Below are 144,179 nucleotides of genomic sequence, written 5' to 3'. Positions count from 1 at the left end.
CACTTGACATGTTGCATTTATATTTTGTTCAGTGTAATTATCTATTTATTAGATAGGGTATCAGGCTTGATGTTGAGGTGGACCTTGTTATTTCAGCAGCTCCATAAAAAATGTATGTTATTGTATTGAATTCTGGTGTAACAGGAAACTGTTAGCTGTCGTTAGCTGGAATACGTTTACCTTGTTCATGATCTGGCCGTTATGTTTGGCCAGAACGATATCCATGCCGTCGAGTGGGCTTTTGAAGTCCAGAGTGCTGGGGTGCTGGCGGTATTTCTTCTCACTCAAGATCTCGCCGGCCTTCTTGGCTTTTTCCACATCAAGTGAGCCAATGGGGACCCATCCAATTCCCCTGAGCCACTTCATGTCAGCCCTGTACACCGCCTAAGAGGGATAGCATACTCCCATTACTTGTTGCCATCTCAAACCTTTTATCACTGGGTTTGACCAGCCCTGGATGTCTCATTAACAACATGATTAAAAATGTAACAGGAAAGAGGTCTTGGAATTGAAAATACAGAACTTTTGAAACATACCTCACTTGCTATGTCATAGACATGTCTGGCATGGACAACATCAGTGGAGTCTGGCAGACAGGTCCAGTTGTGCAGGTGAGTTCTGTAGTTGAAGTTGTTGACTTGGATCTGGTTCTTCTTGCACAACTCAAAGGCCATCATGTCCAATGGGAGATGGAACTTGGTCTTGGACTGATGGAAGTCCTTCTTGTACAGAGCATCACTGGCAATCTTGGCTGAGTTCAGAGCCAGCACGAGCAGAGGGTCATCCTCTACGCAGCGGGCTCCAATGTGGTGGCCAATTTGCTTTCGGTAGCCTGACTTGTACTTGTGCTATACCGAACCAAAAAGGTTGCATGTAGTGGGGATTTCAGTAAATCAAAGGTAAACACAGTATTGATATAGTTCATTCCTTTGTGATAACAAAATAAGTACTTACATCACTGATAATTTCCCTGCCGTGCTTGGCTGCGATGACAGCAATGGCATCATTGCGCAAATCATAGCCCTTCTTCTTATCCTCTATCATTGCTTTCCTGTATTGGTTCTGTATGAAGAAGAAAACAAACATCCATAGATGTTATTGTATATTTCCACAATAAGTTTTAGCTTCGAATGTTTGCATTCACAATGAGGGTTACCTTTGTGCTATCAGTTACTTACCCAACTGTAGTTGGACTTGTTTGCATTGGCCAAAACAATGTCCATCGCATCTGTCATAATGTGGTTCTTGGTCTTGTCCTTCTCCCAGGCCTCAGTGTAAGCTTGCTGCAATAATGAGTTTCAAGTTCAAACTAACAGCGTGAAGTGCCTATTCATATAAATGGCTGAAATATAATCCAAAGTAGGGGAGATCAGATGACCTTAAAGCAGGTTCTAAATGATGGAATCATTATTTGAATATAATCTACCAGGGGAAACATTCAAAGGCAAATGATGAATAAAGATATACCAGTTAGTCAAATACCTTGTTGGCATTATCATTATTTTGTTTAGCCAAAACCATTCCAATGTCTTGAACTGAGCTGGTGAACTTGAAGTTGCTTGGGTGCTGACGATACAGCTTCTCACTCAGGACATCGGCGGCTTTCTTTGCCTTCTCAACATCAAGTGAGCCGATGGGAACCCATCCGATACCTTGCAGGCTCTTTAGTTCAGCCTTATACACAGCCTAGACACAACAATACCACAATGGTCAAAATAGATGGAATAAAGACAGTTACACTGGAAAAACATGATCTAGTTCATTCATACTTACATCACTTGCTATGTCATAGACATGTCTGGCATGGACAACATCAGTGGAGTCTGGCAGACAGGTCCAGTTGTGCAGTCGAGTTACATATTTGGCATGGTTGACCTGGATCTGGTTCTTCTTGGCCAACTCAAAGGCCATCATGTCCAATGGGAGATGGAACTTGGTCTTGGACTGGTGGAAGTCCTTCTTGTACAGAGCATCACTGGCAATCTTGGCTGAGTTAATAGCCAGCATGAGCAGAGGGTCTTCCTCGACACAGCGGGCTCCAATGTGGTGGCCAATCTGCTTACGGTAGCCAGTCTTGTACTTGTGCTACAAAAGGCAAATATGAAATGGCAGTGTTGAGGATTGTTTTGATTTTACAGATGTACATTTGATATATTGTGTCATGAAATAGTAAAGAAATGGAATCGCTTATGATGGATAGATGTTCAATGAACTTACATCACTGATAATTTCCCTGCCGTGCTTGGCTGCGATGACAGCAATGGCATCATTGCGCAAATCATAGCCCTTCTTCTTATCCTCTACCATTGCTTTCCTGTATTGGTTCTGTATGAGAGAAAAAAATCCATAGACATGGGTATTTAAAATCAAATCACAAATCATTTAAAGTGCATTTAACAAAATCACAACACATTTTACATGAAAAACTAAACAAAAACTATATGTTTATTTTTATTTTTTAGAAATGTTTACATTCGTCAAGAGGGTTACCTTTGTGCAATCAGTTACTTACCCAACTGTAGTTGGACTTGTTTGCATTGGCCAAAACAATGTCCATCGCATCTGGCATAATGTGGTTCTTGATCTTGTCCTTCTCCCAGGCCTCAGTGTAAGCTTGCTGCAATAATGAGTTTCATGTTCAAACTAACAGCGTGAAGTGCCTATTCATATAAATGGCTGAAATATAATCCAAAGTAGGGGAGATCAGATTACTTTAAAGAAGGTTTAAATGATGGAATCATTATTTGAATATCATCTACCAGGGGAAACATTCAAAGGCAAATGATGAATAAAGATATACCAGTTAGTCAAATACCTTGTTGGCATTATCATTATTTTGTTTAGCCAAAACCATTCCAATGTCTTGAACTGAGCTGGTGAACTTGAAGTTGCTTGGGTGCTGACGATACAGCTTCTCACTCAGGACATCGGCGGCTTTCTTTGCCTTCTCAACATCAAGTGAGCCGATGGGAACCCATCCGATACCTTGCAGGCTCTTTAGTTCAGCCTTATACACAGCCTAGACACAACAATACCACAATGGTCAAAATGGATGGAATAAAGACAGTTACACTGGAAAAACATGATCTAGTTCATTCATACTTACATCACTTGCTATGTCATAGACATGTCTGGCATGGACAACATCAGTGGAGTCTGGCAGACAGGTCCAGTTGTGCAGTCGAGTTACATATTTGGCGTGGTTGACCTGGATCTGGTTCTTCTTGGCCAACTCAAAGGCCATCATGTCCAATGGGAGATGGAACTTGGTCTTGGACTGGTGGAAGTCCTTCTTGTACAGAGCATCACTGGCAATCTTGGCTGAGTTAATAGCCAGCATGAGCAGAGGGTCTTCCTCGACACAGCGGGCTCCAATGTGGTGGCCAACCTGCTTACGGTAGCCAGCCCTGTATTTGTGCTACAGAAGGCAAATATGAAATGGCAGTGTTGAGGATTGTTTTGATTTTACAGATGTACATTTGATATATTGTGTCATGAAATAGTAAAGAAACGGAATCGCTTATGATGGATAGATGTTCAATGAACTTACATCACTGATAATTTCCCTGCCGTGCTTGGCTGCGATGACAGCAATGGCATCATTGCGCAAATCATAGCCCTTCTTCTTATCCTCTACCATTGCTTTCCTGTATTGGTTCTGTATGAGAGAAAAAAATCCATAGACATGGGTATTTAAAATCAAATCACAAATCATTTAAAGTGCATTTAACAAAATCACAACACATTTTACATGAAAAACTAAACAAAAACAATACATTTTTATTTTATTTTTTACAAATGTTTACATTCATCAAGAGGGTTACCTTTGTGCAATCAGTTACTTACCCAACTGTAGTTGGACTTGTTTGCATTGGCCAAAACAATGTCCATCGCATCTGTCATAATGTGGTTCTTGATCTTGTCCTTCTCCCAGGCCTCAGTGTAAGCTTGCTGCAATAATGAGTTTCAAGTTCAAACTAACAGCGTGAAGTGCCTATTCATATAAATGGCTGAAATATAATCCAAAGTAGGGGAGATCAGATTACCTTAAAGCAGGTTTAAATGATGGAATCATTATTTGAATATCATCTACCAGGGGAAACATTCAAAGGCAAATGATGAATAAAGATATACCAGTTAGTCAAATACCTTGTTGGCATTATCATTATTTTGTTTAGCCAAAACCATTCCAATGTCTTGAACTGAGCTGGTGAACTTGAAGTTGCTTGGGTGCTGACGATACAGCTTCTCACTCAGGACATCGGCGGCTTTCTTTGCCTTCTCAACATCAAGTGAGCCGATGGGAACCCATCCGATACCTTGCAGGCTCTTTAGTTCAGCCTTATACACAGCCTAGACACAACAATACCACAATGGTCAAAATGGATGGAATAAAGACAGTTACACTGGAAAAACATGATCTAGTTCATTCATACTTACATCACTTGCTATGTCATAGACATGTCTGGCATGGACAACATCAGTGGAGTCTGGAAGACAGGTCCAGTTGTGCAGTCGAGTTACATATTTGGCGTGGTTGACCTGGATCTGGTTCTTCTTGGCCAACTCAAAGGCCATCATGTCCAATGGGAGATGGAACTTGGTCTTGGACTGGTGGAAGTCCTTCTTGTACAGAGCATCACTGGCAATCTTGGCTGAGTTAATAGCCAGCATGAGCAGAGGGTCTTCCTCGACACAGCGGGCTCCAATGTGGTGGCCAATCTGCTTACGGTAGCCAGTCTTGTACTTATGCTACAAAAGGCAAATATGAAATGGCAGTGTTGAGGATTGTTTTGATTTTACAGATGTACATTTGATATATTGTGTCATGAAATAGTAAAGAAATGGAATCGCTTATGATGGATAGATGTTCAATGAACTTACATCACTGATAATGTCCCTGCCGTGCTTGGCTGCGATGACAGCAATGGCATCATTGCGCAAATCATAGCCCTTCTTCTTATCCTCTACCATTGCTTTCCTGTATTGGTTCTGTATGAGAGAAAAAAATCCATAGACATGGGTATTTAAAATCAAATCACAAATCATTTAAAGTGCATTTAACAAAATCACAACACATTTTACATGAAAAACTCAACAAAAACAATGTTGTTTTTATTTATTTATTTTTACAAATGTTTACATTCATCAAGAGGGTTACCTTCGTGCAATCAGTTACTTACCCAACTGTAGTTGGACTTGTTTGCATTGGCCAAAACAATGTCCATCGCATCTGGCATAATGTGGTTCTTGATCTTGTCCTTCTCCCAGGCCTCAGTGTAAGCTTGCTGCAATAATGAGTTTCAAGTTCAAACTAACAGCGTGAAGTGCCTATTCATATAAATGGCTGAAATATAATCCAAAGTAGGGGAGATCAGATGACCTTAAAGCAGGTTCTAAATGATGGAATCATTATTTGAATATAATCTACCAGGAGAAACATTCAAAGGCAAATGATGAATAAAGATATACCAGTTAGTCAAATACCTTGTTGGCATTATCATTATTTTGTTTAGCCAAAACCATTCCAATGTCTTGAACTGAGCTGGTGAACTTGAAGTTGCTTGGGTGCTGACGATACAGCTTCTCACTCAGGACATCGGCGGCTTTCTTTGCCTTCTCGACATCAAGTGAGCCGATGGGAACCCATCCGATACCTTGCAGGCTCTTTAGTTCAGCCTTATACACAGCCTAGACACAACAATACCACAATGGTCAAAATGGATGGAATAAAGACAGTTACACTGGAAAAACATGATCTAGTTCATTCATACTTACATCACTTGCTATGTCATAGACATGTCTGGCATGGACAACATCAGTGGAGTCTGGCAGACAGGTCCAGTTGTGCAGTCGAGTTACATATTTGGCATGGTTGACCTGGATCTGGTTCTTCTTGGCCAACTCAAAGGCCATCATGTCCAATGGGAGATGGAACTTGGTCTTGGACTGGTGGAAGTCCTTCTTGTACAGAGCATCACTGGCAATCTTGGCTGAGTTAATAGCCAGCATGAGCAGAGGGTCTTCCTCGACACAGCGGGCTCCAATGTGGTGGCCAACCTGCTTACGGTAGCCAGCCCTGTATTTGAACTAAATAAATTAAATTGAGATAGTTAGGTGTCATTCAAATGCTGAAGTTCACACACCATTTATTCAATAGACAGTTTTTCACTTACATCGCTAGCAATGGATGTGCCCTGTTTGGCTGCCAGGATTGCAATAGCATCATTGCGCAGGTCATAACCCTTCTTCTTGTCCTGTTCATTGGCAAGCTTATATAGTGACTGTACAGGAGGAATAGAAAACACGTTTTGAATGAATTAGGACAATGCAGCCTAAATGAACACTACAAGGAGGTGTGGAAGGTATGACTCACAGCACTGCAGTTGATCTTGTTGGCTCTGGCCAACACCACCTCCATTGAGTCTGGCATGATGTGGACAGAGGTCTTATCCTTATTCCAGGCGTCAACGTACGTTTGCTATAAGACAGATATACTTCTTATTGTTTTGATGTATTACCATGTATTTGTATTGTATACATTATAATATATACAGTTCACATATGTGCATAGACATTCAGTAGATACAGTAGATACCTTGTTCATGATTGCATTGTTAGCATTGGCCAGGATGACGTCCATGGAGTGCATGTCCTTGGTAAACTTAAAGCTGCTGGGGTGTTGGCGGTACAGTTTCTCACTGCCAATCAGGCCAGCTGTTTTGGCTCTCTCTACATCCAGAGAACCAATGGGAATCCATCCTGTGCCTTTGACGCTTGTCTCATAGTCACTTTTGTACAAATTCTGCGGTAAAAAGGCGATAACATAACCAAACTTTTCTCACAGATTCAGATGTGTCTTAACAGCTCAGAATCTGGGAATGGTTCAATAATTATGAGAGAAAATATGTATTGTATACAAAAACATGTTTTGTTGTTCTGTTTGTTTTTATAGTATTATGAGTGAAATAATAGTTACATCACTGGCGATGGTCTGCATCTGCTTAGCCAACTCCACGTTCATGGCATCAGCAAGCACAGTGTAATGGTGCTGGATCTTCCTGTAGCCAGCAAAGGTCTGCACTGTGGAGGCGTGCTTGGCATGTACAACACTCATCATGTCAACTGGAGAGTGGAACTTCAGCTTGGACTTGTGGAAGGCCTTCTTGTAGTTCTTGTCACTCTGCAACCTGGCCACCTCCATGTAGTGCACCAGTAAGGGGTCGTCCTGAAGAGTGCGACAGCCCACTTGTTTTCCCCTATTCATCCGGTGACTCAGCTTGTACTTGTACTGTGTAAATAAACAACAACAATTTATTATTCCCAGGACGAATATTTAGCTTTGATGAAGATTACTTTATAGTATACAAGGTCCAATGGAAATTCTACTTCTGCTTTATCCCAACGCCTCCGATACACATGCATACATACAGAGGTTGGAGCAGATTGTAAAATGGTTTTAAAGCCTTTTATTGCTGGTCTGAGTCACTCACGTCACTGGCGATTTTGGTACCCTGCTTGGCAGCCTGAATGGCGATGGCATCAACCTTCAGGTCGTAACCCTTCTTATACATCTTCGCCAGGCCTGCTTTGTAGATTTTCTGGAATGGAGGAGAAACAATTGATTAGAATATGATCAAAATAACATTTGCTAAATAATTCAAATTCCAAGAGATATTTCAAAGTTATATTGTAAAAGCATGATGCATTACAAAGAGGAATATTTTGAGGGTAACCTACATGTTTGAAAAAGGTAGCCTTACCTGACTCATGTTGATAGCATTAGCCTTCGCCAGGACAATTTCAGGGGCATCTGGCATCACATGGACTGTGAGCTTGTCATTGTGCCATTGTTTGGTGTATTCTTGCTGCAATGTCATTGGTACAAACACAAGTCAATTATAACATTAGGACAAATGAGAAAACATCACATTTTAAACTATGTGTTTTTAATTTCAAATATGGCGTTATGGTTTATAGTGTACCTTGTTCATGATCTTGTTGTTGTCAGTGGCCAGGACAATGTCCATAGAGTCCATCAGCTTCTTGAACTGGAATTTAGAGGGGTGTGTACGGTACTTTTGTTCACTCTGGATGTCCCCGCCAACCTTTGCAAGTTCCACCGGCAATGAGCCAATAGGAATCCATCCTGTTCCTCTCACAGAGTTGTTCCAGTCAGACTTGTACTCAAACTGGGGAATGAACCAAACACAAATGAATGAAGTATTTGACACCCTCAAGCGTGTTAACAGAAAACACCCCTAGCACTAGGCCGAAGTCACATGAACAGTACTCACGTCACTGGAACTGGCATTCATGGTGCGAGCCAACGCAAGGTTCATGGAGTCAGCGGTAAGAGTGTAGTGGTGTTGGATCTTCCTGTAGCCAGCAAAGGTCTGCACTGTGGAGGCGTGCTTAGCGTGTTCAAGACTCATCATGTCAACTGGAGAGTGGTACTTCAGCTTGGACTTGTGGTAGTCCTTCTTGTAGTTCTTGTCACTCTGCAACCTGGCCACCTCCATGTAGTGCACCAGTAAGGGGTCATCCTGAAGAGTGCGGCAGCCGATTTGTTTGCCCTTTCCCTTCACATAGTCTTTCTTGTACTGGATCTGAAAGGTAGAAGTAAAAGAATAATCCGACAATCCGACACTATTGGACGTAGCAACACTGTTGTGGACTACATACTGTATAGCTCTTTCTGTCCTCCTGGGCCCAGTTTTTCAAAAGTGATCTATCTGGATTTTGCCTAGCGGATAGGATTAAATGCATATAAATACAATGAATAGAACAGGAATCCCTATTCAAGTCAGAGGTATTGTTAACAAGTACTCCCCCATAAAGAAAATGAGAATTAAAAACAGGTTCAGCCCCTGGTTCGACCGTGATCTGGCAGAGTTACTCCACATCAAGAACATCAAATCAAATGTATTTATATAGCCCTTCGTACATCAGCTGATATCTCAAAGTGCTGTACAGAAACCCAGCCTAAAACCCCAAACAGCAAGCAATGCAGGTGTAGAAGCACCGTGGCTAGGAAAAACTCCCTAGAAAGGCCAAAACCTAGGAAGAAACCTAGAGAGGAACCAGGCTATGTGGGGTGGCCAGTCCTCTTCTGGCTGTGCCGGGTGGACATCATTTGTCAAAAGACTTGGCACTCAAATAGTCAGGCTGACTGGCTCTCGTTCAGGCAAATGAGAAATAAGTGAACTCAGGCTTTCCAGAAGGCCGAAGTTAGTTACTTTAAGAAGCAATTCTCTCTCTGTGGGTCTAACCCCAAGAAGTTCTGGAAAACGGTGAAAGATCAAAGATCTGGAGAATAAGACCTGGAGACGAGTATGAAAATGTATGCACTCACTACTGTAAGTTGCTATGGATAAGAGCGTCTGCTAAATTACTAGAATGTAAATGTAAACCCTCCTCCTCATAGCTGCCCATGTCCGTTAATGTTGATGATGTGGTTGTTACTGACAAGGAGCGTATGGCTGAGCTCTTTAATCACCACTTCATTAAGTCAGGATTCCTATTTGACTCAGCCATGCCTCCTTGCCCATCCTCATCTCCCAGTCCTTTTACTCCTTCTAGGTGCTAAAGGAGCTCCTTAAACTTGACCTCCAAAAAACATCTGGGTCAGATGGTTTAGATCCGTTCTTCTTTAAGGGTTGGCAGGGTAGCCTACTGGTTAGAGCGTTGGACTAGTAACCGAAAGGTTGCAAGTTCAAATCCCTGAGCTGACAAGGTACAAATCTGTTGTTTTGCACCTTGAACAGGCAGTTAACCCACTGTTCCTAGGCCGTCATTTTTAAACATTTTATTTTACCTTTATTTAACTAGGCAAGTCAGTTAAGAACATATTCTTATTTTCAATGACCTCTCTGGGGAGGTTCCCAGTGCCTGGAATGCAGCCACGGTACGTCCTTTATTTAAAGGGGGAGATCAAGCTGATCCTAACTGTTACAGGCCAATTTCTATCTCGCTCTGTTAATAAAAAATGCTGGAAAAATGTGTCAATAATCAACTGACTGGCTTTCTTGATGTCTATAGTGTTCTCTCTGGTATGAAATCTGATTTCCACTTAGGTTATGGATGTGTCACTGCAACCTTAAAGGTCCAGAAGAATGTCACAACTGCTCTTGATTCTAAGCAATGTTGTGCTGCTATTTTATTGACTTGGCCAAAGCTTTTGATACAGTAGACCATTCCATTCTTGTGGGTCGGCTAAGGAGTATTGGTGTCTCTGAGGGGTCTTAGGCCTTGTTTGCTAACTACCTCTCTCACTACCTCTCTCTGCAGTGTGTAAAGTTAGAACATCTGCTGTCACAGCCACTGCCTGTCACCAAGGGAGTACCCCAAGGCTCCATCCTAGGCACCACGCTCTTCTCAATTTACATCAACAACATAGCTCAGGCAGTAGGAAGCGCTCTCATCCATTTATATGTAGATGATACAGTATTATACTTAGCTAGCACTTCCTCTGATTCTTTGGTAAACGCTCTACAACAAAGCTTTCTTAGTGTCCAACAAACTTTCTCTGCCCGTATCCTTGTTCTGAACACCTCTAAAACAAAGGCCATGTGGTTCGGTAAGAAGAATGCTTGATGTGTGTTTTGTCCTACATTCTTATTTTTTATCCAAACACCGGTCACCACAAGATGCCCTTTGCCCTTTTGGTAGGCTGTCATTGTAAATAAGACTTTGTTTTGAATTGATTTGCCTAGTTAAATAAAGGTTAAAATAATAACATTGATGATTAGTCCGTTGTATTCATTCTATTTCTATGTGTTTAATCTGATAGGTGATAGGTAGATCACTTTAGAAAAACGGGTTTATTGTGTCCTTACATCACTGGCAATATGTCTGCCGTGCTTAGCATGGATGACAGAGATAGCATCTGGCTTCATGTCGTATCCTTTGGCAATATCTTCCATCCACTTGTGCTTGTAGTGAGACTAGAAGGAAACAAAGAAACCAGTCAAAAACAGTCAAACATCGCAAAACTTGTACTTGCACATCTTTAAAATGCAAGAGAAATTGAGACTGTGTGTGTGTGTTTGTGTGTTTGTGTGTGTGTTTTTGTGTGAGTGTATGTATGTGTGTGTGAGTGTATGTATGTGTCTGTGTGTGTGCGTGTGCTTGTGTGCTTGTGTGAGTGTGTGTGTGTACTGACCTCGCTCATGGTCTGAGCGTTGCACTTGGCCTGGAGGAACTGGGGGCTGTCTGCAGGCAGGTTGTAGGTGTGCTTGAACTTCTCACCAGATGCTCTGTATGAAGCCTTCAAAGAGATACAGAACCAGGTAATCACATTCAACATCCATATTATGGAATAAAAACTCACATTTGATCCTAATAAACGATAAACAAAGTTGTTTTTTCTTACATCATCAAGTAGCTTGGTGTTGGTCATGGCAAGGGCCATGCTCATCTGGCCAGTCAGACTGGTGAACTTCAGGGTGCTGGGGTGCACACGGTAGCCTTGCTCATCTCGGGCTGCCATGGCTGTCTTAGCCAACTCTACCTGCATAGAGCCAATAGGAACCCAGCCAGAACCCTTGTACATGTTGTTGTAGTCGGACTTGTAGGCGTTCTGTAGAGACACACAGGGAAACAGGAAATGTATCACAACAGGTATCAGGGTAGGTATCAGGACAGGACATGTAGGTATCAGGACTGGTATAAGGACTGGACAGGTATAAGGACAGGTATCAGGACAGGACAGGAAGGTATCAGGACAGGTTAAAGGACTGGACAGGTATAAGGACAGGTATCAGGACAGAACAGATATCAGGGCAGGTATCAGGTATTGAAATTAACTCACGTTGCTCTGGATCTCCATCATGTTGTGAGCCAGCTGAATAGGCATAGCCTCAGGGAGAAGAGTGTAGTTGTGAAGGCTCTTCCTGTAGCCAGCAAAGGTCTGTGCTGCGGAGGCGTGCTTAGCATGCACAAGACTCATCATGTCAACTGGAGAGTGGTACTTCAGCTTTGACTTGTGGTAGTCTTTCTTGTAGTTCTGCTCACTCTGCATTTTAGCCACCTCCATGTAGTGCACCAGCAAGGGGTCGTCCTTAACATTGCGGAAGCCGACATGCTTGCCTCTTCCCTTCTCGTACGCCAGCTTATACTTGTACTGTACAGGAAATACAATGATGAACGTAAGTACCACGAATAACATGTCATGATTATGGTCAATTATGACCAATAAACCCAAATACAGATTTCCAATTCCTTCCAATTCTTCCACTTCCTTCCAATTCATACGTACATTGCTGGCAATATTAGTGCAGGCCCTGGCAGCGAGGATGGGGATGGCATCTGCCTTCACCTGATGTCCTTTGAGAATGTCTTGACGGTGAGCGTATGTGTAATAGTTCTGTGATGAGGAGAACGAGAAATAAACACATTACTTACAGTCACGAGCACATTTCAATTAATGCAAAATGGTCAATGAATGTGTACATTAAGTGTATTTAAAAGCATTCAAAATTATATACACACTCAGTAGCCAGTTTATTAGGTACACCACCCAGTACACGAAAATCGTTCGCTCCTACAGACAGTGAGTCAGGTGGCCGTGGCTTGCTAGATAAAGCAGGCAGACAGGCATTTAGTTACTGTTTGATTGACCTAAGCGACTTTGAGCGTGGTATGATCGTTGGTGCCAGGCGTGTCGGTTCCAGTATCTCAGAAACAGCCATCCTCCTGGGGTTTTCACGAACGACAGTGTCTAGGGTTAGGGCCGAGATCGCACAGAACTCGCTTCGCCACTCCTCCACTAACCTCTCCCCCTTTCAGTGCGTATTGTGTTACCAGCCGGTTCTGGCACTGTGGCATCAGGGTCAGACCGAGACTCCTGCGGTGGACGACTGGTTTAGGCGCGCAGAGGAGACATGGGAGGCCGCCCGCGTCCAGCGCATCGCCAGAAAGCCAGCGGGGTCCGTCACCGCAGTGAGACCCCGGTGTTCGCACCGGGTCTCGCTATCGACCCGTAACCTGCCCCTCCGCCTGCCCTGCCGGAAGCTGGGTCCGTGGTTTGTGGGGCTATTTAAAGTCCTGAGGAGGGTGAACAAGGTATGTTACAGATTACAGCTTCCCTCTGATTATCGTATTAACCCCTCGTTCCATGTGTCTCTCCTCAGGCCGGTGGTGGCTGGTCCGCTCCAGGAATCTGAGGTGCGGGAGGTTCCTCCGCCCCCTTTGGACATCGAAGGGCCCCCGGCGTACATCGTTCATTCCATCCTGGATTCGAGGCATCGGGAGGGGGGCCTTCTGTACCTCGTGGAGTGGAAGGGGTACGGGCCGGAGGAGAGGTGCTGGGTTCCGGTTGCAGATGTTTTGGATCCTGAACTGCTGAGGGAGTTTCCCCGTCGCCGGCTGGATCGCCCTGCGCCTCGTCCTCCGGGTCGTCCTCGAGGCTGGTGTCGGCTGGAGCCGCGCGTCAGGGGGGGTACTGTCACAAAGTCGGCTCCTCTCCTTGTTCGGGCGGCGTTTGGCAATCGAAGTCACCGGCTTTCTAGCCATCGCCGCTCCATTTTTCATATCTCCATTTGTTTTGTCTTGTTCCATACACACCTGGTTTTCATTTCCCCAATCAATCTACTTGTATTTAACCCTCTGTTTCCCATCATGTTTTGTGTGTAATTGTTTCATGTTATTGTGGTGTTTTATTATGCGCTTTACTTTTGTTATGTTTAGTGTTTTGAGCGCATTTGATTTATGTAGTGCTCTCGTTTTTGGAACTAAAATAAAAGTGTGCGTGTTTACATCACTCTACTCTCCTGCACCTGACTTCGCCTCTAATACACCCGTTGACAATTAGAGCAAGCTGGTTGGCCGTAGGCATTTCCATATTACAGCATATTAATGAGTACTAGGTATGTTATGTCATCTGCATTACTAGAGGCCTAAACAAAGGCTTCCCAACTGGCCGTGATTACAGGGCAAAACAGATCAAATGGACATGGGTAAATATTCAACCATTAAAAGGTTTAAGACCCCTACCACCGTGATCTGTTCCCTATATACATTTAATGGTTAGGGAATTACTACCACATGTAACTTAAATTGTTACAGCACTCTCACTAACGGGTACAAAAAAATAAAGCCTCTTACAAAACACGCCTCAAAATATGAGTGAGAAACAACAATACCCAAAACACCCTATAGAGTTCAAAAGGTTTCTGGCACTCCAGAAATGTCAGATGGTACTGTATTGTGAATTACAGTAAATTACTGGCAGCAATTGGCCAGTAAGTTACTGTCGAGTTTCAGGACAAGGTTTGTAGAATTCCTAAAATACAGTATATTACTGTATTCTGTGGAGGTACAGCATTCTCACTCACAGATGCAACAAATATAGGCTCTTACATGGGACGCTTTAAAATATGTTCATTAACAGAGACTCTTTCCCCGCCCACAACATTTTCCCACAATGCACCATAATTAATACTGTAAAACACATTTACAGTATTTTACTGTGCATTCTATGGTAATCTACTGTATTCAGTTTATATTGTAAGTTACTGATAGAATTACAAAAATGGCTAACAGTTCTGTAATCATTCATCATATAACCAACTATATAGTAATACAGGCACATGGCATGGATAATTAATATATATGGGTATTGAATGTGTATAATAGCATAGTTGTATAATAGTATGGACAGTGATCAACATTGAACCAACCTTGCTGATGTTGACAGCATTGTATTTGGCTTGCATAAACTCTGGTGCATCTGCAGGGAGATTGTAAGTGTGCAGGAACTTCTCTCCACTGGCTTTATATTCTTGCTGCAAAAAAATAACATCATAACACCATACATTTCAATCATCAGTTTTGTTCAGATCAGTTCAATTTGGTGCAACACAAACAAGACATTTAAAAACACATTAAATAGACAAATTCAATTCAATGGACAACTAGATATCTGATTGGTGGCCTTTCTAGTAAGTAAGTACTACTCACAACATTCATGATCTTTTGGTTATGCTTGCACAGCTCCATATTCATGCCGTCCATCTTGCTGGTGAATTTAAAGTTTTCAGGGTGCTGCCTGTACTTGTGCTCATCCAGAACAGCCCCGGCCTGCTTGGCTAGCTCCACAGGAATGGATCCGATAGGGATCCAGCCAGTTCCCTTCACAGAGTTCTCCCAATCCGCTTTGTAGTTCACCTGCATCCAGCAAGGGGAGGAAACCATGTGAGAAATGCTGAGGAAGATGCAGCATTACAACTTACAAGTTGAAGTTTTTTTCAAATCAGGCTAGTAGAAAATGTGCCCAACTAGCCCACCAGGCAAGTGAAATGTTGTCTTTTCAAATACAGCATGGCACAGATTAGTAGTAGAATATCACCTGGGCTAGTAGAATATCACCTGGGCTAGTAGAATATCACCTGGGCTAGTAGAATATCACCTGGGCTAGTAGAATATCACCTGGGCTAGTAGAATGTCACCTGGGCTAGTATAATGTCACCTGGGCTAGTAGAATGTCACCTGGGCTAGTATAATGTCACCTGGGCTAGTAGAATGTCACCTGGGCTAGTAGAATATCACCTGGGCTAGTAGAATATCACCTGGGCTAGTAGAATGTCACCTGGGCTAGTAGAATGTCACCTGGGCTAGTATAATGTCACCTGGGCTAGTATAATGTCACCTGGGCTAGTATAATGTCACCTGGGCTAGTAGAATATCACCTGGGCTAGTAGAATGTCACCTGGGCTAGTAGAATGTCACCTGGGCTAGTATAATGTCACCTGGGCTAGTAGAATATCACCTGGGCTAGTAGAATATCACCTGGGCTAGTAGAATATCACCTGAGCTAGTAAAAATGTCACCGGGGCTAGTAGAATGTCACCGGGGATAGTAGAATGTGGGCTAGTAGAATGCCACCGGGGCTAGTAGAATGTCACCGAGGCTAGTAGAATGTCACGGGGGCTAGTAGAATGTGGGCTAGTAGAATGCCACCGGGGCTAGTAGAATGTCACCGGGGCTAGTAGAATGTCACCGGGGCTAGTAGAATGTCACAGGGGCTAGTAGAATGCCACCGGGGCTAGCAGAATGTAACCGGGGCTAGTAGAATGTCACCGGGGCTCGTAGAATGTCACGGGGGCTAGTAGAATATAACCTGTGCTGGTAGAAAATCACAGTCTACTAGCCCTTCAGGCCAGTGCGGGAAATCCTTTTGTTCTTTCCCTGTGTAGGAGTCAAACTACTTACATCACTGGCATTGGTGTTCATGGTGCGAGCCAGCTCAAGGTTCATGGCCCCAGGCAGAAGACTGTAGTGGTGCTGGATCTTCCTGTAGCCAGCAAAGGTCTGCACTGTGGAGGCGTGCTTGGCATGTACAACACTCATCATGTCAACTGGAGAGTGGAACTTCAGCTTGGACTTGTGGTAGTCCTTCTTGTAGTTCTTGTCACTCTGCAACCTGGCCACCTCCATGTAGTGCACCAGTAAGGGGTCGTCCTGAAGAGTGCGGCAGCCGATTTGTTTGCCCTTTCCCTTCACATAGTCTTTCTTGTACTGGATCTGAAAGGAAGAAGTAAAACAATAATCAGATGTGACATTATTCAACGTAGCCTATATGTGGACTACATACTGTATAGCCCCCACCCAGTACCCTACCCTGAACTTAATAGAGTGTGACCACCTGGTTACTCTACCATGCACCGTAGAGGCTGCTGCCCTATGTACATAGTCACGGAACACTGGTCACTTTAATAATGGAACGCTGGTCACAGTTTAAATAATATTTACATACGGTTTTACCCACTTCATATGTACAGTATATCATTTCTTGAAATGTTCCAGATTGACTGACCTTCATGTCTTAAAGTATTGATGGACTGTCGTTTCTCTTTGCTTATTTGAGCTGCTCTTGCCATAATATGAACTTGGTATTTTACCAAATAGGGCTAATTTCTGTATATACCACCCCTACTGTACCTTGTCACAACATAAGTGATTGTCCTAAATGCATTAAGAAGGAAAGAAATTCAAAAATTAACTTTGAACAAGGCACCACTGTTAATTTAAATTCCAGGTGTCTACCTCATGAAGCTGGTTGAGAGAATGCCAAGAGTGTGCAAAGCTGTCATCAAGGCAAAGGGTGGCTAATTTGAAGAATCTCAAATATAAAATATATTTTGATTTGTTTAACACTTTTTTGTTACTACATGATTCCATATGTGTTATTTCATAGATCTACAATGTCGAAAATAGTCAAATAAAGAAAAACCCTTGAATGAGTAGGTGTGTCCAAACTGTTGACTAGTACTGTGTATATATATATATACTTCCGACACTGCTCATCCCAATATTTCTATATTTTTTAATTCCATTATTTTGTATTGTTAGATATTACTGCACTGTTGGAGCTAGGAACACAAACATTTAGCTAAATATCTGCTAAATATGTGTATGCGACCAAACAAATTCGATTTGATTTGATGTTGTCCTGGCAATTTATTGTGTACTTACATCACTGGCAATGTGTCTGCCGTGCTTAGCATGGATGACAGAGATAGCATCTGGCCTCATGTCGTAGCCCTTTGCAATGGTTTCCTCCCAGCTCTGCTTGTAGTAGTTCTGAAATAAACCAATAAGGTAAATGAATACACTATTTCCATGAGACACTAATATAACACAGTAAATGCATTTACCGAAGAAGGCATAGCAGCATTGAGAGGAAAAATGTCTAAACACTGTAGAGTAGTGGGCAGGCGACGATAACACGATAATACATTTGATAATTCATTAAATGAAATATGAATATAAGGAACAAGTTATCAGTCTTGGTCGACAATACCTTGCTGATGTTGTAGGCATTGCATTTGGCCTGAAGGAACTGGGGGTCATTATGGGGCAGCGAGTACTTCTGGTGGATCTCCTCAAGACCCTTCTTGTAGTGAAGCTGCAAGGGAAGAAGAATACTCATTCAAATTAGTAGCTACACAAACCCTAAAATAGGTTTTCCATCCACAGAAATGAATTACTGAGTTTACTCGACACAGAAGCTCAGTTGAAATAGCTTTTTCATCCAGCACTGAGATGAATCTGTGTTCCGGAATGAAGACAGATCACAATGTCCATACTATCATGCAATACAACTCACATCACTCCTCATTATCTGGTTGACCTGGGCCTGCATCATGACGGGGTGGTCAGCGATGGAGGTGAAGGGGACAGTGTCTGGGTGCTGGCGGTACTTTCTCTGAAGTGGAGGATCAAGGGTACAAATATTATGTCAAAGCAGATTAAACCAATTTTCATGTGTTTTTAAATTGTCAAGGCGAGAAAAGACTTTACACAATTAAAAATATATTACAACTAATGCTGCTTCTATTGTGAGAGCTCTGGTGAGTACAGCTTCCTGTGTATTTACTGCATTATGACAACTAGACCGGTATATTAAACTAGATCGTGTAGTGGTAGCTACCTCATTGAGGATATCTCCAGCTTTCTTGGCCTTCTCCACTTCCATGGAGCCGAAGGCGACCCAACCAGAGCCCTTGGTGGAGTTGTTGTAGTCTGAATGGTATTCATTCTGTAGTGAAGGAAGGAGTCATAAAGTAGTGTGAGAATAACTTTCATTATATTTACACTGTGTATAATGCTGCAATGCTATTATAACCTTTTCCCCAGATGTTTACTAGGATAAAACCAAACCAATCAATTAATGAACACATTAATAAACAAATCAATTAATCTATTAGACCAATCAATCAATCAATTTGATCAATCCATCAGATGAATCTTACGTCACTCTGGATGATGTTGGCCTTCTTGGCCAGGTCCAGGGACATGGCGTCATGAGGAAGGAGGTAGCGGTTGTGGATGGTCCTGTAGCCGGCCATGCTGGCAATACCCTGGGACTTCTTGGCCAGGGTGTTAGACATCATGTCCAGCGTGGTGATGTACTTGGTTTTTGTCTTCTCATAGTTCTTCTTGTACTCGCGCTGTGGAGAGAGTTTGAGAGAATTAGAAGGTGAGGCACGACATTCGCCCCATGACAAAAAAGTGTTTACTTAATATAAAGTTGAGATGAGTCACAGTGAGCCCTAATAGCCCTTTCACACTGACAGACACAGTCCTCATCTTTCTGTTTTATACCAAAACTCAGTGGAATTTACTTTATTAGGTTTATTTGACAGGGACAATGTACTTTAACTAAGATTTTTGTAAATGTTCCAGATTATGATAGACAGCTAATTTGTAGTCTAATCTGTAGTCCTTTGGGAAGGAAAATGACTTACATCACTCTGGATTTTGGCCACGTGCATGGAGTGTAGCATCTTGGGGTCGTCATGGATGCTGAGGGCTCCCACCATCTTTCCCTTGTTCTTCTCAAATTCCTTCTTGTATTTGACCTGAGGGCAAAGAGCATGTCAAGGCCTTTACTACACAGGATACAAAAGGAAACAGTCAGCATTGATCAGTATGAACAATAACATTACATGTATGTGTAGATGTTAATTTCAGTGCATGCCTACTCACATCACTCGCTATGTTTGTGTGGGCACGGGCTGCAAGGATCGAGATAGCATCACCCTTGACCTCGAACTGCTTGGCTTTCACGTTCTCCCACTCATGCCTATAACAACTCTGCACAGAGGGAATAAATACATTTAGGATATTAGTATCATACAATTAAAGATCAGGAGGGTTTATCCAATGAGGGTCAACAATAACCGAATACAATGACTGTGAAATTATGTCAATTAGAAGAACAGAATTTTCTAATCACCTTATAACAAATTCAATTAAAAACATTTGCTACAGTATCATCAACAGAACATTATCACAAAAATAAAATGTTCTACATAATCACCAACAGAACATGACCAACATTATCGTCAACAGAATTGCACTTACATCACTAAGGTTATATGCATTGGCTCTGGACTGGATGAAGAAGGGGTAGTCTGGGGGCAGGGCACACTTAAACTTATCCAACTCATACGCTGCGTGATAGTTGAGCTGGAAAACAGAGGAAGAACCACATGAATACACATGAAAATACAGCACAGTCAGGTAAAATGTACTGTTGGCAGTGCAGAGTTGAGTAGAGCTATAGTGACTCCTTGTGAACAAGATGAGTACTACCAGGGTTGTTTCACACCACTAGAGGGCAGTGCTGCCTGTCTGTGAGGAGTAGGAAGCCAAGCGTTGTCTCAACTGTCAGCCCCCCCTCCTCTCATGAGACTAGGGGTTATTTTCATCAGACTGAACGCATGTTGCTATTAATACTACAGAGAAAGAGATAGGGCTCTCTGGTTTCCATGGCGTTTGCAGGAAGACAGCTGGGCTGTGTGGGGCTCCAGAGTGGCGCAGTGGTCTAAGGCACAGCATCTCAGGTTAATTTTTTTTCTTTATTTAACCAGGTAGGCCAGTTGAGAACAAGTTCTCATTTACAACTGTGACTTGGCAATGCTAGAGGTGTCACTACAGACACCCTGTTTCGAATCCAGGCTGTATCACAACTGGACGTGATTGGGAGTCCCATAGAGCGGCACACAATTGATCCAGCGTCGTCCGGGTTTGGCCGGGGTAGGCTGTCATTGTAAATAACAATGTGTTCTTAACTGACTTGCCCAGTTAAATAAAGTTAAATAAACAAACACAAAAAGTGCTGTGTAGATGAATGAGCACATTTTCAAGCAATAGCTATCAAGAACCTTTAGTGTCATGGCAACGGCTCAACCGACATCTCTTTTCCAGCATTTGTTCATAAACTCTAACAAAATGATGTCACATATTTTTAACAGGTTGTCCCACTGAGGTCAAAATACCTCTTTTCTAAGCCAGACAGACAGGTGTAATTGTAATTCTATAGTGTAACTAGTTAATATTGAACTTAATAATCGTCTGGTCTGTAGTAAAAGTTGAATACATACGTCACTCAGCTGTTTGGCGTTGATGGCAGCTTGCACTTGAACAGGCGAGTCTGTCACTTGCGTAAACTTCACCGTACCCGGATGTTGCCGGTACACTTTCTGCAAAATGAAACAACACACATGAAAGATGTAGTTTATAAACTGGATGGTTCGAGCCCTGAATGCTGATTGACTGACAGCCATGGTATATCAGACCGTATACCACAGGTATGACAAAACGGTTCATTTTACTGCTCTAAATATGTTGGTGAGTAGTTTATAATGGCAATAAAGCACCTCAGGTGTTTGTGGTATATGACCAATATATCACTGCTAAGGGCTGTATCCAGGCACTCCGTGTTGCATTGTGCACAAGAACAGCCCTTGGCCATGGTATATTGGCCATATACCTCACCCCCTCGTGTATTATTGCTTAAATATATCATATCAATACCAAGAACAAAATGAAGACAATGTTAACCAAAATCAAATAATTCTGTCAATCTAATGTTCAATGGAAAGGTCTTGTCCATGCTCATCATACTGCAACTGACTGGTTCTAGTTTCCACCATATCCTTACATCTTTACACTGGGCAACTTTCTTATGAGCTTCATATTCTGGTGACATGGTTTGAGGATAGAAACATCTTGTCTTGATGTCCTCATAATCAGCTTTGTAGTTTTGCTGAAAAGACAAAAGAAAAGACTGTTACTTTCTAATCATTCAGACCTGTCGTACAGTACAAATGCAATGTGTGCATCCCAAATGACACCCTACTCCCTTAATAGAGGAGAAAACAAGACAAAACCAATGTTTTACTCTTATCCTCTTATCCAATGTGTGCATCCCAAATGACACCCTACTCCCTTAATAGAGGAGAAAACAAGACCAAACCAATATTTTACTCTTATCCATGTAATAGAGGAGAAAACAAGACAAAACCACCACTTACTTCGCTCTTGATCTCCTCCATTTTCTTGCAGTGTTGTGTGTAGATATCCTCATAGCTGCCAATATAGTGGCCCTTCACCTCGTTCTCATACTTGTCTTTATAATGTGCCTGTGAGGGGGGACAGAAGAAGTACACATGAATCCATGTAAGATCCATTTGCCTCAAACAATACAGTTGAAGTCGGAAATTTACATACACCTTAGCCAAATACATTTAAACTCAGTTTTCATAATTCCTGACATTTATTCTTAGTAAACATTCCCTGTCTTAGGTCAGTTAGGATTACCACTTTATTTTAAGAATGTGAAATGTCAGAATAATAGTAGAGAGAATGATTTCTTTCAGCTTTTATTTCTTTCATCACATTCCCAGTGGGTCAGAAGTTTACATACACTCAATTAGTATTTGGTAGCATTGCCTTTAAATTGTTTAACTTGGGTCAAACGTTTCGGGTAGCCTTCCACAAGCTTTCCACAATAAGTTGGGTGAATTTTGGACCATTCCTCCTGACAGAGCTGGAGTCAGGTTTGTAGGCCTCCTTTCTCGCACACGCTTTTTCAGTTCTGCCCACAAATTTTCTATGGGATTGAGGTCAGGGCTTTGTGATGGCCACTCCAATACCTTGACCCTGTTGTCCTTAAGCAATTTTGCCACAACTTTCGAAGTATGCTTTAACTTCCTGACTGATGTCTTGAGATGTTGCTTCAATATATCCACATAATTTTTCTCCCTCATGATGCCATCTATTTTGTGAAGTGCACCAGTCCCTCCTGCAGCAAAGCACCCCCACAACATGATGCTGTCACACCCGTGCTTCACGGTTGGGATGGTGTTCTTTGGCTTGAAAGCCTCCCCCTTTTTCCTCCAAACATGACGATGGCCATTATGGCCAATCAGTTCTATTTTTGTTTCATCAGAACAGAGGACATTTCTCCAAAAAGTACGATCTTTGTCCCCATGTGCAGTTGTAAACCGTTGTCTGGCTTTTTTATGGCGGTTTTGGAGCAGTGGCTTCTTCCTTGCTGAGCAGCCTTTCAGGTTATGTCGATATAGGACAGTTTTACTGTGGATATAGATACTTTTGTACCTGTTTCCTCCAGCATCTTCACAAGGTCCTTTGCTGTTGTTCTGGGATTGATTTGCTCTTTTCGCACCAAAGTACGTTAATCTCAAGGAGACAGAACGCGTCTCCTTCCTGAGCGGTATGACTGCTGCGTGGTCCCATGGTGTTTATACTTGCGTACTATTGTTTGTACAGATGAACGTGGTACCTTCAGGTGTTTGAAAATTTCTCCCAAGGATGAACCAGACTTGTGGAGGTCTACAATCTTTTTCTGAGGTCTTGGCTGATTTCTTTTGATTTTCCTGTGATGTCAAGCAGAGGCACTGAGTTTGAAGGTAGGCCTTGAAATACATCCACAGGTACACCTCCAAATGACTCAAATGATGTCAATTAGCCTATCAGAAGCTTCTAAAGCCATGACATCATTTTCTGGAATTTTCCAAGCTGTGATAAAGTCACAGTCAACTTAGTGTATGTAAACTTCTGACCCACTGGAATTGTGATACAGTGAATTATGAGTGAAATAATCTGCCTGTAAACAATTGTTGGAAAAATGACTTGTGTCATGCACAAAGTAGATGTCCTGACCGACTTGCCAAAACTACAGTTTGTTAACAAGACATTTTTGGAGTGGTTGAAACACGAGTTTTAATGACTCCAACCTAAGTGTATGTAAACTTCCGATTTCAACTGTACAATGAATAAAGGAAATCCACTTTGAAAGTTCAGTTAAGCTTGTTGCTGCTATTCTTACGGTACAATGATTTGTTGAACAATTAAAACATTAAAAACATTATCAACAACATCAGTGAAGGGAATACTCACGTCACTGAACTGTTGTACAACAGAGTCCATCTTGAACTTGGGCGTGTCACAGTAGTTGATACTTGACCCCCTCGATTTCTCATAGCTGGCCTTGTAGACTTTCTGCAAAGGTAGTGATCAGAGGAGAAATGTTGAACAGAAAATAATGACACTAAAACTAGAGTTATATATCTCAAATACAAATCAAAGTTACTTGGCTTTCAATCTATGAACTTCTTCAAAAGGATCTTATATCCAAATATAAGGTTCTGTGAATAGCTACAGTAATTCTTAACACAAATTGATAGTGAGTGACTAGTAACTAAGTAGACTCATTAAAGTAGTGCTTGGGGTCATGTTACACCTCCAGTCGGTTAACTATAGTATACAGGCATCCACGTTGTCAGAATTATCCCCAGTAATATGATGATTAAGTTAAAGGGGGTTCCCCATTACTCACCATTACCACTTAACTAGTGGGAATCTGCTGTTAAAACCGTTACCCTGTCTAACAAACTGCCAACTGTCTAGCTAAAAGTGTACTAATAAACACTCTACAAGCTAATTTGAAACACGAGTAGCGACTGTTGAGAACGGAGATGAAAGATAACTGTTGTAATCAGCTAGAACATGGGATGGGATACTGAATGGTTTTCATAGAAGAGACGTGATTGTTTAGCTTCCTGTAACTTCTGTCTATTTCAGTATGACACCTGTTTGGACCAATAGTTCAGTCTCCCAGACTTAGACACTTACGTCACTCAAGATGGTGCCAGCGTATCTCAGCTGCCTGAGCAGAGGGTTGTCTGTGGCTGGGAGAACGTTGTAGTCAGCTACCGATTTGCTGTTCTCGTAATCTTTCTTGTATTTGATCTGAGGAGAGAAAAATGGGCACAAGTCAATACATGATGTGTTAATTTTACTGTGATAAAGCGATTCATGAAAAGGTTAATACGATTACTCATCACCATAGCAGATTTTGGATTGACATGTCAGCATGCGTTGGTATGTGAATGAAGCCGCGGTGTGAAGAGTGTTTACAGTTGATTGATAAGTGCTAAGAAACAGTGACTCCTTCACGAAAGCTAGAGTTTTGTTACTAGCTACGGCATAGCCTAAATGTCTTTCAACTACTGTCTGACAAGACAACTATTTGTCATTTATCTGAGTACGGAACATGTGTGGACACATCCTGATGTCTGCGTGACAAAAGAGTCATGGTTTTGACTGACGCTCTGATCAGACAAGGTCACAGGTCAACCCAGTGTGTCTATCTGCCTGCTGCCGCATCAGATGGATCTATAAAAATACACTCACTTACCCTGCTTCCTTTCTCTGAGAGAAGCAGTAGGTGGCTGTTTGGTTGGTTGATTAGCTAGTTGGTTTGATGTGTGTGTGTGTGTACGTGAGTGTGTTTTTGTGTGAGTGTCGTGTGTGTGTTCTCCTTTATGTCCCTCTGAGGGCTTATAGACTCACCGAGCTAGCAGCGTGACCAGCCTTCTTGTGCTGTTTGTATTCTGGCGTCTCGGTTTGCATAAAATTGATTTGGTCTTTTATGTCCTCATACGCAGCCGTGTACATTTTCTGAAATGAAAAAAGACAAAATGGATTAAATATAGATATTAAATGTGTTATGATTTGATGAACACAATGTTATGTCACTATGCCAATAACTAATCATATGCTACACGATAGTGGGCTCTTACATTGCTAAGGTTGTCCATAGCTACCCTGGCAACAGCCACCTCAATGTAGGGAGTCTCACACCAGTGGCCCTTGATGTTCTTGTTGTAGTCCTCATGGTACTTGAGCTGCAAGATAAAGGCAAGGAAAAGTCAGACATTGGGGTAATTTAGAATAAGAAGAACTGAAGCTTTGCCTCAATAACTACAATAAGAAGAATTAAAGCTTTGCCTCAATAACTACAGTAAGAAGAACTGAAGCTTTGCCCCAATAACTACAATAAGAATAATTAAAGCTTTGCCCCAATAACTACAGTAAGAAGAACTGAAGCTTTGCCTCAATAACTACAGTAAGAAGAACTGAAGCTTTGCCCCAATAACTACAATAAGAATAATTAAAGCTTTGCCTCAATAACTACAGTAAGAAGAACTGAAGCTTTGCCTCAATAACTACAGTAAGAATAACTAAAGATTTGCCTCAATAACTACAGCACAAATATGGTATGAAACAATCAAGAAAGACAACTAATATTATCAGTCAAAATGTTCCTTAAAAAATCATTCTAAACAAAATGATACGTTGCTCCCTTTCTGTGTCCAGAACAGCGCTGCTGCCCTCCAGTAATATCATGGATCAGGTGCCAGTTATCCCTTTCTGTGTCCAGAACAGGGCTGCTGCCCTCCAGTAATATCATGGAGCAGGTGCCAGTTATCCCTTTCTGTGTCCAGAACAGGGCTGCTGCCCTCCAGTAATATCATGGAGCAGGTGCCAGTTATCCCTTTCTGTGTCCAGAACAGGGCTGCTGCCCTCCAGTAATATCATGGAGCAGGTGCCAGTTATCCCTTTCTGTGTCCAGAACAGGGCTGCTGCCCTCCAGTAATATCATGGAGCAGGTGCCAGTTATCCCTTTCTGTCTCCCAGGGACAAGGACAGCAGGGCTGGGGACGGCAGGGCTGGGGACGGCAGGGCTGGGGACGGCAGGGCTGTGGACGGCAGGGCTGGGGACGGCAGGGCTGGGGACGGCAGGGCTGGGGACGGCAGGGCTGGGGACGGCAGGGCTGGGGACGGCAGGGCTGGGGACGGCAGGGCTTGGAGAGGGACTTGGAGGGGTGTGAGACTTCACCCATGCCAAGCAGTTACTGACAGAAACCCTGCCCTCTCTGTCAGGACTCGATAGCTGAGGGCTATGATACATTTCAACATGATAATGTTGTCAAGGATGATGAGTGACTGATGGATACAATGACAGAGAAGCCATCGTTGATGAATGGTGGTGGTGTGTGTGTGTGTGTGTGTGTGTGTGTGTGTGTGTGTGTGTGTGTGTGTGTGTGTGTGTGTGTGTGTGTGTGTGTGTGTGTGTGTGTGTGTGTGTGTGTGTGTGTGTGTGTGTGTGTGTGTGTGTGTGTACTTACGTCACTGCGCTGTTCAAAATTTTTCTTGGCCAGCTCCATATCATTAGGGACAGCCAGAGATGTGTACTTTGCCGTTCGCTCAGCATGCCCCTTCTTGTACAGGATCTGCCGAGTAGGGTTGAAACAGAACAGAATGGTGAGATGAACAGATGGTTGAGATGAACAGAATATTGAGATGAACAGAATGGTGACAGGAACTGAATGATGAGATGAACAGAGTAGGAGAGAAACAGAACAGAATGGTGAGATGGACCTCTAGTTTCATGGTTATTGGACACAGAGATAGGGTATTGGATAAATTGGATAAACAAATGAACTGGATCAGTGGAAACCTGAAGCTCACTTTAAAAAAAGAGCGAAAGCAGTGACCATTTTAATTGCACCCTATTTATCTGCTCAAAGGAAATGGTTCCATATAGGACATCTGAGTAACAGAAAACTACAAGCTCAGAGAGAAAAAATAGAGGGTTTAAAAGGTGGGTGGTTACTGTACTTTCTGAAGTGTGATTGATGTAGGGCGCCTTTCTGCAATGTGAGCAATTAATTGTTCTAAGTGAATTACAAAGAGAACCACCACACTCATGGCTCAGCCAACGGACTGACTGACTGACGCAGAGACTGTATTCTGGGAATATTGTTGTTTAGGAGGATATTTATGATTGACAACAGTTAGTCATAGTAAGAAATGAATGTTGTTAAGTCATAACTATCTTAATATCTGATACAACTGATCGAATAACACTGATATTAACTTGTTGTAATTACTAGTAAAAGTGTAGTTAAGTAAAGAATATAATACAATACAATATATGTTTGAAGTTGCTGTACTCACATCACTGAGGACCTCCTGTGCCTTGGCCACCCTGCGCAGCTCTGGAGAATCGCTGTAAGGATAGCACATGGTCTTGTCCTCATCCCATTGCTCTGTGTACAGTTTCTGATCACACAGAAAAATAAAATGACAAGTTAGCTTGCCTTTTTAGCTACCAAGTTAGCTACCTTTTTTTGAGTAAAATGTCATCTTAATTGAGTAATCTACATATAAATTATTGTTATAATCTCATACGACTGAGTAGGGTTCAGTATGACGATACCTTGCTGTAGTTGGCAGCGTTCTTCACAGCCAGGACCAGTTCCGGGGCATCAGGGGGCAGCAGGTACCTGTCCTTTGTCTCATCCCACTTTGCCCTGTACAGAACCTTGCTGATCAGCTCAGAGACATGCTTGACATGGGCGATCTCTCTAGCCTCCCCATCATACAAACTGGTACACCTGACCTTATTGCCCTCCATGCGGTACTTCACCTGGTAGGGGCAATGAGTCAAGTGTTAGAAAATAAAATAAAGTTGTTGTTTAAACAAAAAAAATGTGAAATTGACTGAGACTGAGATATATGATATCTATCAGAAAAGTGGACAGAATAGAAGAGAATGGAGGCCTCCATACCTCAGACAGCTGCTCCTGAGCCTTCTTGATCCTCATCATCTCAGGGGTGTCAGCCGTGATGGCATAGGGTTTCCCCTTAGCCTTGTCATAGGCATGACGGTACTTGTTCTGTTAGGGACACATAGGAACATCATAATCAAACTCTGGTGAGCCAGAACAACAGAGGGGGGAGGAGCATTCACCTGGGTTGTGTTCTTTATGCTATAAACTGATAAAAACTGACAGAAACAGAGAAGGTACTACTTGGACTTGTCCAATACGAAACACAAACTTTCCCTTTCCGTTTCAAAACGTTTTGCTACGTCTTGCCCTAATGAACATGACCTGGTTGACCTGGGCTTGCTTACGTAGGAGAACAAGTCCAGCATCTTCTGGCTGTGGGCCAAGTAAGGAGTCATGAACTTGGAGGTGTCCACCTTAACCTTCTTCCTGACCACTCTCCTCGCAGGAACGCCAGGCTGGGAAATAGAATAAAGGATGTTAGTTGCGTGACCGTTGTTCCTTAATGATAGGAAACCAGGCCAGAGGTATACATCCACTTCCAACTTACAATCCACTTACAAAGGCTAGTGACACAATATAGAGAGATCAGAAACAAGATGGAATCCTGACTACTGTAACAATGGAAGAATAGTACTAGGTAGGTATAATATAAATACATGGGTAAACAAGTGCTAGAACAGGCCGGCCGTGTATATAATAACATTTATAGCATCGAAAAATTATTTAGAATGACATTTTGACTATCATAAGACTCTTACAAAAAGGACACTTGTGTGTTAAAGCAACAATGGCTAAGGCTAGTTCATGCTACTCTGCAACCAAGTGCACTTACTTGCAAGAATTCAATACAATGGTTAACAAAAAAAGGATAACCTTAAGTTACAAATGGTGTTTTTTCACCCTATCATGTGGGCCCAGTTGTTCAAAAGTTATCTATCTGGATTTCCCCTATAGGATAGGATTAACTGCATAGAAATCGAATGAATAGAACGAGAGTCCCCATTGAAGTAAATTATTTGTCCATTCTATTAATTGTATTTCAATTAATTTAATCCTATCCAATAGGCATAATCCAGATAGATAGCTTTTGAAAAACTGGGCCCATTACAGGGAATGATTAGAGAACTACACTGAGTACACCAAATATTAGGAACACCTTCCTAATATTGAGTTGGCTCGGTTAAGGTCTTGTAGAAACAGAGGATAGGACATATTATCAAGGGTACAGGAAAGTACAGGAACTGAGGGAAAGGGACTGAATGAAGGAAAGGAAATGAGAATGAATGAAGGAAAGGAGACTGAAAGAAAGGAAATGAAAGGAGACTGAATGAAACAAAGGAAATGAAAGGAAAGGAGACTGAATGAAGGAAAGGAGACTGATCCAAGGAAATGAAATTATAGGAGACTGAGCAAATTAAAGAAGGGACTGGCCATGAATGAGCCAGTGGACAAAAGCAGTGTTGGGCATAGCAAGACACACAGTTTCACAGTTGACCGACTGCATGCATCACATAGCAACACCGGGCTATATGAGGGCTATTTCATCTATCACTCACTAGCCTTAGGGCCATCTGAGGACAATTAACATGAAGTCGTGATTTGTGAATTACCCAAACAATCGCCTTTTTGTTTGGGAACTCACTTTTGGAATGGCAAAAAAAAATATTCCTCGACTTGAGTAAATTGTGAATTATTGTTAAACAAGGGAGTTTGTTTAATAATCCACGGGGCCACAAACACATGGCTTTTTAAACAGTATCCTTTCTTGTAGAGTGCCTTTCCTTCGTTGGTGGAATAACCCTCATGGCATGCAAGTACCCAGCATGATGAACTGCTGGTGCTGTTTATTTCACTGTTGTCTTCTACCTGTTGAGTTACCGCTGCTGCCCGAGATGTGGTCTGGTGAGAGGTGGTCGAAGTCACCGTCTCCTCAAAATACTATAAATATAGGAACAATTCGCAGGTTTCAAAATCGCCATTACAAGTAAAAGGAAGACATACTGTATCACAAATGTTTTGCATTGAGTTTTTCTCCCAGCTCTGTTGCAATAATACCCTGATCTCTGGCCAGTGGTGGAACAAGTACCCAGTTGTCACACTTCAGTAAAAGTAAAAATACCTAAATAGAAAATGACTCAAGTAAAAGTTAAAGTCACCCAGTAAAATACTACTTGAGTAAAAGTCTAAAAGTATCAAAAGTAAAAGTATAAATGATTTCAAATTCCTCAGACCAGGGATGTTATTTTGATTCGTGAGTGAATTGGACTATTTTTCTGTCCTGATATGACATTAAAAATGTAACGAGTACTTTGGGTGTCAAGGAAAATGTAGGGAGTAAAAAGTACAACATTAAATTTAGGAACGTAGAGAATTAAAAGTAAAAGTAGTCAAAAATATGAATAGTTAAGTAAAGTACAAAAAACTACTTAAGTAGTACTTTCAAATATTTTTTACATAAGTACATCACACCACTGTCACTGACACAGTCAGTTAGCCTTTTATACGGGAAACAAAACTGACAAACAGTAATACTTATACTGACTTAATACTCATCTGCACTGTTGCCACAATTATCTGGTTATAGTAGCTAAGTCAATTATCTGGTTATAGTAGCTAAGTCAATTATCTGGTTATAGTAGCTAAGTCAATTATCTGGTTATAGTAGCTAAGTCAAATATTCTGCACTAACGTTTAAAGTTCAGCTACAGTCTTTGATAATTACCAGAATTATATAGTAATTACATTCACTATAATGTAATATAAAGTCCCATGTATCCCAGATCTCACCAGTGACTTTAAAGGTTTCCTTTTGGAGCCTGGAATATGCTGTGATTACTGAACAGTGTAATGAAGCCCCTATTCCAGGGGGAAAGAGGAGCAGGAGCCTATAATAGCAACTGACTGACTGACTCTCTGTCTGCCTGACTGCCTGCATTCTGCATCTGCCTGACAGAGCCCTCTGACCAGACCTGGGTTCAAATACTATTTGAAATCATTTGTAATAATTTAGCTGGTCTTGACAGAGCTTGTCTGGCACAATGGAAACAATAGAACAGTTGCAAAATGGCAAACTCTGGCATTTTTCAAAAATGATGTGAAAGATTAGAATGTGAAAGATAGTATTTGCAGTAAACCCAGGTCTGACCAACAGAACCCTCTGGCCGACCATCCCTGGGAACATAGACACCCTCACAAGACCTCACTGGCTATTTATGTTGGTTACTACATTTACAAGTCCATTGTTCTTGTTATAAATAGCCGTTATGAATGTGAATATCAACAAGACAGATAAAACTCTTTTAATATTTAGAGATTATACTAATAAATATCCTACAATCAGTTTTAATCGAAGCAGCATACTGTACTAAACTAAAATAATTCCAAACATATTCCCTGTATAGCCTGTGTCTAACTTTAACTAGGATTAAATTGTAGCCAGTGACCTGTGAGTTGAAAGTGACAGTACCTTGAACTCTAACAGTCATCTCAAACATCTCAAATGCAACATCTGTTTGTGCTATCTTGCAAGGAGTTGGATCAGGTTAAGATTCTCCTACTGCTACAGAGCTGCTACAGAGCCTAGATCTGCGTTCCTCCTCTAGCTAGGTGCAGGTTGGCTGTCGGTTTCTCAAGACTTGTATCTACCTCCTAAGCACATTCTAAATTGAAGTTAGCAGACCCTGAGCTACTGGTGATACTGCCATGTGATTTAAAACAGGCAGCACAACCCTTCTCACCATCCTCCCGCTCCCTCCCTCCCTCCCTGCCTGCCTGTCTGCCATAGATGTCCACAGCTAAATTTGTATCTCCAGTGCTGTCCTGTCCAGAGAGTTTTTAACAGCCACAGCTCAGAGCTTAGAGACTATGTTTCTCACACTGGGAAAACAATATACTGTGAAATGTTCTCAAATTTGATTAACGTCAAGAGAGAAAAGTAGCATAAGACTATTAGGCTGAGTACCAGTCTCTTTAGCTAACATTCCACTTCTTGCCACTCCTTGTCTTTGTCACATGACATGGAGTACAGGGAGAGGATTAGCTAAAGAGACTGGTACCCAGGCTATAAAACCATCTATTACTATTTTGAGGAAGTGCTTTCGTTAAATGCTGAATATTAAATACTTACCATCCATATTAATAACCACTTACTAACCATAATGAAATACCAACAAAGAATTATACAAAAACATGGGGGGAATTATATTTCCAAATGCAACAATAAAAGATCAGAAGTTTCTTCCACATCTTCAATAAGAATAAATGATTCCGATTCCCCTATAAGTTATCAACAACATAAAGTTTAGATGAATACGAGGCTAACTTTTAGACAAATAGGAGCCTAACTTAAATCCTATTTCACCAGGAAATAAAATATTACATTATTAGTCTTCTACTTTCAAGCTCTGGCACAGAGTGGACCATCACGAAGAAATAAGAATAAAAATACTTCCTTAAAAACTTGGATAGACTATGTGGATTATGGTGATACTACACAATGGCCAGAACTGCCAGCTAAACGGCTCAAAATATATTTTATTGCACATTCTTTCAGAAAGGCACAGTATTATCTCACTGATACTATCTACAGTATCTAACAAAAAACTTTGGTCACTTCCAACAAAATGGCGGCTCCCCAAGCTTGCAGGTCTTCCATCAATCCATCATTCTTATGAATGGAACATCACAACATTACTACACCTTTTACACCAATGGTGTAAGAAATGTTCTAGATTAAGAATCTTCCATTGAGGCATCTGCGGTGCAGTGTAACCTAATGTGAATTTACAGTATCTGCAGGAATGTCAGCAATGTCTTCACACTGGCTGTTGTGTAACAACTAGACCTATTACATCAGTGTGCTCCTACCATCAAAGCCCATAGCTGTCTGGGAGTCTTTAGGATAAGGTGGTTGGTCAGGTAAAGTGTACTTATACTACATGTATCAACTACCAAGTTAAAGGTGCAGTATTCAGAAACTGCTCTGCCATTTCCTGGTTTCTAAAATTCTAATAGCTCGCCTAATTTCAGTTGATCTGACAAAACAAGCAGTCTTTGCGTAATCTTTGTAACATCGAAACTGCTGTGAAATATGTTTTCAATAACCACAAATATTTTATGTTCAGCTGTTTGAAGCTGGTGTTCAAAACCGAAAGTAAAGGACACAAAAATGAAGCTTAAGAATGGGAAGCATAGAGATAGCGCACATAGAACAGATCTACTGCTTCTTAGACCTTCTTTCAATGAGAATTACATATCTGTAGCTCACATTTCTATGTGAATTTGGTCTGGTTGCCCAAAAAGTTATGTAGCTTTAAAGGAGAAGTTTTCCCATTTTGAACTTTGCACTGCTTAAAACCGTTTTTTATCTATATCTATATTTTAGTTTCAAAATCAAATCATTTCTGGGTAACAATTAAGTGCCTTACTGTGATTGATTTAACTTTTGAAAAAGGTGAAAATATATATATAATTCCTAGCAAAGAGACATTTCTCAAGCAAGAATTGCGCTAGGACTGTCTGGGAGTGGTCTGAGTGGGGAGGGGAAACTGAACATTTATTGGCAGAGAGGTTAAGAACTGACATTATTATTGATGATTGAACTAATTTACTGCCTGTTGATGTCACCAGGTATCAACAGGCGATAAACTTTATCCCACCAAAGCAGACAGAAATTTCAGGCGGTATTTTCAAACAGCTTTTACACTAAAGGGGCACTATCATAATTTAAACAATTTCACAGTATTATTCCAACCTCATTCTGTGAACATGTGTGTATATATATATATATATATATATATATATATATATATATATATATATATATATATCATTTTTGACTGCGCTGGGCCTTTAAGTGCAATGGTCCTTGTAAACAAAATGGTGTGATTGCTTTTTATGCTCATGACTGGGCTTTAAAATGTCCAGGAAAAGAGGAAAGTGGCAGGGGTTTTGATTTTAATGGGTGGTCTGATTTACAGTTCTCTGGTCTGTACCGTGTTGGCCAGGGCCATGTCTCTAGCTAGCTAGCATATAAGGAGATGGGTGTTCTACTGAAACAGGATCTAACCCTCCTCACAGCTCAGAGATGCCTGGCCTCCTGAATTGCTGACTGGGGTGGAATCAAAAGTAAGTTTACTATTCATAGGGACTGAGTAAAGCTGGCCACTGAATCTGCAGACCCACCAGTACAGGGGCCAGAGAAGCCCAGTGGAGCCATATAACTCTGACCTAAGAACATAGAGGGTTTGGAACAGGGTCGAGGTGCCAATTCCATGACAATCAGGTCAAGTCAGGAAGTAAGTAAACTGACATTCTGATTCAATTTCCAATTTTCCTTGACTGATTTGGAATAGAATTGACCCCAAGACCAGTTTGGAGGGCCCACAAGGCCTAACCCCGCACCCCTCTGATTCGAAGAGGTTGGGTTAAATGCAGAAGACAACTATGGTATGTTGTGTCGATCTTGTGAGAAAATATTTACTTACCTCTTCCTCGAAAATCTCCTCTTCCTCAAACTCGTCCTCAAATTCTTCATTCTCATCCATGATGATGCAGTTTTAGGGGTTGTCTACCTGAAACACACAACAATCATTTGATTTCCCAATGAATCACCTCCCAGTGAACTATGGTACACAATGTGTCTTTACCAGAGGCTGAAGGACAACATTAGCATAAATATTTTAAGAATCTGCCTTGCAGTGGCTTTTTAAACCAAAGCACCAAAGTCAAAGACAGAATATGGACAAAACCCTCTAACAAAGTCTGTCACACAAAGTGTGTAACATGATTTTCTGATATTTCTTAATAATCTCTTGTTTCTTCTTCTTCTTTTGTCATTGTTTTGTTTTGGGATTATTTGTGTATTAGCACTGCTGGAGCTAGAAACCAAGCATTTCGCTGCACCTGCTTTAACATCTGCTAATCTGTGTATGCAACAAATAAACTTTGATTTGATTGCAACATGTACACACAATAATGCCAGAATGCCAACCAATGCAACATGCTGTACCCCAGTTAAGATTCCTGTAGTATTTCCAGTGACCTTAGAGTAAAGGAAGCTGCTGACTTGCCGTCCACTAGAGCCCCAAACTGATATTCCACTTTGCGTTTTGCCTTCAAACCTAGACAAAAAAAAACAAATACTATTCAAAATTCCCAGTCGGATAAAGATCAGGTAGAGCTAAAAGGTGTGACCACGGGCCAAGTTGCACTGGACTGCAATTCACAGGCCTATAGGCTTTGTTGAGGGTTTGACACCCAAAAACCCCTCTAGAGCAGTCCTGCGCCTCCTGGCTGAAGGGTTGGCACAGCTGTCCTCATATCGCTCCAGCTATTTGTCATGTAAGCTAACACCTCTCTGCCTGATTGGCTGGCTTTGTTTAGCTAACGGCGCTCCAATGCCTTCTGAGGCTGCAGGTTAAATATAGGACCGCTGTGCTAACTACCCTTTTTTAGCACTCCACTCCCAAACTCTTCACATAAAAAAAGATTTCCATCAACAATGACTTGAAACCAGAAGCAGAAAAGGTTGGGGAAATGCAACCAACTTGTGGGTGTTCCATTGTTCCATTGACAGCCCTGTTGGTCTCTGGAGGTCCACCACTCTGAGACTCCTTCAACCAGGACACAGACCTGGGCTTATTCCTTGATTAACTATCCCCAAACAATCCACTGGAGCAGCAGAAGACAGATTGTACCAAAAAAAGTCCCAAACAAAGGCCATGCAGAGGGTGTGCTGCAGCGGTAGGAAGAAAGGAAAGAAATATGTTCAGTTAATTTTTTTTGCTTACCAGTTTACTTTAGAGTGAAATCGTTTCCCAAGCCACCAAAGAGCCTCCCCAACTTCCCTCCACAGAGACGATGGGCGACAGCTCACAGGTGCAGCGGCACCCCGGTTATCATGTGGTCCAAACAGCCAATCAGAGGGCAGCGCTCTCAGGTTTCAAAATCTAAATATACCTAAGTGATCCCTTCAGAAAGGAGCACCTGTTCAGTAAATGTATCAGAGAGAAATAGATACAACTATGAGGAAGAGAAGGGGTTGGGGTAGAGAGGGAAGAGAAATCAAGAGAAAACCCCAACTACCTTCCCACCTAAGGGCTAATGGGAGGTGATCGCCAATGTTGACTGGTTTGGGGGTGATGTCAGTGGGGACACTCTTGCAGGGGGAAGTGAGCTCTAGGTTATTTCAGAGTAGGAGTGCTAATCTAGGATCCAATTTGCACTTTAGATGATACTTAATGTGATTATAATATGGACAGGAAGGACCTCATTCTAAATCAGTACTCCTTCTCTGAGATGCTTGATACATAAGCCGCCTGGGGAGACTGGTACTGATAGTTCAGGTGAGGGTACTGCATACTGACTGACTGTATGCAGGAGACTCTCTGACTGAGATCATGTGTTAATTGACCCTGGTCACAGGGCTGTTTGGTGTCTGGAACAGGGTCAAAGCCAGAATGGGCCACTGGATTTAATGGGAAGGGAATCAAACCGTTGACCTGCTTTTCCACCACCAACCCTAAATAAATACGCACCATAAATAAAAAACATAGCAACTGAGCCCTCGATGTGATGATATCCTGAAAAATTGTTTTATTACGTGTTACTCATGACATACTTCTAGAGTGAGCTCAGCATGAGAACTTAAGGTTAGATCAGGCAGCAATCAAGCTGATATGACATTACCCTGTTATGGTTTGTGGTGTCAAGCCATCTCCATTTTTCCAACAGTTTCCCTCAATCTTTGTAGTCTTGCATGTCTCTCCTAGTCTCACCCCTGCTTTCCTTCATCTGCACTGACATGAAAACACAGGGTAGGTGATATGTTGTATGCCCATCAGGTTTCTTCTTTTACTTGTCCAGTCAGAGCCACTTTAGACAACATATCTACAGCCTAACTGGGAGGGGAGGGGCCTTGGTCTTCACTGTGAATGCAACAGCTTGTTATTGAGACCCAGAGTTTTGAGTTGACCCCGTGGATTGACAGATGCTCACTGACTAAGGCGCTAACTACTTAGCCTAACACACAGCGTGACCAGAGGTGGAATTGAATGCCTTCTCTCTACAGCTCTTCTGGGCTCTAGAACAGGCAGCTGCTGTCTGACCCATTCTACTGCATCTGACCTGACTGACTGAAGGATATAAAAAGTATTCAGAGACGTAAATAAAAAATACAGCAGGGGACTATTTCCAGCTACAGTGGAAGTACATGTACAGTGGGGGGATGTGATGTGAGAGTGATGCAGCATTCCCTTGGAGAGAAAAAACAACCTCTACCGAAGTTGGTTATGTCGACAGTATAGAAATAAGTTCATAGAAAAAGTATAGTACATGTATTGTACCTCATGAGGCCTTGTTTTACGTCAGATGGCATCACTCCTATGCAGTGGTGATTTTAGCATTTTGGTGGGGCAAAAAATAAAAAACAAGTGGGATGCATGCCAGCAAATCCACTACACTACACATCACTAAACAATATATGAATTGCACACTAACGGTGACAAACGGTGCCCACAAACTGTTAGGGCCTCCATAAAGCTGTCCCAACAGCAGTCCCGACATCTTACCACTGCTACACCTGGCTATCAGCGGAGCCTTGTCTGGCAGCGAAACAGTTCATTCAGCCTCATTTACTGCCTTTAAAAAAAATCATAGCTGATATGGCTGATTTGCTTAAACAAATGTGGTTTCTAATGACAATTGAGATGTACAAACTATGACATAAGGGGACGACAAGCGGATAATAGGCCATCTGTAATTTCGATTAGGATATTATTGAGCGAGCTAGGACGGACGTAGTCAATATAACTATTTGTTTAGCACTTTTGAAATGTACAGTGACCGAATTCAGAACATGGGCCGTTCTTACAGTGTTCTCCATGTACACCAAGTCAGAACTGTAGGATAAATAAAGAGGGCATATAAGCAGACAATGAAAGCTCTTACAATAATTGATGATTAGATTTCTCTAAAACAGGTTATAGGCTACATATACACTACCAAGTCAGAAAAGTAGGCAAAAATAAGAGGGGTAACTTGACCAAATTATTAGGGTGAGGCACATGGACTACTAACATCTTACTACACAACATACACTTAGTATTACTTTCTTAGCTACAGTATACATATCTCCCTGGCATATTACATCATTTATGCAGCAGCATACAATACATTTTTGGACTCATCTTGTTGTGCTGTGCTCACTTGAAAAGGAAGGTGGAGCGGCGGTCCTTCGTGGGAAAATTTTGTCATTAAAGTCTGGCATTCTCTGGATTTATGGTGCTTTCAAAACACCTGGGAACCCGGAAAAAAACTAGGTTGAATCATGATGACGTCATCGATCTTCAGGTCGTAACTCTAGAAAAAGGCTGGATTTACAATTCCAAGTTGGATGATCATTCAAAACGTATTTTCCCAATCAGAGCTCGTTTATTACAGACTTCACAGTTGTCTTGAAATCACTGAAGTCAAGTTTTTGCAGTTCCGAGTTAACAGCTGTTTTGAGCACGACACAAATCAGGCTTTATTGACAGCATGGCCAATGTTAAATATTTATCATTTTAAATTTGGAAAAGAGACCCTTAATCCCAGATTTGTGACCACACAGCCACTCCACTGAATAGCAGGCTAGTGATTGCTTTGTAATGCTTGCTGTTAGCCACTGTCACTGATTCCTTCCAAACCGCTCATTGTTGAATTTGTGATTTCCAACTTGTGGTGTAATGTTTATGTCCAATGGCCGATGAGCACTACTGTACATATTTGATTTGACGTCATTTTATTTGTGGCCAATAACCAGCCTTCTTGGATGGGCACTTCTAATGTAGCTCTGTGGAAGCATAGATGGCTCCCGAGTGGCACAGCGTTCTAAAGGCACTGCATCTCAATGCAAGAGGCGTCACTACAGTCCCTGGTTTGAATCCAGGCTGTATCACAATAGGGCGGCACACAATTATCCCAGCGTCGTCCGGGTTTGGCCGGAGTAGGCCGTCATTGTAAATAAGAATTTGGTCTTAACTGACTCACCTAGTTAAATAAAGTTTCAAATAAAAACAAGGGGCTATAATTTTCTAGCTCTACACTTGGTGGTGACGAAGTGTCTCCTTGAGTGACAGAACAGTGAGCCAATCATGGTATTTTCTGCTGACTTACCCCACTACCAGAAAGCACTAAGCTAGGCTGAAACACCTGCATTTTGGAGCTGCCTTACTCAAGAAAACAAAAAAGAGACCATGTGTTTGTATGCGGCTTTATTAACTCAATGATATATATATATATTTTTTTACAAACTGATATGTGACATGTATTAATGCCAAAATAACATGCAAAACAGGAAAGCCCCCCCCCCCAAAAAAAGATAGATAATATTTTTATTTTTTTTGCTAAAAATGTGGTGCTCAAAACAGTTGACGGGTCGCCAATGCTCCTACACGACTCTCGATCTGACGTAAGACAAAATATATATATATATTATTAGGATCCACATTAGTTTACTTCATGGGGTTCAAACACGATTTGTTTAAATTACATCACAAACACATTATTACACCACTAATCTACCACTACACATCTACAATACGTGTATAATACCACAATACAACAATTTTACAACAAAATGCCTCCTGAGGTTTATTCATACATCTACCTTTCTGTTGCCCCTCTGGCTCTGCCTGCGTCTTTGGCTGGGTTGAGGTATGTGACATCCTCCACAGGAGAAGGGAGCTGCAGCAGCCTGAGTGACAGGCACAGCTGAGTCTTCTTTGCCACACACTGCATCTCTCTCTGGTCTGAAAGCAGTAATCTCAGCACTCAGTGGTCTGTAATGCACTGGATCAATGTTGTCTAGCCCTTGTTAGCAACATCGCTGCAGTTTGTCAAGTATGAGAACAGAAAGACAGATACATTGGCCTTCATTAAGAAATAGGGCTAATATGGAGACATGACTTCATTTAGAAAGCTTAATAACTCAACATGTTATACACATTGTCTACAGTTTGTTGTCATTTATCTGCATTGGAGACAGCTACGGCATCCTTTATCAGACAAGGCCTAGAATCAAATCAAATCAAACGTTGTCACATGCACTGAATACAGCAAGCATAGACTTTACTTACACACCCTTTACCAACAGTGCAGTTCAAGAAGAAGAAAGTATTTACCAAGTAGACTACAATAAAAATGAACAATAAAAAGTAACACAATAAGAATAACAATAATGAGGCAATATGCAGGGGGTACTGGTACCGAGTCAGTATGAAGGGGTACAGGCTAGTTGAGGTAGTCTGTACATGTAGGTGGTTGCGAAGTGACTATGCATAGGTAACAAACAAACAGCGGTGTAGAGTGGCGATTTTATGAATTGTTCAGCAGTCTTATTGCTTGGGGGTAGAAGCTGTTGAGGAGCCTTTTAGTCCTAGACTTGGCGCTCCATTACCGCTTGCCGTGAGGTAGCAGAGAAAACAGTCTATAACTTGGGTGACTGGAGTCTCTGACAATTTTATGGGCTTTCCTCTGACACTGCCTATTATATAGGTCCTGGATGGTAGGGAGCTTGGCCCCAGTGATGTACTGGGCCATTCGCACTACCCTCTGTAGCACCTTCAAATCAAATCAAATGTATTTATATAGCCCTTCGTACATCAGCTGATATCTCAAAGTGCTATACAGAAACCCAGCCTAAAACCCCAAACAGCAAGCAATGCAGGTGTAAAAGCACGGTGGCTAGGAAAAACTCCCTAGAAAGGCCAAAACCTAGGAAGAAACCTAGAGAGGAACCAGGCTATGTGGGGTGGCCAATCCTCTTCTGGCTGTGCCGGGTGGAGATTATAACAGAACATGGCCAAGATGTTCAAATGTTCATAAATGACCAGCATGATCAAATAATAATAATCACAGGCAGAACAGTTGAAACAGGAGCAGCAGCACGGCCAGGTGGACTGGGGACAGCAAGGAGTCATCATGTCAGGTAGTCCTGAGGCATGGTCCTAGGGCTCAGATCCTCTGAGAGAGAGAAAGAAAGAGAGAAAGAGAGAATTAGAGAGAACATACTTAAATTCACACAGGACACCGGATAGAACAGGAGAAGTACTCCAGATATAACAATCTGACCCTAGCCCCCCGACACATAAACTACTGCAGCAACGGACTTCCGGGTTGGAGCGAGCAGTCGCATCCGCACTTCGGTCTGCACTTCGGTCTGCAGGTAGTATAACTTTTCATTACATTTCATTACATTTCATTATAGTACAACGGTTTGATTTGTCTAATCTTAGCAATTTCTTCTTAGCTAGCTACATAGCCGTCTTTGTATCAAAGATAATTGCGTAATTATCGTATTTCGTCGTCCTAACGTATCTGCCCAGCAGCTAGCCAGCTAGCTAACGCCCACCGTCTACATAGCTAGCTACATAGCCGTCTCTGTATCAAAGATAATTGTGTAGATAATTGTGTAGTCTAGAGCGATTTTCTAGGTTACCTAGCCAGCTATTGTCGTTCTTTTAACGCAACGTAACGTAATCAACACTGCTAGCTAGCTAGCCAGCTAGCCCCTGAATCAACAACGCAGCCAGCTATTTGTCGTCCTTAACGTAGGAGACACTGCTAGCTAGCCAACAGCTAGCCAACGTCTACTGATTAGAACTCAACAACCCGGTCGCATTCCGCCTCGCTCCACAGGTAGTATCACATTTTCATTTCATTTCATTACAGTACAACGGTTTTGATTTGTTGATCGTAGCTAGCTACATAGCTAGCTACATAGCCGTCTCTGTATCAAAGATAATTGTGTAGTCTAGAGCGATTTTCTAGGTTACCTAGCCAGCTATTGTCGTTCTTTTAACGCAACGTAACGTAATCAACACTGCTAGCTAGCCAGCTAGCCCCCGAATCAACAACGCAGCCACTGCCAGCTAGCCTACAAAGTCAACAACGCAGCCACTGCCAGCTAGCCTACTTCAGCAGTACTGTATCGTTTTTAATCATTTTAGTCAATAAGATTCTTGCTACGTAAGCTCAACTTTCTGAACATTCGAGACGTGTAGTCCACTTGTCATTCCAATCTCCTTTGCATTAGCGTAGCCTCTTCTGTAGCCTGTCAACTATGTGTCTGTCTATCCCTGTTCTCTCCTCTCTGCACAGACCATACAAATGCTCCACACCGCGTGGCCACGGCCACCCTAATCTGGTGGTCCCAGCGCGCACGACCCACGTGGAGTTCCAGGTCTCCGGTAGCCTCTGGAACTGCCGATCTGCGGCCAACAAGGCAGAGTTCATCTCAGCCTATGCCTCCCTCCAGTCCCTCGACTTCTTGGCACTGACGGAAACATGGATCATCACAGATAACACTGCTACTCCTACTGCTCTCTCTTCGTCCGCCCACGTGTTCTCGCACACCCCGAGAGCTTCTGGTCAGCGGGGTGGTGGCACCGGGATCCTCATCTCTCCCAAGTGGTCATTCTCTCTTTCTCCCCTTACCCATCTGTCTATCGCCTCCTTTGAATTCCATGCTGTCACAGTTACCAGCCCTTTCAAGCTTAACATCCTTATCATTTATCGCCCTCCAGGTTCCCTCGGAGAGTTCATCAATGCTTGCCTTGATAAGCTCCTTTCCTGAGGACGGCTCACCTCTCACAGTTCTGGGCGACTTTAACCTCCCCACGTCTACCTTTGACTCATTCCTCTCTGCCTCCTTCTTTCCACTCCTCTCCTCTTTTGACCTCTCCCTCTCACCTTCCCCCCCTACTCACAAGGCAGGCAATACGCTCGACCTCATCTTTACTAGATGCTGTTCTTCCACTAACCTCATTGCAACTCCCCTCCAAGTCTCCGACCACTACCTTGTATCCTTTTCCCTCTCGCTCTCATCCAACACTTCCCACACTGCCCCTACTCGGATGGTATCGCGCCGTCCCAACCTTCGCTCTCTCTCCCCTGCTACTCTCTCCTCTTCCATCCTATCATCTCTTCCCTCTGCTCAAACCTTCTCCAACCTATCTCCTGACTCTGCCTCCTCAACCCTCCTCTCCTCCCTTTCTGCATCCTTTGACTCTCTATGTCCCCTATCCTCCAGGCCGGCTCGGTCCTCCCCTCCCGCTCCGTGGCTCGACGACTCATTGCGAGCTCACAGAACAGGGCTCCGGGCAGCCGAGCGGAAATGGAGGAAAACTCGCCTCCCTGCGGACCTGGCATCCTTTCACTCCCTCCTCTCTACATTTTCCTCTTCTGTCGCTGCTGCTAAAGCCACTTTCTACCACTCTAAATTCCAAGCATCTGCCTCTAACCCTAGGAAGCTCTTTGCCACCTTCTCCTCCCTCCTGAATCCCCCTCCCCCTCCCTCTCTGCAGATGACTTCGTCAACCATTTTGAAAAGAAGGTCGACGACATCCGATCCTCGTTTGCTAAGTCAAACGACACCGCTGGTTCTGCTCACACTGCCCTACCCTGTGCTCTGACCTCTTTCTCCCCTCTCTCTCCAGATGAAATCTCGCGTCTTGTGACGGCCGGCCGCCCAACAACCTGCCCGCTTGACCCTATCCCCTCCTCCAGACCATTTCCGGAGACCTTCTCCCTTACCTCACCTCGCTCATCAACTCATCCCTGACCGCTGGCTACGTCCCTTCCGTCTTCAAGAGAGCGAGAGTTGCACCCCTTCTGAAAAAACCTACACTCGATCCCTCCGATGTCAACAACTACAGACCAGTATCCCTTCTTTCTTTTCTCTCCAAAACCCTTGAACGTGCCGTCCTTGGCCAGCTCTCCCGCTATCTCTCTCAGAATGACTTTCTTGATCCAAATCAGTCAGGTTTCAAGACTAGTCATTCAACTGAGACTGCTCTTCTCTGTATCACGGAGGCGCTCCGCACTGCTAAAGCTAACTCTCTCTCCTCTGCTCTCATCCTTCTAGACCTATCGGCTGCCTTCGATACTGTGAACCATCAGATCCTCCTCTCCACCCTCTCCAAGTTGGGCATCTCCGGCGCGGCCCACGCTTGGATTGCGTCCTACCTGACAGGTCGCTCCTACCAGGTGGCGTGGCGAGAATCCGTCTCCTCACCACGTGCTCTCACCACTGGTGTCCCCCAGGGCTCTGTTCTAGGCCCTCTCCTATTCTCGCTATACACCAAGTCACTTGGCTCTGTCATAACCTCACATGGTCTCTCCTATCATTGCTATGCAGACGACACACAATTAATCTTCTCCTTTCCCCCTTCTGATGACCAGGTGGCGAATCGCATCTCTGCATGTCTGGCAGACATATCAGCGTGGATGACGGATCACCACCTCAAGCTGAACCTCGGCAAGACGGAGCTGCTCTTCCTCCCGGGGAAGGACTGCCCGTTCCATGATCTCGCCATCACGGTTGACAACTCCACTGTGTCCTCCTCCCAGAGCGCTAAGAACCTTGGCGTGATCCTGGACAACACCCTGTCGTTCTCAACTAACATCAAGGCGGTGGCCCGTTCCTGTAGGTTCATGCTCTACAACATCCGCAGAGTACGACCCTGCCTCACACAGGAAGCGGCGCAGGTCCTAATCCAGGCACTTGTCATCTCCCGTCTGGATTACTGCAACTCGCTGTTGGCTGGGCTCCCTGCCTGTGCCATTAAACCCCTACAACTCATCCAGAACGCCGCAGCCCGTCTGGTGTTCAACCTTCCCAAGTTCTCTCACGTCACCCCGCTCCTCCGCTCTCTCCACTGGCTTCCAGTTGAAGCTCGCATCCACTACAAGACCATGGTGCTTGCCTACGGAGCTGTGAGGGGAACGGCACCTCAGTACCTCCAGGCTCTGATCAGGCCCTACACCCAAACAAGGGCACTGCGTTCATCCACCTCTGGCCTGCTCGCCTCCCTACCACTGAGGAAGTACAGTTCCCGCTCAGCCCAGTCAAAACTGTTCGCTGCTCTGGCCCCCCAATGGTGGAACAAACTCCTTCACGACGCCAGGACAGCGGAGTCAATCACCACCTTCCGGAGACACCTGAAACCCCACCTCTTTAAGGAATACCTAGGATAGGATAAAGTAATCCTTCTCACCCCCCTTAAAAGACTTAGATGCACTATTGTAAAGTGGCTGCTCCACTGGATGTCATAAGGTGAATGCACCAATTTGTAAGTCGCTCTGGATAAGAGCGTCTGCTAAATGACTTAAATGAAATGTAATGTAAATGTAAATACTGGAGGCTGAGACAGGAAGGGTCAGGAGACACCGTGGCCCCATCCGATGACACCCCCGGACAGGGCCAAACAGGAAGGATATAACCCCACCCACTTTGCCAAAGCACAGCCCCCACACCACTAGAGGGATATCTTCAACCACCAACTTACCATCCTGAGACAAGTCAGAGTATAGCCCACAACCCAAGCTTAATAACTCAACATGTTATACACATTGTCTACAGTTTGTTGTCATTTATCTGCATTGGAGACAGCTACGGCATCCATCAGACAAGGCCTAGAATCAAATCAAACTTTATTTGTCCCATGCGCTGAATACAGCAAGCATAGACTTTACTTACACACCCTTTACCAACAGTGCAGTTCAAGAAGAAGAAAATATTTACCAAGTAGACTCAAATAAAAATGAACAATAAAAAGTAACACAATAAGAATAACAATAATGAGGCAATATGCAGGGGGTACTGGTACCGAGTCAGTATGAAGGGGTACAGGCTAGTTGAGGTAGTCTGTACATGTAGGTGGGGGCGAAGTGCTGAGCAGTTGCCATACCAGGCGGTGATGCAACCATGCAACCATGCTCTCAATGGTGCAGCTGTAGAACCTTTTGAGGATCTTCGGACCCATGCCAAATATTTTTTGTCGTGCCCTCTTCACGACTGTCTTGGTATGTTTGGACCAGGATAGTTCATTGGTGATGTGGACACCAAGGAACTTGAAACTCTTGACCCTCTCCACTACAGCCCCGTCGATGTTAACCTGTTGAGTTTAGGGGGCAGTATTTTGATGTTTGGATGAAAAACGTACCCAAATTAAACTGCCTATTTCTCAGGCCCAGAAGCTAGAATATGCATATAATTGTCAGATTAGGATAGAAAACACTAAAGTTTCCAAAAGTGTCAAAATATTGTCTGAGTATAACAGAACTGATATTGCAGGCAAAAACCTGAGGAAAATCCAACTAGGAAGTGCCTCTTATTTTGAAAGCTCCCTGTTCCATTGCATGTCTTCCCTCCATTTAAAGGGATATCAACCAGAATACTTTTCCTATGGCTTCCACATGGTCTGAACAGTCTTTAGACAGTTTCAGGCTTTTATTCTGAAAAATGAGCAAGAAAGATCCCATCGCGTCAGTGGATGGCTGGGTGCCAGCAGCGTGGGGCAGACATTTTCTCTCTCACTCCTATTGAAAAAGCTAAGGTCCGGTTGAAATATTATCGATTATATATTGTAAAAACAACCCGAGGATTGATTATAAAAAACTTTGACATGATTCTACGAACTTTACGGATACTATTTGGAATTTTCGTCTGTCCAGTCGTGACCGCTCGAGCCTGTGGATTTCTGAACATAACGCGCCAACCAAATGGAGGTATTTTGAATATAAAAATAATCTTTATGGAACAAAAGTGGGAGTCTCTGGGAGTCTCGTGAGTGCAAACATCCGAAGATCATCAAAGGTAAGCGATTCATCTGATTGCTTTTCTGACATTCGTGACCAATCTACTTTGCTGCTAGCTGTTTTTAATGTTTTGTCTGCTGAGAGAGATGTCCTTACATAAACGCTTGGTATGCTTTCGCCGAAAAGCTTTTTTGAAATCTGATATACCAGGTGGATTAACAACAAGCTAAACTGTGTTTTGCTATATTGCACTTGTGATTTCATGAAATTTAAATATTTTTAGTAATTTAATTTGAATTTGGCGCTCTGCAATTCAGCGGATGTTCATGAAAATGATCCCGCTAACAGGATGGGTGCATCAAGAAGTTTTTGATGGAGGCCTGTTCGGCCCGCCTTTTCCTGTAGTCCACGATCAACTAATTTGTCTTGCTCATATTGAGGGAGAGGTTGTAGTCCTGGCACCACACTGCCAGTTCTCTGACCTCCTCCCTATAGCCCGTCTCATCGTTGTCGGTGATCAGGCCTACCACTATTGTGTCGTCAGCAAACTTAATGATGGTGTTGGAGTTGTTTTTGGCCACGCAGTCGTGGATGAACAGGGAATAGAGGAGGGGACTAAGTACACACCCCTGAGGGGCCCCAGTGTTCTGGATCGTGCATGCTTCAGTGTTGCTTGCCTTGAAGGGAGCATAAAAGGCATTTAGCTCGTCTGGTAGGCTCGCGTCACTGGGAAGCTCGCATCTGAGTTTCTCTTTGTAGTCCGTAATAGTTTTCAAGCACTGCCACATCCGACGAGTATCAGAGCCGCTGTAGTAGGATTCAATATTAATCCTGTAGTGACGCTTTTCTTGCTTTTCTTGTTCAGTGTGTCAAATCAGAGGGCCTGTTGTCCGGACCTCTGGCAGTCTCTATGGGGGTGCCACAGGGTTCAATTCTCGGGCCGACTTTCTTCTCTGTATATATCAATGATGTCGCTCTTGCTGCTGGTGATTCTTTGATCCATCTTTACGCAGACAACACCATTCTGTATACCTCTGGCCCTTCTTTGGACACTGTGTTAACTAACCTCCAGACGAGCTTCAATGCCATACAACTCTCCTTCCGTGGCCTCAAACTGCAAGTAAAACTAAATGCATGCACTTCAACCGATCGCTGCCCGCACCTGCCAGCCCATCCAGCATACTCTGGGCGGTTCTGACTTTGAATATGTGGACAACTACAAATACCTAGGTGTCTGGTTAGACTGTAAACTCTCCTTGCAGACTCACATCTCCAATCCAAAATTAAATCTAGAATCAGCTTCCTATTTCGCAACAAAGCATCCTTCACTCATGCTGCCAAACATACCCTTGTAAAACTGACCATCCTACTGATCCTTGACTTTGGCGATGTCATTTACAAAATAGCCTCCAACACTCTACTTAACAAATTGGATGTACTCTATCACAGTGCCATCCATTTCGTCACCAAAGTCTCATATACCACCCACCACTGTGACCTGTACGCTCTTGTTGGCTGGCCCCTCGCTTCATACTCGACGCCAAACCCACTGGCTCCAGGTCATCTACAAGTCTCTGCTAGGTAAAGCCCCGCTTTATCTCAGCTCACTGGTCACAAGAAAGTTATTATCAATGGAATTGAACAATCAATCAATAGCTTTGACCAATCCCCGAGGTTTGTAAGACCATGAGTATAATAATAATAATTAGGCAAAGACTCAGCTTTGTGCAAAAGGTTAGTACAGTTTATTCAGAGAACGTTCTAAAGTCCATTATACAAAAGACATCAATTTTATAGCTGCGCACATACTTCCACACAAACAGTAGGTATCCTACGCACATACTTCCACACAAACAGTAGGTGAGTTTTATCCTTCTCCATAGTTCTCACCACTGTGTATCACTACCCAGCCGACAGTTCCATTCCCCCGAGATTAGGGAAACCTTGAGAAGTACTCCCTATGCCATAGAGCTGCTTCCTGTGCTTGGCCCTCCTATGTTGAACATAATAAACGTCTCTCTATCCACTGGATGTGTACCAAACTCACTAAAAGTGGCAGTAATAAAGCCTCTCTTGAAAAAGCCAAACCTTGACCCAGAAAATATAAAAAACTATCGGCCTATATCGAATCTTCCATTCCTCTCAAAATTTTTAGAGAAGGCTGTTGCGCAGCAACTCACTGCCTTCCTGAAGACAAACAATGTATACGAAATGCTTCAGTCTGGTTTTAGACCCCATCACGGCACTTGTGAAGGTGGTAAATGACATTTTAATGGCATCGGACCGAGGCTCTGCATCTGTCCTCGTGCTCCTAGACCTTAGTGCTGCTTTTGATACCATCGATCACCACATTCTTTTGGAGAGATTGGAAACCCAAATTGGTCTACACGGACATGTTCTGGCCTGGTTTAGATCTTATCTGTCGGAAAGATATCAGTTTGTCTCTGTGAATGGTTTGTCCTCTGACAAATCAACTGTAAATTTCGGTGTTCCTCAAGGTTCTGTTTTAGGACCACTATTGTTTTCACTATATATTTTACCTCTTGTGGATGTTATTCGAAAACATAATGTAAACTTTCACTGCTATGCGGATGACACACAGCTGTACATTTCAATGAAACATGGTGAAGCCCCAAAATTGCCCTCGCTAGAAGCATGTGTTTCAGACATAAGGAAGTGGATGGCTGCAAACTTTCTACTATTAAACTCGGACAAAACAGAGATGCTTGTTCTAGGTCCCAAGAAACAAAGAGATCTTCTGTTGAATCTGACAATTAATCTTAATGGTTGTACAGTCGTCTCAAATAAAACTGTGAAGGACCTCGGCGTTACTCTGGACCCTGATCTCTCTTTTGAAGAACATATCAAGACCATTTCGAGGACAGCTTTTTTCCATCTACGTAACATTGCAAAAATCAGAAACTTTCTGTCCAAAAATGATGCAGAAAAATTTATCCATGCTTTTGTCACTTCTAGGTTAGACTACTGCAATGCTCTATTTTCCCGCTACCCGGATAAAGCACTAAATAAACTTCAGTTAGTGCTAAATACGGCTGCTAGAATCCTGACTAGAACCAAAAAAATTGATCATATTACTCCAGTGCTAGCCTCTCTACACTGGCTTCCTGTCAAAGCAAGGGCTGATTTCAAGGTTTTACTGCTAACCTACAAAGCATTACATGGGCTTGCTCCTACCTATCTCTCTGATTTGGTCCTGCCGTACATACCTACACGTACGCTACGGTCACAAGACGCAGGCCTCCTAATTGTCCCTAGAATTTCTAAGCAAACAGCTGGAGGCAGGGCTTTCTCCTATAGAGCTCAATTTTTATGGAACGGTCTGCCTACCCATGTCAGAGACGCAAACTCGGTCTCAACCTTTAAGTCTTTACTGAAGACTCATCTCTTCAGTGGGTCATATGATTGAGTGTAGTCTGGCCCAGGAGTGGGAAGGTGAACGGAAAGGCTCTGGAGCAACGAACCGCCCTTGCTGTCTCTGCCTGGCCGGTTCCCCTCTTTCCACTGAGATTCTCTGCCTCTAACCCTGTTACAGGGGCTGAGTCACTGGCTTACTGGGGCTCTCTCATGCCGTCCCTGGGGGGGGGTGCGTCATCTGAGTGGGTTGATTCACTGTTGTGGTCAGCCTGTCTGGGTTGGCGCCCCCCCCTTGGGTTGTGCCGTGGCGGATATCTTTGTGGGCTATACTCGGCCTTGTCTCAGGATGGTAAGTTGGTGGTTGAAGATATCCCTCTAGTGGTGTGGGGGCTGTGCTTTGGCAAAGTGGGTGGGGTTATATCCTTCCTGTTTGGCCCTGTCCGGGGGTGTCCTCGGATGGGGCCACAGTGTCTCCTGACCCCTCCTGTCTCAGCCTCCAGTATTTATGCTGCAGTAGTTTATGTGTCGGGGGGCTAGGGTCAGTTTGTTATATCTGGAGTACTTCTCCTGTCCTATTCAGTGTCCTGTGTGAATCTAAGTGTGCGTTCTCTAATTCTCTCCTTCTCTCTTTCTTTCTCTCTCTCGGAGGACCTGAGCCCTAGGACCATGCCCCAGTACTACCTGACATGATGACTCCTTGCTGTCTCCAGTCCACCTGGCCATGCTGCTGCTCCAGTTTCAACTGGCCTGGGCCCTAGGACCATGTCCCAGGACTACCTGACATGATGACTCCTTGCTGTCCCCAGTCCACCTGGCCATGCTGCTGCTCCAGTTTCAACTGTCCTGCCTTACTATTATTCGACCATGCTGGTCATTTATGAACATTTGAACATCTTGGCCACGTTCTGTTATAATCTCCACCCGGCACAGCCAGAAGAGGACTGGCCACCCCACATATGCTCTCTCTAATTCTCTCTTTCTTTCTCTCTCTCGGAGGACCTGAGCCCTAGGACCGTGCCCCAGGACTACCTGACATGATGACTCCTTGCTGTCCCCAGTCCACCTGACTGTGCTGCTGCTCCAGTTTCAACTGTTCTGCCTTATTATTATTCGACCATGCTGGTCATTTATGAACATTTGAACATCTTGGCCATGTTCTGTTATAATCTCTACCCGGCACAGCCAGAAGAGGACTGGCCACCCCACATAGCCTGGTTCCTCTCTAGGTTTCTTCCTAGGTTTTGGCCTTTCTAGGGAGTTTTTCCTAGCCACCGTGCTTTTACACCTGCATTGCTTGCTGTTTGGGGTTTTAGGCTGGGTTTCTGTACAGCACTTTGAGATATCAGCTGATGTATGAAGGGCTATATAAATAAATTTGATTTGATTTGATTTGCCATCATATGTTCCTCAGAGGCCTAGCCAGGTCGGTCCAAACACAGTTAAACTGTTCTCGTTTTTTTTTCTTCGGCACACACATACAAGTTCAAATCCTAAACTACGCCTTGCTCAGACAGTCTGTGTTTTTCCACTTTACAGATAAATTGTTTAATCTAATTCTGACTAAACTACACACATCATCAGATTATAATTTTATGATTCTCATCAATTTCATACAATTATAAGGTTTCAGAGTATAATTATTTAATCATTATCTTTCAACATTTAAATTATTTATCATCACCATAGCAGCACCCACCCATAGCACGCGCTCCAGCAGGTATATCTCACTGGTCACCCCCAAAGCCAATTCTTCCTTTGGCCGCCTTTCCTTCCAGTTCTCTGCTGCCAATGACTGGAACGGACTGCAAAAATCACTAAAGCTTGACACTCTTACCTCCCTCACTAGCTTTAAGCACCAGCTGTCAGAGGAGCTCACAGATCACTGCACCTGTACATAGCCCATCTGTAAATAGCCCATCCAATCTACCTCATTCCCATACTGCTATTTATCTTGCTCCTTTGCACCCCAGTATCTCTACTTGCAAATTCATCTTCTGCACATTCTACCATTCCAGTGTTTAATTGCTATATTGAAATTACTTCGCCACCATTGCCTATTTATTTCCTTACCTCCCTTATCTTACCTCATTTCCACATGCTGTATAAAGACTTTTCCACTGTATTATTGACTGTATGTTTGTTTATTCCATGTGTAACTCTGTGGTGCTGAAATGTGTTGAACTGCTTTGCTTTATCTTGGCCAGGTCGCAGTTGCAAATGAGAACTTGTTCTCAACTAGCCTACCTGGTTAAATAAAGGTGAAATAAAATAAATAAACATGCTTCGTGTACAACAGGTGTAGGCTAACAGCGAAACGCTTACACCAGGGGAGAAGCCAGAAGATGCAGCTTAGTTATTGAAGGAAATTACATGATGGAGGACATTAGCAGCTGCACATTGATAGCTACAGCCTCAACTCTCAATAATCCCATCACTAACTCCTGGGAAAACAACTCTCCCCATAAACACAGAGGTAAGATGTGGTGAGTGTCATAGGTCATCATGACATAACTGTGCAAATGATCCTGGCATGTTTACCAATACCATACCACTGTGACTGGACAGTCACCCAGTCCAGACACCTGTCTGGGTGTTATAATGGGTAACTGACATATAGGGGTCAGTAGCCCATAAAGTGACTAGGACTTGAATGCTTTAGGACTGCGGTCTTGTTTTTTCATACTGCATGCTGAGTAATGCACATTTTCCATTAACGGTGGCAAATGTTTTTATTTGACTATGTTCATAATGTATGTAGGGTGAACATGTTTGCATTTTTTATGTATCCTTTATTTCTACAGGGTATTCTCATTGAGAAAAACATGTTTTATGTATCCTTTATTTCTACAGGGTATTCTCATTGAGAAAACATTTTTTATGTATCCTTTATTTCTACAGGGTATTCTCATTGAGAAAAACATGTTTTATGTATCCTTTATTTCTACAGGGTATTCTCATTGAGAAAAACATTTTTTTGCAGCATGGGACACTTCAGCATCATATGTGAGAATAGCAGGGCCGGGATGTGGTACTCACCTTTCAGATTACATAATTCTCATGTTTATGGTGTTTGACACAGTGACACATTTACAATGACAAGACTATTTGTTGAAGACAGTTCCTCTGTTCCACTCAGAGATAGATTGAGGACTCAAAAAAAACATATCTGTGCTATTATAGGGTCTGTGACAGCATGGGCAGCGCCATTGAGGCCATCTCCATTTGAAGTAGTACATTTTCTTCTTCAAGATTGGCTTATACAGGTTGGACATGACCCCAACAGGGTCACCAGGAGAGAGCAGCCAATGAAGTTGGAAGTCCCACCCAGTTGACTACATTAAAATGGTTGAAGCACTCAATGGCATTGCTCATGCTAATACTGCCTTTTGGCCACTAGAGGCCTCCCTCATTCTCTATGGTTTCACTCTGGACAAGTGACCAATAGAATGGTGTTTCACAACTGAGTAATCAGAGACAATACACTCCTACCTTAATACTTGTATGTTATTCTTTTACAATTGGACATTATTTGCTTGCTTATTCCCTTTTGATGACTAACATATATGACCATTCTAAAATAAATGAATCTCGCTATGCCAACTAAAAGTCATCTCATTGTAAAACTGAAAGTGAGAAAATAATGGTCTCCTACTGTAGAAACATACTACAGTATGCAAATGTCAACTCTCGTGTTGAAGTGCTGTTCCGAAATGTACTGTCCATAGAAATATTGAAATCTGAACCATTATGAAAATACATTATAGCTCAACCTGGAACAGTACTTAGTCCTGCAGTTTCTCACCTCTCCTCATGTGTCTGCTCACCCTTTCTATGGGAAGATCTCAATTGCATACTCCTCATTTCCTACTCAAAACCGATAGGAGAAAGTTAGAGGAGTGATCTCTGGCTCTCTCAACCAACTTGGTTTGAGGAGATGAGGAGAGAGGACAACAATTGAGATATTCCCCATGTGAAGCTAAGCAAGAGATCTTCCCCATGTGAAGCTAAGCAAGAGATCTTCCCCATGTGAAGCTAAGCAAGCGATTTCCAAAGTGTGGGATAATAAAGGATACTTGCCTTGGACAAGGCCTTGTTCGGCTGTGTTCCTCATCCTGTCTTCAGCTGTCCCACAGACTGTGTCACTCTCTCACTGCTCCCGGTCTGTCCATCAGAGGCCATTTTTCTCAAAACGAATGCTGAACATGAGTCCAATGGTCCACACCAGAACAAACTGCCCCCAAGAGATTGATTGAAGAATACAGTGTTGCAAACTGGTGAGGGCCCAAAAAGGTGACTTTTTTTTGTTGCACTGAAACATGCAAAAACAATCCCTGCTAGGTGGAATGCAGGTTTTAACTAATTAAACCACCAAGAATATGATCTACATGATCAGTCTCTGTGTGTAAAATAAAGTGGTTAATGTGAACCTAACTCACAGCTAAAAAAAGCAATCCAACGTTATCTGTTGCCTAGACTTTACAGCAAATGACACTCTTGAGAAAGAACAATACACTAATATTGCAGTTAGCCATGAATGCCTTTATAATAGAGTGCTTGTGACCACACACACATCTATATATTGCATTTGGGAAAAAAACATCTTAAAGTAGAAATAGAATGAAACAAAAAGGCATTCTATCCAATATCCTCGAGTACCTTTTGATTTTTTTAGTAGCTTGTAAATTCAGGGAAATCAAGTGATGATCAGAAAAGGGAGCACTTCAACATTTTGCATAAGATATATCCATGTAATTCTATGATGTCCAAATTTGTGGCTATTGATGATATCTGCGTTTTCTGTGAAAAAGAAGGTGAGAATCTGTCTCACTTGTTCTTTGAATGTAAATTTGTGCCCAAATTTTGGGAAAACCTTGCAAAGTACTTATTTACCACTGCCTATAATTTTAACATAAAATATATATGTTACTATTGCAATGATAACAAAACCACTGAAATTATTGTTCATTTTAAAAATTATTGTTGCCAAATACTTTATACACAAACAAAACTTCCAAAATTCTATACCAAAATTACCAATTTTTCTGATTGAATTTAATTATCTTATTAAAACACTAACCCTAGTAAATAACAAAAATAATATCTTCATGAATCATTATAATAAGATATTTTCAGAGTGAATATAATTGCACTTAAATTGTTTCTTTTTTGTATTTTATTTATATTTTTTGTATGTTTGAGCATTGTTAATACCTGTGTTTGGGTTGCTAGACATGTTTGATGTAGGTTGATATTTGTTTTACGAATTATAAAAATAAAATAAAAGTTGATAAAAAAAAAAAAAAAATAGGACAGCCAATAGCTACTTCCCTTACTGAGGAGTTGGCAACACTTTTGGGGCACAATCGATAGCGCGCTGGACTTCGGGCTAGAAGGTCGAGGGTTCGAGACCTGCTCCCTCCCTGTTTCATTACTATAGCGAATTGGTTAGGTTACTAATGTTATCTCATCTGATGTTGTAACGTTAGCGGTCTGACTTTATTAGCCAGCTAATTTTCCTAAACTCAATTTTAATCAATTAAATTGGCTAATGTTGCTCAACATGTCTTTGGCTAGTTTACGGAGATTTATGTTATCCAGTTAGCAAGATTCTTAACAATGCTAAAAATACTTTCTCCCTCACCTCACTTTCCAAATGACAGTTGTTTTTCGGTTACAGCTCATTAAGTATTCTTCATCACCCCCGTCATGTGGTCAGGCTTCTCATCTAACGTTACCTCTTCGTTATCGTTCAGGGACGCGCTGCTGTAGCTGAGCTGGCAAGCTGTCATTCCTCTCCGCTGTCTTCCCAGAGCGCTGATGGTGGTCTCTTCTCTCTTCAGTCGCTTGTTGTGCCGATTTCTGTTATGTAAACGATTGGCTGAGCCTGGGATACAACCAGTATTGCTCCAAACGCGCATCGCTCGTTCGCTTACAGCCAATAGTGATCCATAGCTCCCCCTCCCAAACGTTCTCATCGGATCTACACGAATCACATAGGTCACCTATTTTGGATTCAAAACGGCGAATTTCGCCTAAAGGTGACTAGTTTGTATCCCTGAGAATGACAAAACCACATTACAAGGGTTTACGAAGAAAACCAGAAACATAGGAATATTTCTTACCTGTCAAATAAATAAACATTCACGACAAATGTAATGAACCCAAAACAGATAAAAACACTTTATTTTTTCCAATGTATTTCATATGAGCTGAGAGAGTTGGATTTCCCGCTCTTCGGTTCTGTGACTCAGTATCTTCAGCCATCATCACTTCAGGATTCCGACGCAGCAGTCACAAGGTAATGAAATGTGAATTAAGGAATAGAGCGCCATTTGGGACGCAGTCATAATGTAAATACTGGACTGTACACATAGGGCAATACCACCATCTCAGACAGTATGGCAATACTGAAACAAGGCCACGCTGGGCAGGCAGGCTCACCCAAACAACTAAATACGAGTCCTCTTTAAGTCCAAGCTCACCTCCAGTCCCAGATTGTCCATATCTTTTTTTAGTTGGAAAACCAACCTTGCAGATTCAGAAATTCAACACACCGGAATTCTTATCAGTCTTTTGTTGAACTTTTCTTTCCAGAATTGATCCTGAAAATGAGTTTTTCGGTTCTGGTTGCTCACAGTTCTCAGTCAGAGCAGTGTTTTGTAGTAATAAATAAACACGCAGCAGAAAAACAAAATCCTGGATGTCTGGCCGGCTGGGTCAGGTCAGAGGCTTCATGGAGAGGGCCACCCGTCAACCGTGTCAACCAACCAACTACACCCCTCAGGACTGAAGGTGTAGAGAAAAGGAGAGGAACAGCACACCTGTTGTTTTTGTTGTTGATCAGGGTCAAAGGTCATCTGACTCGCAGTTGTGACGTCATCCACTCCAAGCCTTGGCACAACCTAAAGGTAGGGAGACATAAGGAAACAAGATAATGGATTTATCAGTTTGTGGGAATATATTTTGATACTTCACAAATGTATGTTCTTCAGACTAACACGCAGTGCATTTAGAAAGTATTCAGACCCTTCCGTTTTCCCACATTTTGTTATGTTACTTATTCTAAACAAAAAAGTATTCAGACCCTTTGCTATGAGACTCGAAATTGAGCTCTGGTGCATCCTGTTTCCATTCATCCTCCTTGAGATGTTTCTACAACTTGAATGGAGTCCACCTGTGGTAATTCAATTGATTAAACATGATTTGGAAAGGCACACACCTGTCTATATAGGTCGCACAGTTGACAGTGCATGTCAGAGGAAAAACCAAGCCATGAGGTCGAAGGAGTTGTCCGAAGAGTGCCGAAAGAGGATTGTGTCGAGGCATAGATCTGGGGAAGGTTACCAAAACATTTCTGCAGCCTTGAAGGTCCCCAAGAACACAGTGGCCTTCATCATTCTTAAATGGAAGAAGTTTGGAACCACAAAAACTCTTCCTAGAGCTGGCCAAACTGAGCAATTAGGGGAAAAGGGCCTTGGTCAGGGAGGTGACCAAGAACCCGATGGTCACTCTGACAGAGCGCCAGAGTTCCTCTGTGGATATGGGAGAACCTTCCAGAAGGACAACCATCTCTGCAGCACTCCACCAATCAGGCCTTTATGGTAGAGTGGCCAGACGAAAGTCACTCCTCAGGAAAAGGCACATGACAGCCTGCTTTGGAGCACTTAAAGACCATCAGAAACAAGATTCTCTGGAGGAAACCTGGAACCACCCCTATGGTGAAGCATGGTGGTGGCAGCATCATGCTAAGGGGATGCGTTTCAGCAACAGGGACTGGGAGACTTGTCAGGATCAAAGGAAAGATGAACAGAGCAAAGTACAGAGAGATACAGTTGACATACACTTAGGTTGGCCATTAGGTCATTAAAACTCGTTTTTCAACCACTCCACAAATTTCTTGTTAACAAACTATAGTTTTGACAAGTCGGTTAGGAAATCTACTTTGTGCATGACAATTCATTTTTCCAACAATTGTTTACAGACAGATAATTTCACTTATAATTCACTGTATAACAATTCCAGTGGGTCAGAAGTTTACATACACTAAGTTGACTGTACCTTTAAACAGCTTGAAAAACTGCAGAAAATTATGTCATGGCTTTAAAAGCTTCCGATAGACTAATTTACATAATTTAAGTCAATTGAAGGTGCACCTGTGTATGCATTTCAAGGCCTACCTTCAAACTCAGTGCCTCTTTGCTTGAAATCATGGGAAAATCAAAAGAAATCAGCCAAGACCTCAGGAAAAAAAAGGTAGACCTCCACAAGTCTGGTTCATCCCTGCGAGCAATTTCCAAATGCCTGAAGGTACCACATTCATCTGTACAAACAATAGTACGCAAGTATAAACACCATGGGAACACGCAGCCGTCATACCGCTCAGGAAGGAGATGCGTTATGTATCCTAGAGATTAACTTACTTTGGTGCAAAAAGTGCAAATCAATCCCAGAACAACAGCAAAGGACTTTGTGAAGATGCTGGTTGAAACATGTACAAAAGTATCTATATACACAGTAAAACAAGTCCTATATCGACATAACCTGAAAGGCCGCTCAGCAAGGAAGAAGCCACTGCTCCAAAACCACCATAAAAAAGCCAGACAACGGTTTGCAACTGCACATGGGGACAAAGATCGTACTTTTTGGAGTAATGTCCTCTAGTCTGATGAAACAAAAATAGAACTGTTTGACCATATTGACCATCGTTATGTTTGGAGGAAAAGGGGGAGGCTTGCAAGCCAAAGAACACCATCCCAACTGTGAAGCACAGGGGTGGCAGCATCATGTTGTGGGGGTGCTTTGCTGCAGGAGGGACTGGTGCACTTCACAAAATAGATGGCATCATGAGGGAGGATAATTATGTGGATATATTGAAGCAACATCTCAAGCCATCAGTTAAAGCTTGGTCACAAATGGGTCTTCCAAATGGACAATGACCCCAAGCATACTTCCAAAGTTGTGGCAAAATGGCTTAAGGACAACAAAGTCAAGGTATTGGAGTGGTCATCACAAAGCCCTGACCTCAACCCTATAGAACATTTGTGGGCAGAACTGAAAAAGCGTGTGCGAGCAAGGAGGCCTACAAACCGGACTCAGTTACTGTCAGGAGGAATGTGAAAAAAATTCACCCAACTTATTGTGGGAAGCTTGTGGAAGGCTACCCCAAACATTTGACCCAAGTTAAACAATTTAATGGCAATGCTACCAAATACTAATTGTGTGTCTGTGTGTGTGTGTGTGTGTGACCCACAGGGAATGTGATGAAAGAAAAAATAAAATAAAAGCTGAAATAAATCATTCTCTCTACTATTATTCTGACATTTCACATTCTTAAAATAAAGTGGTGATCCTAACTGACCTAAGATTAAATGTCAGGAATTGTGAAAAACTGAGTTTAAATGTATTTGGCTCAGGTGTATGTAAACTTCTGACTTCAATTGTACTTGGCCACAGACTGGGGCGAAGGTTTACCTTCCAATAGGACAACAGCCCTAAGCACACAGCCAAGACAAAGCAGGAGTGGTTTTGGGACAAGTCTCTGAATGTCCTTGAGTGGCCCAGCCAGAGTCCAGACTTGAACCTGATCGAACATCTCTGGAGATGGAGATCTGATTTTCTGTAATATACTATTGAAATGCTTAAAAGCCAGATCAATGCCAGTGGGATGGACAGACCATAATATTGTGGCCATAACCATGAACACCAAGGTTCCAAAGACACCCCCTAGGATTGTGGTCAAAATAAATTTTAAAACATTTAATCATGAGCTATTTCTAAATGATTTGGCTGCTGTACCCTGGGAGCTGATTTATCTAGAGGATGATTTAAATCACCCTACAGAATGCTTTATTGATTTGCTCACTGAGGTAATGGACCATCATGCCCCTATAAGAAAGAGTACAGTTGGTGCCCGTCCATCTGATGGATTGATGATGAACTGGGTGAGCCTTTTTCTCAAAGAAATACGGCAAAAGTCTTAGCAGCCAAGTCAAAATTTGAAATTGATGAACAGAATTATAGAACATTACGTAATTATGCAGTTAAATTGAATCAAAAGAAAAAAAAGTTTTTACAACGATGCGTTTATTGATTGTAAAAATGATCCTAAAAAGGTATGGAATAGTTAAGGGCTTACTTGGTACATCTATCTCATTATGCCCATCTAGTGTGAAGGTTGACGGGAGAATAATAACAAAACCAGTTGATATTGCCAATCATTTTGCAGATTTTTTTACAAAGAAAATTAAATTACTGAGCAACAATGTAAACATACATTCTTCCAAACAAGCTATTGTCCAATGGATTGATGATCATATTATGAACAACAAGATCTGCTCTTTTAGTCTACTAACGGTGTCAGTGGAGGAGGTGTTAAACCTATTGAAGTCATTACCTGATGGTAAATCTACAGGTTATGGGCTTATGGACAACTTTTTGCTTCGCTGTGCTGCTCCCCAGATTGCAGTTCCACTGAAATACATTTTTAACTGGTCACTTGAAAAGGGGATGTTTGCAAATGTATGGAAGCATGCGAAACTGTAACCTATTCCGAAAGACTGCAAAGAACCCATTACTCCTGCCAATAGTCAACCAATTAGTCTACTCCCTACACTCAGTAAGATATTGGAGGGTATTGTGAGCAGATAAATGTGGGAGTACATGGGAAAGAATGATCTGATTACAGCCAATCAGCATGCTTATCATAAAAACCATTCCACTACCACTGCATTGGTTGACGTGACTGACCAGTGGCTCAATGCTATGGATAATGGCAAGTTTGTGAGTGTACTATTTTTAGATTTCAGTGCAGCATTTAGTGGACAAAATTTTGACAAAATTAACGCATTATGGTTTTAAGGAGGTAGCATTGAATCGGGTACAGTCATATCTAACTGACAGGAAACAGTCCACCTATATCAATGGTTCCATTTCTTTCCCTCATGTGTTAAACTGTGGAATACCGCAGGGCAGCTGCCTTGGGCCACTTCTTTATTTAATATATACCAACGATCTTCCTTATGCCTTAGCTGAAACTCAAGCTACTAATATTTGCAGATGATACTATAATTTATGCAGCAAGACAATCGGTTAAACAGGTACAGCAAGCTTTACAAGGAGATTTGGAGAATATCGGGGAGTGGGTTTTCCAAAACAAACTTGTTTTAAACATCAAGAAAACCAAAGTTGTGTTGGTCTGTTCAACTAGGAAAAGGCTAAAACAGCATGGGATACAATTAAGTATGGGAGGAGTACAAATTGAAGAAGTGGCAGAAACCAAACTATTGGGAGTGCAGCTAGACAATTGCTTATCATGGTCGTCTCAAATAACTAATCTATGTAAAAAAGTGAAGTTAGGAGACTGTAGAATGCACAGAATAAAGCAGCAAGGATTGTTTTAAGGTGGAGATATGGTTCTCCTGTTGCAGTCATGCGCAGTGTTCTTGGTTGGTCATCAATCGACAGGATAATTTGAAGAAAAAAAACATGCTTATTTTATTTCATAATATACATAATTTGAAACAGCCAAGTTCTATTCACAACGGTATTCAGTTGGTAAGAGACAGACATTCCGTAAATACTAGGAATAGATTGTCCACCATCTATGCGTTATCCAGACAGAAAAGTGAAATAGGCAAAAGAACATTTCGATTTAGAGCAATCAAGAAATGGAATAAATTAACTGAGCAAACTAGAAACCTTTCAATATATAAATGTAAACATTATTTTAAAACAATTTTAAATATAGTATATAGAAATGTTGTGGGACTATAGTAGATGAAGAATCAATATTTTTTAGATTGAGTATTTACTGGGTCATTGTGTTAGTATATTATGTATGTTTGTAATAGTGTGTTATATGTGAAAATGTGTATTATAAATTGTATTTTAATGTTTAAGGACTCTTGGAAGATTAGTCAAAAGGGGACTAAAAGAGATACAAATCAAACCTGGAGACCTTAAAATAGCTGTGCAGCGACGCTCCCCATCCAACCTGACAGAGCTTGAGATGATCTGCTGAGAAGAATAGGAGAAACTCCCCAAATACAGGTGCCAAGCTTGTAGCATCATACCCAAGAAGACTTGAGGCTGTAATCACTGCCAAAAGGTGCTTAAACAGAGTACTGAGTAAAGGGTCTGAATACTTATGTAAATGTGATAGTTTTGTTTTAATACATTGCAAAAATTTCTGAAAACCTGTTTTTACTTGGTCATTATGAGGTATTGTGTGTAGATTGAAGAGTAAAAATAACTTTTTAATACATTTTAGAATAAGGCTGTAACGTGTAACAAAATGTGAAAAAAGTCAAGGGATCTGAATACTTTCCAAATGCACTGTATGCCTAAGTAAAGGATTGCCAGTACTACCAGTGCTAGCACTGTCTACAGCAGTTTCTCAACCTTGGGGTCATGGAACAGCACCAGTCCCTAAAATGGTTAGCTGACACCAATTTAGTCAATGTTCGAGACAAGTGCTAGTTTTAATGAGAGTGGTCTGGTCCGCCAAGGAGAAAATAAAATGTCTTACCCCTCCCCAGTGAGGGCGCAGCAGGCCTGGATGTGCCACTGGTGGTCTTTGACTGATGTGAGCTGCAGGCTCTGGGAGATCTCAGCCACAGACATGCAGCCCTTCACATCCTGCTTGTTAGCAAAGATCAGCAGGCCCGCCTTCTTCAGATCCTGAGGGGGGAGAATTTGGAGTTTAACACACTTAATTTCAACTATGGAGTACTAAAAGGGATGGAGGAGAAGGACTGGTAAATGATACAATGAGGGAATAGAAGGAGGACGAGGAGAAAAAGCGAGAGGTGCCCGTATGCTCATAGACCAGGAGTATCAAACTCATTCCACGAAGGACAGTGTCTGCGTGTTTTGGGTTTTTCCTTTCAATCAAGACCTAGGCAACCAGGTGAGGGGAGTTCCTTTCTAATTAGTGACCTTAATTCAACAATCAAGTACAAGGGTGGAGCAAAAAACACGCAGACACTCGGACCTCCGTGGAATGAGTTTGACACGTGCGTCATAGACCATCATGGAACACTGGCTGCTGCCATGTCTTCTGCTGTGGGTTGTATTGAACTCATACCATCTTGACCCACACATATTGTCATACGTCCTCTCACATAAAACATGAACAAGAAGACCAACAACTCACTTCATGTGCAAGCATTCTGTAGAGCTCCTCTTTGGTGACAGAGATTCTCTCTCGGTCAGTGCTGTCCACCACTATGATCACAAACTGGAGAGAAAGATGGGGAGAGCGATAAGGACAGTTAAAAAGACAGCCGGGCAACACTTTACATTAAATTGCTCTTATACCGAAGTAAAAACACTGGAAACATTGTATTGAGCTGTTTAAAAAAACAATTGCATAGCAATATTGTTGAACAGTTTTTGTTAATTTAATAAAAAATAAAACTACAAAATAATAATAACTGCCATACAGCCACAATACGTGGTCTGACCTCTGTGTTTGTGTAGTATGTGTTCCAGGAGGATCTCAGTGACTCCTGCCCTCCGATGTCCCACATCAGGAAATGAGTGTTGTTCACCACTATCTCCTCCACGTTGCTGCCTATTGTAGGAGAGGTGTGCACCACCTCATTCATAGAACTGCATCACAAACACAGAAGGTTCTCAATCAATGCAAAAAAAAAGTCAGATAGAATTCTGGTAGGCATGAGAACAATGGGGTTCCCAGAGTTCACTTCACTTTGTAATCTATGCCTCATTGTATCATTCTTCCATGAACTGTGGGTTAACCAAAACCTAGCTCAAAATTGGACAAAAGGAGCCTAACGTTACTCCTTATAGTCCAAGGACCTTAGAGAGACGAGCAGTTAGAGCCAGAAACCGGAGGGTTGGCAGTTCAAATCCCGGGTCCAACAAAATAAAAAAATAATTATCTGGTGATATCAAGATTTCCGTTAGGAAAATATGGTGCCGGACAACGTGACTGGGAAGATTTGAATTTACTGGCCATTTGAGAAATTTACTGGACCCATATTAGAGGTCGACCGATTATGATTTTTCAACGGCGATACAGATTATTGGAGGACCAAAAAAAAGCCGATACCGATTAATCGGCCGATTTTTAAAAATGTATTTGTAATAATGACAATTACAACAATACTGAATGAATACTTATTTTAACTTAATATAATCAACAAAAATCAATTTAGCCTCAAATAAATACTGAAACATGTTCAATTTGGTTTAAATAATGCAAAAACAAAGTGTTGGAGAAGTAAAAGTGCAATATGTGCCATGTAAAAAAGCTAACGTTTGAGTTCCTTGCTCAGAACATGAGAACATATGAAAGTTGGTTGTTACTTTTAACAGAAGACTTCAATATCCAAGGATAGAGGTTTTTAGATTGTAGTCAATATAGTATTTATAGGACTATTTCTCTCTATACCATTTGTATTTCATATACCTTTGACTATTGGATGTTCTTATAGGCACTATAATATTGCTTGTGTAACAGTATAGCTTCCGTCCCTCTCCTCGCCCCTACCTGGGCTCGAACCAGGAACAGCCACACTTGAAGCAGCATTACCCATCGCTCCACAAAAGCCGCGGCCCTTGCAGAGCAAGGGGAACAACCACTCCAAGTATCAGAGCGAGTGACGTTTGAAACTCTATTAGCGCGCACCCCGCTAACTAGCTGGCCATTTCACATCGGTTACACTAGCCATTAGGCTGATAGGCTTGAAGTCATAAACAGCACTGTGCTTGCGAAGAGCTGCTGGCAAAAAGCACAAAAGTGCTGTTTGAATGAATGCTTACGAGCCTGCTGCTGCCTACCATCGCTCAGTCAGTCTGCTCTATCAAATCATAGACTTAATTATAACATAATAACACACAAAAATACGAGCCTTGGGTCATTAATAAGGTCGAATCCGGAAACTATCATTTCGAAAACAAAATGTTTATTATTTCAGTGAAATACGGAACCGTTCGGTATTTTATCTAACAGGTGGCATCCCTAAGTCTAAATATTCTTGTTACATTGCACAACCTTCAATGTTGTGTCATAATTGCGTAAAATTCTGGCAAATTAGTTCGCAATGAGCCAGGCTGCCCAAACTGTTGCATATTGTCGTGGTAATTTCCTGTATTACTAAATCAGGAGAGTTTACAAACCACACACAAGTCAGAGTTATATTTTAAACTTAATCTGTAATTATATGAGCTTCCCCATAGCCCTTTGACTCTCAGATCAATTCATTGTCTATAAATGAATTCTGAGTGTTAACATAATGGCAACTGAGATATTTTATAGCAAAGCTCCACCCCTCTCAACTTACATGACAAACCACAGATCTCAGGAACTCTTCACAAAGGGCATTTTACTTAAAAAAGGAGTATCCCATAGCCAGATAGCATTAGCTATAAATTATCGTTCAGTTTGGTCTCTAAAACGAGATTATAATCTCATACCTTGTACTTCATAGTACCAAAACATTACCTCACGATCTGGAATGCTCTTTAGGCTTTATTGGCCAAAGACATTGTATATCTCCTCTGCCAGTGCTATCTCATAGAGGCCCATCCTCAGTGGAACACACACAATATTCGACAGATTCTGTCGAATAAAACAACCATTCTAATGCAATACAAAGATTATAAAATAATCTTACAAGCACTATAACATAATCTTGCAATTTTCCACGACATCTTCCCATCACATGGTTTAACAGATACAGTCACATTGTTCCATTCTGACCTCTCCCCTCTCTGGGCCCCAAGTGACTTTTCCCTAGAGAAGAAAAGAAAAATGCAACTGCCGACAGTATAGTCCAAAAAGAGACATTCTAATGACAAGTATCTCAAAGTAAATAAAACATCTTATTTATCTGTTACCTAACTAATTCTGATTCAGCTACAACAATATACCCTGACTCTGTGTGCAATGAATGCAAGAAAAGTGACAATTTCACCTGGTTAATATTGCCTGCTAACCTGGATTTCTTTTAGCTAAATATGCAGGTTTCAAAAGATATACCTCTGTGTACTAATTTTAATAAAGGCATTGGTGTTTATGGTTAGGTACAGTCGCCCAACGATTGTGCTATTTTCACAAATGCGCTTTTGTTAAATCATCCCCCAGCGTGCATCGATTATATGCAACACAGGACACGCTAGATAAATAATAGTAATATCATCAACCATGTGTAGTTATAACTAGTAATTATGATTGATTGATTGTTTTTTTTATAAGATAAGTTTAATGCTAGCTAGCAACTTACCTTGGCTTCTACTGCATTCACGTAACAGGCAGGCTCCTCGTGGAGTGCAATGAGAGGCAGGTGGTTAGAGCGTTGGACTAGTTAACTGTAAGGTTGCAAGATTCGATCCCCCGAGCTGACAAGGTGAAAATCTGCCGTTCTGCCCCTGCACAAGGCAGTTAACCCACCGTTTCTAGGCCGTCATTGAAAATAAGGATGTGTTCTTAACTGATTTGCTGAGTTAAATAAAGGTATATAAAATATATAAAATCTGCAAAATCGGCGCCCAAAAATACAGATTTCCGATTGTTATGAAAACTTGAAATTGGCCCTAATTAATCGGTCGACCTCTAACCCATATGCATTGGGTACATAAACCATTATGGCGTCCACCCACGGTGCTCAGAATGACAGAAATCACATTTAGATTATTGTAATGCATCTTAACAGAACATGCAACTCATGTAATGAAGCAGCCAATAAAACGTAATTTGCCCAAATTGAATTTGCAGGAAAACACCATTCTAAACAGAGCACCTAATAGCAGTTCTATTTTGTGATAAGATGAAAATCTCTGTTAGCAACTTAGAAATAGGGGGTATCTAAAGATGCAACAACTAAGATGGGTTGCTAATATGACTAGGATTGACAACGAAAGAAAGTTGATATGAAAACCAATAGAACAGGATAAATGGCATAGCAGCCCCACCCAACCAAGCCTGCTTCAGAGCATCAGAAGAGCTGAGAACAGAGTGGCAGAGGAGAGTGCTGAGGGTGAAGCGTGAAGGCTCTTCTTGACTGACTTTCAGGAAACTGTTCTAGGCTTGGCCTATGTGCAGCCCACCGGAGTTGGATGTGACCTATACATCCAACCCAATAACAGCCTCTGTTGAAGACCATTGTCCAACCCAATAACAGCCTCTGTTGAAGACCATTGTCCAACCCAATAACTACATGTAGGCCTACTTTGTTTTAGTTCTTACAGTCTTTGAGATTATCAGTATAATGAAAAGCACTACATAAATGACATCTTCCCTTTCATAGACGTCCCTCTCTTCCTCTTAAAAAAGGGTACAATAGGCTACTTACAACTGGTAAAGAATGGTGGTCTTCCCTGCATTGTCCAGGCCCACAATAATAACCTTGTGCTCTGAAAAAGTGAGAAGAAATACATTTTAAAAACACATTCAAATAATCACGAGACACTATAAACTTCAAAAATAAGTCTGACTTCAATGCCCAGTGGCTGACCTACGCTCCCAATATGGAGCAGCACAATCGAGTCATTTGGATATGTGTTATTCAGCTCTCCACAGCACAGTCATAAACTAAACAAGCCATTCATTATAGGAGCTGCAAGACTTAAGACTTCACAGTGACAAACTGCAACGTTACACACATATTCAAACGGCTCTCTCACTGCCCTTTCTCTGAGACATGGCAGTGCCAGAGACACACACACTAGAGTGAGTGGTCTCAGTGCTGTGCTTGCTAAGGTTTAAAGCAGCTGTCGGTAATGGATGGCACACACATAACGGATACTGACCCACCTGCTCAGCTGAACACAGAACGGACACTGACCCACCTGCTCAACTGAACAAAGCCATCTGCACTCAAACATACGGCTCCATGTAAACACTGTCACTGGCAGACAGACAAATAAACACCAACAAGAAACACTGGACCAAAACAAAAGACAGGATACTCTTAGCCCACACACACACATACTACAATGTTGTTAGCATGGTGCTAGATGCCACTAGACAAGACATTACACCTGTGAAGTTAGTCTAGTCCTCATGAGTATGACTGAAGAAGGTACATGGCCTATACAAAACTAGCCTCGTACGAACTATCCTGATCTGGCAAGCTTACATTCTGTATCCATGTAGCGGTAGTGAAAAGAGAATTTATGCTTGCGAGGTCATCGGGATGGTTCGTACAAGGTCATCGGGATGGTTCGTACTAATGCAAAAACCACACCTTGACCGGAATTCAAGACATGTCCAGTATGGCTAATCCAGACAGATATGGGCACAGCAGGCTGAGCAAACATATGACTAATAAGCTGAAACAATATCCACCCCTTTTAAAAGCCACAGGCAGGAGTAGGCAGTGTATATTTGGATTGGATCTAGAGCTAGGCCTACTCACTCCCCTCTGTCCTTAATGCTCACTCCCCTCTGTCCTTAATGCTCACTCCTTAATGCTCACTCCCCTCTGTCCTACTCACTCCCCTCTTGTCTAGTGGCTCACTCCCCTCTGTCCTTAATGCTCACTCCCCTCTGTCCTTAATGCTCACTCCCCTCTGTCCTTAATGCTCACTCCCCTCCGTCCTTAATGCTCACTCCCCTCCGTCCTTAATGCTCACTCCCCTCCGTCCTTAATGCTCACTCCCCTCCGTCCTTAATGCTCACTCCCCTCTGTCCTTAATGCTCACTCCCCTCTGTCCTTAATGCTCACTCCCCTTCGTCCTTAATACGTAATTTCTCTTCCTGTCTCTTGCTACATGTATTTTTGGCAGACCTGCAGCACAATCCCCTGTGTTTAGGCTACAGCACCAGGCTTCAACTTGACTGTTTACAGTAAATGGAGTGGTCTACTTCGATTCCCGGTCACAAATAAGACTACTTTGGTGTTCATTTTTTAAGGAAAGGGAAATTCCTATTTTTGCTTTACGAAACAACTTCAGATGACACCAAGTAGCACGGGAAGCCAACTTCCCATGTGGGGGGTCTAAGCTATGACATTATGTAGACACTTTTTTGGGTGGGCGTTATCTAGATAGACACTAGGGCTGGGAAACGCCAGGGACGATACGATATTATCACGATACTTTGGTGCCATATGTCTGCTGCAGAGGGTCAAGAGACAGCCAGGAGAAAACTAGTTTTGATCAGTCATGGAAATAAAAGTGCTGAAAGCAAAATGTATTTAACAAAGAGCAGACCTTAATATGAGAACATTTTTTGCAGCCACTGCAAAATGCAGATTGCAAAGAGCACACATCTGTCACCTGAGTTTGAGGTCTCCGGTTAGTCTTGCGTAAACGAATGCATAAGACCTTGTCTCTGTTGCAAAGGTACCTCAGGTGTTTTAGGCTGTGTTGCAGTTAAAATTGGTGCACACGGTTCCATCAACAATATCGACTATATTCACTGTAAAGAACCTTTGTACCTGGTGCTGTGCTAGTCTATTTTACTTGTCATTCACCTTGTGAATGAACTGCTGTTTTTTATTTAAAACTGACACAGCCCACATTGAGAAGTCTTTGAAATTCCTGTCTCTCGGACCATGGGCTTTATGACACGTGGAACACTGTTGCTTGTGGACGACTACCAATCAAAGCCTTCCCCAGACACTGGGCATAGCCAATTACAATAGGCCTATGTGAGAGGACAAGGACTTTATATTACAAATAAAGACATTGTGAGAGGAGAGTCCAATGAAACTAGCCTAGGTTTTTAAAAGACAATTCAGCTACAGTATTGCTCTGACTGAACCGATATGGAACCGCTAAGAGATGGGTCATGCTGTATGCCTGTAACAAGAGTTACACTGACAGCGAATAAAGTGGGTCAATAGTTGATGAAAACGCTTATATTTCCCCCTTTCAGCAGCCTTGAAAACTAGGGCTGGGAATTGGCAGGGACCTCACAACACTATTATATTTCCCCTTTCAGCAGCCTTGAAAACTAGGGCTGGGAATTGGCAGGGACCTCACAACACTATTATATTTCCCCTTTCAGCAGCCTTGAAAACTAGGGCTGGGAATTGGCAGGGACCTCACAACACTATTATATTTCCCCTTTCAGCAGCCTTGAAAACTAGGGCTGGGAATTGGCAGGGACCTCACAACACTATTATATTTCCCCTTTCAGCAGCCTTGAAAACTAGGGCTGGGAATTGGCAGGGACCTCACAACACTATTATATTTCCCCTTTCAGCAGCCTTGAAAACTAGGGCTGGGAATTGGCAGGGACCTCACAACACTATTATATTTCCCCTTTCAGCAGCCTTGAAAACTAGGGCTGGGAATTGGCAGGGACCTCACAACACTATTATATTTCCCCTTTCAGCAGCCTTGAAAACTAGGGCTGGGAATTGGCAGGGACCTCACAACACTATTATATTTCCCCTTTCAGCAGCCTTGAAAACTAGGGCTGGGAATTGGCAGGGACCTCACAACACTATTATATTTCCCCTTTCAGCAGCCTTGAAAACTAGGGCTGGGAATTGGCAGGGACCTCACAACACTATTATATTTCCCCTTTCAGCAGCCTTGAAAACTAGGGCTGGGAATTGGCAGGGACCTCACAACACTATTATATTTCCCCTTTCAGCAGCCTTGAAAACTAGGGCTGGGAATTGGCAGGGACCTCACAACACTATTATATTTCCCCTTTCAGCAGCCTTGAAAACTAGGGCTGGGAATTGGCAGGGACCTCACAACACTATTATATTTCCCCTTTCAGCAGCCTTGAAAACTAGGGCTGGGAATTGGCAGGGACCTCACAACACTATTATATTTCCCCTTTCAGCAGCCTTGAAAACTAGGGCTGGGAATTGGCAGGGACCTCACAACACTATTATATTTCCCCTTTCAGCAGCCTTGAAAACTAGGGCTGGGAATTGGCAGGGACCTCACAACACTATTATATTTCCCCTTTCAGCAGCCTTGAAAACTAGGGCTGGGAATTGGCAGGGACCTCACAACACTATTATATTTCCCCTTTCAGCAGCCTTGAAAACTAGGGCTGGGAATTGGCAGGGACCTCACAACACTATTATATTTCCCCTTTCAGCAGCCTTGAAAACTAGGGCTGGGAATTGGCAGGGACCTCACAACACTATTATATTTCCCCTTTCAGCAGCCTTGAAAACTAGGGCTGGGAATTGGCAGGGACCTCACAACACTATTATATTTCCCCTTTCAGCAGCCTTGAAAACTAGGGCTGGGAATTGGCAGGGACCTCACAACACTATTATATTTCCCCTTTCAGCAGCCTTGAAAACTAGGGCTGGGAATTGGCAGGGACCTCACAACACTATTATATTTCCCCTTTCAGCAGCCTTGAAAACTAGGGCTGGGAATTGGCAGGGACCTCACAACACTATTATATTTCCCCTTTCAGCAGCCTTGAAAACTAGGGCTGGGAATTGGCAGGGACCTCACAACACTATTATATTTCCCCTTTCAGCAGCCTTGAAAACTAGGGCTGGGAATTGGCAGGGACCTCACAACACTATTAATATTGCGATATTGTCAATAAATCATCAAAAATAATATCCCAATATGTAACTGTATCTATTTTCCCCCCAATCACTACTTGAAACGCATAAAAAGCTCTTCATGATGAGACATGCTTTGGGTGGGAGGTATACCCGTCTCTAACCTAACCTAGCAGGCGTAAAAAAGATGCCTGAGCAGAGTCCACACATTTGTTTTTCAGGGGCAATGAAAGTTAGGTGGAAAATACGGTATTCTGAAATACGGAAACATCCGTTTTCTATGAACCCCGCGGAGAGTGGCCTGGCTGTCTGGTAGTAACAGGTAAACAGCCTGCGACAACAGTAGCTCTCTTGTCAACTCCTAATGGAATTTCCATGCCAAACATGTTAGGCTTGACAATGACAGCAATTTAGTTAGCAAACACAAACATCTGGGACCAGCCTAGTACAACAGAACAGGATTCGTCGTCGTCATGAGTGCTTCGTGTTCATCCATAGGTAAACACATCCTGATGTGGCACTGACTGCACGTGGGGATAGGAGTGAACAGTAAACCTAAAGTGAAAACTAAAGTGAAGTCTTTAGTTTCAATATCTGGGATTGTTTATGTATACGACCTTGATTTGACTAGGCAAACAATCCTTTAACACAGTCAGTGACCCCCTGAGAATAGGCCCAGATACTACATAAAGAGGCCAAGAGAGAGAACTTTCCATAGGAGCACTCTGCTGCCCTCGGGTCTCGTGTTACAGGTTCGCACAGATCTGTTTACAGATTGAGTTAGTTCAGGATTCAGCAGGGAGGGATTGATTACATTTTCAGTTAAATTAGACAAAAACACAGTGCACTAAAGAGGACATTCAGCACAGCTCTTAGCTGACCATCTGTGAGGGAAAACAGGAAAAAACTGCATCAAAGGCCAGCTGCTGGGCTAATGCTCAAAATTAATATTCAAGTTCCATTTTACTCTCCAGTGATCCTGAACTTTAGCTAGGCTGACTCAACTCGTGGTACACAGCGAGGACGGGAGTCCAAATGTCATCCCAATGTCCCAACAGACTCCCATAGTTGCGGTCCAGAACCAAGGCTCTCTGAACAATGCAGTACTGATATAGCTATAACAATATACAAAACATATGGTGATATCATTCAATATAGCTAGCTATTACACCAGGGGAGGATGGCTAATAATAATGGCTGGAACCTAACGAATGGAATGATACCACTCCACTCCAGGCATTACCACAAGCCCGTCCTCCCCAATTAAGTTGCCACCAACCTCCTGTGTATTACACTACAGTACTTTGTGGACGGCAGGTAGCCTAACAGATAGAGCGTTGGGCATGTAACCGAAAGGTCTGTAGTTCCCCGAGCTGTCGACGTGCCCTTCAAATCAAAGTACACATATTTGCTGATGTCATCGCAGGTGCAGCGAAACCCTAATTGCTCCAGGGTCGCCGTTAATAATGGCAGACCCTGGCCGTCTCAGAGGGTCTCAGTCAGGGGAAGTTGGGATATGAAACAAAAGATGTCCAATTCCCACATGCGTGAAATATGACAGATAAACACCCAACGAATTATTATAATGATTTCTTTACACCCCCCATTTATATATATATATAATGTAATAGCAAGCTAGCAGTTTTGTAAACACTGGAACATTCTTGGCTGTTGGTTAACAGCTGGACTATCTAAATAACATGAACTCAGCTGGATACGTTAGACGCTAGGAAACGTGCTACGCTAACTAGCTAACTACACACTCGACGTCAACGATAGGTCTGACATACCTTGATGATTGAAAAGCCTCCATAGTTTGGTGAAAATGATTCCCATGGCTGTTGTTGTAGAGCCTTGAGGCAACTAACTACGACCAATTTAGCTAGGTAACTAGCTGACTGGCTAGCTAGCTTGCTATCTGAAGATGTTGCTAACGTAAATCGGGCAATGCAGTCACACGACCTGGCAATATTTGACGGTGGAAAAGAGACCAGTAATATCAACGCTTATTGATAAAGTTATCATTTTTGCACGAATACTTTTCCTTTGTGGCCGAAATAGAATTACAGGACGACGTTATTGCATTTCTAGCTACAGAATACAACGGTAGCTGATTAGCTAGCCCTGGAGTGCAGTCGTCAACACTGACGCATGCTCTCTCCACAATCCGCCCAGTGAGGATGGATTCCAGAGTGATTACCAAATCAGAGACAATTATGCCGAATAAAGTTTAGGGTGACACCCTACATTGTTACATTGCATTATGTGTGCAAAGCCCACTATCCAGTAGTACTGCATCCATAGGCACTTCAGGTCATTCATCATTTGGATTGAGGCAATTGCAGCCATTCACAAAATGCCATATATTTAATAAGATCGTATATCCAGTTCATGCGGGGTCTAACCCGGGATTCCCAAACTTTTTCTGCACAAAACCCAATTGACAGTAGAACATGCAGGGGACCCCACGTGGGAAAATGACATTCCCTAACGCTGTGTTCATATTCACTCAATTTAAGGTCCCGCTCGCTGTTCCTACACATACTAATTACATGAAAACGAATTATAATAGTATAAAAGGCCTTACATGTATACTAAAAGGTTGTATCCTATACTCATTTGAAGAGAAAAGTTCTTCATTTGTTTGATAAGATTACAGATTTTCTCAGGGGACCCCAATTTCATGGGACTCCATATTGCACAGAAGACAAGTTTAGGAACCACTGATCTAACCTGGCTCTGGGTCAAACAAACATCAATTGAACAACACATCAAGGACATTACAATTGGCCACAATGAAGAAATTATGATTCACTATATCACCGCACTGTGTTCTGTCTTTGTGAAAATAAAATAATATTTTGATAAGAAGGGCCAACTCAATAGCCTACATCTTAAGATAACATATCTGTTTGAAGATGGGAGTCAATGAAGAAAAGTGGAATCTGGACCATCATTATAACAGAACTCTGAATTTATTTGATAAAAAAGTTCATTTTAACTAGGTAGTTCTCATTTTACATCAATTTCCCATAAAACATATTTAACTTTCTTCTTGATAAATTAAAAACTTGTATTAGTCATGCAATTTCGCATTTCCCTTTTGAATTTTATCTTTCACAAAAATAACAAGAACACAATCTCATTGAACTCCAATGAAGCCGCTAAGTAGCCGAGGGAGGAAAAGCATCAACATGCAGCATTGTACACATTTGCATAGTACATTTCTCTTTTTCTCTAGATTAGTTTGTCCAATTATTTTCTCTTTACCAGCATGCCTTTATAGAATACAGCACTAACAGAAATCGAGCTATCTTGGCAACAGAAGAAGGTATTCGAAGAAAACAAATAAAATATGTTGTGATTTGTTTGGTTGGAGGTTTCTGATACATACATTGGTGATCTATGCATAACTGGTAGCATACAGAGAGACATTCTTTGACATGAACCTCTATACAGAACTCCCTAGTCTGTACCCTTCACACTCTCTTCATATGACTAAACCTCTATAATTGTTCCTAACCATTTAGACCATAAAAACTATGAAATAAAATGCTACATTTTGAGGATATGTATATGGATAGGAGAGAAGCCCCTCCATTGCTACAGTACCCCCCCAAAAAGTTTAAAACAAGGCCTGGGCTAAGCAATAAGGCTTTGAACAATTCATTTGTCATGGTGTTTTGATATGCAATGCTTAGGAAAGTAAAATCGTTCATTAAAAAACAACATCATTTATTTTTAATGGCCAGGACATGGAAGACTTTTAAATGGGGCATTGAAAAGAAGAGCTGATGGTTGGCAAATAATTACAATGAATTGATTTTACTTATATATCGCCTTTCTAGACACACAAAGCGCTTTACATAGTAATTATGACCAAATGTTTGATGTTAGACTCACAATTTCTTTGTGTCATTAAATCAACAATATAACTTCATAGCAGACTGAATGAAGCGCTCTCATCCGCTTATGTGTTACTGTTGACTAAATGAATTGTTCAAATGAGACTGTCCTAAACAACAGTCACTCACTCAACTACAGTCTCATAGGGATTTTTCTGGCCTAACACATACATAACAGCACTGAATCATTATTCCATGACATACTGTATATTGACAAAAAGACATGCTGCCATTGATCATTCTAAACCAATGAAACGTCGGTCCAAGGACAGCCGTTATTTCTTTACTTGCCAAGCAGGACTTTCTTTGAAAATATTACACTTGAATTCACAAGACCATTTAAAAGACAATAAAATATGATGCAAATGGAAATACAAGCATCACTATAACAGGCTGCTTGTACAGTAAATGGAATGTGGTATACCTCAATTCAAATGATCAATATTTCCCTGATTGGAAGTATATCCATCTATACTAAAGCCTATCCTTTGATCATTAGTCAATTATGAAACCCATTTAAACAGTTAAAATTAAGCTCAATGGGCATATCATCCCTCTCTACTGTATATTTTATTCCTAGTCATGAGTACTAATGGAAAAACTTCAATTAGACTATTTCCTCTTGGTTGCAGCATACTAAAAACTGATAGGAATAGTCCTCACACTAGAGTGTTAAGGTACTGTATATAACGAAGGGATGCACCCTTTCCTGAAAGAGCACAAGATATGAAACTTGCAAGTGCCTTAATTTACTTAGCAAATTTTTAGTAGAAAAGTGTGATTTTTTTACCTTTATTTAACTAGGCAAGTGAGTTAAGAACAAATTCTTATTTCCAATGATGGCCTACAAACAGCAGGTTAACTGCCTGTTCAGGGGCAGAACGACAGATTTGTACCTTGTCAGCTCGGGGATTTGAACTTGCAACCTTTCGGTTACTAGTCCAATGCTCTAACCACTAGGCCACCCTAATGGCATTAGCTAAGTATCATTGAGGAGAAGAAGGGGATAAAAGCCCTGGAAACTAGAAGATTCCGATTCAGGACCCCCCTAAAAAAAATCCCTCAACATTTTGACAAACAGGAACTTTGCCGACTCTGAGAAACTGGTTGTAGGCTACAGGACTGAAAACACTCAAATCCAAGACAATTTCAAACAACTTAGTGACATTAATTAAATATACAGTGCACTGACTCTGCTGCTATTGGCTCCTGGAAATGTGCAAAGAAGTTCTGTGCTGATCGAGGGACGCTTGACGCTGTCTGGCACTGGTTCGAGGCAGGTGTTGATGGGTCCCCAATACCACCACGACAGCTAGCCCTGCTAACACTGAGACAACAGGGAGTCGATGGCCAGACCACATGGTCACCCCTTTCACACCAACATGTCAAGCCTCTGCCATGTTAAAAAGAAGACAAGCCCAGAGTTGGCCCTTCCCTTAGAAAAAAAACATGGTGAAAATCTGCCCCTCATCCTATTTTTTGTCTCCCTCATAAGAAAAAGGCATAGAGATTAGATTTTTAGTTGGTCAATGTTCACGTTTTCACCGTGAACCAGTGCCAGAGGAAAAGCGAGGTACTAACACTTTATAAAAAAAGTTGGTTACAGTACAATTAAACTAGAGAGTGGTCGTGTGGCTGTGTCGTACCCATTGTGAAGGGAAGAGAGGCCTAAGTGACATAAGGGGGTCTTCAGCTCAAAGCCTGTGCCTGGAGTCATGGCTGTAGCTTCCGGGGGAGCCGTTACGGTTGCGGTGGGGCTTGTACGTGTCCTGATAGGGGTCATGATAATTCTCCTCCACCAGGGGGTAGTGGACCTGGTCCCGGCTGTGCTGCGAGCCAGAGGACAGGCGGTTACGGCTCTTCCTCTGCCGCTCATTGTGGTAGTTCTCATCTGATGGCGAGTGTTCTCCTGCTGTGTGATTGCTGTTTCTGTTTGTGTTTCTTTGACCCTGTTCAGAGAGAAAGAGAGGACATATTGTATACATTCAGCAGTTGACTATAGCATCAGCTTTTTCAAAATGGTATATATATTTTTTTTTTATCCTGTAGTAGTGAGCAAAACGTCCTTGATGAATAGGCAGCAATCCGGTATCATAATCCTGTATCACTTCACTACTAATTCATACCATTTTCAATGAATTATTTACAACCAATTTGCCCAACAACTAGTCATAATTAGGGCTGTTAAGGTGACCGTATCACCACCAAACCAGCGGTCACAAGTCATGAAGGCAGTCAAATTCCCCATGACCGTTTAGTCACCGTAATTAGGCTTCTCCAAGCTCTGATGCTGCTGATCCTCATTAGTAGCCTACCAAACTTGCTAACTGCCTGGTACTCAGCACTCTATTGTCCCTCTAATCACTCAATGCAAATGTTTTAGAAAATCAAATCAAACACTTCATGAGAGCTCATGTTGCGCAACATTTCTATAGGCTATACAATTTTACAAGAAAACAAAGTGATGGACTCCACTAAAACGAGTAGGATCAGCCTTCTATAGGCTAGGCATACAATATTTCTTTCTCAACTTTCCTAATATTAAGCCAATTGTTTATCTTTACAGCAGGAGTATAGCCTACCTGGCTGGCATGAAAATGAACCATGGGAAATGTGTCCTCCATTCTCTATTTAAGTACATAGATTTGTATTTTTTCCTGCTGCCCCTGTTTCGAGACAGGTGCATGATAATGGTCCATTCTATATCAAAACAAATTTCCCACATATATTATTTAGTATATGTAAAGACAAGATTAAATGATGAGTGACAATATAGGCCTACCACTTCTGAATTCTATATTATCACTTGTGAATGATGCCCAGTATAAAAAACGGTGTTTTTTTGCAACTTTTTCTAATCATAAAGGGGATGCCGCTGTGAAATTCGAGGCATTATCAAGTGCTTGTCAAATTGTGAATGAGAGACTGATGAAGTGTGAACAGCCTCCGCAAAAAAACAAAGCAGAAATCATGCCTTTCAAGTGACTTTTTTCAAATCATCATTAATCTCAACATGCAGCCTTACAATGTTTTAAAAATCAAAACATATAGCCCAACGTTTATAGAACAACTAAAGTTACATTAACAACAGAAAATTAAGCATATAGAAGTGCCTATTTCTTTGTTAACCACTCAACACAGAATAGCCGCATGTGTGCACTCCCTCAAATCATTTGGAGAAAATATATATATTTTGTTCAATTGTTTTCTTCATACAATCATTTAAAAAATATAATGTCACAGAATTCTAAGCAAATCTTGTCTGCTAAATGAACTAGTACTAGCCAACAGCCATATGGCATAGCCAGACATAGCCTAACATAAGGACAACTCAGTCTGTTCTTCTGAAATAGACTACATTTTGTTCATATCATGTTTCTTTAGACCTGTCTAAAATAAATAATGGATGTATTGTGTAGGCTTTATTACATGGATTTAATAGACTTTTTAAAATGTAGATGTTCCAAAGGTCTGCATCAGTGTCTTGTAAATCTATGTGCAGAAGACAGGAGATGCTAAATGTGTTTATGTTAATTAACGGTCAAATACCATGAGACTGGCAGTTATTTACTTGACAATCACCAGCTGACAAAATGTTGTGACCGCCACAGCCCGAGATAATAGCTATTGCCACCGCATCTACTTTAACACTATAAGACCAGTTTCCCAGTCAAATAAGAGGGCAAATATCAGTCAAAGTAAGGTCAGGTTGATTCACCGGTTGGTTGACCAGCCCAGTTATAGCTGTGGGGTACGGAGAGAGGGCAGTGGATCCCAGGTTGCGGCCCAGCAGAGGGTTGAGAGGGGTGCTCAGGGAGGTGTGTGTTGCCCTCCAGTAGGCTTCCAGGTACTCTGCCAGGTGATCACATGCATCCTCCAGTTGATTCTCATCCAGAATGATGTCAAACATTTCCTAAGAGACAAGGGGAGAGGAGAGAGAGCGAAAGAGCGAGAGAGACAGGGAGAGAGGGAGAGAGGGGAGAGCAGAGAGACATTCTGACTTAGTGACTGAGGGATTGAGTTGCTGGTAGTAGCAGTTAACTGTCGGTTATTGTCCCTCGTGGGAGGCCAGAGACCAGCAGTTGACAGGGTGTACTGAGGGTATATTGTTCCTTATGGGAGGCCAGAGACCAGCAGTTGACAGGGTGTACTGAGGGTTACTGTCCCTTATGGGAGGCCAGAGACCAGCAGTTGACAGGGTGTACTGAGGGTATATTGTTCCTTATGGGAGGCCAGAGACCAGCAGTTGACAGGGTGTACTGAGGGTTACTGTCCCTTATGGGAGGTTTAGAGACCAGCAGTTGACAGGGTGTACTGAGGGTTACTGTCCCTTATGGGAGGCCAGATACCAGCAGTTGACAGGGTGTACTGAAGGTTACTGTCCCTTATGGGAGGCCAGAGACCAGCAGTTGACAGGGTGTACTGAGGGTTACTGTCCCTTATGGGAGACCAGAGACCAGCAGTTGACAGGGTGTACTGAGGGTATATTGTTCCTTATGGGAGGCCAGAGACCAGCAGTTGACAGGGTGTACTGAGGGTATATTGTTCCTTATGGGAGCCCAGAGACCAGCAGTTGACAGGGTGTACTGAGGGTATATTGTTCCTTATGGGAGGCCAGAGACCAGCAGTTGACAGGGTGTACTGAGGGTATATTGTTCCTTATGGGAGCCCAGAGACCAGCAGTTGACAGGGTGTACTGAGGGTATATTGTTCCTTATGGGAGGCCAGAGACCAGCAGTTGACAGGGTGTACTGAGGGTATATTGTTCCTTATGGGAGCCCAGAGACCAGCAGTTGACAGGGTGTACTGAGGGTATATTGTTCCTTATGGGAGGCCAGAGACCAGCAGTTGACAGGGTGTACTGAGGGTATATTGTTCCTTATGGGAGGCCAGAGACCAGCAGTTGACAGGGTGTACTGAGGGTATATTGTTCCTTATGGGAGCCCAGAGACCAGCAGTTGACAGGGTGTACTGAGGGTATATTGTTCCTTATGGGAGGCCAGAGACCAGCAGTTGACAGGGTGTACTGAGGGTATATTGTTCCTTATGGGAGGCCAGAGACCAGCAGTTGACAGGGTGTACTGAGGGTATATTGTTCCTTATGGGAGCCCAGAGACCAGCAGTTGACAGGGTGTGCTGAGGGTATATTGTTCCTTATGGGAGGCCAGAGACCAGCAGTTGACAGGGTGTACTGAGGGTATATTGTTCCTTATGGGAGGCCAGAGACCAGCAGTTGACAGGGTGTACTGAGGGTATATTGTTCCTTATGGGAGGCCAGAGACCAGCAGTTGACAGGGTGTACTGAAGGTTATTGTGTACCTACCGGAGGGCACTGTGCTAGTTTGTCTGCTGCCACCAGCTGCACATTCAAGTGTTTGCTCTGGGATTTTCCTCTCGACTTGATCAACCGCTGAAGAACCTGTGGATAGTTTATATATTCACAGTGCTTGACTTGGACTGAAATAGGCTACGGTACACATTTTGGGTGCCGGTACTGTTCATTTTTAGGTGCAGGAGCTCCACAATACTTTTAACATAATATTCTATAAGAGGAACAGGAGCCCAAGCTGTAGAACATTTTATGACAATCTCCTGCCCAAGTCAAGCACTGTATATATCAAGTCAGAAGAAAGCAGCAACACAAATCAGCATGGTCAGGGATGGAAATAGAAAAATGGCAAAACTTTGAATTCACCTTAAAAAAAACTCTTATAAAAGCAGCAGAATTCATACATGTCAAAATGATTTTACTCTCGGAGCCTGTTTCCCTCCCATTTCCACCTTGGGGATGTAGCAAAAATAGAACCATTTGAGGATAACGGGAAGCCTAAAACTTACTTTAGGAGAGGACACTTTAACATGCACGATGATAGGTGCTAAGGATGTCTTTATGAGCTGGGTTGGATGATTGATTGTGTCAGCATCCAGGACCACCAGCTGTAAGGATCTGGCCAGCTCAAATATCCTCTCAATCTCACTCTGAACCTCCGCTGTGGGGAAACAGAACAGTGATCACAGATGGTGGATCAACAACCCTTTATATTGCCAAAATCGGAAGACATCAATTCCACAAATTCTGTGCAATACACACTTTATAGGATCTGATAAGTACAGTATGTACAGTACCAGTCAAATGTTTGGACACAACTACTCATTCAAGGGTTTTTCTTTATTTGTACTATTTTATACATTGTAGAATAATAGTGAAATACATCAAAACGATGAAATAACACATATGGAATCATGTTGTAACCAAAAGTGTTAAACAAATCAAAATATATTTTATATTTGAGATTCTTCAAAGTATCCACCCTTTGCCTTGATGACAGCCTTGCACACTCTTGGCATTTTCTCAACCAGCTTCATGAGGAATGCTTTTCCAACAGTTCCCACATATGCTGAGCACTTGATGGCTGCTTTTCCTTTACTTTGCGGTGCAACTCATACCAAACCATCTCAATTGGGTTGAGGCCGGGTGAGTGTGGAGTCCAGGTCATCTGGTGCAGCACTATCACTCTCCTTCTTGGTCAAATAGCCCTTACACATCCTGGAGGTGTGTTGGGTCATTGTCCTGTTGAAAAACAAATGATAGTCCCACTAAGAGCAAACCAGGTGGGATAGTGAATCGCTGCAGAATGCTGTGGTAGCCATGCTAGTTAAGTGTACCTTTCATTCTAAATAAATCACTGACAGTTTCACCAGAAAAGCCCCCCAAACCATCACACCTCCTCCTCCATGCTGCATTATGGGAACCACACATGCGGAGATCATCCGCTCACCTACTCTGCGTCTCACAAAGACACGGCGGTTGAAACCAAATATCTCACATTTGGACTAATCAAACCAAAGAACAGATTTCCACCAATCTTCTTAGCCCAAGCAAGTCTCTTATTCTTATTGGTGTCCTTTAGTGGTGGTTTCTTTGCAGCAATTCGACCATGAAGACCTGATTCACACAGTCTCCTCTGAACAGTTGATGTCTGTTACTTGAACTCCGCGAAGCATTTATTCGGGCTGCAATCTGAGGTGCAGTTAACTCTAATGAACTTATCCTCTGCAGCAGAGGTAACTCTGGGTCGTCCTTTCTCACGAGAGCCAGTTTCATCATAGCGCTTGATGGTTTTTGCAACTGCACTTGAAGAAACTTTAAAAGTTCTAGAAATGTTCCAGATTGACTGACCTTCATGTCTTAAAGTAATGATGGACTGTCGTTTATCTTTGCTTATTTGAGCTGTTCTTGAAATAATATGGAATTGGTATTTTACCAAATAGGGCTATCTTCTGTATACCACCCACCTCTACCTTGTTACAATACAACTGATTGGCTCAAACGCATTAAGAAGGAAATAAATTCCACCAATTAACTTTTAACAAGGCACACCTGTTAATTGAAATACATTCCAGGTGACTACTTCATGAAGCTGGTTGAGAGAATGCCAAGAGTGTGCAAAGCTGTCATCAAGGCAAAGGGTGGCTACTTTGAAGAATCTCAAATATATTTTCATTTGTTTAACACTTTTTTGGTTACTAAATGATTCCATATGTGTTATTTCATAGTTTTGATGTCTTCACTATTATCATACAATGTAGAAAATAGCAAAAATAAAGAAAAACCCCTGAATGAGTAGGTGTGTCCAAACCTTTGACTGGTACTGTATAATTAAGCAATAAGGCACGGGGGGGTGTGGTATATGGCCAATATACCACAACTAAGGGCTATTCTTAAGCACAACGCCACGAGAAGTGCCTGGATACAGCCTTTAACAAACCCCCAATGTGCCTTACTGCGATTATAAACTGGTTACCAACATAATTAGAACAGTGAAAATAAATGTTTTGTCATACCCCTGGTATACAGTCAGATATACCACAGCTTTCAGCCAATCAGCATTCAGGGTTCGAACCACCCAGTTTATAATTTCCTTTTTAACATATACAAAACATCTGAGTGAAGAATAGCAGTATTCAGTGTCATCCAGATGATACCTAGGTTGGACCTGGTGTTGGATCTTTCGATGATGGCCCGCTTGCTGGGGTTGTTGAGCACTGACCTCTTGGCCAGAGCTATATCTGCTGTTACTCTCGTAATAGATATCCTAAATGCAACAGATTCAATGCATACAGAATATCACAAACCCACATGTAAAGTATGGCTACTACCATGTTTATAATCCTAGAGAAAGTGTTTAGTCAAAACAGGTGGTCAGATTATTTACTTTGGCAATTCAATGATCATGTATAACTGCTTTACATATCCTGAGTGTACAAAACATTAAGAACACCTGCTCTTTCCATGACTAAGACTGACCAGGCCTATGATATATTATCACTTGTGAATGATGCCCAGCATAATAAACTGAATTTTTTTGCAACTTTTTCTAAACGTAGTCGCACACCTCATGTTGTAACGGATCTCTTCGTCGTCTGACGACGAGTATGAAATATCGGACCAAGGCGCAGCGTGGTAAGTGTCCATGTTAATTTATTAACTGAACACACAAAACAAAATAACGAAGTGAATGGAAGAAACGAAACAGTTCTGCAAGGTGACATATACTACACAGAAAACACAGACACAGAAAAGAATCACCCACAACCAAAATGGGGAAAACAGGCAAACCTAAGTATGATTCTCAATCAGAGACAACGATCGACAGCTGCCTCTGATTGAGAACCATACCAGGCCAAACACAGAAATACAACATAGAAAAAAGTACATAGATTACCCACCCCAACTCACGCCATGACCAAACTAACACAAAGACATAATAAAGGAACTAAGGTCAGAACGTGACACATGTAGCCTAGCCCATAGGCCTATATGTTTTGATAAGCTTTGTATCACAACTAAAGTGGCCAAATAACTTCTTAAAATTAAGCACATGAATCCGCTTTACAAGGCGGTTAGAGGCTAACTGGCATACATAATCAGCGCATGAGCTTCAAATTTGGGGAAGAACATTTTCACCATAAAAATTCACCTTTATAATTAAAGCATTACATGCATAATCGCATTTGAGGTCACTTTTGATAATGGTGTTTTCCTGCTAATGGAACATTTGTATTTATAGCCTACTGTCATGTGTGCATTTCTGCGCTTATTATTTGAAGAAATAGCCTAATAGTTTAATAAAAAACATTAAGAACACCTGCTCTTTCCGTGACAAAGAGTGACCAGGTGAATCCAGGTGAAAGCTATGATCCCTTATTGCTGTCACTTGTTAAATCCACTTCAATTGGGAGTGCTACGCAATATTAGGAAGGTGTTTACACTGAGTATACCAAACATTAGGAACACCTTCCTAATATTGAGTTGCACCCCCAATTCGTTGGGGCATGGACTTTAAAAGGTGTCGAAAGCATTCAACAGGGATGATGGCCCATGTTGACTCCAATGCTTCCCACAGTTGTGACAAGTTGGCTGGATGTCCTTTGGGTGGTGGACCAGTCTTGATACACACAGGGAAACTGTTGACTGTGAAAACCCCAGCCACATTGCAGTTCTTGACAGACACAAACCGGTGCACCTGGCACCTACTACCATACCCCCTTCAAAGGCACTCAAATATTTTGTCTTGCCCATTGCCCACATACACAATCCATGTCTCAATTGGCTCAAGGCTTAAAAATCCTTCTTTAACCTGCTCCTCCCCTTCATCTAAACTGATTGAAGTGGATTTAACAGGTGACATCAATAAGGGATCATAACTTTCACCTGGATTTACCTGGTCAGTCTATGTCATGTTTTGTACATTCAGTGTATTTTCCGCACTAGCTTATAGTAGTTTGCATAGGTGCCATGAGCAGCTGAGAGCCTGATGCTACAGTAAGCAGGCAGAGTGTTAGTGCAATATGAAGGGATAGGGTTGACAGTACGCAGGGACAGGGATAGTGCTGACAACACAACTCCTCACCTGCCATCAAACCTGTGCTTCAGGAAGTCAAAGAGCGCTTTCTGCATCATGTCTGTCACCTGCACACGCAGCACACAGAGCCAGGAAGAGCAGCAGAGGATGGCAGAGGAGAAAGTTAGGAAAGGATGGAGAAAAAGAAGGGAAAGAGGTTGAGAAAGAGAGGTAAAGTGAAAAAGGTTGACAGCCAGAAAGCCTTTCAAAGAGCCTTCCTCATGGCAAGAAAGCCCTTGTGACAAGACCCATTTCATATGGTGAAGCTACATACCTTGATGTTCAATGTTAAAAAATAGGTGCCCAAGGATGTCAAAAGAACAGTTGTCAACCTTGTCTTCCTTTTTGATTTCAGTATGAACGCAGCATGAGTGCTAAGACCCTGTCCCATATTTCCCCATCCACCACCATTACCTATCCAATAAAGATTTCTCCATATTCCTCATTATGACATCCAACCGTTAGGTCCCACCAGGCTCCTCTTGCCCTGCCTGTGAATGATCCCACTGGTCCAAAACATCCAGCAAAGGAGAAGCATGATCTCTGGTTTCTTTCCACCTCATTTTCTACAGAATTAATCCTGGTTACATTAAATAAGGTGATTAAGGCCTAAAATGAAGTGTGATAAAAAGTCGGTGTGATGAATTGGGCTATAGCAGGTCAGACCAGTCTACATTAAGGCCTAAAATGAAGTGTGATAAAAAGTCGGTGTGATGAATTGGGCTATAGCAGGTCAGACCAGTCTACATTAAGGCCTAAAATGAAGTGTGATAAAAAGTCGGTGTGATGAATTGGGCTATAGCAGGTCAGACCAGTCTACATTAAGGCCTAAAATGAAGTGTCATAAAAAGTCGGTGTGATGAATTGGGCTATAGCAGGTCAGACCAGTCTACATTAAGGCCTAAAATGAAGTGTCATAAAAAGTCGGTGTGATGAATTGGGCTATAGCAGGTCAGACCAGTCTACATTAAGGCCTAAAATGAAGTGTCATAAAAAGTCGGTGTGATGAATTGGGCTATAGCAGGTCAGACCAGTCTACATTAAGGCCTAAAATGAAGTGTGATAAAAAGTCGGTGTGATGAATTGGGCTATAGCAGGTCAGACCAGTCTACATTAATGACCAGTCTACAAGGTATTTCAATTAGAATCTGAAGATGAAAAGAACTGGAGTTGCAAGGACAAGGACAAGGACAAGGCTAGCAAGGACAAGGACAAGGACAAGGCTAGCAAGGAGCAGGGAGCAACTGTTATATGGTATATCCACATATATAACGACAAGGAGTTGAAGACAATTTATGTTTTTTGCACACAACAATAACCGTATTCTATATACACTGAACAAAATTCAAAAAGCACTCGCACATCTGAGCTATCTTTTTTTGCAGGTGCATGGTAACAGTTGAATAAGATAAGACAAAAAGGGGAAACCCGCACACGGCTCTTTCTAGTATCACTGCTTTAAGTTTCAACCTCAAGGCCTTTGTCAGAGCTTTGTGAGCTTTCTTTTAAATAGCACCCGTATAGCTCCACTCACATTCGTTCAATGCAACGAATGGGCTTGGAGTCGAGGGAAAATAAGTGTTACACAAATATAACAATGTACATTTCATAAATATTTGAATAAAGTGTGTACATTAAACATATTAAACAAGTCTGTAAAACCACAATGAGGACATCAACCAATCAAGCAAGTTTTCATAAATCATTGGGTACAGCGCAATAAAAACGTCAGAGTAATGGAATGAATTCATGTTGACATTTACAGCATAACATACATAGGCATTTCATCATTAAAACCTTTAACAAATAATGTCTACAGGGTGAAAATCCCAAAACATTCTCTTTTGTTCAGAGTATTATTTATATCACCTCCCCTGTCTGATATCTTAACTTTCTCTATGACACAAAATCTAAAGGTTTTTGGTCATTAAAATGTACTGAGACTGAATAATCCCTGTCATGTCTCCTGATTTAACTTTTATGTGAATTAATTCTCTCTTTGAAAGAACAAGAGGTTTTACCTACATAACACAGCCCACATGGACATTTAATCATGTAGATAACATGGGTGGTGGAGCATTTACTAATGTCATTTTTGTGAACAGTTTTCCTGTATGTGGGTCACAGCAATATTCACACATCATATTGTTACACTGTGCGCAATCTCTGCATTTATAGCTACCATTCGGAAGAGGGCGTAAAAGAGCCTGGCTCATTTTCTTTTGTGGCTGGACCAAAATAATCGCGTTACTTGCGACCTCTCCTATATACAATAAATGGTGGATTGTTAAATTCAGCTGGCAAAACTGGGTCTGATGATAAAACATGCCAGTGTTTCTTGACAGCATCTCCCACTTTGCGCGAGCTCATGTGGTGGTGAACATTATAGTGTTCTTTAGCTCTAGTGGGTCTTTTTGTAGCAGTTCATCTCATGTTTTCCCTAATGCCAAATGAAGAGCTTAATCCACACATTGTGGAGAGTAGCCTCTTAAAAAACTATCGTGCAAATCCGCTGCTTTTTCTAGATAGTCCTCTGTGGAGTGGCATGTATTGGGCAGTCTGAAAAACTGGCTTCTTGGAAGTCCCCTTTTTAATGGCTCGGGTAGAAGCTGTAATAAAGTATTTCTGTCCGTTTCTTTTCTATACAGAGTTGTAAACAGGGTTCCATTTGATTTCTCAATAAACATATTGAGGCAATGAACACGTTTAGTGTCACATTCAATAGTGAATTTGAGATTGAGGTCAAATGTCATTGAGTAATGGTATCAAGTCTGACAGCTCTTCTCTCGTTAATATATTGATACCACTTCAGGACTTTACTCACAAATGGATTTTCGTTTTCATTGTTAACAAACGTTCAAAATGACCCACATAAAGGTTAGCGTAGCTCGGAGTGAATGTGGAGCCCATCGATGATCCATTCGTTTGGAGGTAGTATTCATTATCAAACCTGAAATAGTTATACCTCAAAACATATTCAACCAGCTCTAGAATAACGTTTGTTGGTGGGTAGTTGTTAGTATCTCGGTCTCTCAAATCGTGAGCACGGGCTGCCAGCCCCCGGTATGGGGAATGCTGGTATATAGACTCGACATCTAACGTGACCAAAATACAGTCTTCTGTTGGTATGGGGAATGCTGGTATATAGACTCGACATCTAACGTGACCAAAATACAGTCTTCTGTTAATCCCGTGAATGGTGAGATCTTGTTTATGAAGTATATTGAGTCTTTAACATATGATGGCTATGCTTGCAGATGAGATTTAATAAACTAGTCTACATATTTCGACAATTTTATTTTACCTTTATTTAACTAGGCAAGTCAGTTAAGAACACATTCTTATTTTAACTACCTTGTTCAGGGGCCGAACGACAGATTTTTACCTTGTCAACTCGGGGATTCGATCTTGCTCTAGTCCAATGCTCTAACCATTAGGCTACCTGCCGCCCGACAATGGTTCAAGCATTGAGCATATTCCTGCAACCACTGGTTGGCCTGGATAATATACACGCAACATGTAATATAAACGCAACATGTAAAGTGCTGGTCCTATGTTATGTGACCGATGTGAAATGGCTAGCTAGTTATTGGTGGTGCGCGCTAATAGCGTTTCAATCGGCGACGTCACTTGCTCTGAGACCTTGAAGTAGTGGTTCCACTTGCGCTGCAAGGGCCGCAGCTTTTGTGGAGCGATGGGTAGTAACGATGCTTCGTGGGTGTCAGTGGTTGATGTGTGCAGAGGGTCCCTGGTTCGATCCCGACGAGGGGACGGACTAACGTTATACTGTTACAGTTACATGAGCTGAAATGTTCCATATGCACAAAAAACGTATTTCTCTCAGGTTTTGTGCACACATTTGTTTACATCCCCTGATAGTGAACATTTGAGCCTTTGTCGAGATAATTCATCCACCTGACAGGTGTGTCATATCATGAAGCTGATTAAACACCATGATCATTACACAAGTGGGGACAATAAAAGGTCACTCTAAAATTGGCGATTTTGTCATATTACACAATGCCACAGATGTCTACATTTTCATAATGACTGCAGGAATGTCCACCAGAGCCATTGCCAGAGAATTCAATGTTCATTTCTCGACCATAAGCCACCTCCGATGTTGTTTTAGAGAATTTGGCAGTACGTCCAACCGGCTTCACAACCGCAGACCACTTGTAACCACGCCAGCCCAGGACCTCCACATCCAGCTTCTTTACCTGCGGTATCGTCTGGGGGGAGGTGGGGCGGGGTACTGAGGAGTATTTCTGTCAGTAATAAAGCCCTTTTGTGGGGAAAAACTCATTCTGATTGGCTGGGCCTGGCTCCCCATTGGGTGTGCCCCTTCCCAGTAATGTGATGTGAATGTGTAATGTGAAATCCATAGATTAGTGCCATCAATTGACTGATTTCCTTATATGAACTGTAACTCAGCAAAATCTTTTAAATTGTTGCATGTTGCGTTTATATTTTTGTTCAGAATATTTCATGGCAACGTTAAAACATTTTCTTTTACATTTCACAAGGGACATTTTTAGAGGAAAAAGGATGTTCGGTAAGGTCTCTTGACATTGAGCATTAATAACAACAGCATCATGCTGTTCACACAAGTCAGTGTAATTGGATGGTTTGGACCAATAGACACATCTCTGTAAATTGGGGGAAAAAATCACATTAAGAAGAAGAAATTGTGCCTCCATTCCATCCACCTTCGCATAACCTTCGCATAAATTATCTTGTTTATTTTTTTACACTGTATTATCACACACACACACACACACACACACACACACACACACACACACACACACACACACACACACACACACACACACACACACACACAGAGCTTCTTCTGGTGCTGTTTATCTCTGTGTTTCTAATTTCAAGCCATGCTCTACTTTTTCAGACTGATGTGTTTTACCCAGAAGGATGTTACCACAGCAACACAGTGGCGCGGCAATGAGGACCGACGATGATCCTGGCTCCCCACTTCCCCCATACATATCAAGGAAAAGATGTTGCCCTCCTTTTTCTGCAAACCCTCATTGGTGGTTAGTTACCAATGAATGGATAAGCCAGACATAGCTGTTATTTTTGGATAGCTCCAAATATCTACTCTGACAATGAACGGGGGAGTTATTCACTGTCAGTGAACCTCTTCAATGAAGCTGCATCTCAACCACTAGTCTGCACGTTGACGGCCCTCAATATAGATTCCAAAAGGGAGAGCTGGGAATTGGAGTCCCTGTATGGCACACAACCAAATATTGCAGTTGTTCTGGATAGCTGTATTGGAGGCCGAATAAAACACTTTACAAGAGACTGAAAATATTATTGTCATGATGCCTACCTCATATCCCTTCAGGGACGGTCCTACCAGGACCACTGGTCTCATGGAGGGGACCACGTCATAGGGAGGGATGTTTTCAGTCTGTAGCAGAGGTCGAGGGTTAGAGGGAGCACAGACACAGCAACAGTAACATGTAACATGCCATTCACCATTATGTCCTTTTATTAAGTATTATTTAATACCAAGAAAGTGTATCTGTGGAATTACAGTGTTACAACACAGGTACAAAATAATGAGTATAACAGTAGCTGGATATATTACTGTCAGCCACTAAGTTATGCTATTAAGACATTGGGACGTTTCTGTTTTACTTCCTGATAATGTGCTGAAAAAGTGTTATAATTAAAATACTGCCAGCAGATCATTGTTGAAGATGAGCCATCCAATTCATTTATGCAACTCCTATTTTTCTTTGGTCAATCAATTTAATAGCATCATTAAGCCCTGGTACTTTCCAGGGCTGGAATGAAATAAAAGAAGACAGGTCTACATGGTATTAAAGTGAGCTCAATCAGGTCTGCAAAGACACTTCATAGTATTTATTCCTAAGATATTAATTGGGGTGAATAAAGTCCAACCTATTAGTTAGTCTGTATGCCTAAAATAAAGATTGAAACGCTGATATGGAGGATGCCATTGCACCTAGATGAATAACACAGTAATATATATAATCCAGTATATGATTAGTCTAGGTGCAACCAGATTCTGTGTGGTGACAGATCTTGGGGTTTACCTGTGGATGGATTAAAGTGAATAAAACGTGTTATAACTACTCACCACTTTCTGCTTCTGTTTTCCTGTAAAAATGAGAGAACAACTGATAATTGCCTATGAATGCCAGGCAAGAAACGTAATACAATATACAGTACAACACGTTAGAGAGATACCTTTTCAGTACTCCTCTAATACTGTTGGAAATATTTCAAGAGTACAATAATGGATGCAAATACCTTATCACACAAATAAATGAAGTACTACATATACAGTATGTAGACAGTATATTAGTGGTCAAAACACTTGATTTATTTGTTGCTTCTATTCCAAACCTTCCTTTGCAGGTGACAGCCTTGGTTACACTTGTTAAGTGAGTCTGCTAAAGCCTTTGGTAAGTTGCATTATCCTTTAAAAGTGTTTATTTTTTACATTTTTTTTATAAATTCAAATTAAGAGAGTAATATTTCAATTTATGTAAAGATGGATATAAGATGGAGCAAATCCTTATATTTGGATAACGCATCTCTCATCTTAACTTGTCATCAAAACATAAAATTTCGCCCAACAGGGTTTGGGCTATAGGGTTATGTTTGCCTTAAAGCAAACTCAATGCATGGACATAATGCTTGTCCATAATCCTCTTGGAGGAAGAGGAAGAGGAGGAGGAGTGGACTGAGAGTGCATGGCTCACCTCATTCCAGTCCAATAGAACGTGCATGGCACATTCTGGAAGACACAAAGATCGCACAACTCCACATTCCATCCACCCAACCTCCAGACACTGTTCCCTATTTTCACATATTAACTTACTCTGAACGTTTGTATTGAGCAGCTGCAGCATTTTGAAGTAACTTGATTTTTCTCATTAGAGTAGAACAGTGTCATTGAGTACATATACTCTGATAACCATTCAGTTCATAGTTCACTAATGTGAAGTGACTGACAGTTCGTCTAACACTGGATTTGATATGTTAATAAACATATAATAAACAATAATAATAATACATACATAATAATAGTTAATAAACAACACACTGAGCAACAATGATATGGTATGTTAGAGACAAGGACAATTAGATCATAGTTTTGGATGATAAATGAATCATTCTGACAAACGGGTAGGGAGGCGCTCGACCTGGAGAGACGCTCTTCCCCTAATAGGCTTCTGTCTGGAGGCTCACCTGCAGAGGGAGGGTTGGATTTGAACCCGCCTGAAACCATGTCTCCTAGACTGGAGGAGGAATTCCCACTGGACTTACTGCAAGGCACAAAGGATAATAGACAGAGATAGAGAGAAGAAACATTCATGTGGAACACAGACAGATAGTCTCATCCATCACGGGAGTCCCACACAACTCCCATCCTCAGGAGAAACAGGGTAAATAACAGAGTTCTCTGTCTTTAATCAGTCATTTTATTGTTACTTTAGACATCCTTGGTGTTTTAATGTTATTTAATTATTCTCTGTTATTGCCTTTTGCTTGTTTTTATCCCTTTCATTTTATTATTTGTTACTGTAAAGTTTGTTACAGTTTTTAAATGCACTTCTAAACTAAAGTTTGTTACAGTTTTAAATGCACTTCTAAACTAAAGTTTGTTACAGTTTTAAATGCACTTCTAAACTAAAGTTTGATTTGTGTCCATGTTGAATATTTAGCATTAGAATAGAATGGTCTACCAGTAGAATGGATGAATACTATAAATACATTCTAGAATAGATGAGTATTGACAACACATTGTTCCAGGAATTGTGATAACAAAGGGGCTGGGATTAAAGAGGCTAATATATAATTTATGAGCAGTGATTGTCTTGGAGATAATATCTATCGAGGCACTATGTGAGATGATATACCCACTGTTTTACCACAATTGTTACATAACGTAACCCTCGGCAACATGAGGCCAACGCTGAAGTGTCCTTTAAAGTAGACAACAAAGAGTTAAAACAGAGCTGAATGACTCAATAGTGGGAGAATGACTATTCTCTCTGTCATAGTCGGCAACGAGGAAACTTATATAAAATGATGCATATCATCTCTTTCATATTAGTGTCACCAATATGTTATTATGAGTAAACCACCCTAGTTACAGCAGAGCCACACCTGGAGTAGGTGGCCTCTCATCAGATCCACCCATGTCGCTTTCCCTCTTCAGTAACCTTTTATAATACTTTTACAAATGCTTAATTAAGTCGTTTATAAATAGTTGATTAATGCTTATTCAGGACATTTCTTAGAAACAGTTATCCCCTCTCCAACCCACAACCCACCCCTCAACACCCCAACCAACCCCCCCAGACCCTAAACTCACCCTCCAACACAGCCCCTCTACCCAACCAACACAATCAAACCCCAAAACCCACCCTCCAAAACACAGCCCCTCCACCCAACCAACCCCCCACACCCTAAACCCACCCTCCAACACAGCCCCTTCACCTGACCAAACCCCCAGACCCTAAACCCACCCTCCAACACAGCCCCTCCACCCATCCAACCAACCCCCAGCACCTAAACCCACCTTCCAACACAGCCCCTCCACCTATCCAACCAACCCCCAGCCCCTAAACCCACCTTCCAACACAGCCCCCACCCTATCCAACCAACCCCCAGCCCCTAAACCCACCTTCCAACACAGCCCCTCCACCTATCCAACCAAACCCCCAGACCCTAAACCCACCCTCCAACACAGCCCCTCCACCCAACCAAACCCTCCCAGCACCAGCTCAGCCCATTTGCCCAAACAAGCCCACCCACTCAGTAAACTCCTCACCCCCAGCCCCTGCCCAGCCCCTCAACCAGGGCCTTACCCGTAAGAGCGTGTACCCCTCTTCTGCTCCTGTTGTAGACGGATGTTCTCTAGTTTCAGAGGGCTGGGGATGAATCCGATCTCACAGCCCTCCTTCACCAGCCGGCCGATCCACCAGTCATTACTGTACTTCTGTAGTGGACAAGACAACATTAAACAACACAATGAGTGAAGTGAGTGTGTGTGTGTTTGTTATACACTGACATGTACACTCATTACTGTACTTCTGTAGTGGACAAGACAACATTAAACAACACAATGAGTGAAGTGAGTGTGTGTGTGTTTGTTATACACTGACATGTACACTCATTACTGTACTTCTGTAGTGGACAAGACAACATTAAACAACACAATGAGTGAAGTGAGTGTGTGTGTGTTTGTTATACACTGACATGTACACTCATTGCTGTACGTCTGTAGTGGACAAGACAACACAAAACAACAGAACAGAAGACAGTGTGCAAAACTCACACAGAAAAATACACACTATATGTGGCTGTGGGCAAAGCCACACAAAGCGAATGTCTTAGAACAGAAGTGTGTAACAATTCATAGACATACAGTCAGGACCGGCTCTAGCCTTTTGGGGCCCTGTCATGCCAAATAGTGTCCCCCTCTGCGTCACAATGGGATTCGATGAGTTCTAGCTTCTGTTGCTAGGTCTGTTGCTAGAACTTGCAACATGAATTTGAACACTTTGTTTGTAAACTATTTGCCATCTGTCAACGATGGCTTTACAGTGGTGGGGTGTTGGACTGATCTTGTTGATCATGTACATACCTGCTACAAACAGACTAAATGATGAAAACGCTACTGGCAGCAGAATCCAATACAGCAGAGAGTTCCTACTACAATGCAACTCAAACACAAACGCGATGGATATCCCAATGACCCATCTAATCCCCGACTGTCTGCGAGTGGATTACAAACCCAAATGCAAACGTAGAAAACATGGGGCAAAAATTAAAAAACAAATTTCCCTTCCCACCACCTTGCTGATCAATGCCCTGTCACTGAGGGTTAAAGCGGATGAGCTGTCAGCGAATTTTTGCTTCCAACACGAATACCGGGAGGCCTGTTTGCTGGCGTTTACTGACTGGATAACAGAGTCCCGGACAGGGAAATGGAGCCGGCTTCACTCTGGTCAGAGCGGACAGTGATCTGAGCATCACAGGGAACATCATGATGGGGGCGTCTGCCTGCTTGTCAGGGACCAGTGGTGTAAATGGAGCCGGCTTCACTCTGGTCAGAGCGGACAGTGATCTGAGCATCACAGGGAACATCATGATGGGGGCATCTGCCTGCTTGTCAGGGACCAGTGGTGTAAATCGATCCTGGTAAGAGAGAGACTCTGAAACCCTCGACATTGAACAGCTTTCTGTGTCACTGTGACCCTACTATCTGCATGTGAGTTCCCTCAATTGTTTGTTACCGTGGTGTACATTCAACCTAAAGCTAATATAACAAAAGCATCAGAGATTATTTTTAATCTGTCACAGAAACTGGAATCTATCTCGCCAGACGCACTCACATTTATTTTAGTCCTGTGCACATACCACCAGTATGTGAAATGTCACACTAGGAAAAATAAGATTCTTGACTTGTGCTATGGGACTGTACAATGTGGGAGGCATCTGGTCTCCAGGGGTGTTTTGACTGTACAATGTGGGAGGTATCTGGTCTCCAGGGGTGTTTTGACTGTACTATGTGGGAGGTATCTGGTCTCCAGGGGTGTTTTGACTGTACTATGTGGGAGGTATCTGGTCTCCAGGAGTGTTTTGACTGTACAACTTGGGAGGTATCTGGTCTCCAGGGGTGTTTTGACTGTACAATGTGGGAGGTATCTGGTCTCCAGGGGTGTTTTGACTGTACATTGTGGGAGGTATCTGGTCTCCAGGGGTGTTTTGACTGTACAATGTGGGAGGCATCTGGTCTCCAAGGGTGTTTTGAATGTACAATGTGGGAGGTATCTGGTCTCCAGGGGTGTTTTGACTGTACTATGTGGGAGGTATCTGGTCTCCAGGGGTGTTTTGACTGTACTATGTGGGAGGTATCTGGTCTCCAGGAGTGTGTTTTGACTGTACAACTTGGGAGGTATCTGGTCTCCAGGGGTGTTTTGACTGTACAATGTGTGAGGTATCTGGTCTCCAGGGGTGTTTTGACTGTACATTGTGGGAGGTATCTGGTCTCCAGGGGTGTTTTGACTGTACTATGTGGGAGGTATCTGGTCTCCAGGAGTGTTTTGACTGTACAACTTGGGAGGTATCTGGTCTCCAGGGGTGTTTTGACTGTACAATGTGGGAGGTATTTGAGAACAGCAGCACTGATCTCAATGAACTCACAGATGTTGTTTCAGACTTCTGTAAACTTCTGTGTTGTCAATTGTGCCACTAAAACCTGAAAAATATTCTCTAACAACAAGCCTTGGGTATCAAAAAATCTAAAATCACTACTTAATAGGAAGAAGGCAGTTTATGCTGAGGGTGATAGACAGGCTTTAAGAGATGTACAACATGAGATCAGTTTATGCTGAGGGTGATAGACAGGCTTTAAGAGATGTACAACATGAGATCAGTTTATGCTGAGGGTGATAGACAGGCTTTAAGAGATGTACAACATGAGATCAGTTTATGCTGAGGGTGATAGACAGGCTTTAAGAGATGTACAACATGAGATCAGTTTATGCTGAGGGTGATAGACAGGCTTTAAGAGATGTACAACGTGAGATCAGTTCATGCTGAGGGTGATAGACAGGCTTTAAGAGATGTACAACGTCAGATCAGTTCATGCTGAGGGTGATAGACAGGCTTTAAGAGATGTACAACATGAGATCAGTTTATGCTGAGGGTGATAGACAGGCTTTAAGAGATCTACAACGTCAGGTCAGTTTATGCTGAGGGTGATAGACAGGCTTTAAGAGATGTACAACATGAGATCAAAAGACAGATACTGGTGGACAAGGAGGCATACAAGCAAAGGGTGGAGAGGACCCTCTCCTCAGGAAACTCAAGGGTGGCCTGGCAAGGTCTTAAATCCATGTCTAGTGCCCCCCACATATGCAGGGGAAAAACCAGTGCTGACCTTCGGAGACATGAGGGCCAGAACATGGCTAATGAACTGAATGTTTACTTCTCAAGATTTGATTCAGAAAACTTTATGTCAGAGGTAAAACAAATGGAAGCATCATTACAAATGTTTGAGAGGGTTGTTGTTAAACAGGATGATGTTTTGAAGTTGTTCAGGGGATGTAACGCACACAAAAGCTCAGGCAAAATAAGTGGACATGTGTTAAAGCACTGTGCTGAACAACTGGCTGGTGTTTTTAACAGACATTTTCCAATCCTCGCTCGACCAGCAACACGTGCCAGTATTGTGGAAAAAGTCAATAATTATACCCATTCCTCAAGCATCTAATCCCTCTGTGCTGAATGACTACCGCCCCTGTCGCCTTGACATCCTTAGTAATGAAACACCTTGAGAAAATGATGAAGAGTCATGTTCTCAGCACCACCACCCAGAAGCTCCTCGACCCGTTTCAGTTTGCTTATCAGCCCAGCAGAGGAGTTGATGATGCCATTTCTACTCTCCTCAACATGGTCTATAGACATCGAGAGGGTACCAAATCCCATGTCAGGGTTTTGTTTGTAGGACTTTTCTTCTTCCTTCAACACAATCCAGCCTTACATTCTGGCACAGAGACTAATTCGGGACTTCTCCTTAGATGGGGGGCTGGTTTTGTGGCTGTTGGACTTCCTGAGCCTGATGACACTGCCTTGATCAGCCTGTTGCATGATGAAAAACAAGGAACACCATGGCCCGGTCCTAAATAACTTTGTAAAGTGGTGTGATGAATCACACATCTATCAGAGGTCAGAACATAGAGATTGTAGAGGAATACAAATATCTGGGTGTCCTCTTGGACGATAAGCTTCAGTGGAGTAAATGTACAGACGTGATCTACAAAAAGGGTCAACAGAGCCTGTACTTTCTCAAAAAAAAGCTGGGATCTTTTAATGTTGACTGTACTATACTGACTCTGTTTTACAAATTTTTCATTGAGAGTATTTTTACTTTTGCTATTGTTTGTTGGTTTGGCAATGCCACCGTCAGCCAGAGAAATATGCTGAGAAGGATTATCACCACAGCAAGCAAGGTACTTGGAGTCAAACAGACAGGCCTGGATGAGATCTTTAAGGTCAGTGCCATCCGCAATTCTCACAAAATCATTTTAGACACATGCCACCCCCTGTACCCGGACCGCATAAATGCTTGCTCAGGGCCTCCTGAGTGGCGCAGTGGTCTAAGGCACTACATCGCAGAGCTAGCTGCGTTACTACAGATCCTGGTTAGATACCGGGCTTTGCCGCAGTCGGCCGTGAACAGGAGAACCATGAGGCGACGCACAAATGGCCCAACGTCGGGAAGGTTTGGCCGGATCTTGTTTGGCCGGTCCTTGTCCCATCGCGCTCTAGCGACTACTGTGGCGGGCTGGGTGCATGCATGCTGACACGGTCGCTAGGTGTACGGTGTTTCCCCTGACACATTTGTGCGGCTGGCTTCCGGGGTTAAGCGTGCTTGGCGGGGAAGTGTTTCAGAGGACGCATGGTTCTCGACTTTTGCCTCTCCCGAGTCCATACGGGAGTTGAAGCAATGGGACAAGACTGTAACTACCAACTGGAATTGTGGAGAAAAAGGGGGTAAAATAAATACAAAAAAATAAATACTTGCTCCGCGCAAAATTATTACCTCAGAATTGCTCTCCAAGGACAGTGTTTTTGACAGTGACAATCTGCTGACGACCTGCTTCAGAGGACTGAAAAGACTGGAAAGAGCACACTCTTTCTTGACTATGTATTTGTCTTTTTGGGGTGGCAGGTAGCCTAGTGGTTAGAGCGTTGGGCCACTAACCAAAAGGTTGCTGGATCGAATCCCCGAGCTGATAAGGTTGTTCTGCCTGAACAAGGCAATTCTTATTTACAATGACGGCCTGCCAGGGAAAAGTGGGTTACACTGTTCCCTGCAGGCCGTCATTGTAAATAAGAATTTGTTCTTAACTGACTTGCGTACATTTATATACAGTGGGGCAAAAAAGTATTTAGTCAGCCACCAATTGTGCAAGTTCTCCCACTTAAAAAGATGAGAGAGGCCTGTAATTTTCATCATAAGTACACTTTAACTATGACAGACAAAATGAGAAAAAAAAATCCAGAAAATCACATTGTAGGATTTTTAATGAATTTATTTGCAAATTATGGTGGAAAATAAGTATTTGGTCAATAACAAAAGTTTATCTCAATACTTTGTTATATACCCTTTGTTGGCAATGACAGAGGTCAAACGTTTTCTGTAAGTCTTCACAAGGTTTTCACACACTGTTGCTGGTATTTTGGCCCATTCCTCCATGCAGATCTCCTCTAGAGCAGTGATGTTTTGGGGCTGTTGCTGGGCAACACGGACTTTCAACTCCCTCCAAAGATTTTCTATGGGGTTGAGATCTGGAGACTGGCTAGGCCACTCCAGGACCTTGAAATGCTTCTTACGAAGCCACTCTTTCGTTGCCCGGGCGGTGTGTTTGGGATCATTGTCATGCTGAAAGACCCAGCCACGTTTCATCTTCAATGCCCTTGCTGATGGAAGGAGGTTTTCACTCAAAATCTCACGATACATGGCCCCATTCATTCTTTCCTTTACACGGATCAGTCGTCCTGGTCCCTTTGCAGAAAAACAGCCCCAAGCGGAGGAAATAGGTACCCTTAGGTACCATCTGGAGGAAATCTCTACAGCGTGACTACCAATCCAAGCAACCAGAGCCCTGTACTCACAGGAGTAAAGACGATAGGTTTCAGACCTTGCCTCCCTCATGTGTCCCTCAGTCTTCTCCTCTTGGCCATTCGGCACAGAGTAATATTGCGCCTCTTGGCCAACAACAACAAGGCTTGGCTTCTCCTCTTGGCCTTTCGGCCCCAATCTCTCCACAGGATGAAGCCAACCCTCTCCGCTCGCTTGGTGCGGAATACCTTGACAAACTCATCAAGAATTTCCCCACCTTTGACCCCATTCCAGGTCAGCCAAACAATACTGAGACGTTCCTAGCTGACATAAGAGGACGCGTTGGATGGCTACACGAACGCTACGGGTTGTGACAGGGTTTACCTGTTGAAGCGAACATCGAATAGACACGTGACAAGGTTCCTTAGTCTACAACAGCAACACATGCTAAATGACTACGCTAAACTTGCCACAGCTTTGAAATTAGAATTCAGTGGTTCTACGACTCGCAAAATCAGGCCTATTACTGTTGTGTCATCGACAAACTTAATGATGGTGTTGGAGTCGTGCCTGGCCGTGCAGTCATGAGTGAATAGGGAGTACAGGTGGGGACAGAGCACGCATCCCTGAGGGCCCCCTGTGTTGCGGATCAGCGTGGCGGATGTCTTGTTACCTACCCTTACCACCTGGGAGCAGCCCGTCAGGAAGTCCAGGATCCAGTTGCAGAGGGAGGTGTTTAGTCCCAAAGTCCTTAGCTTATTGATGAGCTTTGAGGGCCCTATGGTGTTGAACGCTGAGATGTAGTCAATGAATAGCGTTCTCGCATAGGTGTTTCTTTGGTCCAGGTGGGAAAGGGCAGTGTGGAGTGCAATAGAGATTGCATAATCTGTGGATCTGTTGGGGCGGTATGCAAATTGGAGTGGGTCTAGGGTTTCTGGGAGAATGGTGTTGATGTGAGCCATGACCAGCATTTTAAAGCACTTCATGGCTACAGACGTGAGTGCTACGTGTTGGTAGTCATTTAGGCAGGTTACCTTAGTGTTCTTGGGCACAGGCACTATGGTGGTCTGCTTAAAACATGTTGGAGAGCGTGATCACAGTCTTCCGGAACAGCTGGTGCTCTCATGCATGTTTCAGTGTTATTTGCCTCAAAGAGAGCATAGAAGTAGTTTAGCTCGTCTGGTAGGGTCGTGTCACTGGGTAGCTCTCGGCTGTGCTTCCCTTTGTAGTCTGTAATGGTTTGCAAGCCCTGCCACATCCGACGAGCATCAGAGCCGGTGTAGTATGATTCAATCTTAGTCCCCACCAAGCAGGTGGAGAGAAATGACAGTGGACAGAAAAATGTACGCTTTAAAGTTAATTTCCTACAATTCTACACATTTTGTCATGTGGCGTAGCGAAAATGTTGCCGTTTCAAAGCAAGTTTTCTGCAGTTCTACACATTTTGCCATGGGGCGAAGAGACAATTGAGCAATTTATAACAAATGTCATGTCATTCTACTAATTTTGCCATTGGGAAGAGAGACATTATTGCAGTTTTAAAGCAGGTTTGCTTCCGGTATACACATTTTACCATGGGATGGAGAGAAAATTTTGTAATTTTAAAGCTAATTTCCTGTAATTATACACATTTATACTTTTGGGTGTCAGGGAAAATGTATGGAGTAAATGTACATTATTTTCTTTAGAAATGTAGTGAAGTAAAATAAAAGTTGTCAAAAATATAAATAGTAAAGTAAAGTACAGATACCCCCAAAACTACTGAAGTAGTACTTTAAAGTATTTTTACTCAAGTACTTTACACCACTGGTATTCGGACATGATTACTATACGTTTAGATAACTGGCTAGACTAACTTAACAATCTAAACAATGTTAGCTGACATGGGCTAACTGAGTGACAAAACAGGAGAAAAACTGAAAATTGCTGATGCACAACCACATTTAGAACTTGCACCTTGTGTATTCTACTAATCTAACTCTCAACAGCAAGTTGAAACCCTGACTGAGTTCCCCCAAAAAAAAATAAAGAAAAACATATTTTGGGTCGGGCCCTCTAACGGCCGGGGGCCCTAGGCGACTGCTTACACACTCTATGCAACTTTGAAAGTCAACACAAAACAACACAATGACTCAGAATAGAAAAGAAGAGTGTGTAAACTCCACAGACATCCACCCCACATATGCTCTCTCTAATTCTCTCTTTCTTTCTCTCTCTCTGAGGACCTGAGCCCTAGGACCGTGCCCCAGGACTACCTGACATGATGATTCCTTGCTGTCCCCAGTCCACCTGACCGTGCTGCTGCTCCAGTTTCAACTGTTCTGCCTTATTATTATTCGACCATGCTGGTCATTTATGAACATTTGAACATCTTGGCCATGTTCTGTTATAATCTCCACCCGGCACAGCCAGAAGAGGACTGGCCACCCCACATAGCCTGGTTCCTCTCTAGGTTTCTTCCTAGGTTTTGGCCTTTCTATGGAGTTTTTCCTAGCCACCGTGCTTCTACACCTGCATTGCTTGCTGTTTGGGGTTTTTGGCTGGGTTTCTGTACAGCACTTTGAGATATCAGCTGATGTACGAAGGGCTATATAAATACATTTGATTTGATTTGACATACTAGGCTGTATACACACTCACTAGTCCATTGTTCTCGGATCTAAAACGGGACATGCATGATTGATATTGATTCATCCATAATGGCCCTTGAACAGATATGGCTTGCAGCAAACATAGGTTGTCTGAAATGGCACCCTATTCCCTATATAGTGCACTACTCATGGGCTCCGGCCAAAAGTAGTTCACTACATAGGTAATAGAATGCCATTTCAGACACAGGCATAGCTGTAGCAGTAGGGTTGTTATGTACTGTACAGTATATTGTACCTCTTTAATGTGCAGGAAGTCCTTGGCATCGAAGGAGATGGCGGTTCCTGCCACAGGGACATCCTCATCCAGGGCTCCACAGTAACTGATGTTAGTCTTCACAGCAAAGGCCACCGCTTTGGCCTGAGACAATACAGGAAACGCCATGTATAAGAACAGTGCCTAGCCTAGCTAGATAAGCTCAACCATAACCCAGTGGGCAAAATGTTCTGCAAATATACCAGTTCTGGTTGTAATGTGGTTTTAATCAATAACTTAATTTCAACCAGCCTTGCCTACTGGGACCTTTCCAATGATAGGTTCAGAACAAGGCCCCAATGTGCCTAGTATAGCATAAGGCTCCACAGTGGAACACCCTGCAGGTGTCTCACCTTGGCCCTCTCCAGCTGTACAGCAGCCTGCTGCTCCTTCTCCAGCTTTCCGCCTGCCGGTTCCTCCTCCAAGGAGACATCTGAGTCCGATGGTCGGCTAGTGTAAGAGTCAGCTGAACCCTGCAGAGGGACAATATAACAGTCAGATAACAGTAAGGTAACAGGCAGGCAACAGGCAGGAAAGAAGACAACAGTAAAATGGTCGGCTAGTGTAGGAGTCAGCTGAACCCTGCAGAGGGACAATATAACAGTCAGATAACAGTCAGATAACAGTTAGATAATAGCCAGGCAACAAGACAACAGTAAAATGATTGGCTAGTGTAGGAGTCAGCTGAACCCTATAAAGGGCCAAGACATTTGTGACATTTGTCCCTGAAAAAGGTGACATATTTTTGCTGTCTGAACCCCTCTGTAGTTGTCATTGTTATTATGAGGAATGTTTACCATGCTTACACAGGTCAGTGAGGAATGTTTACCATGCTTACACAGGTCAGTGAGGAATGTTTACCATGCTTACACAGGTCAGTGAGGAATGTTTACCATGCTTACACAGGTCAGTGAGGAATGTTTACCATGCTTACACAGGTCAGTGAGGAATGTTTACCATGCTTACACAGGTCAGTGAGGAATGTTTACCATGCTTACACAGGTCAGTGAGGAATGTTTACCATGCTTACACAGGTCAGTGAGGAATGTTTACCATGCTTACACAGGTCAGTGAGGAATGTTTACCATGCTTACACAGGTCAGTGAAGTTTGTGAGCTGTATCATCACTATGAAAGCTGTAATCCTGAACAGATAAAAGGCTATATGGTTACCCTAGAGTATTTTTATTTGAACGTATTTAACTAGGCAAATCAGTTTACAATGACGTTTACAAAACTCTTATTTACAATGACGGCCTACCCCGGCCAAACCCTAACCCGGACAGACGACGCCGGGCCAATTGTGCACCGCCCTATGGGACTCCCAATCACTGCCGGTTGTGATACGCCTGGAATCGAACCAGGGTCTGAAGTGACGCCTCTTGCACTGAGATGCGGTGCCTTAGACCGCTGCGCCACTCAGTAGCCCATGTCCTAATATTGTCAGAATGTACTGAGCACTGAGTGAAGGTGGCTATGATAGGCCTGTAGCCAGGTGCTACAGAGGTGGAGTCCGTACGTTGCGTGGGCGGGAATATGCCTCTCCAAGCGGGATCACAGGGACCCTGATTAAAGCTGGTGAGCCGGGAGACACAACTCACAAATATAGGAATGTTTTTGAAGCCCACAGCTGGCGAGCGGTGCGCAACCCAGCCGATCTTAGTTGAAGTGATCACATTGGAAACCACATTAAGTGGAGAGAGAGTGGGAATAAAGAGAGACTGGCTGGATCAATACTGCATGAGGAGGAACTGAACAGTGAGATAGACACAAACAGAGAAAGAGAGAAGGAGACAGAGAGAGAGAGAAAAATACAGAGCGAGAAAGAGAGAGACAGGCAGAGAGAGAGAAAGAGACAGAAAGAGAGTGAAAGACAGAGAGAGACAGAAAGACAGAGAGAGTGTGAAGGAGAGAGAGACAAAGAGAGAGAGATACAAAGAGAGAGAGAGAGAGAAAGAGAGACAGACAGGGAGAGAGACAAAGAGAGAGATAAAGAGAGAGAGACAGGCAGAAAGAGAGAGAAAGAAAGAGACAGAGTGAAAGACAGAGAGAGAGAGACAGAAAGACATTGAGAACGAGACAGAGAGAGCGCGAAGGAGAGAGAGACAAAGAGAGAGAGAGAAAGAGAGACAGACAGAAAGAGAGAGAGAGAGAGAGAGAGAGAGAGAGAGAGAGAGAAAGAGTGAGAGAGAGAGAGACATATTTCCCTCAGATTACACAGACCCACAAAGAATTCAAAAACAAATCTCAGACTGAAGGGAGCAGAGTGAACTAGCGTTAGAACTGTGAGTGAGTGACAGGGTAGATGATCAGTTAAACCACCATGACGTGCAGTATAGTGTGGTTGGTCATTACAACTTCTACTAGATTCACTGGAAGCAGCAGTGGGATTCATTTATCTAAAAGGTTCAAAGAAAGCTTGGTCAACGTCTGTTGCCTTTTTAGGCCCGGTGCAACAAGGTTAATCAACCTTCAAGGGGATTGTTCCTTTTGTGTGGGATCTTTTGATTCCTGGATCAAAGTAGTCTATTGCTAATGTATTCAATAGTCCTTTCTCAGAAGAGCACAGGTCTGATTAGAATGAGACAATAAGAGAGACAGAGAGAGAGAGTGGGGCAGAGAGAGGGGAGGGAGAGAGTGAAAGAGAGAGCGAAAGAGAGAGCGAGAGAGAGGGAGAGCAAGCAAAAGAGAGAGGGGGGAGAAAGAGAGACAGAGACAGAGAGATAGTGTGTCGTGGTCTCTGTCTCCCTGGGTGGGGGTGGATGCGGTGGCTGGGTCCCCCTCCCAGCCTCAGGCAGAGCCAGTCTCATGTCATTACGATCAGAAGAGCTGCCCCCCAGATGCCACAGACAACACACACACACCACCCTTTCTCTTATTAACGAGTCAATGGCGGGTGGGAGAGTTCCCCGGTACAACACCCACTCACTCGGTCAGAGTGGAAAAGACAGAACGAGAAAGTGTGAAGTGGAGATAGAGGAAGCTATAGGGACACTGAACATAAATAGAAAGTAGGGGCTGAAAAGAAAGTGGGATAGTGACAGAAAGAGAAGGGGGGAAAGAGGGAGAAAGGCAAAGAGGGGGATATTGAGAGAGGGGAAAGAGAGGGAGAGAGAGGTGGGGTGAGACAGGGATGCAGCCCCACCCTCTTCAACATATTGAAGTTTTACATACACCTTAGCCAAATACATCCTGACATTTAATCCTTAGGTCAGTTAGGATCACCACTTTATTTTACATTTACATTTACATTTAAGTCATTTAGCAGACGCTCTTATCCAGAGCGACTTACAAATTGGTGCGTTCACCTTAAGACATCCAGTGGAACAGCCACTTTACAATAGTGCATCTAAATCTTTTAAGGGGGGTGAGAAAGGATTACTTTATCCTATCCTAGGTATTCCTTAAAGAGGTGGGGTTTCAGGTGTCTCCGGAAGGTGGTGATTGACTCCGCTGTCCTGGCGTCGTGAGGGAGTTTGTTCCACCATTGGGGGGCCAGAGCAGCGAACAGTTTTGACTGGGCTGAGCGGGAACTGTACTTCCTCAGTGGTAGGGAGGCGAGCAGGCCAGAGGTGGATGAATGCAGTGCCCTTGTTTGGGTGTAGGGCCTGATCAGAGCCTGGAGGTACTGAGGTGCCGTTTTAAGAATGTGAAATGTCAGAATAAAAGAGACAATGATTTTTTTCAGCTTTTATTTCTTTCATCACATTCCCAGTGGGTCAGAAGTTCACATACACTCAATTAGTACTTGGTAGCATTGCCTTTAAATTGTTTAACTTGGGTCAAATGTTTCGGGTAGCCTTCCACAAGCATCCAACAATAAGTTAGGTGAATTTTGGCCCATTCCTCCTGACAGAGCTGGTATAACTGAGTTAGGTTTGTAGGCCTCCTTGCTCACACACGCTTTTTCAGTTCTGCCCACATATTTTCTATAGGATTGAGGTCAGGGCTTTGTGATGGCCACTCCAAAACCTTCCCCAACCAGAAACCATGGATTGATGGCAGCATTTGTGCAAAACTGAAAGTGCGAACCACTGCTTTTAATCAAGGCAAGGCGACTGGAAACATGACCGAATACAAACAGTGTAGCTATTCTCTCCGCAAGGCAATCAAACAAGCTAAGCGTCAGTATAGAGACAAAGTAGAGTCGCAATTCAACGGCTCGGACACGAGAGGTATTTGGCAGGGTCTACAGTCAATCACGGACTACAAAAAGAAAACCAGCCCCGTCGCGGACTACAATGTCTTGCTCCTAGACAAACTAAAAACTTCTTCGCTCACTTTGACACGGCCCACTACCAAAACCTGTGGGCTCTCCTTCACTGCAGCCAACGTGAGTAAAACATTTAAACGTGCTAACCCTTGCAAAACTGCCGGCCCAGATGGCATCCCTAGCTGCGTCCTCATAGCATGCACAGACCAGCTGGCTGGTGTGTTTACGGACATATTCAATCAATCCATATCCCAGTCTGCTGTTCCCACATGCTGCAAGAAGGCCACCATTGTTCCTGTTCCCAAGAAAGCTAAGGTAACTGAGCTAAATGACTAATCGCCCCGTAGCACTCACTTCCATCATCATGAAGTGCTTTGAGAGACTAGTCATGGACCATATCACCGCCACCCTACCTGACACCCTAGACCCACTCCAATTTGCTTACCACCCCAATAGGTCCACAGACAACACAATCGCAACCGCAATGCACACTGCCATAAACCATCAGGACAAGAGGAATACTTATGTAAGAATGCTGTTCATCGACTAGAGCTCAGCATTTAACACCATAGTACCCTCCAAACTCGTCATTAAGCTTGAGACCCTGGGTCTCGACCCCGCCCTGTGCAACTGGGTCCTGGACTTCCTGACGGGCCGCCCCCAGGTGTTGAGGGTAGGAAACAACATCTACATGATCCTCAACACTGGGGCCCCACAAGGGTGCGTTCTCAGCCCTCTCCTGTACTCCCTGTTCACCCATGACTGCGTGGCCATGCACGCCTCCAACTCAATCATCAAGTTTGCAGACGACACTACAGTGGTAGGCTTGATTACCAAACAACTGAAATGGTCCACCCACACAGACAGCGTGGTGAAGGAGGCTGAAGAAATTCGGTTTGTCACCAAAAACACTCACAAACCTTTACAGATGCACAATCGAGAGCATCCTGTCAAGCTGTATCGCTGCCTGGTACAGCAACTGCTCCACCCATAACTCTAAGGCTCTCCAGAGGGTGGTGAGGTCTGCACAACGCATCACCGGGGGCAAACTACCTGCAATCCAGGACACCTACACCACCCGATGTCACAGGAAGGCCAAAAAGATCATCAAAGACAACAACCACCCGAGCCACTGCCTGTTCACCCCGCTATCATCCAGAAGGTGAGGTCAGTACAGGTGCATCAAAGCTAGGACCGAGAGACTGAAAAACAGCTTTTATCTCAAGGTCATCAGACTGTTAAACAGCTATCACTAACATTGAGTGGCTGCTGCCAACATACTGACTCAAATCTCTAGCCACTTTAATAATAAAACATTGGATGTAATAAATGTGTCACTAGCCACTTTAAACAATGCCACTTTTTATCATGTTTACATACCCTACATTACTATCTCATATGTATATACTGCACTCTATACCATCTACTGCATCTTGCCTATGCCGTTCGGCCATAACTCATCTATATATTTTTATGTACATATTCTTATTCATTCCTTTACACTTGTGTGTGTATAAGGTACTTGTTGTGAAATTGTTAGATTACTTGTTAGATAGTACTGCATGGTCGGAACTAGAAGCACAAGCATTTCGCTACACTCGCATTAACATCTGCTAACCATGTGTATGTGACAAATCAAATTTGATTTGATTTTGATTCGACTTTGTTGTCCGTAAGCCACTTTGCAACAACTTTGGAAGAATGCTTGTGGTCATTGTCCATTTGGAAGACCCATTTGCAACCAAGCTCTAACATCCTGACCGATGTCTTGAGATGTTGCTTCAATATAGCCACAGAATTTTCCTTCCTCATTAAGCCATCTATTTTGTGAAGTGCACCAGTTCCTCCTGCAGCAACGCACCCCCACAACATGATGCTGCCACCCCCGTGCTTCACGGTTGGGATGGTGTTCTCTGGCTTGCAAGCCTCCCCCTTTTTCCTCCAAACAGAATGACGGTCATTATGGCCAATCAGTTCTATTTTTGTTTCATCAGACCAGAGAACATTTCTCCAAAACGTACAATCTTTGTCCCCATGTGCAGTTGCAAACCGTAGTCTGGCTTTTTATGGCAGTTTTGGAGCAATGGCTTCTTCCTTGCTGAGCGGCCATTCAGGTTATGTCGATATAGGACTCGTTTTACTGTGTATATACATACTTTTGTACCTGTTTCCTCCAGCATCTTCACAAGGTCCTTTGCTCCAAAGTACGTTCATCTCTAGGAGACAGAACGCGTCTCCTTCCTGAGCGGTATGACAGCTATGTGGTCCATGGTGTTTATACTTGCGTACTATTGTTTGTACAGATGAATGTGGTACCTTCAGGCGTATGGAAATTGCTCCCAAGAATGAACCTGACTTGTGGAGGTCTACAAATGTTTTTCTGAGCTCTTGGCTGATTTCTTTTGATTTTCCCATGATGTCAAGCAAAGAGGCACTGAGTTTGAAGGAAGGCCTTGAAATACATCCACAGGTACACCTCCAATTGATTAAAATGATGTCAATTAGCCATCAGAAGCTTCTAAAGCCATGACATAATTTTCTGTAATTTTCCAAGCTGTTTAAAGGCACAGTCAACTTAGTGTATGTAAACTTCTGACCCACTGGAATTGTGATACAGTGAATTATAAGTGAAATAATCTGTCTGTAAACAATTTTTGGAAAAATTACTTGTGTCGTACACAAAGTAGATGTCCTAACCGACTTGCCAAAACTATAGTTTGTTAACAAGACATTTATGTAGTGGTTGAAAAACTAGTTTTAATGACTCCAACATAACTGTATCAACGAATTGGCGAGGGAACTAGAACAGTCCGCAGCACCCGGCCTCACCCTACTAGAATCTGAAGTCAAATGTCCACTGTTTGCTGATGATCTGGTGCTTCTTTCACCAACCAAGGAGGGCCTATAGCAGCACCTAGATCGTCTGCATAGATTCTGTCAGACCTGGGGCCTGACAGTAAATCTCAGTAAGACCAAAATAATGGTGTTCAAAAAAAAAAAAGGTCTAGTTACAAGGACCACAAATACAAATTCCATCTAGACACCATTACCAGAAAGGCCTTCTAAACCATCAAAAGGAAAATACAATTCAACATACCAATTAGGAAGGATCTGGCCAAAAATACTGGAATCAGTTATAGAACCCATTTCTCTTCATGGTTGTGAGGTCTGGGGTCCACTCAACCAACCAAGAATTCACAAAATGAAACAAATTGAGACTCTGCATGCAGAATTCTGCAAAAAATATCCTCAGTGTACAAGGTAAAACACCAAATAATGCATGCAGAGCAGAATTAGGCCGATACCTGCTAATTATCCAAATCCAGAAAGAGCTGTTCAATTCTACAACCTCCTAAAAGGAAGCGATTCCCAAACCTTCCATAACAAAGCCATCGCCTACAGAGAGATGAACCTGGAGACGAGTCCCCTAAGCAAGCTGGTCCTGGGGATCTGTTCACAAAACAGGCCCCACAGAGCCCCAGGAAAGCAACACAATTAGACCCAATCAAATCATGAGGGAAAAAAAGATAATTACTTGACACATTGGAAAGAATTAACAAAAAAACAGAGCAAACTAGAATGCTATTTGGCCCTAAACAGAGAGTACACAGTGGCAGAATACCTGACCACTGTGACTGACCCAAACTTAAGGAAAGCTTTGACTATGTACCGACTCAGTGAGCATAGCCTTGCAATTGAGAAAGGCCATCGTAGGCAGACCTGGCTCTCAAGAGAAGACAGGGTATGTGCACACTGCCCACAAAATGAGGTGGAAACTGAGCTCCATTTCCTAACCTCCTGCCAAATGTATGACCATATTAGAGACACATATTTCCCTCAGATTACATAGATCCACAAAGACTTCGAAAACAAGCCCAATTTTGATAAACTCTCATATTGTAAGGGATTTCCTCCTCTTCCGAAGAGGAGAGGCGAAAAGGATCAGAGGACCAATATGTGGCGTGGTAAGTGTCCATTGTTCTTTTAATACGTAAATGTACACATGAACAACTGAATACCAAAACAAGAACCGTGAAAACCCCAAACAGTCCTATCTGGTGCAAACACAGAGACAGGAACATCCACCCACAAACACACAGTGAAACCCAGGCTACCTAAGTATGATTCTCAATCAGAGACAACTAATGACACCTGCCTCTGATTGAGAACCATACTTGGCCGAAACATAGAAATACCCAAATCATAGAAAAACAAACATAGACTGCCCACCCCAACTCACGCCCTGACCATACTAAATAATGACAAAACAAAGGAAATAAAGGTCAGAACGTGACACATATCTACTAGGTGAAATACCACAGTGTGCCATCACAGCAGCAAGATGTGTGACCTGTTGCCACAAGAAAATGTTAACCAATGAAGAACAAAAACCATTGTAAATACAACCCATATTTATGTTTATTTATTTTCCCTTTTGTACTTTAACTAGTTGCACATCGTTACAACACTGTATATAGACATAATATGACATTTGAAACGTCTTTATTCTCCAGGAACTTCTGTGAGTTTAATGTTCACTGTTAATTGTTATTGTTTATTTCACTTTAGTTTATTATCTACTTCACTTTCTTTGGCAATGTTAACATAGGTTTCCCATGCCAGTAAAGCCCCTTGAATTGAATTAAGAGATAGAGACAGACACATAAAGAGGGACAGAGAGAGAAAGACAGACAGATAAAGAGGGACAGAGAGATAGAAAGACAGACAGATAAAGAGGGACAGAGAGATAGAGAGACAGACAGATAAAGAGGGACAGAGAGATAGAGAGACAGACAGATAAAGAGGGACAGAGAGAAAGAGAGGGACACAAAGAGGGATAGAGAGAGAGACAGACACATAAAGAGGGACAGAGAGATAGAGAGGGACAGAGAGATAGAGAGACAGACAGATAAAGAGGGACAGAGAGAGATAGACAGATAGAGAGGGACAGAGAGAAAGAGAGACAGACAGATAGAGAGGGACAGAGAGATAGAGAGACAGACAGATAAAGAGGGACAGAGAGAGATAGACAGACACATAAAGAGGTACAGAGAGAGAGAGACAGACAGACAGATAAAGAGGGACAGAGAGAAAGAGAAAGACAGACACAAAGAGAGACAGAGAGAAAGAGAAAGATAGAAAGATAAAGAGGGACAGAGAGAGAGACAGACAGAAAGAGGGACAGAGAGAAAGAGAAAGACAGATAAAGAGGGACAGAGAGAAAGACAGACAGATAAGTAGGGACAGAGAGATAGAGAGACAGACAGACAGACAGATAAAGAGGGACAGAGAGAGAGACAGACAGATAAAGAGGGACAGAGAGAGAGACAGACATATAAAGAGGGACAGAGAGAGAGAGACAGACACATAAAGATGGACAGAGAGATAGACAGACACATAAAGAGGGACAGAGAGAGATAGAGACAGACATAAAGAGGGACAGAGAGAGATAGACAGACACATAAAGAGGGACAGAGAGAGATAGAGACAGACATAAAGAGGGACAGAGAGAGATAGACAGACACATAAAGAGGGACAGAGAGTATTAGAGAGACAATCAGATAAAGAGGGACAGAGAGAGATAGACAGACACATAAAGAGGGACAGGGAGAGAGAGAGACAGACACATAAAGAGGGACAGAGAGAGAGACAGACACATAAAGAGGGACAGAGAGAGATAGAGACAGACACAAAGAGGGACAGATAGAGATAGACAGACACATAAGGAGGGACAGAGAGAAAGACAGACACATAAAGAGGGACAGAGAGAGAGACATACATATAAATAGGGACAGAGAGAGAGACAGACAAATAAAGAGGGACAGAGAGAGAGACAATCAGATAAAGAGGGACAGAGAGAGATAGACAGACACATAAAGAGGGACAGAGAGAAAGACAGACACATAAAGAGGGACAGAGAGAGAGACAGACATATAAATAGGGACAGAGAGAGAGACAGACACATAAAGAGGGACAGAGAGAGATAGACAGACACATAAAGAGGGACAGAGAGAGAAAGATAGACAGATAAGTAGGGACAGAGAGATAGAGACAGACAGATAAAGAGGGACAGAGAGAGAGACAGACAGATAAAGAGGTACAGAGAGAGAGAGACAGACAGACAGATAAAGAGGGACAGAGAGAAAGAGAAAGACAGACACAAAGAGAGACAGAGAGAAAGAGAAAGATAGAAAGATAAAGAGGGACAGAGAGAGAGACAGACAGAAAGAGGGACAGAGAGAAAGAGAAAGACAGATAAAGAGGGACAGAGAGAAAGACAGACAGATAAAGAGGGACAGAGAGAGAGACAGACAGATAAAGAGGGACAGAGAGAGAGACAGACAGATAAAGAGGGACAGAGAGAGAGACAGACAGATAAAGAGGGCCAGAGAGATAGAGACAGACAGATAAAGAGGGACAGAGAGATAGAGACAGACAGATAAAGAGGGACAGAGAGATAGAGACATACACATAAAGAGGGACAGAGAGAGAGAGACAGACAGATAAAGAGGGACAGAGAGAGAGAGACAGACACATAAAGAGGGACAGAGAGAGAGAGACAGACAGATAAAGAGGGACAGAGAGAGAAAGACAGACACATAAAGAGGGACAGAGAGAGAGAGACAGACAGATAAAGAGGGACAGAGAGAGAGACAGACAGATAAAGAGGGACAGAGAGAGAGACAGACACATAAAGAGGGACAGAGAGAGAGAGACAGACAGATAAAGAGGGAAAGAGAGAGAGAGACAGACAGATAAAGAGGGACAGAGAGAGAGACAGACAGATAAAGAGGGACAGAGAGAGAGACAGACACATAAAGAGGGACAGAGAGAGAGACAGACAGATAAAGAGGGACAGAGAGAGAGACAGACAGATAAAGAGGGACAGAGAGAGAGACAGACATATAAAGAGGGACAGAGAGAGAGACAGACAGATAAAGAGGGACAGAGAGAGAGACAGACACATAAAGAGGGACAGAGAGAGAGAGACAGAAAAAGACTAAAAGCATCACAGCGAAGCCCCAAATGCCAGAACACAGCACATGCCTGCTGTGAGGGGGTGGATGATTCTGAGGGGAGCCGAGGGGACTCATATTTCAGGCCTCCTGACGAAGGTGCTGCAAGGCATCAGCGGTGGCGGTGACGATGATCAGCTCAGTGTGCAGTCACAAAGACAACTGATATAACTCAGTTCTGGGACACGATGTGTCTACTGTGACGTGTGATGTTGCTAAGGAGAAGACAAGGCACACATCCTACCTCTAGACAAGCACGATCATAATGACACGTAATAAGTTACTCATTATGCCCTAGGCAGGGTTTAATCTGTGCAGATACTGTGCAGACAACTACTGATTAACACTGGCTGTCTGTCCACTTGGCCTATCACATTGTAGGCTACTGTACTGGACTGTAAGACTCACAGGCCCCATAGCATCAGCATCACCATCAGCCAATCGTCACCCCCTGCCCCTTGACCCCAGTCAGTCATGTGACCACATTACATGTTTACATAAGGACAGCAGGCTGAGTGACGAGAGAGAAGAGGGCCACTATCATCTCCACTACTGCTCCTGCTGCTACTACTGCTGAAATTCATATTCTCTCTCTCTCTGACAAACGATCTTAGGCACTGCGTATATCAACCACGACCACCACCTTCTCTTCCATTTGCTCACAAAATGATTCAGTGTCTGTATCATTTTCCCATGCTATAACCTGTGAAGAACAGCAACCTCCCCCTCTCCTGTGTGGACAGTGTGGACTATGGAGCTCCATTGGCTTTCGGAGAAACAATAAATACCTAACAACACAGGGACATTTGGAGACATGGAGGGTTCTGTAGATATACTGTGACATGTTGTAACACACATGATGTCACAACCATGTGAGGCATGACATTCCTTTGGCCTATTTACATATATGGGCTGTAGGGTTTTCCACTGTACAATACTGAATAAAGCCAGCAGAGTAGCATGTTTCTCTGTGTACCAGCGATGGGCCTATACCGCCACCTCTCCTATCCACTCTTAACCCAACCTCTACCTCTATCCCCAGCTCTCAACCTAACCTCCACCTCTCCTCCCTGCTCACAACCTAACCTCCACCTCTCCTTCCTGCTCACAACCTAACCTCCACCTCTCCTTCCTGCTCACAACCTAACCTCCACCTCTCCTCCCTGCTCTCAACCTAACCTCCACCTCTCCTCCCTGCTCTCAACCTAACCTCCACCTCTCCTCTCTGCTCTTAACCTAACCTCCACCTCTCCTCTCTGCTCTCAACCTAACCTCCACCTCTCCTCTCTGCTCTTAACCTAATCTCCACCTCTCCTTCCAGCTCTCAACCTAACCTCCGCCTCTCCTTCCTGCTCACAACCCAACCTCCACCTCTATCCCCAGCTCTCAACCTAACCTCCACCTCTCCTCCTGCTCTTAACCTAACCTCTCCTCTCTGCTCTCAACCTCCACCTCTCTCTGCTCTTCCTAACTCCACCTCTCCTCTCTGCTCTTAACCTAACCTCCACCTCTCCTCCCTGCTCTCAACCTAACCTCCACCTCTCCTCTCTGCTCAACCTCCAACTCTCAACCTCCTCCACCTCTCCTCTCTGCTCTCAACCTAACCTCCACCTCTCCTCTCTGCTCTTAACCTAACCTCCACCTCTCCTCTCTGCTCTCAACCTCCACCTCTCCTCTCTGCTCTCCACCTCTCCTCTCTGCTCTTAACCTAACCTCCACCTCTCCTCTCTGCTCTTAACCTAACCTCTACCTCTCCTCTCTGCTCTCAACCTAACCTCCACCTCTCCTCTCTGCTCCAACCTCCACCTCTCCTCTCTGCTCTCAACCTAATCTCCACCTCTCCTCTCTGCTCTTAACCTAACCTCCACCTCTCCTCTCTGCTCTTAACCTAACCTCCACCTCTCCTCTCTGCTCTTAACCTAACCTCCACCTCTCCTCCTGCTCTCAACCTCCTCCACCTCTCCACCTCTCTGCTCTCAACCTAACCTCCACCTCTCCTCTCTGCTCTCAACCTAACCTCCACCTCCTCTCTCTCTGCTCTCAACCTAACCTCCACCCACCTCTGCCTCTCCTCCACCTCTCCTCTCTGCTCTTAACCTAACCTCCACCTCTGCTCTCAACCTAACCTCCACCTCTCCTCTCAACCTCTGCTCTCAACCTAACCTCTACCTCTCCTCTCTGCTCTCAACCTAACCTCTCTCCTCTCTGCTCTCCTAACCTCCACCTCTGCTAACCTAACCTCCACCTCTCCTCTCTGCTCTCAACCTAACCTCCACCTCTCCTCTCTGCTCTTAACCTAACCTCCACCTCTCCTCCCTGCTCTCAACCTAACCTCCACCTCTCCTCTCTGCTCTCAACCTAACCTCCACCTCTCCTCTCCAATCTCAACCTAACATCCACCTCTCCTCTCTGCTCTCAACCTAATCTCCGGTCTCCTCTCCACTCTTAACCTAACCTCCACCTCTCCTCTCCACTCTCAACCTAACCTCCACCTCTCCTCTCTGCTCTCAACCTAATCTCCACCTCTCCTCTCCACTCTTAACCTAACCTCCACCTCTCCTCTCCAACTCTCAACCTAACCTCCACCTGTCCTCCAATCTGCTCTCAACCCTCTAACCACCACCTCTCCTCTCCACTCTCAACCTAACCTCCACCTCTCCTCTCTGCTCTCAACCTAACCTCCACCTCTCCTCTCTGCTCTCAACCTAATCTCCACCTGTCCACTCAGCTCTCAACCTAACCTCCACCTCTCCTCTCTGCTCTCAACCTAACCACCACCTCTCCTCTCCACTCTCAACCTAACCTCCACCTCTCCTCTCTGCTCTCAACCTAATCTCCACCTCTCCTCTCCACTCTCAACCTAACCTCCACCTCTCCTCTCCACTCTCAACCTAACCTTCACCTCTCCACTCTGCTCTCAGCCTAACCTCCACCTCTCCTCTCCACTCTCAACCTAACCTCCCCCATCCTCTGGTACAAACCTAGTGGACCACACTGCAATCTACATGCATCTTCTCAACTGCTGAAGCATGAAGATCTAGCAGGACAATTCTCCACTGACTACATGGGTCCATGGCACAGTAATAGAATATGAGAAAGATATGATGCATTTGGATAATACAAAATAAATAAATCTAACATGGTCACTAAACCCCATCTTAAATATAATAATAGTAAATCATTCACAAAGGACTTCCTCCAACACTACCATCTAAGATGAATCATCTTCCTCAGACATACATTTAGGCAGCAATGCGTTTCTATACAGGCAGACAAGCTGTTCTGTGGTTCAGCAGAAAGCGGAGGGTTTTCTTCAACAGCACTCCACGGAATTCACAGTCAGACGATCACTCCACTTTGGAACACATTAGAACAGGCAGCCAGCTGGTCTGTCTTACCATTACTGCTGACTCAGCAATACTGGAGAGGATGGGGGAGAATAGGGGAGACAGCTATATTGGGAGAGGCCGGGGGGTGATGGGGGAGACTGAGGGAGAATGGGAGAGTGGGGAAGGATGGGAGAGACTGGGGAGGATGGGAGAGAGGATGGGAGAGACTGAGGGTGGATGTGGAGAGAGACTCCACCATACTGGGGAAGGATGGGGAAGACTGTGGGAGGATCAGGGAGAGACTTAGCTATACTGGGGGAGGATGAGAGAGAGAGAGGGAGAGAGAGAGACACATATAGCTGTGCATAAGCTCACGGGAGCAGAGAAACATGCTTACAAAAAGTTGCTTGACATGAGCAGTTACACATGAAGTATTGCTTTACAATACACCCTATCCACCAATGTTTTCTCCTGGAGTAGCTTGACATGAGTAGTTACACATGATGTATTGCTTTATAATACACCCTATCCACCAATGTTTTCTCCTGGAGTAGCTTGACATGAGCAGTTACACATGATGTATTGTTTTACAATACACCCTATCCACCAATGTTTTCTCCTGGAGTAGCTTGACATGAGTAGTTACACATGATGTATTGCTTTATAATACACCCTATCCACCAATGTTTTCTCCTGGAGTAGCTTGACATGAGCAGTTACACATGATGTATTGTTTTACAATACACCCTATCCACCAATGTTTTCTCCTGGAGTAGCTTGACATGAGCAGTTACACATGATGTATTGCTTTACAATACACCCTGTCCACCAATGTTTTCTCCTGGAGTAGCTTGACATGAGCAGTTACACATGATGTATTGTTTTACAATACACCCTGTCCACCAATGTTTTCTCCTGGAGTAGCGCTTCCCTTTGCACAGCAATCCTAACTAATTACAATCCAGACCAACTTTCACAGTGGATTGAATGCTTTTCCTTATTCCAATTTTTGTGATAGAGCATATGCTTCATGGCCTAAGTGTTATCATAGTGGTGAAGGATGCCCCTTCCAAATGAAAAAATACTACAGTTTACTATAGAATACTACAGTACTTACTATAGAATTATATAGTAAACTGTAGTATACTGTAGAATACTATTGTAAATACTACAGTATTATACGCAAAAAATACTAGTAAATACTACGGCAATGTTCGTAAAAAACACTACAGTCCGTAAAAACACAACCCTTTTTAAACTACAGTACTGTATGCAAAAACACAACCCTTTTTAAACTACAGTACTGTATACAAAAACACAACCCTTTTTAAACTACAGTACTATATACAAAAACACAACCCTTATTAAACTACAGTACTGTATACAAAAACACAACCCTTTTTAAACTACAGTACTGTATACAAAAACACAACCCTTTTTAAACTACACTACTATATACATAAACACAACCCTTTTTAAACTACAGTACTATATACAAAAACACAACCCTTTTTAAACTACAGTACTGTATACAAAAACACAACCCTTTTTAAACTACAGTACTGTATACAAAAACACAACCCTTTTTAAATTACAGTACAGTATACAAAAACACAACCCTTTTTAAACTACAGTACTGTATACAAAAACACAACCCTTTTTAAACTACAGTACTGTATACAAAAACACAACCCTTTTTAAACTACAGTACTATATACAAAAACACAACCCTTTTTAAACTACAGTGCTGTATACAAAAACCCAACCCTTATTAAACTACAGTACTGTATACAAAAACACAACCCTTTTTAAATTACAGTACCATATTCAAAAATGGCTCTGTCTTCTGTGCTCTGTCTTCTGTCTTTTGTCCTCTGTCTTCTGTGCTCTGTCTTCTGTCCTCTGTCTTCTGTCCTCTGTCTTCTGTCCTCTGTCTTCTGTTCTCTGTCCTCTGCGCTCTGTCCTCTGTGCTCTGTCCTCTGCCCTCTGTTCCAGCTCCTATCTGATCCCAGTCAGTCTGAAGCTCTCAGAGAACCACTCATGCCCTCTCTCTCTCCCTGTCTAACTACCAATACTGTAACTCCATCCTGGATCACTTTATATCCTGGATCACTTTATATCCTGGATCACTTTATATTCTGGATCACTTTATATTCTGGATCACTTTATATTCTGGAATCACTTTATATCCTGGATCACTTTATATTCTGGATCACTTTATATTCTGAATCACTTTATATCCTGGATCACTTTATATTCTGAATCACTTTATTACTAAAGATGTCATTGCCATAGTTAGTTTCTTAGCTGTACAGTAAATTGACTAACATTGGTCCAATATCATACAGTAGTTACTTTGTGGTAGAGTATTTACTAATCTCGTATTTATTAAAATTGTGCGTAATTGGGTCAGATGCTCGATTAAGTTCCTAAGGAGATGTATGTGATAAGATACTAGAACCAGGAGCAGAAGTGGGGCAGTAGCTCAACCCCCTTTGATCTACAAGTCTATGGGCCAAATGTCCCTTCCCCTTTGTAAATTCTAATGATGCTCACACCTGCTAGATTGTGATTTGTCCAACTAATCAGTGACTAAAAACCCACCTCCCCCAGCACTCCCCACCTCCCTCAGCACTCCCCACCTCCCCCAGCACTCCGCAAGCACGCCGCCTCCCTCAGCACTCCCACCTCCCCCAGCACTCCCTACCTCCCCCAGCACTCCCACCTCCTCAGCACTCCCAACCTCCCCAGCACTCCCACCTCCCTCAGCACTCCGCTCCTCCCCACCTCCCCCAGCACTCCCACCTCCTCAGCACTCCGCACCTCCCCCAGCACTCCCCACCTCCCCCAGCACTCCCCACCTCCCCAGCACTCCCACCTACCCCAGTACTCCCCTTCCCTCAGCACTCCGCACCTCCCCCAGTACTCCCACCTCCCCCAGCACTCCGCACCTCCCCCAGTACTCCCACCTCCCCCAGCACTCCGCACCTCCCCCAGTACTCCCACCTCCCCCAGCACTCCGCACCTCCCCCAGTACTCCCACCTCCCCCAGCACTCCGCACCTCCCCAGCACTCCCACCTCCCCCAGTACTCCCACCTCCCCCAGCACTCCCACCTCCCCAGCACTCCGCACCTCCCCAGCACTCCCACCTCCCCCAGCACTCCGCACCTCCCCCAGTACTCCCACCTCCCCCAGCACTCCGCACCTCCCCCAGCACTCCCACCTCCCCCAGTACTCCCACCTCCCCCAGCACTCCCCACCTCCCCCAGCACTCCGCACCTCCCCCAGCACTCCCCACCTCCCCAGCACTCCCACCTACCCCAGTACTCCCCCTTCCTCAGCACTCCGCACCTCCCCCAGTACTCCCACCTCCCCAGCACTCCGCACCTCCCCCAGCACTGCCACCTCCCCCAGCACTCCGCACCTCCCCCAGTACTCCCACCTCCCCCAGCACTCCGCACCTCCCCCAGCACTCCCACCTCCCCCAGTACTCCCACCTCCCCCAGCACTCCGCACCTCCCCCAGTACTCCCACCTCCCCCAGCACTCCGCACCTCCCCCAGCACTCCGCACCTCCCCCAGTACTCCCACCTCCCCCAGCACTCCGCACCTCCCCAGTACTCCCACCTCCCCAGCACTCCGCACCTCCCCCAGCACTCCCACCTCTGCTTCGTCTACAAAACAATAACAATGTTTGAGGGGCGGTCAGTGGCGCTGTTTCCCCTACTGCGGATTCCATCTTTAAATGGAAATGTAAGTTTTGGGAAATGTGTTTTCCCTGTATGATGATTGCTCCTACAGCAGCTCTAACAGCTTGCTGAGTGAGGGGGGGGGCGTCTGATTCATCCATCAGCCAGTGTGTCACCATATTTGACGCATTTCCGAACGGAGCTGCAGTGCTTGGCTTGAACACACTCCAGCAAACAAAATCCTGGAACTGTTTCCTCTCCAAATGAAAAATGACATTGGCATCTCCGACCCTGGCTGGCCCTGGCCGGTGGCACAACATTGCACTACAGTCGATGCCCACGCAGAGGGTTCCGATTTTTACCACCCTTTCTGGGGAGAAAGTCTCTTTGCATCTTCAAAACAATTCACTCTGTATCGTCTATCGTCTCACTTCCGAAAACGGCAGCCACTGACACCTACAGACCTGTGATAAGCACTAATAACAACAGTCTACAGGATTATAGGAGCTATTCTGGAGCAGAGATGCCTTGGAGAAGAAACAACGAGACGTCCTCTCACAGAACAGATGATACAAACAAATAGACTTGGACAGATCTTGAGGATACAGCAATAGAACATACAGCAATAGAACATACAGCAATAGAACATACAGCAATAGAACATACAGCAATAGAACATACAGCAATAGAACATACAGAACATAAAGCAATAGAACATACAGCAATAGAACATACAGCAATAGAACATAAAGCAATAGAACATACAGCAATAGAACATACAGCAATAGAAGGTTCATGCCTGTATAATAGTAGTGTAATAACAGTGTCATTTCAGTGTACAGGAAGACATAGGGAGTGTAAAAAGGCCTGTTAGATCCCTGCTCAGTGTGAATCTATACTCCCCTTTCCCTCCCTACACTCCCCACCAAGCCCCAACTCAGTGTGAATCTATACTCCCCTTTCCCTCCCTACACTCCCCACCAAGCCCCAACTCAGTGTGAATCTATACTCCCCTTTCCCTCCCTACACTCCCCATCAAGCCCCAACTCAGTGTGAATCTATACTCCCCTTTCCCTCCCTACACTCCCCACCAAGCCACAACACAGGGTTCTCTTACTGATGCCCATCACACGTCAACGTAAAGCTGGGTTGCTCCATAGCAATGGAGGATGATGGTTGTGTTTATGAAGACCTATTGTAGCTCTGCGTAGGTCGACAGACACTATCTCCATGCACTGATAGAACTGCGGCATTGCTCTGTGTTTTAGACCTCAAGGTTCTTTGATCGTCGGCATTCCTATGTGTGTGTTGTCTTTACTACACTTTTCCCTCGGATAGAAAGAGAGTGAGAGGAGAAAACAACAGAGCGAGAGAAGGAAAATGGTGAGAAGCTTTCCTTTTAAATGAGACAAAATGTTTGCAGCTCTCTGTTCCAAGGGGCTACAGAAGGATACATTAAGCAATCACAACCTTAAAGGGAAGGCTAGGGCTCGGCTGGCTAAACACACACACAATCACAACCTTAACCTCTTCAACCTATGGGGGGCGCTGTGTCATTATTGGATAAAAAGACGTGCCCGTTTTAAGCGCAATATTTTGTCACGAAAAGATGCTCGACTATGCATGGAATTGACAGCCTTGGAAAGACAAAACTCTGACGTCTCCAAAACTGCAAAGATGTTATCTGTGAGTGCCCCAGAACTAATGCAACAGGCGAAACCAAGATGAAGTTTCATACAGGAAATGCCCCAGATTCTGAAGGCGCTGTGTTCCAATGTCTCCTTATATGGCTGTGAATTGGCCAGGAATGAGCCTGCACTTTATGTCGTTTCCCCGAGGTGTCTGCAGCATTGTGACGTGTTTGTAGGCATATCATTGGAAGATTGACCATAAGAGACTACATTTACCTGGTGTCCCGCCCGGTGTCCTGTGTGCGTAATCTGTAGGTCCACGCGTGTTCCATTTCTTCAGAAGAGAAAGTAAACTGCCACGATGGATTTTATCGTCGATAGATATGTGAAAAACACCTTGAGGATTGATTCTAAACATCGGTTTGCCATGTTTCTGTCGATATTATGGAGTTAATTTGGAAGAAAGTTCGCGTTTTGATGACTTATTATTTATTTTTTTCCTTACCCAAACGTGATGAACAAAACAGAGCGATTAGTCGACACAAATAATATTTTTTTGTAAAAACGGAACATTTGCTATCTAACAGAGTCTCCTCATTGAAAACATCTGAAGTTCTTCAAAGGTAAATGATTTTATTTGAATTCTTTTCTGTTTTTTGTGGAAAATGTTGCATGCTGAAATAGAGGCATAATCCAATGCTAGGCTAATACTAATACTAATACTGTTACACAAATGCTTGTTTAGCTATGGTTCAAAAGCATATTTTGAAAATCTGAGATGACAGTGTTGTTAACAAAAGGCTAAGCTTGAGAGCAAATAGATTCATTTCATTTCATTTGCGATTTTCATGAATAGTTAACGTTGTGTTATGCTAATGAGCTTGCGGATAGATTTACACAATCCTGGATACAGGTTTTTTTTCGTAGCTAAACGTGACGCAGAAAACGGAGCGATTTGTCCTAAACAAATAATCTTTCAGGAAAAACTGAACATTTGCTATCTGAGAGTCTCCTCATTGAAAACATCCGAAGTTCTTCAAAGGTAAATGATTTTATTTGAATGCTTTTTCTGGTTTTTGTGAAAATGTTGCCTGCTGAATGCTAACGCTAAATGCTACGTTAACTATCAATACTGTTACACAAATGCTTGTTTTGCAGTGGTTGAGAAGCATATTTAGAAAATCTGAGATGACAGTGTTGTTAACAAAAGGCTAAGCTTGAGAGCAAATAGATTAATTTCATTTAATTTGCGATTTTCATGAATAGTTAACGTTGCGTTATGGTAATGAGCTTGAGGCTGTAGTCACGATACCGGATCCGGGATGGCTCGACGCAAGAAGTTAAAGGGAAGGCTAGGGCTCGGCTGGCTAAACACACACACAATCACAACCTTAAAGGGAAGGCTAGGGCTCGGCTGGCTAAACGCACACACAATCACAACCTTAAAGGGAAGGCTAGGGCTCGGCTGGCTAAACACACACACAATCACAACCTTAAAGGGAAGGCTAGGGCTCGGCTGGCTAAACACACACAGCGAGAGTTACAACATTTACTGGCTAATCAGTCATCCACAGGCATGGTAGATGGTCGAGAGAGAGAGCCCTGTATGTCCAGATCAGTGTTCAATGATATGGAATGAAGGAATGGTTCCTCTGCCTGTTCTCCTTCAGTGGTATCACACAAAGCCGTACAGAGAAGCTACAGAGAACTGTGCAGAGAACCTACAGAGAACCAAGACAACCTACAGAGAACCAAGAGAACCTACAGAGAACCAAGAGAACCTACAGAGAACCAAGATAACCTACAGAGGACCAAGAGGACCTACAGAGAACCAAGATAACCTACAGAGGACCAAGATAACCTACAGAGGACCAAGATAACCTACAGAGAACCAAGAGAACCTACAGAGAACCAAAAGATCCCACGGGGAACCAAGAGAACCTACAGAGAACCAAGAGAACCGTGCAGTTAGGAGATGACAGTAACACAGACACATGCGTCCCTCTTCTCTCATCCCCCCTTCCCTCCATCCCTCCTCTCCCCCTCCCCTCCCTCCATCCCTCCTCTCCCCGTCCCCTCCCTCCATCCCTCCTCTCCACCTCCCCTCCCTCCATCCCTCCTCTCCCCCTCCCCTCCCTCCATCCCTCCTCTCCCCCTCCCTCCATCCCTTCTCTCCCCCTCCCCTCACCTCCCCTCCCCTCCATGGTCCACCCACCTACTCTGTTCCAACTCAACAGAGAAAACATAATATACAAGCTGAATCTCCAGCCTCCCCCAACCCTGTGTGTGTGTGTGTGTGTGTTTGCATGTTCAACCAGCATCAACTGTGTGGTTCTGTCAATACACAGGCATCTCTCTCTCTCTCGCTCTCTCTCTCACACACGCAAACAATGAGAGAATAACAGCACCGTACAGGCAGTTACCACTGCTTACATGGTCTACCCTTACACTACACCCCATTACTCACCGCCTCCGAGTCTTCCAATCCATGTAGGTACAAATTATCATACATGGAGGTTTGATATTCCAACAAGCACCTCTTGAGAATTGACAAAAATAGCAAGGATGGCTTGAAGCACCAGCACCAGAGATGGTTACATTCCCTCTAGAAAACAACAACACTAAAGCAGAAATGAGAAACAGGTGGAGGTTTTCTTATTGTTCTCCTCCCTGAGCCTTGATGGTGAATTAGATGGTTTTCCCCCTAGCTTAAAGAATTGTCCTTATTTCCATCATCTTAATAAGGCAACGCAGAGCTTCAGTTATCCTCAGATGCTGCTGTCTAGATCCAGACCTGGCATTTTATCTCCCTTCCAAACAGAGAGCAGGAGAGGAGAGCCAACCATTCCTCAATCACAGGCTGATGACAGAGCAGGGGGGCAGGCTTCTGATTGGCTGCGTCATGCTCCAGTCAGCTTGGAAGAGCATTCTCACTGATGGTGAATAAGGAAGTGAGAGAAAAGGAAAGGAGATGAGGGGATAGGAAGGGAAGAGGTACGGGAGAAGAGGAGGGTCTGTAGCTTGAGAGCAGCCGACTTTCCCCTCCACCTCTGACAGTGGTTTCTTGTATTTCTTTACCAGTGTCTAATACCCTGTGTTGTATTCTCTCCATCTCTCTCTCTTTCACTCTTTACCTCTATCCCCTCCCCTCTCTCTTTACCTCTATCCACTTCCCTCTCTCTTTACCTCTATCCCCTCCCATCTCTCTCTTTACCTCTATCCCCCTCCCCTCTCTCTTTACCTCTATCCCCTTCCCTCTCTCTTTACCTCTATCCCCTCCCATCTCTCTCTTTACCTCTATCCCCTTCCCTCTCTCTTTACCTCTATCCCCTCCCATCTCTCTCTTTACCTCTATCCCCCTCCCATCTCTCTCTTTACCTCTATCCCCTCCCCTCTCTCTCTTACCTCTATCCCCTTCCCCTCTCTCTTTACCTCTATCCCCTTCCCCTCTTTCTTTACCTCTATCCCCTTCCCTCTCTCTTTACCTCTTCCCCTCCCATCTCTCTCTTTACCTCTCCCCTTCCCTCTCTCTTTACCTCTATCCCCCTCCCTCTCTCTTTACCTCTATCCCCTCCCTCTCTCTTTACCTCTATCCCCTCCCATCTCTCTCTTTACCTCTATCCCCTCCCCTCCCTCTATCCCCTCCCATCTCTTTTTACCTCTATCCCCCTCCCATCTCTCTCTTTACCTCTATCCCCCTCCCTCTCTCTTTTACCTCTATCCCCTTCCCCTCTCTCTTTACCTCTATCCCCTTCCCCTCTCTCTTTACCTCTATCCCCCTCCCCTCTCTCTTTACCTCTATCCCCTCCCCTCTCTCTCTTTACCTCTATCCCCCTCCCCTCTCTCTTTACCTCTATCCCCCTCCCCTATTTCTTTATCTCTATCCCCCTCCCCTATTTCTTTACCTCTATCCCCTCCCCTCTTCCCCTCTCTCTTTTTATTTTCCTCTGTCATAAGGTGGCCTGCTGAAGAGGCGAGAGTGTGTGTGTGTTTGTATGTGTGTGTGTGTGAGGATCTCCTGACCTAATCACCCAGGTTTAACAGCCACACACACACACACACTGTCACATCATTCACACACTCAGCATCATGCCATACATGAATCATTAAAAATTGGATCTTGACCAATGTTGATCCTCACAGTGTTGATCCTCACAGTGTTGATCCTCACAGTTTTGATCCTCACAGTGTTGTTCCACACAGTGTTAATCATCACAGTGTTGTTCCACACAGTGTTAATCATCACAGTGTTGATCCTCACAGTGTTCCAATAGCCAGGTTCTGTGTTAAACCATCTTCATGGACCCACTGGGACCATAAAACACCCAACATGCAGTCTACAGATTCACAAGGTCATTAAAATTGGAAGGGATCAAAGGGTTAAGAAAAAAATATAACAAAAAAGACAAATGAATGTGTATAGACTAATCTCATGTGATATACAATTAGACATAAATCTATTTTATTTTATAATGATGCAATATATTCATGGTATATTTTTGGTCATTTCTGATTCCATTTCTAGAAATGTATAGATTTTCAAACAAGTGTTTCCCTTTGCTTTAATCAAGTTAAATTGCAGTGAAACACGTAACATTGTGTGGGTTCCTTTCTCAAGGCATGGTGGAAGACTGGAGCAATGTCGCCCTCTAGTGATGAAGAGACTTACAGCAGGTGCAACTGCTACAAACTGGCCATCCTCTAGTCCAGGGTCTCTCAAAGTCGGTCCTGGGACCCCCCCTGGGCACACGTTTTGGTTTTGCCCTAGCATTACACAGCTGAATCAGATAATCAAAGCTTGATGATGAGTTGGTTATTTTAATCAGATGTGTAGTGCTGGGGGGTTCAGTGGTTCTTCAACATTTTTAGCTCGAGAACCAAATGAGAAATTGACAGTCCTCCTGTGACCCAAATCATCCTCCAACAACCCAAATTAAGAAGAAATAATGTGTGATCACATGCCCAGGGCCCCACTTTGAGTCCTGACCCATAGTTGAAAAACCACTGCTCTAGTTTGAAAATATAAAAAATTACACCCGGACAGGTTTGAGTCTCTCACATGCCAAGACAACTTAAGAGAAGTTATTTTTTATTTTACCTTTATTTAACTAGGCAAGTCAGTTAAGAACAAATTCTTATTTTCAAAAAATTGTCATTTTAATCCATAGAGACGTAGAGTCCATAGAGGATACTGGGGAGGAAGAGGAGTGTCCATCCTTTCCACACACCCCCACCTCTGTGGTAAACTCCTGAGATCCACCCCCGACCTCTGTGGTAAACCCCTGAGATCCACCCCCGACCTCTGTGGTAAACCCCTGAGATCCACCCCCACCTCTGTGGTAAACCCTGAGATCCACCCCCACCTCTGTAGAGATCCACCCTGTGGTAAACCCCAGATCCTCTGTGGTAAACCCCTGAGATCCACCTCCCACCTCTGTGGTAAACCCTGAGATCCACCTCCCCCTGAGATCCACCTCTCTGTAGTAAACCCCTGAGATCCACCTCCCACCTCTGTAGTAAACCCTGAGATCCACCCCCACCTCTGTAGTAAACCCCTGAGATCCACCTCCCACCTCTGTGGTAAACCCCTGAGATCCACCTCCCACCTCTGTAGTAAACCCCTGAGATCCACCCCCACCTCTGTAGTAAACCCCTGAGATCCACCTCCCACCTCTGTGGTAAACCCTGAGATCCACCCCCACCTCTGTAAAACCCTGAGATCCACCCCCCACCTCTGTGGTAAACCCCTGAGATCCACCCCCACCTCTGTAGTAAACCCTGAGATCCACCCCCACCTCTGTAGTAAACCCTGAGATCCACCCCCACCTCTGTAGTAAACCCCTGAGATCCACCTCCCACCTCTGTAGTAAACCCCTGAGATCCACCCCCACCTCTGTGGTAAACCCTGAGATCCACCTCCCACCTCTGTGGTAAACCCTGAGATCCACCCCCCACCTCTGTAGTAAACCCTGAGATCCACCCCCCACCTCTGTAGTAAACCCTGAGATCCACCCCCACCTCTGTAGTAAACCCCTGAGATCCACCCCCACCTCTGTGGTAAACCCCTGAGATCCACCCCCCACCTCTGTAGTAAACCCTGAGATCCACCCCCCACCTCTGTAGTAAACCCTGAGATCCACCCCCCACCTCTGTAGTAAACCCTGAGATCCACCCCCCACCTCTGTGGTAAACCCCTGAGATCCACCCCCACCTCTGTAGTAAACCCCTGAGATCCACCCCCACCTCTGTGGTAAACCCTGAGATCCACCCCCCACCTCTGTAGTAAACCCTGAGATCCACCCCCCACCTCTGTAGTAAACCCCTGAGATCCACCCCCACCTCTGTGGTAAACCCCTGAGATCCACCCCCCACCTCTGTAGTAAACCCTGAGATCCACCTCCCCCCCCACCTCTGTGGTAAACCCCTGAGATCCACCCCCCACCTCTGTAGTAAACCCCTGAGATCCACCCCCCACCTCTGTAGTAAACCCCCACCCCCCACCTGAGATCCACCCCCCACCTCTGTAGTAAACCCTGAGATCCACCCCCCACCTCTGTAGTAAACCCTGAGATCCACCCCCCACCTCTGTGGTAAACCCTGAGATCCACCCCCCACCTCTGTAGTAAACCCCACCCCCCCACCTCTGAGAAACCCCTCCACCTCCCACCTCTGTGGTAAACCCCTGAGATCCACCCCCCACCTCTGTAGTAAACCCCTGAGATCCACCCCCACCTCTGTAGTAAACCCCTGAGATCCACCTCCCACCTCTGTGGTAAACCCTGAGATCCACCCCCACCTCTGTAGTAAACCCTGAGATCCACCCCCCACCTCTGTGGTAAACCCTGAGATCCACCTCCCACCTCTGTGGTAAACCCCTGAGATCCACCTCCCACCTCTGTGGTAAACCCCTGAGATCCACCCCCACCTCTGTGGTAAACCCCTGAGATCCACCTCCCACCTCTGTGGTAAACCCTGAGATCCACCCCCCACCTCTGTGGTAAACCCTGAGATCCACCTCCCACCTCTGTGGTAAACCCCTGAGATCCACCCCCCACCTCTGTAGTAAACCCCTGAGATCCACCCCCCACCTCTGTGGTAAACCCCTGAGATCCACCCCCACCTCTGTGGTAAACCCTGAGATCCACCTCCCACCTCTGTGGTAAACCCCTGAGATCCACCCCCACCTCTGTGGTAAACCCTGAGATCCACCTCCCACCTCTGTGGTAAACCCTGTGGTAAACCCTGAGATCCACCCCCAAACCTCTCCCACCTCTGGTAAACCCTGAGATCCACCCCCCACTCTCTGTTAAACCCTGAGATCCACCCCCACTTCTGTTAAGTTATAGCAATGGCATAAAAGGGACAATCAACTCAGGGCACTATGCGTTCACTGGAAAATAATGCAACCCTGTGGAAGGTCAGTTCCACCCTGCTAGAGCGTCGTGGAACACACCTTCCACGTTGTCCATTATTTTCCATAGAACGCATAGCCCCTCGTTGATTATATCTTACATAATACATACAGACTATAAAGACCAGCTAAAACCACCTATAACTTCAAATTAGAGTTGAGTTGAACGTACAGTATTCTAAGGTGTTAGATTATATGGCCTATGTTCAGTAGTATCTAGAAGCAGGCAGCAGAGAGCATTCATGCACTACAGATGTCCAGGGAGAGAAACCCTGCTGCACCAAGAGATGACACTCTGCCTGACTGTACTATAATGTATTTATATCTAATCTGAATTAGGGTTCAAAATCAATTAGATTTTCAAAAGGGCAAGGATTTTGTTGTCAATGCACTCTATGAGATGTCAATGTAAGGGAGAGTGGGGTAAGTTGAGCCAAAGGAGTGACATTCTAGACGATTCTGTGCTTCCAACTTGTGGCAACAGTTTGGGGAAGGCCCTTTCCTGTTTCAGCATGACAATGTCCCTGTGCACAATGTGAGGTCCATACAGAAATTATTTGTTGAGATCGGTGTGGAAGAACTTGACTGGCCTGCACAGAGCCCTGACCTCAACCCCATCGGACACCTTTGGGATGAACTGGAGGGTGAAGAGGGGGTAAGGAGAGGAGGTGAAAGGGTGAGGATGGGGTGAGAAGATGAGGGGAGAGGAGAGTGAGAAAGGTGAGAAGTGGGAGAGCTGTGTCCATAGCCTCATGAAGAAGAAACTCCTGAATAAACTGTTCCAGAGTTCAGCCAGGCGACCTACGAAAGAGGGAAAATCAAGCCTTACCGTAATACTTTTTTGGTTTGTTTGCAATGTCATCTAATGAGCTGTGAATAACATCAGTGACTCAATCAGATCTTTATTGGTTCAGATGTGCAAAATACAATTGATTTGAGATTCTTGCTTTCGCAGCAGTGCTTTATAAAATGGTAATTATGACCAACAGTTGTGTGTGTGTGTTTATAGCACAGGATACTGATTAACTTACATCTGTCCCTAATTTTTCAGCTACAGGTAATCAGTTCCCAATAGCTGCTGATGCTATAACTGAAAGTAGAAAAATAGGCTAACTGAATTCACTGAATGTTGCCCGAGATGTAATTTCCTTTCTAAATCACAAACATGTGTCCCAAATGACCCAAATGGCACCCTATTCCCTATATAGTGCACTACTTTCGACTGAGCCCTATGGGCCCTGCTCAAAAGTAGTGCACTATGTAGGAGGGAATAGGGTGCCATTTGGGTCATTTGGGACACATTTTGTGATTTAGAAAGGAAATTACATCTCGGGCAACATTCAGTGAATTCAGACGAGCTTCACTGCTTCGCTGCTTTGCTGCTTCGCTACTTCGCTGCTTCTGCTTAGCTGCTTAGCTACTTCGCTGCTTCGCTGCTTAGCTGCTTCGCTGCTTCGCTGCTTCGCTACTTCGCTGCTTCGCTGCTTCGCTGCTTCGCTGCTTCGCTGCTTCGCTGCTTCGCTACTTCGCTGATTTGCTGCTTCGCTGCTTCACTGCACCCCAAATTGTGATTTATTTCAGTGGTGAATAAATGTTGAAGCCCATTCAATTAGAAGATCTAAATAAGAACCCTCCCTTCCCAACTCAAGACAGTCACCACCTCAGATCAACTAAAGTCAGCCTGCTACCATGGAATCACATGGGATGGGATTATCTCATATTTTACAGTATTGTTGGTACACCCCGCAAAGACGCAATGTCATTTCAGTCTGTTAACGTCCTCTTTTCTTTATTTCAGTCAAGAAGGGGTTGTCGTGAGCTAAAAACATGTTCATGGGACAGAGCCCAGACTAAGAGACGTGATCAGGGTCATAGGTCAGATCAGAACATGTAATTTTCCCATAGAACTTGAATGACTCATTGTAATTATATGACTATCCCATCACAAAGCCAACATTGAACATCTGGATACAGGAAGCTGACGTGCCACTGTTCAACACAACATCTGGATACAGGAGGCTGACGTGCCACTGTTCAACACAACATCTGGATACAGGAAGCTGACGTGCCACTGTTCAACAGAACATCTGGATACAGGAAGCTGACGTGCCACTGTTCAACACAACATCTGGATACAGGAAGCTGACGTGCCACTGTTCAACACAACCTCTGGATACAGGAAGCTGACGTGCCACTGTTCAACACAACATCTGGATACAGGAAGCTGACGTGCCACTGTTCAACACAACATCTGGATACAGGAAGCTGACGTGCCACTGTTCAACACAACATCTGGATACAGGAAGCTGTTGTTCAACACAACATCTGGATACAGGAAGCTGACGTGCCACTGTTCAACACAACATCTGGGGGTGACATCTGGATACAGGAAGCTGACGTGGATACCACTGTTCAACAACATCTGGACATCTGGATACAGGAAGCTGACGTGCCACTGTTTAACACAACATCTGGATACAGGAAGCTGACGTGCCACTGTTCAACACAACATCTGGATACAGGAAGCTCACGTGCCACTGTTCAACACAACATCTGGATACAGGAAGCTGACGTGCCACTGTTCAACACAACATCTGGATGGAAGCTGGTGACTGTTCAACACAACATCTGGATACAGGAAGCTGACGTGCCACTGTTCAACACAACATCTGGATACAGGAAGCTCACGTGCCACTGTTCAACACAACATCTGGATACAGGAAGCTGATGCCACTGTTCAACACAACATCTGGATACAGGAAGCTCACGTGCCACTGTTCAACACAACATCTGGATACAGGAAGCTCACGTGCCACTGTTCAACACAACATCTGGGTGTGAGAGATGAACATCTGGATACAGGAAGCTCACGTGCCACTGTTCAACACAACATCTGGATACAGGAAGCTCACGTGCCACTGTTCAACACAACATCTGGATACAGGAAGCTCACGTGCCACTGTTCAACACAACATCTGGGGGTGAGAGATGAACATCTGGATACAGGAAGCTGACGTGCCACTGTTCAACACAACATCTGGATACAGGAAGCTGACGTGCCACTGTTCAACACAACATCTGGATACAGGAAGCTCACGTGCCACTGTTCAACACAACATCTGGATACAGGAAGCTCACGTGCCACTGTTCAACACAACATCTGGGTGTGAGAGATGAACATCTGGATACAGGAAGCTCACGTGCCACTGTTCAACACAACATCTGGATACAGGAAGCTCACGTGCCACTGTTCAACACAACATCTGGATTCGTGCCACTGTTCAACACAACATCTGGGGGTGATAACATCTGGAAGCTGACGTGCCACTGTTCAACACAACATCTGGATACAGGAAGCTCACGTGCCACTGTTCAACACAACATCTGGGGGTGAGAGATGAACATCTGGATACAGGAAGCTGACGTGCCACTGTTCAACACAACATCTGGGGGTGAGAGATGAACATCTGGATACAGGAAGCTGACGTGCCACTGTTCAACACAACATCTGGATACAGGAAGCTCACGTGCCACTGTTCAACACAACATCTGGGGGTGAGAGATGAACATCTGAGATGAACATCTGGATACAGGAAGCTGACGTGCCACTGTTCAACACAACATCTGGATACAGGGGGTGAAGATGAACATCTGGATACAGGAAGCACTGTTCAACACAACATCTGGGGTGATACATCTGGATACAGGAAGCTGACGTGCCACTGTTCAACACAACATCTGGGGGTGAGAGATGAACATCTGGATACAGGAAGCTGACGTGCCACTGTTCAACACAACATCTGGGGGTGAGAGATGAACATCTGGATACAGGAAGCTGACGTGCCACTGTTCAACACAACATCTGGGGGTGAGAGATGAACATCTGGATACAGGAAGCTGACGTGCCACTGTTCAACACAACATCTGGGGGTGAGAGATGAACATCTGGATACAGGAAGCTGACGTGCCACTGTTCAACACAACATCTGGGGGTGAGAGATGAACATCTGGATACAGGAAGCTGACGTGCCACTGTTCAACACAACATCTGGGGGTGAGAGATGAACATCTGGATACAGGAAGCTGACGTGCCACTGTTCAACACAACATCTGGATACAGGAAGCTGACGTGCCACTGTTCAACACAACATCTGGGGGTGAGAGATGAACATCTGGATACAGGAAGCTGACGTGCCACTGTTCAACACAACATCTGGATACAGGAAGCTGTTCACGTGGGGGTGAGAGATGAACCACTGTTCAACACAACATCTGGGGGTGAGAGATGAACATCTGGATACAGGAAGCTGACGTGCCACTGTTCAACACAACATCTGGGGGTGATACAGGAAGGAAGCTGACGTGCCACTGTTCAACACAACATCTGGGGGTGAGAGATGAACATCTGGATACAGGAAGCTGACGTGCCACTGTTCAACACAACATCTGGGGTGAGAGGATACAGAAGCTGACGTGCCACTGTTCAACACAACATCTGGGGGTGAGAGATGAACATCTGGATAAGCTGAGGACTGTTCAACACAACATCTGGGGTGAGAGATGAACATCTGGATGCTGACACTGTTCACAACATCTGGGGTGACACAACATCTGGGGGTGAGAGATGAACATCTGGATACAGGAAGCTGACGTGCCACTGTTCAACACAACATCTGGGGGTGAGAGATGAACACATTAAATGCTGCTGCATCGCTTGACAGTCTGAATCATTTCAACTTTTCACGAACGTGTCCATTACCTCTCCTCTCTCTTGACTCTGTCTTCTCTAGCTCGACTCTTTCTCCTCATTAAGCCTCTCTCAGAAACCTCTCAGAAACACTCCATCCTTCCCTCATTACTCTCAACCCTCTCTTTCTGTCCCTAACACCCTTCAGACACCATTCTCTTCTGTGAGGAGATTACTGTCCAAACACACAGCTCAGAGCAACCCCTGGTCTGAACAGGCTGTGGAGTTGGGTACATTTTTAAGATCACCCAAGATCTGCATCTCTAGACACTGTCATGCTCATCCATGACTAACCCTAACACCTTGAACGCCCACACCAGTAGAAATCCACTTTTTCAAGCTGAAAGAAGATCGGCGGAGCTTACCCATGATTTTGCACAATGATGTAAGTCAATAAGTCATCGTTATAGCCAAAGTATGATATATTTGGGCCTGAAGTGACAAAACCGAACTACCCTCTTCATGCATATTCATGCCAATGATGTGTCTTTTCCTATGAAATGACACTCAAATGATTTTTGCCCATGTTTCTTTTTAGGGTTGGGTTTTATTTGAATGGTACCACCCACCAGCATGGCATTGTTCATTAATCGGAAACACCTGAAAAATGTGTGAGTCACGACTGAGTTGGGCAACATAATAGATCGTCTTTAGCTACAGGAAATATGGTGGTTCAATGAAGATTGTTCACTTGGGCAGTTTACTATTGAAAAAAATAGTCAGTTCTGGTCTACAAAACGGGTGGGTCTCCCATAGACACCAAAGCAATAGCAGCTGGGTCTGGTCTACCTAGTTCACTGACTTTCATTGAACCAGAAAAAAAACAGTGAGTGGGGTGTCTCACTTCCTTTTCTGTCTCTGGTACTTGGCTGCCTGAGCCATGGAGCAAATTACAATAGGGGTCAACGTTAATAATCTTTGGATGCCGACACTAGTCGCACCATTGGAAGATATAGCTCGGACTGTGGCCTACAGAAGCCTATTCCTGCTCTTTTCCCGTGATCCATCAAACACATTTGGTGTGTCATCATAGTGGTTTATGACTTGGGGTCAGACTCGCTATTCCTGCTCAATTTTTTAATGTCATTGATAAAACGTGATCCATCAAAAGTATATTGTGGATTTCACATTTGCATGTTGATTTGTTATTATGCATGCCTGCCCATCCTGGGAATAGGGGAGTGTTTACAGTTTTTTGATGACTTGGGCCTCAGTTTGTATGATGGCAAGTTGCATATACTCCAGAATGTTATGAAGAGTGATCAGATGAATTGCAATTAATTGCAAAGTCCCTCTTTGCCATACAAATGAACTGAATCCCCCCCAAAAAATCCACTGCATTTCAGCCCTGCCACAAAAGGACCAGCTGACATCATGTCAGTGATTCTCTCCTTAACACAGGTGTGAATGTTGACAAGGACAAGGCTGGAGATCACTCTGTCATGCTGATTGAGTTCGAATAACAGACTGGAAGCTTCAAAAGAAGGGTGGTGCTTGGAATCATTGTTCTTCCTCTGTCAACCATGGTTACCTGCAAGGAAACACATGCTGTCATCATTGCTTTGTACAAAAAGGGCTTCACAGGCAAGGATATTGCTGACAGTAAGATTGCACCTAAATCAACTATTTATTGGATCATCAAGAACTTCAAGGAGAGCGGTTCAATTGTTGTGAAGGAGGCTTCAGGGCGCCCAAGAAAGTACAGCAAGCGCCAGGACCGTCTCCTAAAGTTGATTCAGCTGCGGGATCGGGGCACCACCAGTACAGAGCTTGCTCAGGAATGGCAGCAGGCAGGTGTATCTGCGCACACAGTGAGACGAAGACTTTTGGAGGATGGCCTGGTATCAAGAAGGGCAGCAAAGAGGCCACTTCTCTCCAGGAAAAAAATCAGGGACAGACTGATATTCTGCAAAAGGTACAGGGATTGGACTGCTGAGGACTGGGGTCAAGTCATTTTCTCTGATGAATCCCCTTTCCGATTGTTTGGAGCATCCGGAAAAAAGCTTGTCCGGAGAAGACAAGGTGCGCGCTACCATCAGTCCTGTGTCATTCCAAAAGTAAAGCATCCTGAGACCATTCATGTGTGGGGTTGCTTCTCAGCCAAGGGAGTGGGCTCACTCACAATTTTGCCTAAGAACACAGCCATGAATAAAGAATGGTACCAACACATCCTCTAAGAGCAGCTTCTCCCAAACATCCAGCAACAGTTTGGTGATGAACAATGCCTTTTCCAGCATGATGGAGCACCTTGCCATAAGGCAAAAGTGATAACTAAGTGGCTCGGGAAACAAAACATCAATATTTTGGGTCCATGGCCAGGAAACTCCCCAGACCTTAATCCCATTGAGAACTTGTGGTCAATCCTCAAGAGGCGGGTGGACAAACAAAACCCCACAAATTCTGACAAACTCCAAGCATTGATTATGCAAGAATGGGCTGCCACCAGTCAGGATGTGGCCCAGAAGTTAATTGACAGCATGTCAGGGCGGATTGCAGAGGTTTTGAAAAAGAAGGGTCAACACTGCAAATATTGAAACTTTGCATCAACTTCATGTAATTGTCAATAAAAGCCTTTGGCACTTATGAAATGCTTGTAATTATACTTCAGTATTCCATAGTAACATCTGACAAAAATATCTCAACACTGAAGCAGCAAACGTTGTGGAAATTCATATTTGTGTCATTCTCAAAACTTTTGGCCACGACTGTACTTACGTTTTGACCTCAGTGCTCGAGCTCAAATAATTTTGATGCACTATGAGAGGCAGGCAAGCTTTTTCTGTCGTCTTCAGAAAAATGTGATTCCTTTAAGCACAAAGTCAGACACAGTGTTTTGTTCATGAATAATGTTGTATATTTAGAGGTTACTCATAAGTGTATGGTATTGTTAAGATGTAATTGTACTTTTTAGGATAATATTAACATTCTGAATTCAACATGTGGCTACTAGCTAGCTATTGTATGTGTGAACGAAGGCTACCTCCTCTAATGATCCCAGTCCCTTGTATTGTGCGTCTATTGTAGAAAGAGGCGACGATTCACGGAACATATGTGTTCTATAAATGTTTAGTATTTTCTTTTGGATGCAGGTATGTGGTTTTATCTATGTAAAATATATGTTACATGTTGATACATAATAAGGAGAGGCTGTATTCATTATTACATTCAAAAATCATTTTGATGCACTATGAGAGAAAGAGGCGGCGATTCTCAGAACATACGTGCTCTGCAAATGTTTTGTATTTTCTTTTGGATGCGGATGCCGAGAGTGAATTCTGTTTCATTAAAACATCTAGATCTCCAAAGGCCACGTTTATAGTCTCAATCAACCACACACAACGCAGAGTTACAGCGGTGTAATACAGCACCGGTTACAGCCGCAAACATCCTTTCTGAATTTAAAAGTAATCCTCGAGGTAATCATCTACTTTTTCAAAAGTATCTGTAATCTGATTACAACGTTTTTGCTAACGTAACGGATTAGTTGCCGTTTTTTGTAATCCCTTACATGTAACAGATTACATGTCATCCGTTACTCCCCAACCCTGATGATAACAGAGAACACAGAATATAGCTATTTGATCATGTCCGTGCGTATGTCCAAAATATCAATGACTTCTGCAATTCGACACCGTTTCACTGGAATTAACAAACGGCAAGAGTCTGTCAGGTATGTGTAAATGGCTGCAAGGAAGTCAGGCGCAGGAGAGCAGATAGTGGGTAGCAAACGGAGCCTTTTATTTAGGCGAACCAAAAGCACACGGCACAACGAACACGCAATACAATACGGGTTGACATAGCCCAGCGCAACCAGACATAAGTGCGCATACATGAAGCAGATAAACAATACCACACAAAGACATGGGGGAAACAGAGGGTTAAATACACAACACATAATGAGGGAAATGAGAACCAGTAGTGTGGGAAAACGAGACAAAACAAATGAAAAATGGATCGGCGATGGCTAGAAGACCGGCGACATCAACCGCCGAACACCGCTCGAACAAGGAGAGGCATCGACTTCGGCAGAGTCAGACAAAGGCCAACCCTCAACATGTCAACCATTAATATAGGCACAGTTTAGCAGAGACTCGTCTCTTGGTAGTCTTTTTCTGAAACGGTGCAAACATAACTTTTATTAGCTAGCTAAGGTTAGCATGATAGCTAGTTACAGTGACAGCTGTGAGTCAGTGCCCTATTTGATGTTATTTCTCTGCTACACATAGTGATCAACACAACGTTCCCACCCCCAATGCCTGAATACGTATTAGCAGCCTGCGTCAGTCTTCGAGGTGGAACCGAATAACAATTTCCGCTCTAGGACAGGAATTACTCGTAATAAGTGCAGCAACTTTCTCTGAGGTGGGCCATTAAAGATTCAATCTGGGACTTGTTTTCCAGCAAAACAGTAGCATTGAAATGACCATTGAACAGATTCCCAGATCCCAGATTGTATCATTAAGCAGATCCTCAGTAAATACCCACTCTGGAAAGAGTCACTAGGCATTTCTGGCAGATGTTGCCTCTAACATCCATTTATATAGTGTTATGAGGGCAAACTGAGGAAGGTCAGCCAGGCAACAGTGCAGGATATCTGTGTGTGTGTGTGTATGTGTGTGTGTGTGTGTGCGTGCATGTGTATTGTTAATGAATAATGCATGCCTTGTCTACCTAGATGACTTGTGAGAAGCTGTCTTTTCCCTCTCACCTTATGCCTCAATGGGGCACACACGTATTATACCAGTTCCCCATACAGATTCTTCTGTAATTGGCAAAAAGCGTGAGATGCCTGTCTGCAAGACACAACTGGATAAGCATTTACCATTTCAGAGATAAATAAACTGCGAATGGAACAAACTGTGCTCTACTTCCAATTCAAATACTTAAATTATTACTTTTTTTTAACTAGGCAAGTCAGTTAAGAACAAATTCTTATTTTCAATGAAGGCAGAACGACAGATTTGTACCTTGTCAGCTCGGGGATTTGAACTTGCAACCTTTCAGTTACTAGTCCAACACTCTACCCACTAGGCTACCCTGCCTAAAACAAGGTCCTAAAACTAGGTCACTATGGTTAATAGTGTATAATTTAAGTAGGATATGGTGAACATAGAATGAGGAAGACTAAGACTCTCTGCCTATCCAGACCGCATCTGCGACCTGAAATACCACAGTATGCAAAGTAACCATTCAAACAGCACATGACTGCAGTGACCTATATATAAAGTAGATTAAATACATTTGTATAGCAAACACATTGAATGATCCAACCTCTTTGTAACATACACTGAGTGTACAAAACATTAAAAACACCTGCTCTTTCCATGACATAGACTGACCAGGTGAAATCTTTGATCCCCCCCACTTGTGAAATCCACAAAAAAATCAGTGTAGATGAAGGGGAGGAGGCAGGTTAAAGAAGGATTTTTAAGCCTTGAGACAATTGTGACATGGATTGTGTATGTGTGTCATTCAGAGGTATAAATGGGCCTTTGAACGGGGCATGGTAGTAGGTTCCAGGCACACCGGTTTGTATCAAGACCTGCAACGCTGCTGTCTTTTTCAAGCTCACCAGTTTCCTGTGTGTATCAAGAATGGTCCACCACCCAAAGGGCATCCAGCCAACGTGACACAACTGTGGGAAACATTGGAGTCAACATGGGCCAGCATCCCTGTGGAACGCTTTGGACACCTTGTAGAGTCAACATGGGCCAGCATCCCTGTGGAATGCTTTGGACACCTTGTAGAGTCAACATGGGCCAGCATCCCTGTGGAACGCTTTGGACACCTTGTAGAGTCAACATGGGCCAGCATCCCTGTGGAAGACTTTGGACACCTTGTAGAGGCTGTACTGAGGGCAAAAGGGCAGATGCAAATTAATATTAGGAAGGTGTCCTTAATGTTTTGTACACTCAGTGTATAACGTAATATTTAACACTTGACCATAGCCCCCCTTATATATGCATTCATTAAGCTTTATAAACAACTGCGCAAGACTTCATAACATCCTTCATAGTCAGTCATAAGTGTCAGCAAATCTCTAGACATACTATCTCTGAAAATGTGTCATGTATTTTGTTCATGTCAATTATCTCATCCAAACTGAACCTGATTTGTTAAGCTTTACAGACACACAGACACACACGCTAGCTAGCACGTGATAGACCAGCCCCCTGACAGAGAGATAGAGAAGCAGAACAAAGGTAGGCAATAACATTCAGGTGTCCTTGTGTTGTGGAATAGCCTTGATGGAAGCCAGTTCCCTAGGCAACCCATTAGTTTGGATCTCACAGTCCAGCAGCAAATGGTCCCCTCTGTATTACAGAATAATAGTTTCACACCGAAGGACTATTTTACATTTATTATACAGTTGAACACAGGTGCTGAGACAACTATTACTTTGTCCATAACAATATGTCTCAATCGTTCATAAAAAATAATACATGAATGGTAGTGAATACAGAGAGTGAATACAGAGATAATGAGAGGAAGTGAATTCCCGATAACACTCAAATCAAGGCCACTGGCTCCCCTGCAACAGAGGTGACAACCCCATGTTGAAGCAATATCGGTCTCGTTGACCGTTCTCTTATCCCAGAATAATTTAACCATTCAGAATGTTTCCTTCAGACAATACATTTTGTACAGGGTGTAGTACAGACCGTATGCAACTGTTAATTGGATAACACAACTGGTTGTGGATTACAAGAGCAGTCACTGCTGAAAAACTATCAGCAAATATGGTTTAAAGTATTGTGCACAGCCTGTTTTGGACAAACATAGAGAGTGTAGTGGGATTTGTGCCCCGGTACAATTTTTGCTCCTGACTGTGTAGTAATGCTGTAATTACTCTCGTAAAAACATTGTGATAACACGTTGGTGCATAGGGATCTATTGTAATTGAGTAGTGTAGTGTTACCCATCTGTCTCTCTCACCTGTCTGAGGATGAAGCTGGTGGAGTTGGTGCTCCCGTCAGACCTCTTTAGCCGGCTGCGTCTGAAGTAGGTCCCTCTATTCACCTGAGTAGGTACAGCCAGAAACACACACATCATTCTCACTGTCACTCACTTTGCAGTACGACAACAAGGGCACCATAAGGAACACTGGGGCCCTACGGGTGATCAGGTGATCAGGTGCCTGGGTATAGCCTGTCCCTATTGTATGCATTTCCATCCTGTCTGTAACGGTGTAGCCTGCTGTCCACTTCTGGCTGAGACCTGAAGACTTGCATTGGCTCCCCAAACTAATGGCTGACCTTTCATAAGAACTAAGGATGTAGCTTATTGCAGAGAAAATACACCTGCATCACATTTGATTTCTGCCTTAAAAACAAGTGTGTCATTTTTAGAACCTATATATTACATGTTTACTATTTGCTGTAAGATGATACATATGTAAGATGCTCTAATATTTTGGTATGATGCTGTAAAACTAGGTCATGTGTTCAGTCAGTCTGCCCTTCATCAATGGATTCCAGCTACATGGATGAATTATTAAATACCCTATTTCAAACCACATCAATCAAATTCACATACCATCTGCTAAACGTCACACTGATCACGACTACATCACATACAGCGCGAAGTTTATGACGTACCGCGGATTATTGAGCGTTGTTCACAAATGTGAGAAAATAAAAAAACTAGCCTATTAATAAATAAATATATAGCCAACATGAATCTGTAACTAACTTTCTGAAGGTAGGTAGCCTCATAGAGAATGCTTTCCCCATTTTGGTGCAGTGAAATTGGTAGTCATCCCACATGATCATCTTAATTACACATATTGGGAATTTAACACGTTTTATTAACAGCAGTAAGATAACAGAGTCAGAAACCGATAGAGCAGAGTATCTACTATATTGCGGTACTTTACCTTCTGGAGTCCATCGCCTGCACCGTGACGGGTGTAGATATGCCGGGACATTTCGGCTAGTTCGTCGGTCCAAGGGGGAGGCTGCCTCTCTGTCCCGGTCCATGGCAACTGCTGTTGCGGTTGTTGAGTTGGTTCCTCCAGCTTTGCACTGTTGCTTACAAACTCAACAGAGAGAGGAACGATACGATACAGTGCTTTCTTGGTAAACAGTCCGTGTGAATTAACCAACCGGTATCTGTTTGCGCGCGTGCAGTAGTGCTACTCTGTGCTGCTGTTGAAGGTTGCGCGACAGATGTGCACGCGCAACTGGCACGCTCTTGGCTGCTGAGCTCTGCCTCTCGCATCATCCATCGTACTAACCATTTACATTATGTCAATGGCTCTATCTGTCATTCTCATCTGGAGAATGTATTGATGTTTCTAGTTCCATCAGCTTCTTACAGTTTTGTTTTATTACAGGTTTGTATATTATGTTTGTATTTCCTTTTGACCTTGGAACAATCTCTGCAGGTGTGTACATATATATTTGGAATGAAAATAATGTAACAATTTACCCAAGAATGAAATATGAAAACAAGAAATCCTGTTGAAATGTATTTTGGGAATTGATAAGACAATAAAACTATTGTCCATTAGCTTAACACTAAATATAAATGTGTATTTGGTGTTCTGTCTTACAGGGTAAACATATCAAAACAGACATAAAACATACATATAGCATTACACACATTGCATATTTACATTTCAACAGACTAAGGAGCTGTGGTGTGGTGATGGGATCAAGAGAGATAGCTGTGATGCCCTCTATTAAAGTATACTGTTTGTAATCCACTGCTAGTCAAGAGAGTGTGATTGGTTGATCAAAGCACTCCCTCTCCCAGGGGCTTCCTCTTCCTCTCCATAACAGGCATGGAAAGGGAGATCCCAAATCTGATGTCACCCCATTGAAGTTGACATTTAAAGGTAAAATGAAAAAATAAAAGTTACGGTAAGGGTTATTTTAATGTCACACCCTGATCTGTTTCACCTGTCTTTGTGCTTGTCTCCACCCCCCTCCAGGTGTCATCCATTTTCGCCATTTTCCCCACTGTATTTATACCTGTGTTCTCTTTTTGTCTGTTGCCAGTTCGCTTTGTTCGTCAAGCCTACCAGTGTTTTCCCCTGGCTCCTGTCTTTTTCTAGTTCCTGTTTTCTAGTTTTCCTGTTTTTGACCATTCTGCCTGCCCTGACCCTGACCTGCCTGCCATTCTGTACCTTGTCACA

At 43.3% G+C, this 144,179-nt stretch overlaps 3 protein-coding genes across 17 annotated transcripts in view; all 3 read right to left on the bottom strand.

Moving 5' to 3' along the window:
- Window positions 1–36,100, bottom strand: part of LOC115130569 (nebulin-like) — a 98,657-nt gene extending 62,557 nt beyond the window's left edge. For 7 of the 15 annotated variants that reach the window (XM_065018655.1, XM_065018664.1, XM_065018672.1 and 4 more), the window contains exons 1-57: window positions 36,026–36,084; window positions 34,721–34,807; window positions 30,102–30,173; window positions 28,580–28,690; window positions 28,233–28,340; window positions 27,881–28,090; window positions 27,619–27,723; window positions 26,787–26,891; window positions 25,398–25,502; window positions 25,168–25,275; window positions 24,448–24,564; window positions 23,713–23,814; window positions 21,825–21,932; window positions 21,452–21,556; window positions 20,892–20,990; window positions 19,870–19,974; window positions 19,492–19,599; window positions 19,251–19,364; window positions 18,756–18,953; window positions 18,434–18,541; window positions 18,110–18,208; window positions 17,804–17,908; window positions 17,476–17,583; window positions 16,213–16,524; window positions 14,962–15,168; window positions 14,682–14,786; window positions 12,260–12,367; window positions 11,813–12,124; window positions 11,375–11,581; window positions 11,165–11,269; window positions 10,839–10,946; window positions 8,298–8,609; window positions 7,986–8,192; window positions 7,764–7,868; window positions 7,494–7,601; window positions 6,980–7,291; window positions 6,599–6,805; window positions 6,377–6,481; window positions 6,177–6,284; window positions 5,779–6,090; window positions 5,488–5,691; window positions 5,184–5,288; window positions 4,885–4,992; window positions 4,441–4,752; window positions 4,150–4,353; window positions 3,847–3,951; window positions 3,551–3,658; window positions 3,107–3,418; window positions 2,816–3,019; window positions 2,513–2,617; window positions 2,218–2,325; window positions 1,774–2,085; window positions 1,483–1,686; window positions 1,179–1,283; window positions 955–1,062; window positions 537–848; window positions 181–384 (exon numbers count right to left, since the gene is read on the bottom strand). In XM_065018655.1, coding sequence (XP_064874727.1) covers window positions 181–384; window positions 537–848; window positions 955–1,062; window positions 1,179–1,283; window positions 1,483–1,686; window positions 1,774–2,085; window positions 2,218–2,325; window positions 2,513–2,617; window positions 2,816–3,019; window positions 3,107–3,418; window positions 3,551–3,658; window positions 3,847–3,951; window positions 4,150–4,353; window positions 4,441–4,752; window positions 4,885–4,992; window positions 5,184–5,288; window positions 5,488–5,691; window positions 5,779–6,090; window positions 6,177–6,284; window positions 6,377–6,481; window positions 6,599–6,805; window positions 6,980–7,291; window positions 7,494–7,601; window positions 7,764–7,868; window positions 7,986–8,192; window positions 8,298–8,609; window positions 10,839–10,946; window positions 11,165–11,269; window positions 11,375–11,581; window positions 11,813–12,124; window positions 12,260–12,367; window positions 14,682–14,786; window positions 14,962–15,168; window positions 16,213–16,524; window positions 17,476–17,583; window positions 17,804–17,908; window positions 18,110–18,208; window positions 18,434–18,541; window positions 18,756–18,953; window positions 19,251–19,364; window positions 19,492–19,599; window positions 19,870–19,974; window positions 20,892–20,990; window positions 21,452–21,556; window positions 21,825–21,932; window positions 23,713–23,814; window positions 24,448–24,564; window positions 25,168–25,275; window positions 25,398–25,502; window positions 26,787–26,891; window positions 27,619–27,723; window positions 27,881–28,090; window positions 28,233–28,340; window positions 28,580–28,690; window positions 30,102–30,173; window positions 34,721–34,780 — 8,820 coding nt within the window. In that variant the 5' untranslated portion in view covers window positions 34,781–34,807; window positions 36,026–36,084. Of the gene's footprint in view, window positions 1–180; window positions 385–536; window positions 849–954; window positions 1,063–1,178; window positions 1,284–1,482; window positions 1,687–1,773; window positions 2,086–2,217; window positions 2,326–2,512; window positions 2,618–2,815; window positions 3,020–3,106; window positions 3,419–3,550; window positions 3,659–3,846; window positions 3,952–4,149; window positions 4,354–4,440; window positions 4,753–4,884; window positions 4,993–5,183; window positions 5,289–5,487; window positions 5,692–5,778; window positions 6,091–6,176; window positions 6,285–6,376; window positions 6,482–6,598; window positions 6,806–6,979; window positions 7,292–7,493; window positions 7,602–7,763; window positions 7,869–7,985; window positions 8,193–8,297; window positions 8,610–10,838; window positions 10,947–11,164; window positions 11,270–11,374; window positions 11,582–11,812; window positions 12,125–12,259; window positions 12,368–14,681; window positions 14,787–14,961; window positions 15,169–16,212; window positions 16,525–17,475; window positions 17,584–17,803; window positions 17,909–18,109; window positions 18,209–18,433; window positions 18,542–18,755; window positions 18,954–19,250; window positions 19,365–19,491; window positions 19,600–19,869; window positions 19,975–20,891; window positions 20,991–21,451; window positions 21,557–21,824; window positions 21,933–23,712; window positions 23,815–24,447; window positions 24,565–25,167; window positions 25,276–25,397; window positions 25,503–26,786; window positions 26,892–27,618; window positions 27,724–27,880; window positions 28,091–28,232; window positions 28,341–28,579; window positions 28,691–30,101; window positions 30,174–34,720; window positions 34,808–36,025 lie in introns of all 15 variants that reach the window. The other 8 variants (XM_065018681.1, XM_065018679.1, XM_065018675.1 and 5 more) reach the window with 5 other exon arrangements.
- A 20,853-nt stretch (window positions 36,101–56,953) lies between these two features.
- LOC115130149 (ADP-ribosylation factor-like protein 5A) lies at window positions 56,954–73,837 on the bottom strand. Its single transcript, XM_029660965.2, has 6 exons — window positions 73,441–73,837; window positions 67,508–67,568; window positions 63,653–63,800; window positions 63,343–63,426; window positions 62,716–62,867; window positions 56,954–57,091 (listed from the first exon to the last, which is right to left on the bottom strand). The coding sequence occupies exons 1-6, from the start codon at window positions 73,484–73,486 to the stop codon at window positions 57,043–57,045; spliced, it is 540 nt and encodes a 179-aa protein (XP_029516825.1). The 5' UTR covers window positions 73,487–73,837; the 3' UTR covers window positions 56,954–57,042.
- Window positions 73,838–74,612: 775 nt separating this feature from the next.
- LOC115130141 (voltage-dependent L-type calcium channel subunit beta-4-like) lies at window positions 74,613–143,189 on the bottom strand. Its single transcript, XM_029660946.2, has 14 exons — window positions 142,917–143,189; window positions 141,977–142,060; window positions 103,359–103,478; window positions 102,988–103,110; window positions 94,334–94,464; window positions 92,709–92,785; window positions 91,591–91,610; window positions 90,814–90,894; window positions 85,470–85,528; window positions 83,542–83,651; window positions 81,394–81,545; window positions 80,879–80,974; window positions 79,274–79,468; window positions 74,613–77,504 (listed from the first exon to the last, which is right to left on the bottom strand). Exons 1-14 carry the CDS (start codon window positions 142,965–142,967, stop codon window positions 77,250–77,252), a joined length of 1,554 nt encoding a protein of 517 aa, XP_029516806.1. The 5' UTR covers window positions 142,968–143,189; the 3' UTR covers window positions 74,613–77,249.
- Between the last annotated feature and the right edge of the window lie 990 nt (window positions 143,190–144,179).

The sequence above is a fragment of the Oncorhynchus nerka genome, linkage group LG1, assembly GCF_034236695.1.
Source record: "Oncorhynchus nerka isolate Pitt River linkage group LG1, Oner_Uvic_2.0, whole genome shotgun sequence".
Classification (NCBI taxonomy): domain Eukaryota; kingdom Metazoa; phylum Chordata; class Actinopteri; order Salmoniformes; family Salmonidae; genus Oncorhynchus; species Oncorhynchus nerka.
Note: the sequence above shows the minus strand (reverse complement) of the source record. Positions and strands in the feature narration are given on the sequence as shown.

Coding starts and splice junctions, on each gene's coding strand:
- LOC115130149 (XM_029660965.2), bottom strand. CDS start 73,486: ATGGGAATCATTTTCACCAAACTATGGAGGCTTTTCAATCATCAAG. Junction 67,569..73,440: donor GAGGCTTTTCAATCATCAAG/GTATGTCAGACC, acceptor TCACTTTTTCAG/AGCACAAGGTTATTATTGTG. Junction 62,868..63,342: donor ACAGAATGCTTGCACATGAA/GTGAGTTGTTGG, acceptor CTCCCCCCTCAG/GATCTGAAGAAGGCGGGCCT.
- LOC115130141 (XM_029660946.2), bottom strand. CDS start 142,967: ATGTCCCGGCATATCTACACCCGTCACGGTGCAGGCGATGGACTCCAG. Junction 142,061..142,916: donor CAGGCGATGGACTCCAGAAG/GTAAAGTACCGC, acceptor GTACCTACTCAG/GTGAATAGAGGGACCTACTT. Junction 91,611..92,708: donor ATCCAACCCTCCCTCTGCAG/GTGAGCCTCCAG, acceptor TCATTTTTACAG/GAAAACAGAAGCAGAAAGTG.